This window comes from Rhizophagus irregularis, chromosome 18 (assembly GCF_026210795.1).
Source record: "Rhizophagus irregularis chromosome 18, complete sequence".
In the NCBI taxonomy this organism is placed as follows: domain Eukaryota; kingdom Fungi; phylum Glomeromycota; class Glomeromycetes; order Glomerales; family Glomeraceae; genus Rhizophagus; species Rhizophagus irregularis.
In genome coordinates, this window is record NC_089446.1 from 2,321,701 (window position 1) to 2,454,369 (window position 132,669).

At 26.1% G+C, this 132,669-nt stretch overlaps 30 protein-coding genes across 30 annotated transcripts; 15 read left to right on the plus strand and 15 right to left on the minus strand.

The window, feature by feature from the left end:
- Positions 1–2,405: 2,405 nt before the first annotated feature.
- Positions 2,406–6,797, minus strand: OCT59_010153 (uncharacterized protein; the record flags this gene model as incomplete). Its single annotated transcript, XM_066132849.1, has 10 exons — positions 4,972–6,797; positions 4,763–4,894; positions 4,566–4,686; positions 4,175–4,501; positions 4,025–4,089; positions 3,826–3,947; positions 3,620–3,753; positions 3,529–3,544; positions 3,213–3,463; positions 2,406–3,149 (listed from the first exon to the last, which is right to left on the minus strand). Exons 1-10 carry the CDS (start codon positions 6,531–6,533, stop codon positions 2,406–2,408), a joined length of 3,474 nt encoding a protein of 1,157 aa, XP_066000455.1. The 5' UTR covers positions 6,534–6,797.
- Positions 6,798–7,885: 1,088 nt separating this feature from the next.
- OCT59_010154 (uncharacterized protein) lies at positions 7,886–10,281 on the plus strand (the record flags this gene model as incomplete). The annotated part of the gene is made up of 3 exons (XM_066132850.1): positions 7,886–10,000; positions 10,110–10,137; positions 10,233–10,281. Exons 1-3 carry the CDS (start codon positions 7,999–8,001, stop codon positions 10,279–10,281), a joined length of 2,079 nt encoding a protein of 692 aa, XP_066000456.1. The 5' UTR covers positions 7,886–7,998.
- A 944-nt stretch (positions 10,282–11,225) lies between these two features.
- Positions 11,226–13,280, minus strand: OCT59_010155 (uncharacterized protein). The gene has a single exon (XM_066132851.1). The coding sequence runs from the start codon at positions 13,109–13,111 to the stop codon at positions 11,435–11,437; it is 1,677 nt and encodes a 558-aa protein (XP_066000457.1). The 5' UTR covers positions 13,112–13,280; the 3' UTR covers positions 11,226–11,434.
- Positions 13,281–22,332: 9,052 nt separating this feature from the next.
- OCT59_010156 (uncharacterized protein) lies at positions 22,333–23,387 on the plus strand. The gene has a single exon (XM_025324780.2). It carries the CDS (start codon positions 22,474–22,476, stop codon positions 23,212–23,214), a length of 741 nt encoding a protein of 246 aa, XP_025184424.1. The 5' UTR covers positions 22,333–22,473; the 3' UTR covers positions 23,215–23,387.
- Positions 23,388–32,130: 8,743 nt separating this feature from the next.
- Positions 32,131–32,769, plus strand: OCT59_010157 (uncharacterized protein; the record flags this gene model as incomplete). The annotated part of the gene is made up of 1 exon (XM_025330115.2): positions 32,131–32,769. The coding sequence occupies one exon, from the start codon at positions 32,131–32,133 to the stop codon at positions 32,767–32,769; it is 639 nt and encodes a 212-aa protein (XP_025184423.1).
- A 4,986-nt stretch (positions 32,770–37,755) lies between these two features.
- Positions 37,756–38,035, minus strand: OCT59_010158 (uncharacterized protein; the record flags this gene model as incomplete). Its single annotated transcript, XM_025314745.2, has 2 exons — positions 37,756–37,948; positions 38,019–38,035. 2 exons carry the CDS (start codon positions 38,033–38,035, stop codon positions 37,756–37,758), a joined length of 210 nt encoding a protein of 69 aa, XP_025184422.2.
- A 3,767-nt stretch (positions 38,036–41,802) lies between these two features.
- On the plus strand, positions 41,803–43,601 carry OCT59_010159 (uncharacterized protein). Its single transcript, XM_025314743.2, has 2 exons — positions 41,803–43,153; positions 43,498–43,601. The coding sequence occupies exon 1, from the start codon at positions 41,927–41,929 to the stop codon at positions 43,022–43,024; it is 1,098 nt and encodes a 365-aa protein (XP_025184420.1). The 5' UTR covers positions 41,803–41,926; the 3' UTR covers positions 43,025–43,153; positions 43,498–43,601.
- Positions 43,602–44,046: 445 nt separating this feature from the next.
- On the plus strand, positions 44,047–44,454 carry OCT59_010160 (uncharacterized protein; the record flags this gene model as incomplete). The annotated part of the gene is made up of 3 exons (XM_066132852.1): positions 44,047–44,100; positions 44,172–44,201; positions 44,278–44,454. The coding sequence occupies 3 exons, from the start codon at positions 44,047–44,049 to the stop codon at positions 44,452–44,454; spliced, it is 261 nt and encodes an 86-aa protein (XP_066000458.1).
- A 1,995-nt stretch (positions 44,455–46,449) lies between these two features.
- OCT59_010161 (uncharacterized protein) lies at positions 46,450–48,130 on the minus strand (the record flags this gene model as incomplete). Its single annotated transcript, XM_066132853.1, has 1 exon — positions 46,450–48,130. One exon carries the CDS (start codon positions 48,128–48,130, stop codon positions 46,838–46,840), a length of 1,293 nt encoding a protein of 430 aa, XP_066000459.1. The 3' UTR covers positions 46,450–46,837.
- A 426-nt stretch (positions 48,131–48,556) lies between these two features.
- OCT59_010162 (uncharacterized protein) lies at positions 48,557–49,979 on the minus strand. Its single transcript, XM_025314741.2, has one exon. It carries the CDS (start codon positions 49,960–49,962, stop codon positions 48,655–48,657), a length of 1,308 nt encoding a protein of 435 aa, XP_025184418.2. The 5' UTR covers positions 49,963–49,979; the 3' UTR covers positions 48,557–48,654.
- Positions 49,980–50,206: 227 nt separating this feature from the next.
- On the minus strand, positions 50,207–50,982 carry OCT59_010163 (uncharacterized protein; the record flags this gene model as incomplete). The annotated part of the gene is made up of 5 exons (XM_066132854.1): positions 50,207–50,209; positions 50,301–50,367; positions 50,460–50,557; positions 50,679–50,721; positions 50,942–50,982. The coding sequence occupies 5 exons, from the start codon at positions 50,980–50,982 to the stop codon at positions 50,207–50,209; spliced, it is 252 nt and encodes an 83-aa protein (XP_066000460.1).
- Positions 50,983–51,245: 263 nt separating this feature from the next.
- On the minus strand, positions 51,246–53,010 carry OCT59_010164 (uncharacterized protein; the record flags this gene model as incomplete). Its single annotated transcript, XM_025314740.2, has 3 exons — positions 51,246–51,251; positions 51,341–51,358; positions 51,445–53,010. The coding sequence occupies 3 exons, from the start codon at positions 53,008–53,010 to the stop codon at positions 51,246–51,248; spliced, it is 1,590 nt and encodes a 529-aa protein (XP_025184417.2).
- A 2,506-nt stretch (positions 53,011–55,516) lies between these two features.
- On the minus strand, positions 55,517–56,926 carry OCT59_010165 (uncharacterized protein; the record flags this gene model as incomplete). Its single annotated transcript, XM_025314739.2, has 1 exon — positions 55,517–56,926. One exon carries the CDS (start codon positions 56,924–56,926, stop codon positions 55,517–55,519), a length of 1,410 nt encoding a protein of 469 aa, XP_025184416.1.
- Positions 56,927–57,370: 444 nt separating this feature from the next.
- On the minus strand, positions 57,371–58,012 carry OCT59_010166 (uncharacterized protein; the record flags this gene model as incomplete). The annotated part of the gene is made up of 1 exon (XM_025314738.2): positions 57,371–58,012. One exon carries the CDS (start codon positions 58,010–58,012, stop codon positions 57,371–57,373), a length of 642 nt encoding a protein of 213 aa, XP_025184415.2.
- Positions 58,013–58,115: 103 nt separating this feature from the next.
- Positions 58,116–58,781, minus strand: OCT59_010167 (uncharacterized protein; the record flags this gene model as incomplete). Its single annotated transcript, XM_025334013.2, has 1 exon — positions 58,116–58,781. The coding sequence occupies one exon, from the start codon at positions 58,779–58,781 to the stop codon at positions 58,116–58,118; it is 666 nt and encodes a 221-aa protein (XP_025184414.1).
- A 1,635-nt stretch (positions 58,782–60,416) lies between these two features.
- OCT59_010168 (uncharacterized protein) lies at positions 60,417–61,082 on the minus strand (the record flags this gene model as incomplete). Its single annotated transcript, XM_066132855.1, has 1 exon — positions 60,417–61,082. The coding sequence occupies one exon, from the start codon at positions 61,080–61,082 to the stop codon at positions 60,417–60,419; it is 666 nt and encodes a 221-aa protein (XP_066000461.1).
- A 245-nt stretch (positions 61,083–61,327) lies between these two features.
- OCT59_010169 (uncharacterized protein) lies at positions 61,328–61,768 on the minus strand (the record flags this gene model as incomplete). Its single annotated transcript, XM_025324779.2, has 1 exon — positions 61,328–61,768. One exon carries the CDS (start codon positions 61,766–61,768, stop codon positions 61,328–61,330), a length of 441 nt encoding a protein of 146 aa, XP_025184413.2.
- Positions 61,769–62,404: 636 nt separating this feature from the next.
- OCT59_010170 (uncharacterized protein) lies at positions 62,405–63,884 on the minus strand (the record flags this gene model as incomplete). The annotated part of the gene is made up of 1 exon (XM_025314737.2): positions 62,405–63,884. The coding sequence occupies one exon, from the start codon at positions 63,882–63,884 to the stop codon at positions 62,529–62,531; it is 1,356 nt and encodes a 451-aa protein (XP_025184412.2). The 3' UTR covers positions 62,405–62,528.
- A 1,203-nt stretch (positions 63,885–65,087) lies between these two features.
- OCT59_010171 (uncharacterized protein) lies at positions 65,088–66,797 on the minus strand. The gene has a single exon (XM_025314735.2). It carries the CDS (start codon positions 66,614–66,616, stop codon positions 65,171–65,173), a length of 1,446 nt encoding a protein of 481 aa, XP_025184410.1. The 5' UTR covers positions 66,617–66,797; the 3' UTR covers positions 65,088–65,170.
- A 7,205-nt stretch (positions 66,798–74,002) lies between these two features.
- OCT59_010172 (uncharacterized protein) lies at positions 74,003–74,521 on the plus strand (the record flags this gene model as incomplete). Its single annotated transcript, XM_066132856.1, has 2 exons — positions 74,003–74,070; positions 74,158–74,521. 2 exons carry the CDS (start codon positions 74,003–74,005, stop codon positions 74,519–74,521), a joined length of 432 nt encoding a protein of 143 aa, XP_066000462.1.
- Positions 74,522–79,257: 4,736 nt separating this feature from the next.
- On the plus strand, positions 79,258–80,949 carry OCT59_010173 (uncharacterized protein). The gene has a single exon (XM_066132857.1). The coding sequence runs from the start codon at positions 79,360–79,362 to the stop codon at positions 80,851–80,853; it is 1,494 nt and encodes a 497-aa protein (XP_066000463.1). The 5' UTR covers positions 79,258–79,359; the 3' UTR covers positions 80,854–80,949.
- Positions 80,950–85,717: 4,768 nt separating this feature from the next.
- Positions 85,718–87,349, plus strand: OCT59_010174 (uncharacterized protein). Its single transcript, XM_025314734.2, has 2 exons — positions 85,718–86,003; positions 86,091–87,349. The coding sequence occupies exons 1-2, from the start codon at positions 85,750–85,752 to the stop codon at positions 87,247–87,249; spliced, it is 1,413 nt and encodes a 470-aa protein (XP_025184409.2). The 5' UTR covers positions 85,718–85,749; the 3' UTR covers positions 87,250–87,349.
- A 380-nt stretch (positions 87,350–87,729) lies between these two features.
- OCT59_010175 (uncharacterized protein) lies at positions 87,730–89,582 on the plus strand. The gene is made up of 2 exons (XM_025310233.2): positions 87,730–88,036; positions 88,104–89,582. The coding sequence occupies exons 1-2, from the start codon at positions 87,783–87,785 to the stop codon at positions 89,266–89,268; spliced, it is 1,419 nt and encodes a 472-aa protein (XP_025184408.1). The 5' UTR covers positions 87,730–87,782; the 3' UTR covers positions 89,269–89,582.
- Positions 89,583–90,862: 1,280 nt separating this feature from the next.
- Positions 90,863–92,370, plus strand: OCT59_010176 (uncharacterized protein; the record flags this gene model as incomplete). The annotated part of the gene is made up of 2 exons (XM_066132858.1): positions 90,863–91,116; positions 91,203–92,370. The coding sequence occupies 2 exons, from the start codon at positions 90,863–90,865 to the stop codon at positions 92,368–92,370; spliced, it is 1,422 nt and encodes a 473-aa protein (XP_066000464.1).
- Positions 92,371–93,106: 736 nt separating this feature from the next.
- OCT59_010177 (uncharacterized protein) lies at positions 93,107–93,337 on the plus strand (the record flags this gene model as incomplete). Its single annotated transcript, XM_066132859.1, has 1 exon — positions 93,107–93,337. The coding sequence occupies one exon, from the start codon at positions 93,107–93,109 to the stop codon at positions 93,335–93,337; it is 231 nt and encodes a 76-aa protein (XP_066000465.1).
- A 2,871-nt stretch (positions 93,338–96,208) lies between these two features.
- Positions 96,209–98,012, plus strand: OCT59_010178 (uncharacterized protein; the record flags this gene model as incomplete). The annotated part of the gene is made up of 1 exon (XM_025314733.2): positions 96,209–98,012. One exon carries the CDS (start codon positions 96,209–96,211, stop codon positions 97,895–97,897), a length of 1,689 nt encoding a protein of 562 aa, XP_025184407.1. The 3' UTR covers positions 97,898–98,012.
- Positions 98,013–98,695: 683 nt separating this feature from the next.
- OCT59_010179 (uncharacterized protein) lies at positions 98,696–100,123 on the plus strand (the record flags this gene model as incomplete). The annotated part of the gene is made up of 1 exon (XM_025314732.2): positions 98,696–100,123. One exon carries the CDS (start codon positions 98,696–98,698, stop codon positions 100,121–100,123), a length of 1,428 nt encoding a protein of 475 aa, XP_025184406.1.
- Positions 100,124–100,367: 244 nt separating this feature from the next.
- Positions 100,368–102,218, plus strand: OCT59_010180 (uncharacterized protein). Its single transcript, XM_025314731.2, has one exon. It carries the CDS (start codon positions 100,424–100,426, stop codon positions 102,116–102,118), a length of 1,695 nt encoding a protein of 564 aa, XP_025184405.1. The 5' UTR covers positions 100,368–100,423; the 3' UTR covers positions 102,119–102,218.
- A 6,158-nt stretch (positions 102,219–108,376) lies between these two features.
- On the plus strand, positions 108,377–109,045 carry OCT59_010181 (uncharacterized protein; the record flags this gene model as incomplete). The annotated part of the gene is made up of 2 exons (XM_025324778.1): positions 108,377–108,403; positions 108,647–109,045. The coding sequence occupies 2 exons, from the start codon at positions 108,377–108,379 to the stop codon at positions 109,043–109,045; spliced, it is 426 nt and encodes a 141-aa protein (XP_025184404.1).
- A 9,514-nt stretch (positions 109,046–118,559) lies between these two features.
- OCT59_010182 (uncharacterized protein) lies at positions 118,560–119,954 on the minus strand (the record flags this gene model as incomplete). Its single annotated transcript, XM_066132860.1, has 7 exons — positions 118,560–118,851; positions 118,930–118,991; positions 119,079–119,124; positions 119,381–119,539; positions 119,606–119,627; positions 119,727–119,820; positions 119,904–119,954. 7 exons carry the CDS (start codon positions 119,952–119,954, stop codon positions 118,560–118,562), a joined length of 726 nt encoding a protein of 241 aa, XP_066000466.1.
- Positions 119,955–132,669: the final 12,715 nt, after the last annotated feature.

Genomic DNA, 132,669 nt, shown 5'->3' on the forward strand with positions numbered 1-132,669 from the left:
CCTTCTCGCTTTTACTATTACTGTTGCTACAGGATCGGATTTATTGGGCCAAATAAACGGTATAAATGATCATGTAAATTACATATATTTATTTATTTATTTATTTTTATTTTAAATTTAGGCTTTCTATTTTATAGAATATGCAAAAAAATGGGTTAAGCATCTCATGTTTTAATGCTTTACTTTAATGTAAATTTTAAAATATATGTAATTATTCAGCAAAGAAATAAATAAAAAAATAAAACTATTTAGAAAAGTGGTTTTATCTCGTGTTTCATTTTCAATAATTCAAAATTTTTTAGTGCTTTGTCATTTATTGTGTATTAAATAGCTATTGGACACGAAATTATATTATCTGTTATCGTAATTTTTATTTACCCGTATTTGCCCAAAAATAAGCAACCTTTTTTTATAATTGGGTTGCGTACCGTACAAATATGATATTGCTTATTTTTGGTACTTGCTTATTTTTGGGCAAATATTAATGTTAATGGTTATTATTATTGGCTTCTTTAGCGACTAATAACTTATTTTTCATTAATGATTGATTTAAGCTAAGTGTTTTTTTTTTTAAAAATGTTCCGCTTGATAAGTTAAGAAATATTTTGCTTTTCCACTCCTTAAAAAAATGTAATTCTACTATCAGAATCTCGTTATAATACAAGCCCAATCCCGATAAATTATAATTCCGAAAATTCAAAATCCCGTAACTTAATTATTCCCGATAAATTCCGTGATATAAGGTTATTAGTTCCGGAAATATGAGCCTGACTTTTTTTACAGAGGTAGTATGTTAAAATTGGTTTGAATTGGTTTAATTTAACCATGGTTAGAAACATTTTAAACCGCCTTGCAAACCACGGTTAACCGGTTTCAAACTAAACCGATATTATCCCTATGTGTTTATAAAGTATTAGAAAAAAAATTAAAAAATTATTTTGTTACTTGAATTATTATGTACAATCAACTCTCCATATATGTGACTTTACTCAAATATGCATTTATAGGGGGTGTACACTTATAAAGGGTGCATTTATGGAGAGTTACTGTAACTTGTAAATAATGAGAATAAATTCAAAGTTAGATTAAGAAAAATTTGAGAATTATAAAAAAATGGTATTATCATAAAGTAGTTTCCATTTGCATTTTTTTTTACATTTACTTTTGTTAGATTTTTTGATCATTTTAAAATTTAAATTTAACCATTTTCATAAAATGGAAAGGTTGACCTGCTCTTTACATACTTTCTCATTTTTTTGATTGAAGATCTTAGCGTGTCTTTAATAAATTATCAAAAAGAATAATCGAGTTTCGTTACAAATCTACTTTAGAAGGTACAGTAAATGATTATTAGGTTTTTTGGTTATTTTTCAATTCAATAAAAATAATTCTGAAACGAGATACATACATAAATAAATCACTGAATCCAGTCTAGTTCAGAATACTTTAATATGTTTGGGGAGATATAAATCTGTACGGCAAAAAGAATTAACTAATGTTTACATATTAATATTCAAACCTATACAATGTGATAAAGCCGTTTCATATTTTTATTTCATTTTAAATGTTGTTTCCTTGCACTAATGTCATTAAATTGAAATGTAATAAATTATTTAAGAATGTAACTGTGTAATTTATCGTTTGAAGTTACTTAATACCCGGTTAAAACTTAATTCTGGCCGGCATTAAAATTTGACGGAATTAATGCATTACGCAAAATTTAAATCTTAATTCCGGCCAGAATTTGTGATAATCATCGTGATCGTGACATACCTTGAGAATAAATTAACTGATTAGTAAACAATATAATATTTTAATTCTTAACCGCTTGACCATCTTAACCGGTCCAAACTCTACTTTATCGTCATATTATACTTAAACGTCAATAGTAGAACAAATTTATTAATGCATATAGGCAATTTGTTAGCAATGATCTCAATTTATTTACTTAAAATCCAACACACTTTGAATAAACCGTCAGTTGACATTTAATTCTTCTTACATTTCTTGTCACTAAAGCCTTTCTTTATATGCCTTATCTAAAAAACGCACCTGTTACCTATTTTCAATAATTTATACCGATATGCCAAACACTAATTCATCTTAATTGACGAGAGTAATAAAAAGGTCAAAAAGTTGATAGATGACTAATTTATTGAGGAATATTTAATGCAGAAAAATATATACATATATTTGAAAATGAAAAATATGTACGGTAAATATCAAAAAATAAAACCAATGCACGTATGTAATATGTCAACCAAAATCTAACCTAAATAAATCTAATGTAGTTCGTTGAACCATGATATATATTGTAAATATAAGATGGTATAACAAGAAAAAAATATTTTGCAAACACGATAAATGACATTTTTATGATTCTACTTAATACGCGTAAATCCCATCTATCCAATATAATTTTCCAAAGATGAAACATCTAAATCTCTGATCAAATTCGACATCATTTCCAGGTGTTTGTCGATACGGATTTCTAATAACACATCTGCTACAACCCATGGAAAACTCAATAGACAAGTCTTGCCTCCTCGATCAGGATGTTCTTCCTGATTATAAGTTACGTGATACCACGCGCAAGCTTTTGCTTTAGATTCATCGTTTATTGGAATCGGTATATATAAACTAAAAGGTGTGGTATCATCCGAATCATTATCATCATTGGTATCCTGAGTCAATCCAATTAAGAATCTTTTTCGATAATTATGAATGATATGCGATATTGTGCCGGCAATCGCTTCCCGTATGTCTTGCTTTTTTCTGCCATCTGTCCGTTTGTATCCCAACAATTGTGCGGTTAAAATCTCCGCTTCCGTCTTAACTCTGTACTTTTTCATAAGATTACGAATTTCACCATTATAATTATCCCGAAAAACGATGGCCTCATCAATATAATCTTCAAATCCATCAAACATAAAATCTTCATTTGTAGCTATGTCTTCTGCATTATATTTTAGTAAAGGGTCACTATTCGGTTTATCTATTTTGATATTGCGATATAATCGTCCAAGTATTTTTCCGGATCGATATGATTCTTTGAATTTATGCTCCATAAAATCAGGATATTTACTGATGGAGGGTAGACTATCGTCTACTGGAACTCCCGTTTTATTAAAGTCTACTGCTTTTGAATGCTAAATAATTAAAAACATTAGTTTTTAATTAAAAGTTGCTCGAAAATATTATTAACTACATACCAGTTCGGCTAGTTTAATACATTCTTCAGATCTAACACCGCCTATACTATGATCCGCAAAAGCTAAATGAAGATTTCCGATTTGACCAAGACGATCATTCAACATGAAATCTTTAAAAAAATCACAAACGTCGGATATTTTGACTGGTCTATCTTCTATGATTTTTCTATCCGGAGGATCGTAATTCATTGGGTCTTCATTCGAGTTTATGCGAATTCGTTCGTCAAAACAAACAAAAAATTCGTCCCCATCTTATTTATGTAAAATAAATTAATGATTGTAATCAGGTTATGAAATAATAATAATTAATTATTACCTAAATCGCCTCCGGACTATTATGTTAAAAAATACAAAATGTATAAATTAGCTAATTTTTTTTTTTAAAAAAAAAAATTATCATTGCATACCAGAAGATTTGGCAAGGGTCTATCTCCTTTTTGACTGAATACCACGCAGTTTCTTAAATGGGATAATTCAGGGACGTCTACTGCTTGAACTTTCCTGATATCACCAGGATGCAAACACGGGTTCCTGGTAATCACTATTAAAGAATATTGAATATTAAATAAATCAAGATGTTTTACATATAATCTGTAATATATGAAAAACTTACTAGCTTGACCCGTCCAAACTTTGTGCTCTCTTTGAACTTTATTGTTCGCCGAATCAAATGTTTGATGTTCGGAAACGATGGTAGAAGTTTGAATGAAAATTTCACCCTCTTCCAAAATTCCACTTTCATCAATAACACCTAGTAATAAAAATGACTTGGGCATTAAAATACGCGCTTTGTATATCTTAGAGATTTCAACGCAAAAACTCGTTTGCACTCCAAGAGTGCCTTTAGGAACGGATCAACGGTTCCTCTCATCATTCCCTAAAATTACAAATATTTTTTTTTTTTAAAAAAAAAAGATAACCTAATTGAGTCTATAGTATGATAAAATATATTCAATACGAACCGCGTCAATCATACTAAGAATTGTACGCATAACATGGGAACACTCTCTTGTACCGATATTACGTTTTACAATTTCGCGCGCTTTTTCCTCATTAGTCATCATCGAGTCTATATCTGCACGCATTTCGTTTTGGAGAGTAATGAACACATCATCTTGTACTCCAAGCGCCGACAGTAATAATATAATCTGTCGGTTTAAATGGCCAGGCAACGGATTTTTAACCGTTTTAACAATTTCCAAAATGGAAGAAGGTGCGATAAATTTTTTTTGACTGGGGCGTATGCATAGGACGTCACCTTCAAGACTTGGATCAACTGCAACTACTCCCTAAAATAAATTTATAATAAGGTTAAATTATTTTAGGAACATAAATTGTCATTATAATCCATACCTTACATCCACCAAACCGAATTTGGAACACTGAAGGGATTTCCTTGTCTTTTGGCTTTTTTCCCCAATACCTTTTCGCTGCACGTTTGGCTAGACTCTCCGATATTTTTCCACAACCATCACTAAAAAATGATTGAAATGATTATTATTTCTTAAATTCAAAATGATGACCAAAATGGTTATCTCATACCCTCATACCTAAAGTTATAATCATTCCTTGTGATATCCGGAATAACTACTATTTGATCTTGATTTAGAATCAACGTTCCAACAGTGCTTGTAAAACATTGGCCCATTCGAGCTGCATATAATGAAGGAGCCTGAATGCCGCTAATTAAAATAAATCACTTAAATTAATACCGTTATACGATAATTTTTATAATAAAAGATTAAAATTTATAACCTACCTGAAATCTCCCATGTTATCACGAATAAAATTTGCGTTGAATTCTCCATCAGAAGCAACAAACCAACATGAAGCTTCTTTTAGCTGTGACGACGAAAATGCTAGAAATTCATAATGTCGTCCAGCTAAACAAATTCCGGTATTTAGTATAGTAACTATTCTTCTTATTATATCAATACTTTCATATTTATTGACATAAAGCCTATCAAGATTCTCATCCATAAACGAAACACGTAAGAAACGATCTATTTTATCTTCATATAAGCGTAATATTCTATTTGATGACTCATAATTAGGTCCATCGAAATACATTTTAGTTGGAGTAATGGTTGCGTGGTTTACCCATACGCAACGAGAATTATTTGCCAAAGGATCTGAAGGGCGCCAAACGTTAAATTTATCACAAAAATTTTTTAGCGCAGTTTTAAAAATTGATACCGGACGTTCTTGATATCTTTTATCGAAAGGATCCCAATATTTCGTTGATATTTGATTTAGTGAATGCCACGTCATCATTTCTTGGTTTTCATAGTAAATTAATTCAACTAATTGTTCACCCAATTCTTCTTCGATTTCATAGAATGTCAATTTTCCGTAAGACACTAAACTTTCTAATAAAAAACAAATTTTAAAAGGCAATATTTGACATATTTCATCAAAATAATGCCTTGAATAATTTAATTCAATACATTTGACCACGCATTGGGGTATAGGACGTGGAACACCTCTTATTACAAAATTATTTAGCACATCACGCAATTGATCAAGGTTATCACTAAAGGTTAACCTATATACTAAACATCTACCTAAAATGTTAACATTTCCGGTCCAATCAAAAGTTCTGATCCAAAAATCTTGTTCTTCCTGATACCACGAAGTAATACCCATTTTTTCTGCTTTAACCAACTCGCCAGCTTTGCAATAAAGGTACGGTGGTTGCTTTAGACTGATGTAAAGGGACATTGAACCATCTTTCTGGTTTTTTGTATCAAGAAAAATTCCACGCGAGTTTCCAGCCAAACTGCGAAAAGAAATCTTGACACGTCGTTCTTCTGAAGATTCGCCCGGTAAATTGAACCCTTCTAGTATTAAAGCTTCGTCAGCCTTTGAAAAATATATCGTAGGTGTTTCATAATAATTTGGATATATCCATTCTGTTAAGAACGTAAATTGTTCTGGAAAACCGCTATTATTTCTTCTTTCACGCATATGCGTTGTAGATAATTGCTCACCCCAGTTTCCAATTTCAATATTTGATAAAAGAAATTTAGCTATCTCATACGCATTATTAGATTTCTCTCGTCCTTTCTTATTCTCTCTAAAGGGAAGTATACATAAAGATGTTCCCATGCAATCCGGAGGATGAAAATCTGCAAATGAGATGCAATTTTTTGCATCATTTTCTTCCTCAAATTCTGCAAAACCAAAAATAGAATTCTGATTTCTCATATTTTTTGGCCTTTTCAAGTCAACTTTAATAACAGGACCATATTTTGACAAAGCTTCAACTACATCTCTTGGTATAGCATCATTTGGAATATTTTTAATAAATATTTTTGACATTATGTTAAAAGAATTATATCGATTATTATAATATATTGCGGTGATATTCTTTCGTTATGGGAACGCTTACTAACGTTTCTTTTCTTTTTCTTCTTTTTTCTTTTTTGTAAGGATTTCTTGATATTGATTCTTGAGACGAAAGGTAAGTTGGGAAAGTTTTTTTTTTCAATTTTTCAAATATGTTTAGGAATGAATTCTCTTTTATTACTTTGTTTATGGAGCAAAAACTCCGACTTAAAAAAAAAAGGATCTACATGAGTAAATTGAATTAACACCGGGCATCAAAAGTAAATCATCTTTATAATGAAATATTTCCAAATATGTCTATCTACCTCACTTTGTACTACTCAGGTGACTTCACGCCTTCACGGCTACGTTGATCTACTTTACTGATTTCTCCACTCATATGTATTACTTATCCAAACTTTTATTAACTAGACATTGAGTTCTATAATTAATAAGTATAATTCGTGTATAAATGGCAGTGGTGGCAGTGGATAACCAATACTTTATATACCCGACGCGTGTTGCAAACATTACAATGTGGCTAATCATCAATTTTTCAGTGTGTGTAAGTAGAGTATGGATCCGTTATCCGTTTGAATAAATATTCTTTGAAAAAATTTAATTAATGGTTTAATCATAAATTTTATATATTCTCGCTATCGCTATACATAACGACCAAAACTTTGTCATCAGGTGATCATTGGCTTAGTGACTTTGTGACTATCCGCTAAACCATTTTAATCTGCAGATCTGATTTTTTATGATCACTGATCCAAATTTATTAATATCCAGTCAATCCCAGTCAAAAGAACGGATCCAAACTCTGTGAAATTATTTATCACACATTGCTTATTTGCTTATAATTCTGGCCAAAAAGGTCAAACCCACTCTTTTTCTTTTTACCCTTTTTACTCATTTCCCCATATTTGAGTTTAACACGTGATAATTAACCAATCAATGATGAACATATAATGGAGTAACAAATATAATGGAGTAACGTAACCTAGTAACTATTTAGGTTTTCTCATTACCTTTAGACCTGATGATATGCATTACGATAACGACGTACTGAACGCCTTGATTGTTCAAATAAAATCTAATCTGTACAGTAAGAATGATAGAATATTCGAATTTTAGAATATTTAAAATACATCGATTAAGCCGGAACTTGACAATTTTTTGACAAATTATGATAATAATAATAATAATAATAATAACACTGTCAGTTGTCAGTTGTCATGTTTAGTCGGCCCGGTGATCATACCACATAAGGTTACGTAAACAAATAAGCCACAGTTTTAAGTTAAAAATAAATAGGGGAGAAATTTTTTTGTTTTTTTTTTTTTAGGGTTCTTCCTCCCTTCTTTCACTCAAAAAAAAATAATAATAATAAAATATTTTTTTGTGTTAATAGTCCTTTTTCACAACAATACTTTTGTTCTAATTATATATAATTAAAATGTATAGTTTACCACGTATTCCTCACTCCGTAAACTATATTAAAAACAACAGTTTTTCTAATTTACCAACAAAGATAAATAATGATGTTTTTAACTTTATAGATAGTAATCGTTCATCCATATTGACGAAAAACAAGGTCGCTAATATTGGTAGTAGTGGACCTTCTAATTTATCAGTAAATAATACTTTTAATACCATTAACCGTAATAATAATGGTAATACTTCTAATTTACCGACAAAAAATAATGTTTTCCAACCAGTTAATAATAGCAACAACGGTAGTGGTGGTGGTTCCTCTAATATGTCAGTAAATAATAACGATTATAAGCCCACTAGTCATGTTAATAGTAGTAGCTCTCCTAATATTCTTGAAGAAAAATCTTCTAATATACCAGCAACTAAAGTTCTTGAGGAAATGTATAAGACACTGGAATTGGAAATTCCTCCAGTGTTTACGTTTCGTCAGGAAGTTTTTACACAAAAATTTTTTTGCAGTGCTGGTTTTATGAATAAATGGTATGATACAAAAGAAGCATTTCCGAATCAAGAAATAGCAAGAGAAGCTGCGGCTCAAAGCCTATTGAAGATAATTATGGCTTCGAAAGAATATGAAGATTATCTTCAAGAAAAAGAAAAACAGGGTACGAACCAACAAATTAATGTTGGGAGATTATCCAAATTTTTGAAAAATTTGCATATAAGTCCCGTCACGCCTAATACGCCTAATACGCCTAATATGCCTAATACGCCTGACTCGCCTGACTCGCCTGATATTCCTGTTGCGCCCTTTACATCTGTTATGCCTTTTACACCTGTTATGCCTGAAATAATGAAAAGAAAGAAAAAGAAAAATAAGGGTAGAAATTTTATTAATAATGGTAAATTTAGAAAAGGAAATAAGCAATCCTTTACCCCAAGGAATACGATTCAAAAATTATCCAGGAGCCAAAGGAAGAAGTTAAAGAGACAAATTAGGATGCAACAAAAAGTTATTGGAAAACAGGATGCAGTGCAATCTATATTTTGCCCTAATCCTGTTTCCAGACAGGAAAATAAACCTAAGAAGGTGAAGTTTGATGATAAAATACTTGTTCTTGGTCAAGACTTTATACCAAAACCAAATGGTTCAAAGAGTTTAAGAGGTATAATGAGTCAAAAAAATCAAAATTCATCATACCAATATGATCAAATCTCTAATGAGCCCATAACCTACCAAATGTTGGTAAGGGAATTCTTGGAGAAGGATAAAATCTACGTTCCCCCAAGCAAGTTCTTGGATGATTTTTGCATCATCTCAAATATTTCGAAGCCAAATTATGATTTCTACAATGATGGTTATGGAAACTTCATTGCGGAAATTTTAGTTGGTGACGTTAAATATATAGGTGAACGAGTTTTTTGTTACGTAGAAGAAGCTCAGGAATGTGTAGCAGAGATAGCTTTTAATATATTATATAACAAAAGTGATAGGAATACAAAAACGAAATTTAAAGACAGACTTTCGTTTGCATCGCTAGATCGTTCATTGGACATGCCGGATATGCTTATGCCGGACATGCCTAGCGAAGCAGCTGCATCATTTGGTTTACTACAGCAAAGACATGAAAGTTACATTCCAATATACCCAAACTGCAACTCCTCTTGCATACAACAATTCGGAATGCCGCCACCGCCACCTCCACCTCCACCTCCATTACCAACAACTTATTGCAATATTCCGATGGAACCTTCTCGACCGATGTCTAATACGTCTGAAAATCCATCAACTTTTGATTCAAGTCCTTTGACGGCGCCACTTTCCGTTTCAAATCTTGGTAATGTTCAAAAAACACGTCAAGAAATTCCTACACAACAGATTCAGGTAGAACCTAAACAATCGACTACCGTACCTCGACAACAAAATGATTCAATAACACCTTACGTTTTGCACAAACTTGCTAAAGAAAGAGGGTGGGGCGTCATTGATTATCAGTACAGTAAAACCCTTAAAGGGTATAAATGTACTTGCTATATTAGAAAATTAAAATTTACCTCAAATCCTTGTATTGACAAGGATACTGCCAAGAATCAAGCAGCTAAAATTGCCTTATTAGCATTGCCGGAATATAGCGATTGTGAAATCTAGATCCGTGTCTAGGTAAATTAAAATTATTTATCATAATATTTATTCCAAATTAATGTATTTACTTTACTAATTAGTTTTGATTTCTTTTCTTTTTTTTTAAAAAAAAGATATGAAATATACGAAATAATTTTGTTTGTTCGGTTATTTGGTTTGTGATCACGGCATTAAATATTCTACGTTTAGATTATTATTGCCATAATTTCGAGCATAGCCGCCATCTTATTAATTTTTTTTTTCTTTTTCGTTTCTTTTTCTTTCGAACATATATGTAAATATGTTTATGGTGATGACGGTTCGAAATTGTATAATTTCGTTTTTCGTTCTCACCGTCGTTGTATATAACGAATTTTTTATTTTATTTTATTTTATTTTTTTTCTTTAAAAAAAATGTGTATATATATTAATTTTTCTCTTTCAAATGTGAAGCATTTTCTCTTCAATAGAGAAGATTTTATGTTTGGTGATAACGGGAGTGAAATGTATTTCTTTTTTATCTATATATATATATGTTTCACATTTTTATTTCTTAAAATTAAAATAATACATGTTATTTGGGATAGGGTAATTGTTTGGATTGTATGGTTAAAAATTGATTATCACCTTTAGTGTGTATATTAGAAATTTTAATAACCATTGCAATCTTTATTAATGAATGTTTTAAAAAAATTTTATTCTCTATTTTTTTCAAAGAATTAGAATATTTAACGTTAAAACTTGGCTAATAAATGATTTGGGGGGTTTTTTTTAGATTTATTAAAATTAGATTACTTAGAGGAATTTGGGGGATTCTGTAGTATATCTACATAAAATGTACATAATTTACAAAAAATAAAAATATATACTTTAATGCTATATCTCATTTTTTTTACGTGTAAAGAATTAATCACGTGATTTAATAAATTTAAATTTTTTTTTTTTTTTTTTTGGAGGGCGAAATAGTATTTTCCAGCAAGGAATCATTAATTGAAATTATCAAACCAGAAGAATTTAATTTATATCGCTCGTTAATTTAGTAAAGTTAACGAAAAATTATTTTTAAGAAGCGTGTACGTTTCTAATTAATGATATTAAGTGTGCATTCATAAACGAAATTCTTCATAAATACTATAAATATTATGAATTCTTCATAAATTCATAAATTCTATGTATATTTATTCATAACACTCATCAAAATTACAGAAAAAAAATCACTAAAAAGTCACGTGCGGTCACGGAAAGCGAAAAAACATTCCTACCCAACCACAATTAAATACTATTCTATCTAATATCATAACTATAACCTAATCCTAACTCTAAAACTTGATAACCCTCAATGCAAATAGAATGAAAGATATTCAGGATCAGGGTTGTTAAAATAAACGAAAGGTTTATCAAACATTGAATTAACATTTAGATTATAATTATAATTATATTTATTATTATCCTTTCCTATTCCTTCTTTATAACAATAATCTAAATTATTTTGAGCATCAAGATTTCCCGCTTCAGCAGATTTTGTATACCATTCAAGTGCTTTCTTTTCATTTAATTCAATTCCTATACCATATTGATAACAAAAAGCCAAATTATTTTGAGCAAAAGAATTATTATTTTTAGCAGATAAAAAATAATATTCAACAGCTTTCTTATTATTTATTGAAGTTCCTATACCATATTGATAACAAATTCCTAAATTATTTTGAGCTTCAAAATTTCCTGATTCCGAAGATTTTAAATACCATTCAAATGCTCTCTTTTCATCTTTTAAAGCTCCTATTCCATATTGATAACAAGAAGCCAAATTATTTTGAGCATTAGAATTACCCTCTTTTGCAGATATAATAAATAATCTGAGTGCTTTTAATACATTCATATTCGTTCCTATACCATTTTTATAACAAAAAGCTAAATTATTTTGAGCATCAAAATTTCCAGCATCAGAAGATTTAGAATACCATTTAAATGCTTCCTTTTCATCTTTATCAATTCCTATACCATATTGATAACAACAAGCCAAATTATTTTGAGCAATAGGATTATTTCCTTCTTTTGCAGATTTTAAATACCATTCAAACGCTTTCTTTTCATCTTTATCAATTCCTATACCATATTGATAATAAGAAGCTAAATTATTTTGAGCAAAAGAATTTCCTTCTTCAGCCCAATTTAAAACCCATTCAAATGTTTTCATCTTTTCTTTTTTATCCATAATTATTCGTAAAGTATAAAAAATACTTAAAATTAATTTTGCTAAAATATTATTTTTTTTATTAACTAAATTCTTATAATAATCAAAAATATTTTTTTCAATTTCATCAATATTTTTTAAACCAAATTTAACACATAATAAAAAGAAATATATATTATCATAATAATTATTATTATTATTATTACCTAAAGAATTTTTTTTTCTACATTCTTCAAAATCTTTTAAATGTTGTAAAGTTAAATTATAAATTAAATCATAATTTGAATCCAATTTTTTTATTGATAATGGTTTATTAATAATAAATTCTTTATAATAAAATAATGATAATAAATATTTTCCAATAATTACATTTTTTAATTGTAAAATGTAATCCTCAAAATTATCATCATCATTATCACCATCATCATCATCATATTCTTCTTCTTCTTCTTCTTCTTCATTTTCTTCTCTTATATTTAAATCTATCATTTTTAAAATTTCTTCATTTTTAATTGCCAATAAATATAAATTTAAACATTTATTATAATCTATATAATAATAATCCATATAACCACATTGATGAAATAATCCATTTAAACTTGAAAACCAAATATCATGATTTTTATGATTTTGTATTAATTTAACAATATCATTAATATCATTAAATCGTCTTAATTTATCATTAATTATTTTAAATGAATTAATTAAACATTCAGCTTGATTTTCTTTAAATTCATTGGTATTATAAATTATTGTATTAAATAATTTATTCATAAATTCTTTTAAAAATATTTCATCTTTATTATCGTTTTTATTCATTGTTTTTTTTTAAAAAAAAAATAAAAAATAAAAAATAAAAATAAAAATAAATAAATAAATAAATAGATAAATAGATAAATAAATAAAGAGTTATTAAAAGGATGGTTATCTTTATATATAAAATTTACTAATTTACGAATATTTACCTATCGTAAATTTATGTGTGAACAAGAAAAAAAAAAATTTTTTTTTTTCTCCCGTCTAATTTAAACAAACAAAAAAGAGTCTAAACCATATTAAAACGTTCGGTCATTTCCGTCCCGTGAATTTTGTTCAGGTTACACGATGTTAAAAAAAACAAGGCCTTCTTTTTGATTATTATGTAGTTAGCCGTCAAAAAAGCGTAGCCCCATTCCTGATTTGTCGATCACTCGGACCCGTATAATCGTGGAAATATCACGGAATTCCATGGAAATTCTATCGGCGATCAAAAGTGCTACTACTATTTTGCGACAAACTACATTATAATCCATCTTTGGATAGAATGACGATCATTTTAAAGAAATAATTCGAAGCAAACTACAATAATGAAGTTGCCAAATCCAGAATCCAGGCAGGGAATTAGGAAAACTTGACTGTGAATTCTATGGGCTGGAGATTAAAATTCGTTATAGTGAGAAATTCACTATACTGAAGGTCATTTTATTATATATAAAAAAAATCTGTACCTGAACTTTTCTTCATTATAGCAAGTTATTCACTATATAAAAATTCACTATAGAAGAGGGTGAACTGTAGGTGTAATTGAAGAAAGTTATAGCAAAATAGAATCTCTAGTAAAAGAATCACTTTTCCTTTTCTTTAAGTAAAGGCTTATTAACTTATATTTAATTCTTTCTTAATTACATGATCGTTAAAATTAATTTAAATAATTTGAAAATATTTCATAATTTCCCATTTTAATCTCATATCATTTATTATAATTACCCTTTTTATAATAACCAAATACTGTATATCATCAAAAATTGTAACTTCAGATTACAACGGATTACGGGTCAAAAGTACAAAAGTGTGCTGTATTAAAGTTGTAATACGAAATTATGTCGTAAATTGTAATTGGTTGTATTTCAAATTAGTGTAATATTTGTGATTTGAAATCACAGTTACTATCAGTCTGTCGACAATCAATCATTTTTTATCAAAATTAGATTAGCAGAATTTGGACAAAATTCCAGCCCGGATTAAGTTTTTTGCTGTACTGTAAATGTGAATGAGGTGTAACGGTCAAAAATGGATGTAATGAAAAATTAATAATAGTCAATATTTTAATAGGAACTATTACCCTATTACATAAAGTTACAACTTTTACGGCAATACGTTATCAACTTTACGACAATACGTTATCAACTTTACGGCAATACGTTATCAACTTTACGACAATATTTTATCAACTTTACGGCAATACGTTATCAACTTTACGACAATATTTTATCGACTTTACGGCAATACGTTATCAACTTTACGACAATATTTTATCGACTTCACAGCAATACGTTATCAACTTTACGGCAATACTTTATCGACTTTACGACAATACGTTATCAACTTTACGACAATATGTTATCGTTACGGCAATACGTTATCAACTTTACGACAATACGTTATCGACTTTACGGCAATACGTTATCAACTTTACGACAATATTTTATCGACTTTACGGCAATACGTTATCAACTTTTACGGCAATACGTTATCGACTTTACGGCAATACTTTATCGACTTTACAGCAATACGCTATCAACTTTATGACAATATTTTATCAACTTTACGGCAAATACGTCACAACTTTTACAACCTGATTACAACAGCAAACACTACTAATCCAACTTGATATAGGCATAATAATTTTTAATTTCATAATTATTTATTTATATTATCAAATAATTCATTAAATCTAATAAACAATAATTTCAAGTATTTTTTTAATAATATCATCTGGAGTCTGGACCAAGTATATTAGGATAATAGATTAGGATTTTTTTTTAAATTTGGTATACTCTCATTTTTTTAATAACAAATATCTTCCATTTTTTTTAAAATCGTTTCCTTTTTAATTGAATTAATTGAAATGAAGAAATTTAAAAAAGATTTTCTTGAGTTAAATCAATTGATTCAATCAAAATTTTTTTTTTCAGGAATTTAATATCTTCAATTATGACATAAAGTACGGTATCAGGAAACATCGACAATTAAATTTTTCAAAAAATAATTAAGTATTATTTGTTTATTATTTATTTTTGAAATATTATATTTATATAATTACTAGGTCAGCCACGACCTGTCTAACCTCGATATACCGATATTCGATATATCGATATACTATTAAAAACTTGATATACCGATAAAATTTTATTTTCCCACTATATGTGAGGACATATAAATATCGGTATACCATTGATATAACGATATTTTCTAAAAATTTCATATATGTCCCGACATATCATTATATAAAGGTTTGACTGTAATACCAAATTGTTCTTGGCCTATTTAAACAAACTCATTAGTCCCAGTGCGAAGCAATGGGTAACTGCTAGTATATAATTAGTAGTACTGTTAGGCGCAGATGAATCATGCATTACACAATTCAAAGATGATTTATACAGGCTAATCTAAACGTTAGAAGATCGACATGAATTTTTTTATTATATTATATAGATATGATATAATTAATATATCTATCGATCGATCACATACAAAGTATTATTAGTATTATCCAATGTAAAGAATCCGCCAATAAATATCGTATATCTAAAAACATGTACCATCAAGTAAATTATTACTAAACGATATTAAACTATAATTTAATATGATCATACATGTACAGTATGAGCTCGTTTCCCTATATTCAATCGTAATATCGTAATAACTAATATCGTAATATCGTAATATCGTAATATCGCAATATCGCAATATCGTAATATCGTAATATTGTTATCGTATTATCAGTTATCCTCATAAGTTCATGCAGATTTTACATAATTGTTATTTAGGTCAGTTACTATGTATTAGCATAATAATAAAATTAGTAACGGGAGTTTATTATAAAAATTGCATGAACGGTCCCGTCAAACCGAGAATATTATTATGATAATATTATTATTGGATGATTAAACTATATAATAGTCTAATCATCCAATAATATATAAATATTGTAATATCGTAATATGTGTAATAGTTATCCCATCGGTATTATGTATACACTGATGGATTTTTTTGTAAATTATTCCACCGGTATAAAATCCATCGGTGTATACGCGCCATACACAATGAGATAAACTTGTTATTCCATGGGTATCTAACCATATACACCGATGCTCCCCTCCCTTCAGGGGGCCCCAAGGCATCGGTGAATATTTCAGTTATTCATTGATACCCATGGAATAACAAGTATACTTATTTCACGGGTTCACGGCTGCGCCGGGAAAATCATGATATTCCAGTGACTCCGTGAAGGTATAAAGTCCTTTAATATACTTATTTTGACTAATAATGATAGACTTTTATCTCAATATTTATTCATCTTTTAAATAAACCCCACCGTGAGAATATCAAGAAATAAAAAATCACAAATTTTTAACTAGGAACCGAGGGATAAATCGTAATATTCATTCACCCTCTAAAAATTATCAATATGATTTGGTCATTTATTTATTTTGAGAGAGGGGAAAGAAATCAACTTTATTATTAAAAAAAAAAATCAATAAAAAAAAAACGGATTAAAAGAATACTAAACTAAATCTTCACATAAAATAAATAAATAAATACTAAACTAAATAAGTTTTAGTAAATTTTTTAAGAAAAATTCTCATGATTTTAAATTTTGATCGTCGTTTCCTAATTAGTAATTGTATTATTTTTATCTAACTTTTGTTAGATTAAGAAAAACTTTTAAGAAGAAAAGCCATACCGCGCAAATAACAATACGAATAAGGAAGATAAGGAATTGTAAATCATTTTCGAAATTTGGGTTAATAAATGGGTATTTTGCCAAAAAAAATCCTTTTGTTCTTTTTTCTTTGATATTGTTAAAACAAATATTTTTCTTTTTTTTTTTTAAATTCAAAAAAACTTGTTTTTTAACTTTTCACAATAATTAAACTTGTATGTTTTGAGCAATAATTACTGTATATTAATATGTTTATAATATTAATTATTGATTTTCTTCATAATTTCTTTGGTTAATTTATTAATGAAAAATTGGACCGGTTTAAATTAATTCTTCTGTTTTGCTTGAACTTTAAAAAAAAATCATCAATCGAAATTTTTTCTTTCAATAAAAAACGAACTTTCTATAATAACTTTCTATAACAATTTGTGATACAATTACTTCGTCGTTCATAAGGCTTTTGAAAACTGGCTCATGACCTGGAATGACCGGTATTATGCAAGAAGATCCCTTCTTTCTGCTTGATGAACATTTTTTCGATGGAAAAATTGTTTCTTCTAAATATTCAAAAAAGAAAGGAAATAAGGATCTTTTTTCATTGATAATGAGGTCATAAAGTCATACGATAAAAAAGTTTTTGAGAAAAAAAAAAAGAATGTGATGATATATGATTGAAATTTGGTGCATCTGATAAAGCAATCACACTTTTTAACGTTGAAATTGTATGACCAATTTACTAAATTTGGGGTCGTTTGAAGCCGGTTTGATCACGTGACTTAACATTTTATAAATAGGTCATTTTTTTTAAAAATAAAAAGATTAACATAATATAAAAGTCATAGAATAAGTGTATTTTGGTCTGCCCTAAAAGTTTACTTAGGGAAAAAAAGTTGATTTTAAACAGTGTTTTTGACTTCACATATGAATGAATAATCTTTACCGATCATATCCAAAAATGGATGACGGTATACACAGCAGGTTAATCATAAGTTTGCGAAAAGTAAAAAAAATAAAATTTAAGTCATGTGATCGATCCCGGCTTTAGACGACCCCTAAAATTGGTAATTACATAAAAGGATAATCATAAACAACTCCAATGTTACGTTCTATCATATGAAAAGATGATTACTTACATAAGTGTACGACCATGATAAATATTGGATTATCAATACCGATTCCATACGAATACCTGATACAATTAGAAGGGAATGATTATATTTAGCGTAAAAAATGACGTAAAAATCTTATTTTTAGCAAAAAAATGTTTAAAATAATGCTGCAATATTCTCTCATATAACCCTCGTATTTGAATTAAATTAATTTCATTCAAAATTCCTTGTTATGGAGGAGAGATTCCTTATTATGGAGGAAATAATAATCAGGAATTTTTGTGTAGGTTCATTTATCGAAATATTTAGATCATGCGGAAATAAAGTTTAGGGGCTAAGGAGCAATTATATAGGAAAACCTGTTTAAAAAAAAATATTTATAGGCACATTTTCTCTGAGCAAACATTTGTTTATTTTCTGTGAACAGTTCTTGATTTTTCGGATCCTTTAATATTAAAGATAAATTATTCTTTTTATCTTGTGTGATAATTAAATAATTATTATTTAGTATATTAAAATAATTAATTGTGATGTATTTGGTAATGCTGAAATTAAATTCTACATGTTAAATTAACGTTACCGGCTATAATAAAATTGTATTTGACATTGACTCGACATCATTCAACGTCGACTCGACATTGTTCAACATCGACTTTTCGATGTAGGTAGATTCAATATTGCTCGATATATAGACTCAATATTACACAATTAGCCAGTAATCTAATATAGGAGTTCACCTCATTTGTATATAATAACTAAAGTCTTAATTCGTCCAAAATAATCTTAAAATTGTGGTATTAAATCTCCAAGTACTTCAATTAAAATCATCTATACACGTCCAAGTTAAAAAAATAAAGAAAATTTAGTAAGTAATGACTGTTATAGGATATTGTTGGACAAGGTTTCGTAATGCAAAACAACGTTAAAAAAAAAACCATAGTAACTATTGTTATCATATCTAGTGAATGTAACTAATAAAATAAGTAAATGTGAAATAAAACTTACCAATCATACAATCTTTTTTTTTTATCGATTTCAAGTGTTATCATCGGGAATTCCAAAATCTGTTACGCCACCTTGTTGTATTCACGTGATTGATTTGTAAAGCTTGATTACGTGTTCTTATAGTAAATGCAAAGTATAAACTTACTGTACCTTGTGATTCCATTCCATTCCAAAAATGCTCAACTGGCCTTGACATTTACTCCCTTTTGTAGGTATCTAAACAACTTTCTTTGTTCAACAACAATATGATGGTCAATATGATGGTCAACATGGTACAAATAAATTTTTTTCTTTTTACAAAGAATAATTAATTTGCGAAAAATATCTTCTTTATAAATATGAAGTATTATTAGAAGGTCAAAAATAATCAAATTTCATCCTTTTACATTGATTGCATCGGCTGTAAATGTTACCATTGAAGCTACTATCGATGTTACTATTGATATAATTCCTCTTTTCAGCTCATAACATATACATTTCTTCTTCAACAAGAAATTTTTATTAACGAAAATTATTCATTGAAAATTTATTTCTAGATGTTGATATTCGATAACAATAATCGAAATATCCTATGTCTAAAATACAGATATTAATAAGAGGGATTGATATTAGGAGGTATTTCTTACTTATTTATTACAGAGCTTAACAATAATTTAGGCGGGCGTGATGGTGAAATCTATTATATCAAATTTTTGTTCCAAGATTCATATTAAAGTAACATTACACCATTTTGTTCCAAGATTCATATTAAAGTAGCATTGCACCATTTTTGTTCCAAGATTCATATTAAAGTAGCATTACACCATTTTTGTTCCAAGATTTATACTAAAGTAGCATTACACCATTTTTGTTCCAAGATTTATATTAAAGTAGCATTACACCATTTTTGTTCCAAGATTCATATTAAAGTAGCATTACACCAGTATTACACCGGTGTAATGCCGAATTGGTGTAATGTGCCGTAATATTTCGGCATAGCTTGAACCTAATTCACCCATAACAACATGGATACTTGAAATTTATAAGATATTCTTCTTAATAATAAAGGTTCCAATATTCTACGCTTGAATTAAGAGAATTTGAATATCTAACAATTCTCAATGATCCATAAAAAATATACTTGAAGAAAAGTTGTAAGTTGGTATATAAATGCTTTCTTAACAAGGCATATTGTCTATTATTAAATTTGATTATAATTTCATCTCTAGGGAACAAAGTAATAAATGGGGAAGGACGACCTCTGTGTGTCTACTTATATAGGAATACGTAGAGGATGACATGACGTTTTGGCAGAGATTCTTAGATGAGATTCCCTACCTAATTCAAGCCCCCTTTCAAGCCCTCTTGATTTAAAAGGTGAAAAACTTTTTGCAATGGCTTTTACTGTAAATGTGTATTAACGTTAAACTGATAAAAATTCTCGGTAATAATAGAGGACCAGTAAGCTTAATAATTATTATGATTAACTACTCATAACATTCTAAGCCGTTTCTATGCTTAAACAAATAAAAACATAATGTTTTTAACTAATTCAATTGAACAATCCTTTTATTGAATCAGAGTGAGATCTTTTATGATTGCTCATCAAATGAGTTACAGCAATGATAATGACGTGTATATCGCGTAACCTTTTACCATAAATAAAATAAGAAAACAAGTCGCCATATTTTTAGCAAATGTTAATGTGATATTTCTTTCTCACACTAAGACTTTCTTTTCCAAGTAATTTATAATGATACGGAATTTTCTAAAATGCTGTGAAGAGAGAAAAAGGTAAAGTGTTACAATATTTCATTGTAATTGATTTAATTGTGACGAAAAAAAAAATTTTGACCGCATAAAAAATTTTAACAATAGGTTCAATTCCTCGATTTAAATCAAATAATATGTTTTAACATAACATTGTTCTCTTAATATATTAATATATAAGCTTGCTACGCTTTCTAGGTAAGTTTATTTACTTTATAAATGATTACTAAATCTCATGATATACTTCTGATATATATATTATATTTATATTATATTATAGTACTATATTTTATTTTTTTTCTCGATTTAAATCTTTGAATAAATAAAATAAATAATAACAATAATATAAAAAAATTTTTTTTTTTTCTTCTCTTCTTGAATATGCATAATATTCGGGGTGAATTCAGGGATTTATTTAGGTAGATTATCTAAACAATTATTTATAGTATTGATAAGAAGGATTATTTAAGATTATTTAAAATATGGGGATTCTTTTTTTTTGAAAGTTCTAACCAAAAATTGAGACATTTTGGCTTTTTTGTCACACGTTAGCCCAAATTATCTGGAAACATTTGATTACGTGCACATTGAAAAAAAAAATAATTTAACCAAATTTAAACCAAATTAAGGGATATAAAAAGTTTTTTTTTTCATGTATTATCGTCATAAGAAGTCACGAATCAGAAGGAATCGAAAGGAGATGGAAAATATTTTTGATATTTTAAATGTCACATTTTTTTTTTCTCTATCCCTGGGGTTTATAATATATTAAATATTTAATATTTATATTAACGCGTCATCACAATTTTTTTACCTTTTTCAAGAGATGATCGATTACTAATTGAAAAAATGGCTTACCAAATAAGTCAAGTTATTTATTTATAATGGAGAATTTAATCCGAAAAGGCTTATTATTGGACAATTCACGTGGTTTTTTTCATCAGGAATGGAACATAATTTCCATAATTAAGTCATTATAGATTTTTTATATTATAATTTCTTTTTAATACAGTAATAAAAATGACATATTATTATATCTATTATAATTATGTATTTTTTTTTATTTTTTAAAAAAAATAAAAATATAAATATAAATACATAATTATAATTATATAAACAAAGAAATATTTTATGATATCTTACGTTCATTTCTACAATTTCTTCAATATATTTATTATAATAAAAAAAAAGTTTTTTTTTTTTTATACACGTATTTATTTTAGTAAACCAAACAAAAAGTTTTCACAAGCTGTATACAATATATTTGTGGCGTGGGCGAGAGTGAACTTGATTTAGTATAGATCGTTATGAAATAGTAAACACATTTACCGTATGAATTTTTTTTTTTATACAATTTTACAATAATTTTTTCGGCTTCGGTCTAAACAGGCTGGGATGATTTATTAATAGGATAATAATACTTTATTTTAAATTTTGCGATATAAAAAGAGTAAAAAAAATTCCATAAAAAAAAAAATTTTTTTTTAAAAAAAATAAATAAATAAAAAAAAATAAATAACAAAAACTTTCCTCTCACTTTTATTTTTTTCTTTTTCTCAGTTTATAAAATTTTTCTTATAAAAAAATTTTTTTTTTTCGACTAATAAAAAAAAATGTCAACACAAAATTTTTCAATCGAAGATTTAGCAATTTCATTAATTGATAGGTTGGATAGGTGTAATATTTTTCCACCACATTTAAATAATCCAGAAAAATTGATTTCTTCATCAAATACTTTAAACGGTTTATCAATAAAACATCCAAGAAGATCTCCAAACGCTTTTTTATTATGCAGAAAAAATGTACATCAAGAAGCAAAACGTAAAGGAACTTGCAATATGCGCGTAATAAGTAAAGTTACAGGAATTTTATGGAGGAACGCTTCACCTGAAGAAAAGAGCGTCTATGAAAGATTGGCTGATCGAGTAAATGAACTTCATTGTAAAAGGGCTAGTATAGTGTCTGATACTCCTCCTTTAACTAAAGTTAAAGAAACTTCTGGTTTTAGACCTTATTCTATCCCTTCACATTTAAATCCTTCTATAAATTTATTAAATTCTTCATTAACTACATCGAATCTTCCTTTACCGCTTCCAATTTCTTCTTATTCTCCTTCTTCCATTTCTCAAATTACTTTAAATAATCCTTCTTCTGCTTTTGATCAAAAAGATGACTTTTTTTTAAATAATTTAAATAATTCCACAAATTATTTTAACCCTTCCTCATCAGATTTTAATAATAATCAGGTTATTCTTCATAACAACAATAATGATAATCATATATTATCATATATATATAATAATTATATAGTACCTCCTCCTGTATCTTCGCATACCTTTTCTAATAATTTATGAGATTGTAAAAAAAATAGTATTGGTATTTCTTATTTTACTTTTTTTTTAAAAAAAAAGTACGCGTAAGATAATTATTCAGATATATATTTCATCATTTCATCTACAAATGTAAATTTTCAATAAATTTCCTTTAGAGAGAGAAAATTAATTGTTTACAAAATAATAATAATAATAATAAAAAAAAAATAAAAAAAAATTTTTATTATTAAAATATGTTACAAAGCCTAAACTTTATTTTAATTTTAAGTATTGATTTTCGTTATTTGATTGATATACAAAATATTAACATATAACAAATAAACAAAATCAAGTAATTGATTTCTAGAAAAAATTCTCATTAAAAAATTTACATGTGATTATTATTAATAAAATATTATTATATTAAATATGCAATTTTTTTTTTTTACGATGATAACTTGACAGTTTTTTTGTTTTTATATTTTTTTGTAACCCGAACAATTAATTGTAGATCACTCCTTCAATCAATGAAATCAATGGAATAACTCCGATATGGTAAAAATTCTTTCTTCTTGTATACTAATTCTAGAAAATTCATCTATCGGGTGAAAAGTATCCGATTTGAATTATTAAGGTAATTTTTAATCATTCTCCGAATAATTTTCATTTAATTTTAAGTTAACAAATAGGATTTAATTTAATATTTACTATGTGTCAATATTGTCAATGAATAATGGTTACAAATATAGTAACAATAAAAAAGAAAAAATATATATATTATAATTCTACTTTATAAGTAATTTATTATTTATTTTGGTAAGACTTTCTTTTTAAATGTAATATATTACACAATTTTCACTCTCTTGGCAAAAATTGTATTGAATATGAAAAAGCCACATACCAAAATGAGCGTCAGTTGATTGAACCTATCTTTGAACTTCAATCAGCCCCTAAATTCTTTGACATCAATCAGCAAGTTCTAAACAGAATTTATTTTTGGAATAATCAATTTCCAGTGGCTTGAAAAATATCATTACCTTTAATGTTATCTAAAATCAATTTTTTTCAAAAGGAACTTCTTGATAAGGTGTTATCTTTCTTTATTATAAAATTTCATTTTATGCATATGAATAACGATAACATTATGATGATATGATTCAATACAACAACATCACTTTTTCGTTGATTTTCATTTTCCCATTTGTGAGTTTTAAAACAGAATATTTTTTCATTTTTGGTTAACAAATATTCCCTTTTATGTTTAATAATTAAAATTACTTTATTCCGGATTCTCAAAGATATTCGTAAATATTTCGTTAAACCTTTAACTATTTTAAAATTGGAAAAAATAAGTTGCATTATTATTATTCAATCATTTAAAATTATTTAGTGACCTATATTTGTATTCATATTAATCTTGCAAAAGCCAAGAGTAAATATTGTAATAATCGTTTTTCATACTTAAAATGGTTTAACTTGAAAAATTGCTAACCCTTTTTTTTCTTAACACCATTAAAGAACGGATGTCATAAAAATCATTATACTATGATCGTTAGTGTCTCGGATTTTTTGTCGGATATCCGGTACCAACTGATAAACGGTTCGGATTTCTCGGATATTTGGATAATGGATAATAAACCTTATCCAGTTTAGGCATTGTCCATCTATAACTATTGTATAAAAATCCGTTTATCTTTCATCCGAACATCCGTCGGAACTCGGATTATTCGTAAATCCGACGGATTTCCGGATGACGGGATCGGATACACTAACACTACTACAACCCATGACGAATTATTATACCGTTATTAACCATTATTGGCCACCACAATTTTGACCAGAATTATGAGGTCCTTGGCCGGCATTAAGTGTAAAAAAAAGGAGTGTTATAATATATGCTTAAATTTTCGTATTACAGTACTAATTTTTATAGGTTGCAATTCTAACCAACTATGTTTTTTAAAAAAATAAGTGGGCTCATTTAAATCTTATCAAGTAATTTACGAATTTTAATTAATTGAAGCATGTTGACAAAAATTCGTTAAAAATAAAAAAAAAATGTCATACACAGAATCATTAAAATATTCAATTATTAATAATAAAATTCTGATCACAGAAGTCACAGACATATATACAGTTATACAATACGCATCCTTTTATTAAATGATTAAACACGGAGATAATCATTAAAAGTATTTGTCATCCCCGAATATAAACCAGACTTGGACTCATCATTCGTGTAACTAGGTTTAAATTCGATTAATCGACTCGTAGTACTGTACCAAAATTTAATTTTTGACGATAACTTAATTAACTTATGATACTTAAAATAGTAAATTAAAGAATTTTTAGGAAAGATAGACAATAATAACAAGTATTATAAGACTTGTAAAAGGGAGTTCGATAATTTATTATATTATCTTCTACGTATATTTTTAAAGGCTTAGCACTCATTATCCACCCAAAAAAGGAAATACTATTTTTGCTCATTGACCTTTTTTTGGTAAAAGCGCTAATTACTAGCTACTAATGACTTACACCGTGTTTACCTAAATACCGGTCGGCTTAGGAGGCGTTTTCTTTCATTCAAATGTATAGTTATACTTATTTAAGTAATTTATTATAAAAAATTAACAATATATAAAATGTATAATTTTTTTTTAACATGAATATAAAAGGTATGACAATAACATGAAATTTTAAAACATACTGTACTGTAAAAAGCATCTGTTCGATTATCATCAGTTCAAGAATGTAACTTCCATGCGAATAAAAACTGAATAAAAACTGATTTGGTTCAAGCGCAGTAGCAAGGTGAAGATCGTGATGATCAGGCAAGAAAGTTGTACCAAAGAAAAAAAAATCAAAAATTATACTGTAAATATCAGAAATTCAAAATTTTGGCATCGCTAATCGAGTTACATTCTTTGCTTTTACTAGACATCTAGACATAAACTTTGATCATTCTTTTTCATACCATTAACTTTTTTTTTTTTTAATAGATTGGGACAATTCTTGCTTCTAATATAAATGAAGAAGATAATATTCTTCGCTTCATCATTTCAGACGCATAAAATCACCAATACGACGTTAACACAATGCATAGAATAAAATGATTTTAAAATCTCATAATTCTTTATTTGCGTAATGTTATGCTCATTTGAATAATTAACGCGATATAAATTAAAAAATTTGCGTTTAGCGTTTGATTTGTCGTGGCCTCTATAGATTCGTACTTACTTACGAATCTTGGCTTTTTCCGTTCTTCGGAACTCAGAAGCCCACCCGATCCTAAAAAAAGAAGAAAAGAACGGTTATCTGATGGTATCTGATTTTATCATGCCGAATTTTATATTATAAATAAGAAAATCTTCCAGCTGAAGAAGATTTTAATGTTATAGTTTATGAAATAAAATAATTTACTTTTGTCAAATTGAAATTGAATAGAAATTAGAAAGCAGCAAGTTACTAGAGGTTATTAATATAAAAAAAACTTAAATTATTTTTAATATAACATATATACTGTATATATAACATATATAAAATTACTGAAATTTTTTTTTTGTCCTAATTGAGAGATCCATAAATTCAAAAAAAAAAATCACTCAATTTCAAGATCACTATGAAAATTCCATAAAAAATATCTGTAATGATTTGTTATGTACATTAAATTCCAGCATATTAAGTGATTTTGAATTCGTGGAATTCACGTGAGCAAATTTACCAAGTGCATCGCACCGTATAAAATTTTGTAGAACTAAAGATGACTTCTTTTCGATAAGCACATCAAACAATTAACAATATCAAAGTTTATATCGTATGATAATGGATGAAAAACACTTATAAAAATTTTTTTTAGAAAATTGATCATGAGTTTTTCTGGAGTTAAAACTAGAAAAATGATCATTCATCGGAGTTTTTTCCAGAAAATTTTTTATAGGGAACGATGGATTGCTAAAGACGGGTATCTATTTTATTTTAAGTTTGATGTTTAGTAAAGAATAGAGAGAGGGGTTGGGTTATCATATCACACAATCTAAGTGGTCTGGGAATGGACTTAAGTCTGCGCGAAAGGCCGGAGGCTATTATATCGCAGTGCCAAGAGCTATTACGTTAGGTATATTTTTTATTCTAATTTTTTGAGAAAAACAAAGGAATAAAGATTTTTTTTATTTCATTCGCAGTTCTGACTGAGTTACTAATCATTATCTTGCTACTTCTATAGCAACAACCCTATAAAAAATTTTTATCTGAATATTTCCGTGCTTTCGTAAAAATTCCGTGAAAATGATACATTCACGGATATCCGTGTTAGAGATGAAAATTTCCATGATTTAAGGCTATAAATTCCTACATTTACGGAGAAAAACATGGAAATATAAACACGGATCAACATTTTTTTACAAGGCAAGCACAAGACGAGGATGTAAAAATCGTTTTAAAGGAGTGTTGAAATTGAAAAAAATGAAATCGGAAAATAATTTATCGAGGATGAAGATAAAGCATGTATTCAGCATTGATATAATAAATACGCTGGTCGAAGTGGTATGGTTTCCACTATGGAAACCTTGATGTATGTAATTTAAACTTGTCCAATTTCCATAACATTTCCACAAAACTGGAAACTTCATTGAAATCTGGCGTACACCGTAGTTTTCACCAAATTTTAATAGTATAAACTTCGTGTAAACCATATCTCTTCGACCTGTGATAATATCGGAAATAAGGAGCCATAAACATCATTTAAGTATTCGAATTATATGATAAATAACACAATTTCCATAGACGAAAAAAAAAATTCTCTGATAATTAATTAAAGCCTCTACATTCGATCGGCCCTAGATATAGCGATATAATCTCTGAAAAGAATTTAAAGAATTTATTGGTAGATTCGGAATAACGAGGGGATAATGTTCAAGTGATTGAAAATGTCAAGCAAACTTCTAAATTTATTTTAAATTCATTCTTATTTTAACATATTTTTAACAATTATATACCGCTAACTACAGTATATAGGTGATGTTTTTTTATCCTTTTTTTTAAAAAAAAAGATTTACAGGCAAACCTCTATATACTGATACAGCTTTAAAATACCGGTATTGGTACATGTAATTCGTTAGCAAATTATAATGCGGGCCAAAATCTAGTTCTTGCCAGCATTATGGTTAACTTTTTGGCCAACCAATAATAATTTCAACCCTCATATGATCGTTAACTCAGCCAAATTTACGGTGCTGGGCAAAATTAAGTATTGATGTAACCAAAATATCGGTATATGTTGTGTACATTACTATAAATGAATAAAGGAATTAACATGGGCGGAATTATGGCATTTTTTGGCCTGCATTACTAAATCTTGGCCTGCATTACGTGCAAAAGTTGTTGCTTATTTTCGGATGAATACGGTATGTTATATCGTGAAATTATATAATATCGGTATAATGAGTTTTTTTATTAGTTGCGAAACGGGACAAAGGAAATTCATCGGTATATGTCAATTATCGGTATATAAACTATCGGTATATCGAGGTTAGACTGTAATATTAAAATTTATTTATCAAAAGGGCATTTTAAAGTTTAAAAGTATTTGACAAAAATATGCACAACAAGCAAATAAAGCAGCATCGTTCAATGTGATCGAAGTGTGATCTGTGATCTAAATTCTAAAGCGTGATCTTAAAGTGTGAAGATCTAAAAGTCAAGTTCAGAATTTACAGTGTGTAAGGGGTCTATTTATTAGAACACAAAAAAAAAATGGGTTATTAAAAAAAAAATTTCGTACGTGAGAAGACAATGTGCGTATCAATAAGTGAGAGTAATATGATTTCCTTTTATAAAGTTTTAAATGCAAAATGAATAAATAAATAAATAATGAAAAAAATAACGGTTGAACAATGAATAATAACATGTCTAAATGAAAACCAATGAAATACAATGAATAATGCATAATTGATAAAAAAAACCCCACCAACAATATTTTATTATTTTTTTTCGTCAATCGCACGATATCAAATAATCAAAGGTTTAAAATTATTATATTTGTTATTTATTTCCGGTTTTTTTTTAGTTTTTTTCGTAAAACATTCTAAGAGTTCATTTCCCACGTTATCAATAAAGTAATGTTAGTAAGCAACCTCTGAAATTTATGAAACACATTATAATTTTCAGAATTTTTATGTTTTTTTTTTATTCTTATTAGGAAAAAAAAAGGAATAATACAATTCAATACAGGAAAAAAAAATTATATATATATATATATATATTATATAAAATATAAACACAAGAAAATTTCACCTCAAATAATTCATTGACGTTGATAAGAGATCTAGGATCGATCCCCTAAAAGGGTAAAATGTTTGACCGAATTTATCTTAACCTTTAACTCAAACACACTTTCGACTCTAATCTTCTAAGTTCTTAATCATAGATAACTCACTCCGGATTCTCTATACTAAGAAAGGTTAAAAAAACTTTTTTTCCTTTACTTGGATCACTTGTATAATTTTGATTCATAACAGGAAAATTTTTGGTTGGGTAAAATTAATTATTTTATCTTAATAAAGCAACAAAACAGAGTTACAGTACAGTGGGTTACAAAAAGTGACCAACCACTTAAAAATAAATAAATTCAACTGTTTTCATTAATATCTTTATATTTATATTAAAATTAGAAATGTAAAATCCATTTTATGAACGTTTTTTCACGTAAGTAATAATAAAATTGTGTATAATAAATATTCAATTTTCAAAGTGAAAAAAATTTCAACTTTTTAAACAGAATAGCTAGAGTAAAGTAAATGCTAAAAATCGATTCTTTGACTTAAAATTTGCCTATCTTCAAAATATTAGAAAGATTCGATCAGTAGTTGTTGAGGAATCCACATAATTTTATACGCAGATCATCAATTTTGCCGATTAACAACTACGACTCAATTTTTAAAATGTTGAAATTTTTTTCTACTTTGAAAATTAAGTATTTATATATAATAGCAAGAAAATGGTTCAAAATAAGTTTTTACACTTTTAATTTTAAATAAAAATAAAATTATTAATGAGAATAATTAATTTTATTAATTTTCAGGTGTCGGTCACTTTTTGTAACTTACTGTATTATGATATTTATTAATTTGGGTTCATTCACTTCATTGTCAAAGTATTCAAGTTGTTTTTTTTTTTCTTTTTTTACCGTCAATTTTGGTCATAATCCATTAAATTTAGAATAACATAATTAATAATTGACCAAATTTAGTAAATTTATTTAAAAAATTCTTTTTTTACTTTATTTATTTAAATTATTCAAGTTTTTTTAATAAAATCCTAATGTGTTTCAATTCTATATATAAAAATTATATAAATCCTCTTTCAAAAAATAAGAACTCCCACTTACTTACTTTACGTTTATTGTTTAAATTTACCGTGAAAAAATTCAAAAAATTATTTATAATCATGCAGAGTAATTTTTGATATTACATGAAATATAATAATATGGATATCATGGATAATAAATATTCCTTTCAATGAGCTAATTTTCTTTGTGTACATGCATAAAGAAAAAATATAAGTTTTTTTAACAGAATTTTAAAAAAGTAAAAAAGTAAAATTTATGAATGGGCTAAAAAAGATGAAAAAGGTATTATAGTCTTGAAAAAACCAAACATTTCTCCAAAGGTTTTAAAGTAATTCTAAAGTAAGTTTTATTTGATTTAATTATTAAATGATCTTCATTTTGATTTTTTTTTTTATGAAATAATCTTCCCTTTTTGCACGCTTATATATTTATATTTATACAGGTGAGGTAATTTATTTAAAAACGACTAGAATATGCAACTTACTAGTATATTTCATTTATTTACAAAATAAATTAATCAACCGGTATATTTTTTTCTATTTTTCTAATATCAATAGGATTATTATTATTATAATTTTTTTGTTTTTCCAATTTTTTTTTTTGTTATTTTATTCATTATTATATGTATTTCTTCAAATATTTTATTTAAAAAAAGAATTTCCCAAATTTAATAAATTTTCTCGTTTCAATATATTAAAATCTTTTAAAATAATCATTACTTTAATTTTATATTTTAGATGTATCATTCATAACATTTGTGACTAATAATACTCCCTCAATTTCTTCGATTAAGAAATGATATGATTTTTTTTGTCCATTTTTATTTTTTTTTTAGAAAAATACATTTAAAGTTCGTGTTGCGTATTTCATTGGTATTTCGTTATCAACTGGTATACCCTTCCTTTGTAATTCGGGCCATAAAAAAATTTATCAAAAACATAAATAAAAGTGCCACGTTTCAAAATTAATAAGATATCAAGAGATATCAACAATTTCAGGCTATATTTACACTCATAATACGTGTTTAACCATATAATTTATTTATGTACCGAGCATTGTAAGGCATTGTAAGGCACTGTAAAGCATGGGAAAGAAATTGTAAAGCATTGTAAAGCCTTGTAAGGCATTGTAAGGCACTGTAAGCATGGGAAAAGAACAATATCAACTTCTTTTTTTCAAACAATTATGCAATTGTAACATAAATATAACGTAATCTACAATACGCATACAGTAATGTTTATTTAGCGCTCAAATAAAGTGAAAAAACGACAAACATAACAACACAAAGAAAGTGGAAAAACTAGATTTCATGGTACAAAAAATAAAATCTTAGCCAATCTCCTTTGGCCGTTGTAGATTGCGTCTAATTTGAATTATTAGGTTTTTGCGATAAATATATTAATAAGCGTGAAATCTTGAAGATCACACCATTCCCGCGTCCAGATGAAAAATCATTTCGAAATAGATCTGTTATAAATAACCCATTTTTTCAAGGTTTTTTTTTTTTACGAAGATTCAAAATTCATAATAAAATCAATAATTACTTTTGATATTAATTTCTTATTTCTTATACATTTATTTTTTTAAAAAAAATTATTTTATAACACGACATGAATCCAACCTACTTTCAACAATCCCTCGTTTCCACTCCTTCAAATCCTTTACGACAAAATAACACTCATGTTAATAATGTGATTTCTGCTCAACAGACGTCCCCATACATATATCAATCACCTGTTCAAACAACACCTTCGACTTATTCTGGTCAAGGGAACACCAATTATAATATTGCTTCTACGCATCAAAATGTTAACTTTTCAAACCAATATGATCCGATGTCGTTCCAAACTTCTATTCAAACCAACTCTCTTACACATTCTCCGAATCAAAATCCACCCGTTCACCTTAGTAAATTTTTTTATCAACCACTTAACGATACTTTCAATTACCATATTGAATGTGAAAAAATTTCTGATGAACATGTTATACAATTATTAAACCAACCGTTTAGTATTATGCAATTGAAAGAAAATGATTATTTAAATGTATTTTTTTATAAACAACGTTGCAACAATCAATTTTATCAGGTATCATGTAAAATTGTTTCTCCTTCCTTTTTGAATAAAAATTTTTATGGAACTGAAACTGGACAGAACATAAGCCAAGAAAAATTAGCCTTTACTTTATATCAAAAAGAAATTCTCAAACAAGATTTAGCATTATACCTAAGCTACCACTTACTTGATTAAGTTCATAAACAAATTGAGAATCAGAATAATTCTGATTGATATTTTCGTTTCCTTGCAAAGAATAACGAGGATTAGGATCGTCATTATTTTGTACCACCTACTAAACAAGAACTGGATTTATGTTTAGTTATATTTATTTGCTTAAAATTATTTAAAATATATAAATAACCATAGTATTTTATATCTATTATATCATTCTTAGCATGTTTTTTTTTTTGAATTAAATTATTAATAAAGTCAAGAGATTTTACTATAAACAATATTATACATATGTTTTAATTATCGCCGTTTTCAAAATGGTGTATGCAGTTATATTTGAATAAAAAAAAGAAACCGATAACCGATGAAAACTAGTCAGACCTCAATATACCGATACTCGATATACCGATATATATATTATAAAATCGACTATAACGATAAAATTTTACTTTCCCACTATATGAGAGAACATATATAATTTGAAATAACGATATTTTTCAATGATTTTCATAATGGGACCCAAACACGGGGTTTAACTGTATTGATATATATTCGAATATACAATTACCATAAATTGCCATATCATTTTGAAAACGGCGATAAATATTTGATATCACTCTAAAAATAAATTTGCTATAAATATTTAATATTTGATATCACACAAAAAATAATGTGAAACAAACAATAAATAACAATCATGCAATCAATACTAGATATAGCGAAATTATAATCAGTACCCTGAATACGCCGCAGTTTTATTAATGAGACTTCCACGGATAATGGTACTACTGTAACTTTACAAATCTGTAACATTAAATTTCAGGTCCGTACACCGAGTAACTTTTTGTACGAGAAACTTTACAAAATATTTTTTAGTATATGTTATTCTGAATCATTGGATTTTCTTGACTATTTTTTTTTTGATTCATCCATGCCTCACTTCCATGGATGAATTGGAATTATTTCTTTTGCCTGAAATTCATACTTATGATTAAATTTATTGGCAAAGAAAAAAAAAAGATCATATAATATGATAAAAAAGTACATCGACGTCGAACCCCCTGATCCCGGAGTAAATCTGTACGCGAAGGCAAAAATTCATTGTAAATTTGTATGCGAAAGCAATTTTTATTGTAAATCCGTACAACAAAGTAAATCATTGTTAGTTGAAATCCGTACTACAAACTTTGGTAAACTTTACGGGACTTTCAATTCCGTACAACGAGTGTGGGGCCTAACCTTAGTTATAATATGAAAAATTTTGAAAAATTTTATTAATATATATTCCGTATTTGGTTTTGGTATATTAAATATTTAGAACTGTACAACCTATCTTGCTTGTCAAATTTCGAAATATGTTAATCAGATTAAAAATTTAGGATAAACATTACTAATATTAACTTTTAATTACCCTTTACCGCTTATAATACTACGGTCGTGAAACAGCGGATGGCTACTTTTAATTAAAATAAGAATCATTAATGTATTAATGTTAATGAATGTGACTGAAAAATTTAGTTAAAATTCACGATAATTCCGATAAATCAATTGTGTTTCGTCCGATAGTTGGAAAGTAAAAAAATATTTGATGATTTTACAAAAATTGGTAAATGAATTTTTCACTAAGATAGTAAACTAAAATTTATTATGCATTAACAGGTTTTTTCTCCGATTTTCTCAATTATTTTAATGCGAATGATGCGGAGAAATCGACGAGATAGGGTTAAGAGTAATAATAGATCTTCCTGTTCTGATATTAATAATTGGATTGTTGATTAAGCAGAATACTGCGGATCTATGAAAGTGAATTATATATTGATTTTTTAAAACAACGCAAAAAAGCAAAAAAAAAAGTTGTAAATATCATAGTAAAGTCAAAAATTTCAAATGAAAAATGTATTTCGGTTTGTTTTATTTTATTTAAAATATAATAGTTCGTTTTAAGCTAAATATATGTTGAAATACCAATTTTTAAGTTCCTGAAGTAATGCTAAATTATATTTATTGTTAAAGTTAACAAAAAAACAATAGAAAAGCTCTTAAGATCTGATTCACAAATAAAAATGGAATTGCAATACTTTGATTTTTACTAAAATCTAAAAAGTCATAATATTTCAAATTTTTCTAACAGAATAGAATTTGGTCATTTACCTCTGACTAAAATTAAACATTAATTTCTTAATAATATATTTTTGTTTATTTGCTTTTGATTTAGTCCGTGGATTTATTGCCAAAGATTTGCACTATTCGTTCTGATTTAGCTTCCTCGCTGCGCTCAATTTTCTACTTGGTGTGATGATAATAACATCGACCGGCAATCTTGGCTTCTTCCCGAGACCAATCGGTCTTTGATTTTTCTTCTTCTCGGCCACAGCATCTTCCGTTGGTGTCCATGGCTCCGAGCGACAAAATTACGGGTGGTCTTTGGACTAAGCACTTGGATTTTCTGTGGCGTCGAACAGTTCGGGCTTGCGTCTCTAACTTAATTTTTGAGTTTTTTGGTAGATGTAGGTTTCGAGTTTTCTTTTGATTGATTATTGTAGTATATTTTGACTTTACTTATTAATTAAATTATAATACGTTTGCTGTTAAAAAAGAAACAAAGATTTATTTGTAGTAGAATTAATGTTTGGTATTATAACGATAAAAATAACAAGAAACACATTTTAAATATGCTTATTATTTTTCATTTGCATCGATTAAATATTCATGGTTTTTACTAGATAAGAAATCTTTGAATTCCGGCTGTGGCGATAGTGATAATGGTGTAGAATGTTTTCTGAGACGGGATGACAACAAAGTATTATATGATTGGTGACGTCTTCGTTATAAGTTATATGTTAAATATAGTTATCTTCGCTGGTATTTTCTCCTTTCTTCATCCATCAATTTATGATGTCTTGATTATTATAAAGCGATTAGAATGATTCCTAATATATTACTTACTCAGTCTTCATCTCACGTCTTAAACGTGAAACTGATTTTTTACAAATACGATATAAATATCAAATAATCTCGTTACATTATTTCTGCAACACCTGGCCGCAGGAGCAGGTTTTAGCCTTTTAGATACATCAATTATCACATCTGCGACACCCAGATTGACAAATGATGCTGCGCTTTCAACGCGAGTCTGACTCTTGTTACATTATCAATTGTTAAAACCATCGTACATCCAGCACTTCCCCACTTCGGCCGCAGGAGTAGGTTTTAGCCTTTTAGGTACATCAATTATCACATAGCCATTTCCAGCAAACACCCGGCTTGCCTTCTGTTGACACCCGGCCGCAGGAATATTGACAATTGATAATACTGATTTAAACAACAGACAAATAAAAATGAACATTTCGGTAGTAAGCTTGTGAGGATTTTCATTCAATTTGCTGGAAAACATCCGCCTCTGAAATTTTTTTGATAAAGAATATATATATCCCAGTCACAAAGACTACCCCATAGGTTAAGATCTTTGTTCCAGTAAGCTTGAGGACCATCAACGATATATGTAAATACACAAGTAGTTTATAACATATACATTCAAATACAACAATTGTGAAGAAAAGACTTACCTGGGAAACGTAGCTATACAAGTACTCCCAACGGTAGAACGATAGTATACGTTCTAGAGTGTAACGCCCTCGGAATATACTTCCAATACCATTTGATGCCCACCCTTTTAATAGCACTTTGAATCTTTGGATGACTTGTTTCTGAAATTTGAAATTTTAGTCGCATGTGAATTTGTTATTAGTCTATTTTACAAGGTAAATTTGTATAGGATTTTAGAATATAGAGTAGATAATAACTAATAAAGACCCTTACAATCGGAGCGAATTTAATAGATTCGACAAGGGAAAGTAATGTTTAAGTGATTTTACTAGGAGCGCTTATTATAACTCTATTAAGTAACGAAATATGACCAAGCAGACTATCTAAATTTACTTTAAAATTATTCTTATTTAACCTATTTTACTAAAATTAATTATCTATTATTATTGGTCAGTCTATTATGATCATGCTGATTTTGACGGACTGATATTTTTTTGTTAATGGCTAAATAATTGTTAAATATGACTATAAATTAATCCTTTAATAAGTTTTACAGTTTAGTTATTAATACTACAATAATGCCATGATCTTGCAATAACTATTATTTACAACAATGCTTAAATTTTCTACAAAATTACATGGAATACAGTTTACGACTCACATGTATGGATCAGTTAAAAGAATATTGATATTTGAGATAATTGGTATTTCATTATTCAAAGTTGTATTATTTATTTTTGAGATTTTCTATAATTATAAAATATTTGCAAATGAGTAAATATAATGGAATCGAAATAAATTTTTCATGAATGTCAGTCACGTGAGAGATTTTTTTTATCCCTTGAACCCATCTTTTTTTTAGGATATATTTAGGGTTTCAGACATTGGTTATGTCAACTTTTTTAGCGTCAACGTCAGTGGCATCACATTGCCATTTGACTCATGTGACTTCGTAAATGACTTACTTGGCATCAAATTGATTAAAAAAATTTATAATATATTGTTTAAAGCTTCTGACCAACTCTTGATGTGAAATGACTTAGACTTTTAAAACTTTTTCGTTATAATTATAGATGATACATATGCGGTGTGTTTTCAAGGTTTAATTTTTTTACGTACTACCATAAGTCCATAACAATAAGAAAACAGAAATGTCAGCTAATATCTCTTACTAATTATAAACAAATAATAATAATACGAATAATAATGTTCAAATAAATTAAAAAAGTAAACCAAAGGAGATAAATATACTGTTAATTAAAAGAGTAGTAAGCACAATAAAGGATATTTTGATATGTCAAAGTTGACATCAACGACATAACACAATATGACACGTCACTAACAAATGTTTGTACCCCTAAATATGATAAAGTCAATACTAATACTACATCTACCCCAAATTATCGTATACTAAAGAATTAATAATATTAATATTCCTATTGGAACACGTTACAACATGATTTACCGAATACCATTTCTCAAACATATCATTTCCCGAAAACAATTTTCCGATTTCCGATTTCCTGAACTGATCATTTCCCCGAAACTTTCAATTTTAATATATGGAAATTTTACTGGATTAATAAATGATGTATAGGTTTCTTTATAACCCATTTCATTTTGACTTGTCCATACGGTGCATAAAAATGATTGACTGCCATGAGATTATTTGACAATTAATTAACGAAATATATAATAAAAATAATAAGGCAATATATACGTACGTGAGAAAAAAGATCATCTGATGATTTCTTGTAGTGCATACTAGCATACAGTATATACTGTACAATAACTTGACATTCTTGACTCAATAATTACTTTAATCCTTGTTATTATATAAAATATAAATATTGTAAAAAAAGTATATCGGGAAAATGATTTAGAAAATTGACTTCGGGAAATGGTATAATCGGGAAAACGACATTCGGGAAGTGGTAAGTATGGTGATTAGTATGGTGACCCTATTAAAATTCCATACAGTAAGCTGATATTCATACTCGATATATTATTGACATTAATGATTTTGTTATCATCAACGAAATTTTCTATAATATAACGTAATTGAATCATTTTTAATATCTTGATCTTTAAAGAAAAATCGATCTATTTTTTATAAATCCAACAACGGAATAAAAATTTGATCATTTTGCATTTGACCAATTTAAATATCTGATATAAATTTAAAACACATAAAAAAAGAAAAATTCTTACAATATATGGCAGTTTATGTTTAAATAACATGAATCCAGCCGGTTTTATTCCTTACAGCATTCACGTTAATCATGTGATTTTTGCGCAGATGATGTCGTAGATGATGTCGTCGCGCAATAAGTTTTCACTTATTGTGATAATATGTGAATGGGTATATATCGATCACATGTTCTAACAAATTCTTTCAACGTTCCATTTTCAAGTTATTCTGCTGTACAAGGAATTATAATGCTATTTCTGTGCATCAAAATGTCTACATTTCAGATCAATATGACTCGATAATCGATATCGATTCAACAAACGTTCCAACCTCCTATTCAAACCAACTTTTTTGTCGAATCAAATTCTACCCATTCATCTTAGTTATATGAACCGCGTAACGTCGGTAACGATACTTTCAATTACCACGTTAAACGTAAAAGATCCTATACAATGATTAAATAAATCGTTTAGTATTTAATATATTTTTTTTTATTATTATTAGTTGAATTATTTTTGTGTATATTCATATAGCGATAGTGTTTTTTAATGCATACGTGTGTTGATGTGTTTTTTTTGAATTTAAAATTATATTTAGACAAATGGTTGCTATCATCTATTATTCTATTTAAATAAGTAGAATTCTGTGAAACAATCGATAAATCAATATAGGCACATAGAGAAATTACTGAGATTCGTTAATTAATATTATAATATAATTTACCTGCAAAATAACAAAGAATTTTTATTGATAGATTTTGTATTTTGATTGGTACATCAAACATTTTTAGAACTAAACCGAGTTGTATAATTAATTCTATCCTAGACGTGTTACCTGCAGATATTGAAACAGACTAAAAAATAAAAAATAAAATTTAAATAATTATTAATATTAACTTTTTTAATTAATTTATTATCATTTATAATGTTTACGCCCATAAAACAAATGAATGACCAAATTTTTTTTTTAAAAAAAAAGAAAATACCAGATTATGAATGTTTTAGTTTGGATTATAAAGATTATAAATAAATTTCTGATAAATTCATTGAAAAAAAAAACACGTATTTATATCAAACACTTTTTTTTTTTTAAAGTTTTAAAAATCAATTTTGCCAAGATTTTTTTTATATAATTATTATTTTAGAAATATACTGTAAATCATTCTTCATACGATAATAACCGAATGAAAAAAAAAAAAAAAAAATTAGATAAGATTATTCGATAGAATTATCAGAAAATTCCAATTTTCGCAAATCATATGAATTTCCTTTTTGGTCATCATTCTTTTTAACGAGATAACTTGTATTCACGTAACACTTAATTATTTATGATTTCTTTTTTGGTTAATTTGGTATAACTAAAAAGGAATAAACTGGTTGATACAACCCTATGTAAAAATCAGCCAAAATACCATATAAATTTTTTAATCTTCGCCTCAATCCTTTTTGGAAATATTACAATGCAAAAAAAAAAAATTTCACGTACGTTAGATTTTGTTTGATCTTTTACAAATAAACAATATTTAAAAAAATCGGTTGTATTGTTTTCTTTTTTTTTTCTCAAGGTTCTTTTATAAAAAAAAAATAAAAAAATTATATTATTATTATTATTTTATTATTTCTAAAAAAAAATCATGATGATTCTTTCTTTTTTTTACATATTATAAAATAATTAATTTATATTATATAATAATTAAAATTTTTTTTTTTTTTATAATATTTTTTAATAATAAAATTAATATCTTTTATTACATTTTAATTTACATATAAAGATATAAAGAGTCAATAGAATGAATCCAAATGAATATCAACAATCTCTTATTTGTCATTCCTTTAACTCTCTCTTATAACAAAATAATTTAATTATGTGTCTCTCTGCGACGTCCACAAATTTACTTTAAATAAGGGAACCGTTAATTAATAAATTTGTTTCAACGCATTAAAAATGGCAACTTTTAAAAACCATTATGAGTCAACAGATTCAACAAATGTTTCCATTTATATCCTCCAAAAAATAGTAATTCGCCCGTTTCGCCCGTTTCGCCCGTTTAACTTAACAATCAAACCTTTTCCAATTACAGAATTATGCGATGATCATGTTAATAAATCTATCCGTTTAGTATTATACAATTAAGAAAATGATTATTAATTACATTTCATTGTTGCAATAATCAATCATATCAGGTATCATATATAATCATTTCCCCTTCCTTTTTGAATAAAAGTTTTATAATACTATAAACAGTTAACTTTTACTTTATATGGAAAAGAAATCTTAAACCGAAATTTAAATATTATAAATAAATTGAATCCATTTTAAGTATATTATTGACTTTTTTAAATATTATTCATTTATATAGACACAAATATATACTGTATACTGTATATATATATTATCGTATTATAGTAATAAAAAAAGTAAACTTTATTAGTAAAAGTGAAAAAATTTAATTATTTTTGATATTAATAAATTTATACAAAATAATACCTTAATTAGAAGAAATGGTGGGAGAAAAAAAAAAAAAGCCCGGATTACTAATTAAGTTATAAAACAAAAGAAATTTCACTTTATATGCTGACTGTCTCGTGATATGTTCAAATATTGCTATATAATATGCATGCATGAAAAAAAAAAAATATCTACATGACCGGTAATATTTTTTGTGATTGAAACAAAAAGGTAAATAATAAGGCTGTACATTGGGCATGAAATAATTACCTTTTATGGGGTAAAAGCATAAATGATGTAAATAATGTTGATCAGGCAAAAAGGGACTCACATATTAAATATTAAGTAAAAAGAAACAATAATCACTTAAATTATAAAGACAATCCTTCCCAAATTTAAAAAACCAATTACATTTATTACATAATTTTTTAAAGATACCTATTTTAAGCATTTACTATACCCAAAAATTATTTTCAATCATCCCATGCATTTTTTATAGTGAAATTTCATAATAGAAAAATATATATATTTTTTTTTATTTTTTTTTTTCAAAAAAAAAAAAAAAAATACCTAAATTATTTTAAATCATTCAAACTAAATTAAATAATAATAATAATAATAATAATACTTTTTTTTTCAATTTTTTTTTCCTTTTAATTATCCCTTTTTTATAACGCGTTTTAATTAAATTTTTTTAGGTTTTATTTTTTTTAATTTTCGGGGTAACCTACATAGAACATGTGATCAATACATTGCACAACATCTAGGTGTAATAAACGTGCTAAAATTGGATTAAATGATTGGTATTTGAGAAATTTGATCAACTATTTGTATATAAATAAGAGAGTGTAACCCCATATTTTTTTTTCATAAACTTTTCGTCAAAAATTTTTATTACTTTTTTTTTTTTATCTTAAAAAAAGTCATTTTTTTAAAAAATTTGGTTTTTTTTATAAAAAAAAAAAATAAAAACTTTTTTTTTAAAAAATATAAATGGTTATGGCTCTTTTTATAAGGAATAATAATGAAGAAAAAATTGAACATGTCAAAAAAATTGACATGGTAAATGAAGTAACCGAATTTATTAAAAAACTAGACCATTCGAACATTTTTCCACCTAAATATTCGGCGAGTGAAATAATGGTTACAGATACAGATAAAGAAGGATTATCCAACAAAAGAACTATGACCGGTTTTTTTTGCTTTAGACATGTCGTTTACCTTGAAGTATTACAACAAGAACTTTTGGATTTTATAAAAGGCGGTATGTTTTTCGCACAGGTCGCTAGCGTTATGTGGAATGAAGCAAGTCAAGAAGATCGTGATAAGTATAAAGAACTTTCTTTGGAATTAAAAAGGTTACAAATTAATTGTCATAAGGATAAATCTTTTAATAATAGAAAAAAACCTTCAACTAGTCCAGTATTTAATATCAATAACATTAGCTTACAAAAAACAAAACCAAATAATAATATTATTAAAAAGAAAAAAAAAATTATAAACAAAAAACAACTTCAATCTGAACAAACTGTTGATAAATCAATTATTGAACAAACTCCACAACAATCAAGTACTTCTTTTCAAAGAATGTCTATAGCTTTTTTAGTGGAAAATTTATCTAATAATGAATCAAACGAAATAACTGAATTTATTAAAAAACTTGATTATACAAATATTTTTCCACCAAAACGTTCAGCGAAAGAAATAATGGTCACAGAATTAAATAAAGAAGGTTTACCTAGAAGAGCGATGAATTGTTTTTTTTGTTTTAGACATGTCGTTTATCTTGAAATAGTACAACAAAAACTTTTAGATTTTGTAAAAGATGGAGTATTTTTTACGCAGGTCGCTAGCGAAATGTGGATTAAAGCTAGTCAAAAAGATCGTGAAAATTATAAAGAACTTGCCTCGGAATTAAAAAAACTGCAGATTAATTTTCATAAAGACAAAACTTATATTAAACACAAACCAGCCGGCTCAGTGTTTGTTAATATGAACGACAATAATTTCCTGAGAACAAAAACAAATAATACAATTAGAAAGAGGAAAAAAAATACTAACAAGGAACAAGTGGTTAAAATCGAGAAATAATTTATATTTATATATATAAAAAAAAAATATTTCAAAAAAAAAATTTATGATAAACTTTATGCAACATTCAATTTATGGCTTTCTCGATTATCATTATGTTATATCCCCAAGATTAGTATTTATAATTAAGCTTTTTTTTACTAATTTAGCCTTTGATCCATTTACTTATTTCTAGTTTGTTGCTTTTTTTATTACGTTATCATAATAATATCAATTAGCTTCTCAATTTTTAGGTACCCGTTACTTTTATCTAATATATTGCAGAAGTTACTATAGATATTTTTATTTTATTAAGAATTCCTTCTTCCTCACTTTTTTTTTTTTTTTAAAAAAAAAAAAAAAAAAAAGAAAAAAAAAAAAAAAAAAAAAAAAAAAAAAAAAAAAAAAAAAAAAAAGATTTAGATTTTTTTCAAAAAACATATTATTTATAATATTACTTCTCCTTATTAGTGATTTCTATATTTTTTTCAAAGGCTTAATTAAAACATCTTAGAATATATATATACACATTTTTTATATTTGATTGTATTCAAATTACATTATTATCCAACAATAAAATTTTTATAGAAATAATATCAAAAAAAAATTCATCATAATAATAATAGTGATTTATATATCTAATTTAATATAAAATTTATGATCATAATCTCAACTTCAAATTGTTACAAGGAATATATTACTTTGTGATGAAGGTAAAGTTAACTAAAATAGTCGTTTTAATTTCATCAATTAAGGTCATCATATATTAATTAATACTAATTGCCTTTTTATTATCTGATTTCAGCGAGAAGAATCCTTAAAATACAGTTTCATATCATTAAACGAGCTTCAAAAAAAAAAAGAATTTTAAAAAAGAAAATATTTAGGAACTAGCAACATAGTTGTTTAGACGTCAAATCGATTGAGTACGAAAAAAATATCGTCACATTCTGTATCATCTGCATAAAATTAACAATGGAACTGTCAGGTTTAAAAGAAAATTTTGGAGATAATTATCAACGTGACTGTTTAGACGATGAATTATGAACTGTTTAAAAGCAAGAAAACGAGATAATCGTCTGTTAACGAAAACGAAGGTTGAGATGTCCATTTAGGCGGAACTGTTTGAGTGTTATTTGGACTTTATAAAAGAAAATCTTGGAGATAGTTATCAACGTGGCTGTTTAGGCGTAAATCAGCTGAGTACTTGAGTTTGGACTTAGAAAATATATGTGACACATTTCGTATATGAACTAATAACGTGTACTGTTTAGACGTTTTTTTATCGGTTTATCTACGACACGACAAGTTTTGAGAGTGATCTTATGTTGATGAAAGATACAACTATTCATCCTAGATGTAGTAATTTTGGCATGTGGGAATATTTGGAAGAGGAAGTAGATGATCGTGGCGGCGTTCCTAAAATAATCGTAAATTGCATAATCAGATAATAAATTTCAAAATCTTAAGATAATCAGTAATTCAGTATAAAATCTTTTTGTATAACCTTATTTAAATAAAATAAATCTTTTCATTAGACAAAATTTAAAAATTATTATTTTTTTTCTTTGATTATAACAACATATAAAATAATGTATATATTAATTATAAAGGCTTTTAATTAAGGTTGACACCTCAACTGATTTTTAAATAGTTGCGAAATTATGGCTATATAATAAAACTTAGAGTTGCGGGTTGCGGGTTGCGGATTGCGATTAGTAAGGCCTAGTTGCGGTGTCAACTCTACTCTTAACCCGCCAGGAATAATGTATGATTCTATATGCAATGTTTGAATGGGATGTTAAGTTAAACCTTTCTTTAGATATATAGCAAAAGGACTAAATTATTTACATTCCGTTAAAATTGCTCATCGTGACTTGGTAAGCTAAATGAATTTCCAAGGGAACAATAGGATAAACTTTGAGAAGAATATTTTTTTGTTTCAGAAAATATTGACTTCCCTGTTAATAGAAAATACACGTCTTTATCCATATCCAAATGAACCATATTTTTTAGGAAATCCTTGTGATGTTGCTAATTTCAAATTCAGTAAATTTTCTCGCTATTACTGATCTTAACTCTTTAAAATTTTGCATCATGTCACTTTTCATTTTATCTCATGATAAAAACAGCCACCATCTTAGAATTTAATTCTCGTCAATATCAAAAATTCTCTATAAATGCCTCGGAACCATAAAAATCACGCATTCAAAAGAAATCATATAAACTTGTGCTGGGCAAAAACGCAAATGCATGCATTTAAAAAGGAAATACACTTACAGGGAATGCATTTATGAGGTTGATTGTACATTTTTACATAACTTCTCAATTAAAATGTTTCACTCGTAAACTATGACTTCGACGGTAAATCCACCATTAGAGCATTTAAATTAATAGCGTCTTTCCTCTTAAACATAAGTACACTATAAGTACTTCGCGAATAAATTTTAATCCCTCATTTTTTAATTTCTTCTGACCCATTCGATTTAAATTAACATAATGAATGAATGGAGTTAAATATTTTCGAATCCCTTCGGTTTCTTTTACATATTCTTTTTTAGCTTGCATTAAGGTAGGCACAATTCCCACATTCCAATTTCTGGTGTTGCAAAATATTTTTTAGTATCAAAAGTTCTTTCCTAATAAATATTTTATATATATATCTGGAAGCAGTAGCTTTATATTTTATGCGTGCATAAAACATTCCTATACTAGCATCCCATCCAGACGTATCCAGAGAGCATTAATCCTTAAAAAGATGCATATGTCAAGATAATGGAATGTATGAGAAAGGGTCATTTATTTATTCTTCTTGTATCAACAACATAAGAAAGCGTTTGCATCGCTCATCATGGTCGAAAAAGGTGCCGATGAATTCAACAAGATAACAGTGAATTATATATATATCTAATGATAATGAATTTGTAAAATATTAATATTAGAACGTGTCGCTTCTCGTGAATTCATTGTTCTAATTTTTATCCACAGCATGTTTTTTTTTACTCGCTGTTTTTACGTGAGAAAAACTTTATTTCATTTTCCTTATTAGTTGCCCTACATCAATTCAGCATTATCCCTAATTAATTAAAGTATGAGAATTCTAAAACCTGGCTGAGGATGATCTAATTTAGTTACGCAGTTATGTCCGGAATCCTTTTTAGTACTCTAATCTTTTCTCTATCTTGTTAGGATGTTAGGACCGAAAATTTATAAGATAGGTAAAATACTCCGAAAATTTTTTACATTTTTAATTATAATACGGTCAATATTGCATCGATTAATGAATTTAACACCATTCGATTCCTTATTGAGACGGGCAGAATGCCGAGACATCAATGATCAATCCTGTAATTTGTATATTTTTTAAAACTACCTCTGTAATTCGCATTTTTTAAAGCAAACTTGGGACGTTACCAATTTAAGTATTTTTCGGGGAACATAGTATTAATTTTTTAAATTCTAGCTTTTATTTCTGTTTAAATATAATAATAAAAAAAAAAGAATGGGAAATATAGAAGAAATAATGGAGAGAAAATTTTGTCGCTAAAATTACATGATGTAATGATAAAACTATCGATAATTTATTGGATTTATAATCACACCAATTACTAATAGCGAAACCACTTAGCAGGGTTTGTTTTCTAAAAAAAACTTTACAATTCTTACCAACATAAAAAAAATAATAAAAATAAAAAGTATGGATTCTTTGAGTAACTTGTTAAATAAAAGTAATATATCATGTATTTTAAAGCGATACTGGGCCATTTCGATTATATTTCCCTCACGAAATTAAATTTGTACCCTCTCCCAAATAATAAATATATACGAATTGTATCAATCACAAAACCCTTGTACCTCTATTCCCAATTTACTACCATGTCCCAAGGAAACAATAGGATAAACTTGAGAAGGGATGTTCCATTTAGAAACTAAAGGTTTCTTATTATCATTTATAGAAAAGGCACAAGTTCTGTATTTCATATCCAGATGAACAGTAACCTTATCCCCTTCTTTAAATTTTGCATCATACCATTTATATTTTTTTTCATGATAAACGTAACCATCGGATCCAAGAACCCATCCATGATAATCTTGATCATTTTTATTTAAATCCACATTAATATTGCATACGCCAATATAGATTGTTTTACGCAACTTTTTAACTGAAATATTCCATTCGTAAACTCCTCTACCTTTAAAGACTAAATCTCCTAATATTGATTTAGACTGTGTATTATTGGCTTCAACGGTAAATCCATAATCAGAAACAATTAAATCTGGTTTATCATTTTTCCATTTAAAAATAGGTACTCCTCGAATAAATCCTAATCCTTTACCCGATGATATGGAAAAATATGTATTTTTGATATCTTCATTCGAATAAATATTATATGGTTCAACATGTGTTTTAATTTCTTCTGGATCCATTCGATTTAAATTAATGTAACGAGCGAGTGGAATTAAATATTTTTGAACCTCCTGTTGACCATATGTCTTTGCTTTCGTTAAAGCATATTCCCATATTTCAATTTCTGGTGTTGCAAAAGACTCTTTAGTATCAATAGTTTTCATTAAAAGATACCTTAACCCTTCTATTGATAATGAATCAATTTCGTTTTTTTTCAATCTGTCCTTGGCTACCCAGCATACTAAATATCTAAGTACATCATCATCCATATCATCTATTGTTAAGGAGAATTTATTTACAAGATCAGATAATAGTTTTTTACCGGTATCTTCATTTCCATCTTTCAAAAATGATAAAATTGCAATATACATTTCCGGCTGAAATGACAATTTAAAATGAGCAGCTGCGTAATAAACTTCAATAAAATTATCAACATTTAAATTTTCTTCTCTAATTTTAGATGTATATAGATATTCTAAAACAACTTTCATAGCATTTGAATTAACATTATTAAATGAAAGAATATTGTCTTTTGACTCGGTGAAAATAAGTTCGTTGAAAATTTTGGAACGTGTTGCTAAAATAGGTTTGTACCCAAATACGATTTTTCCATCTGAACATTTTAAAGCAATGTCATGAAATCTTTCATCGTTCATTAATCGTCTTAAATCTTTTTCTAATAATGTTTCTTTTTCTGAAGATGAGAATGTTTGACCCATAATATTGGTATAGAACTGGAAAAAAGATATTTTTTTTTTTCTTTTGGGCGTTAATTTTTTATGGTTGTAACACTTGTAACACTATCGTTTTGGAAAATCTTCTACACGTGATTTAAAATGCTTGTCCAAATGCTCGGAAAATGTACCGGACGTTATCTTTAATAGCTTCGTCTTTAATCTGCCGGCAGTCCGGCAGAAATCTATAACGTAAAGACAAATATTTTTTTTAACCTTCATTTGAATCATTTTCACTTTCTACTAAATTCCAACCTAAGAAAGTAATAATAAAGAAATTAACTTTACTAATAGTTTTGAAATATAAAACAACAATGGGAAACATGAAATTCTAAAAAATAGTAGTTCATCAGATATATCTTATATTAAGACGGTCGTACTATTGCAAGCTAGTTAATATTATGAAAAGGATTTTCAGATATAAAATAATTAATAAATATTTATTTAATCAATTATGATTATAAGTAATTACAATATATATTAAATTAAAGGAACGTTTATCATTAAGGTTAACAAAATTTAATTAATTCTTGTTTCACACGCAATTTACTACCATGTCCTAAGGATGCAATAGGGCAAACTTGAGAAGGGATGTTTTTCCATTCAGAAACTATAAGTTTCCTAATATCATTTACAGAAAATGCGCAAGTTCTGTTTTTCATATCCAGACGAACTGTAACCTTGTCCCCTTCTTTAAATTTTGCATCATACCATTTATAATTTTTCTCATGATAAACGTAACCATCGGATCCAAGAACCCATCCATGATAATCTTGATCATTTTTTTTAAAATTCACATTAATATTATTGCATATGCCAATATAAATTGTATTACACAACTTTTCAACTAAAATATTCCATTCATAAACTCCTCTACCTTTAAAGATTAAATCTCCTAATATTGATTTAGGTTGTATTAACTCATGGGCTTCAACAGTAAATCCACCATCAAAAACTTTTAAACCAAATCCGCCGCTATTTTTCCACTTAAAAATAGGTACTCCACGAATAAATCCTAATCCTTTATCAACAGCCATGGAAAAATAAACTTCTTTGAGTTTTTTATCTGAATAAATATTAAAAGGTTCAATACGTTGTTTAATTTCTTCTGCATCCATTCGATTTAAGTTAATATAATCAGCTAATGGATTTAAATATTTTTGAACCCCCTGTTGATTATACGCTCCATTTTTAGCTCTCGCTAAAATATATTCCCAAATTTCAATTTCTGGCGTTGCAAAAGGTTTTTGAGTGTCGAAAGTTTTTATTAAAAAATACTTTAGTCCTTCACATGATAATGAATCATCTACACACTTTTCCAATCTGTTCATGGCTACCCAATCGACTAAAATTCGAGACATTTCATTGTCCACTTCTTCTGGGGAGAATTTATTAACACACTCTGATAAAAGCTTTTTACCAGTATCTTCATTTTCAGACTTTAAAAACTCCATAACTTGATTAATTATATGTGATTGAAATTCTATCAATCCAAAATGAATTGACGCATGATATACTTCAATAATATTATTAACAGTTAAATTTTCTTTTTTAACTTCAGATACATATAAATATTCCAAAATTACTTTCATAGAATTTGAATTAATATTATTAAATGAAAGAATCTTTTTTTCTAATCCGGTAAAAATGAGTTCGTTGAAAATTTCTGAACGTGTTGCTAAAATACCTTTACATCCAAATATTCTTTCTTTATCTGAACATTCTAACGTAATATCATAAAATCTTTCATCATTAATTAGTTGTCTTAAATCACTTTGTAATGAAGTTTCCTCTTCTGAAGAGAAAATTTGACCCATAATTTCAGTAATTGAGTAGGTGGTTTTTTTTTTGGGGCGTCAAAATTTATTAACCTTTTTGGAAATAATTATGCAGCTGCACGTGAGGTCGTGTAAATATATGCTACGCCACAAGTATATTATCAATTTCTATTTATCGTAATACTTTATTTCGAGGAGTTTAATTTGTCGAGAAGAAACTCCACATTAGATTAAAATAGATTTCCACACGATCTTTTCAGCAAAACCATTGCTCTTTTTGTCTTCACTATCAAGAGAAAAAGAGATTGATCTTGTTAAGTGAAATATGGTTATACGTTTAGAAATTCATAAATACTACGTGAATTATTTTTTATTACTCTGCGATGAAGGAAAATTCGACAGCATGCGAAAGTTGCATAAAAATAATTGCTTGAATAAATAGTCCTGGTTAATTTAAAGAATAGTTAAGTGAAAGATAGTTAAACGACCGAATATTCAAAAAAAAAGAAAAAAAGAAAATGATGAATAACATTTACTTGGCACAGAAAATGGTGATTATCAAGGAAGAACTACTAATTAAGAAAGCATTAAATAAAGCCAAATGATGTTTATAAAGAGCGAGTTGCCAATAAACCTAAATAAAGAAAGATCTCTAAGAGTGAACCCTAAGTCCTAAGACTTAAATAACATGACAGTGTTTACACTGAGATAGAGAAATTACCTCTGATTTACTAAATGATTACGCGGCTTTTTACCTCGGGTACAGGACAAAATCTAAAGTAAATCAGCCAAGCAGGTCTGGAGAATTGGATAATTTATAATACAGCGAATGATTAGTGCGAATGCAAAGAAATTTTGTAATACTGCCTTTGGTTTAGATGGTATAACCTCCATAACTTAATTGACAAAACTGAACAAATCGTGTCATTTTCGTCTTTATCATCACCTATCTTCTATCTCTAATCTCTATTACATATGAAATATATTCCTTCATATATTAGTTTAGAAAATAATTTACCTGTAAAATTTTGAGTCCTCCGAAATTTTTTGCGATATCATGGTATGTACGCACAACTTAGCTATGGAATCTAAAGAAAGTGCAAAAGAAAAAAACACAATTTTCTTTGTGATCATGATTTCACGGGATAACGTTAGCTTTGTTGGAAATTTTCTTGCATTCTTGTAACAAGAATTATTTTATTAGGACACCGGAAATTCATAGATTTCTACATTATTAACGGGATCACGAATACAAACAATGCTTTCTTTAACTAGTAAAAAATCTCTAATTATTATTTCAAAAAAAAAAGTCCATTTCAATTTCATTGCTACAAGTTGTAACATGTTAAAGAAGTAATAATTAATACAAAATTTCATAAATCAGAAAATGATGTAAAAAAGAAAATAATAGACTCACCAAATCAATTATTCCCATCTAACAAGAATTTTTTTATCAGAAGGAATGGAAAATATATCCAATTTTTTTATTTTCTTTTTTCTTTCTTCCGACCATCTTTTCACACATTCTCCAAATTCATTAATATCATTATTAGTTGAAACAACAACGTATAAAAATTTTAAATCCACCATACAATTTTCTAAAAACTTTCTAAATTCATCAAGATTATTAACTATGTGTACAAGTCGTATGTAATCTGTTTTCTTGGGAAAAGCCTTCACTAAATCAATAATAAATCCAGTACTAAGATTCATTGGATATCCTGGATTTAATAATTGAAACTCTTTAATATTTGGATTATTTCCAAGAATATTAAATAAATATTTTATATCATCATCTGCTGTTAATTGTGTTGTGAAATTAATCAAATTTCTACAATTTTCACTAATTGATTTTAATAAGTTGTGATTTTTAATGTAAGTATTTAGGAGATGAAGACTTTTTAAATTTAGCGATATACTCTTGTTTTGTAAAATCATTTGAATTGGATTAAATTGACTGACATATTCCTTGTTGCTCCAATTATAAACTAATTCCAAAGAGCGTAATTTTGAGAATTCCGCTAAAGCAATCCATTCAAAATTCTTAATTGAAACATATGAATCTTCTAATTTTAAAACTTCTAGATTTTTACAATTACCAATAAATTTAAATGTCTCATCATTCATCATTTTTATTCCACATATTTCAATTCTCTTGAGTGAATGAGCAGCGGTATTTAATGATGAAATTATTTCAAATATAGCATCATGATAATCAGCCATATACGCATTATGAACTCCATAAATGATTATATTTTCCAAATTATTCTGATTTTTGATTAAAGATACCAACGGCCTTAAAATCAATTGAAAAAAAGGATGTTCAATTTCAACTGTTTTTAAATTCTTACACATCGAAAATGCTTCCAAAATTGCAACCTTGAAACTTGAACGATCAAGTTCCAAATATTCTAAATTTTCAAAAAAATTTTTTGATTCATTAAAATCATCCAAGTTTAAAAAGGTTGTGATGATATTTTCAATCTTATTAACTATATTATATCTCATTTCAACATTTGATCCAACTATTCTCTCATCATCCACGTAAAAATATTCCACATCATCATTTTCTTTTCCATTGTTACTGAGAAATCCTTTAATGTCGTTATATCTTATATCAAATTTAAACCATTGAATGTTTGCTCTTCTCCTTGCCATATTCACTAAAATTAATAAAATAATAACCCAAATTTGTCCGAATCCTGGCCACTTATCATATTCTAATTTAGAAAATATTGAAGGTAATGTATCATCTTGTTCCATTAAACCCATAAAGTATTCAACTTCATTTTCATTATTATCGTAAAACTTCGAAGTGATCCTGAAAAGATTATCAAAATCTAAATGAGTAATAAAACTAGGATAATCAAAGAAAGTATTTTTATCCTTTTTTAAGAACGAAAGTAAAACGGGAATGATTTTTGTATGATTATAATCAATTTCTTTACGAAACGGATTTTTCCATAAAAAGATAATAGCATTTTCACACCATGTATGATTTACTTGAATAATGGAGAATAGCGTTTTAGTATCTTGTACATTACTAAAAATTTGTTGGTAACATTCGTTTGGTAGTCTTGAACTCATTCTTTGATACAACAGAATAAGAAAAAATGGACGATTAACTATTAAGTAATTAGGATATTTGTATTACAAAATAAAAAAAAATAAGGTTACACAAATACGTACAATCTAGGCACAAACACGAATAGCCACATAATTATCTGAGTAGAACAAACAGATCTTGCTCGGTGCTTTCTTTAAACATCAAGTATACACGTTATAAAGTCGTATACATGAATCATTGTTGGAGGGAGACCTGTTCGTTGACAACGCAAATTTCAATTTCTTTATTTTTTTTTTATTTTCGCTCGTATTAAGATTTCTAACTTCGATTGTTTCTTTTTGTTTGTCCTTTCAGTATTAAAATAGACATTACATTCAATCCAAATATCAAATTAATACTAGAATATAATAAAGAATGATTAATTATTTTGTTTCATAAATGTAAAATAATAAATATCGAAAAAAAGAAAATTTAATTTTTATATGAACAAAACCCAATAAATCCCCTGCATACTTCGTGCAATAAATAAAAAAAGAAATATTTTTCCGCGTAGATCATACTTATTATTAGATACTATTATGCGAAGGAGCGTTACATTTATGTATATTATACAGAGAAGGATAATGGATAATTATTTTAATAAAATAAAAATTTAGGAATTATATTTGTTTATTAATTTGGTAGAACAAAAGTTTCATGTTAAAAGTCTAGAACTGTGGTAAAGACGATTAACTGTACTGAATTAGTAAAATTTGCGCTAACCCCTGTTTTCCCTGTCACAAACATCACTTTTTATGATCATCATTATGTAAGATGTAACACTTTCAAGATCGCGTAACAGTGTGTTTGTGCGACAAACTTGTACTTTTCGAGTAATAATTAATATACAAAATATACACGTAATTATTCTTGAAAGCCTGTGACAGATACAAACTACAAAATACATGGATATGTTAAATAAAGATTAGCCAATCGAGCCATGTTTCTGGTGAAGTCGGACCCAATCTTTATTAGTTATGTATTACTGTATTAATCGACTACAGTTCTGAACATTTCGACCGCAAAAGAACCATATTGTGTTACGTTGTTGAAGTAAATTCATACGCAGTGATGTGCATAATGAATTTTTATTGGAATTGGAAGGCTTGGAATTGGAAGAATTGGAAGATTCCAAGATTCCAATAATTTTCAATACATTAGTTTTTATATATACGAATATATATTTCTATGTGCATTGGAAGCTTCCAAAAAATTTATTGGCATTGGAAGGCTTGGAGCTTCCAATCTTCCAATGCACATCACTGGCTTAACATATCAAAATATAAATATTCTTTAACAAGTTCGAAAATTATTATTTATTTTTTTATGTATTAAAAATTAAATTCCATTTTCCTTTATTACAATTACTACCCTTATACACAGTGAAATTCGATATAACGGAACCATCCGTTCCAGTAAAAATATCCGGTATATCGAGACTTCCGATATATCAAAAAATTTAAAAAATTTCGATATACCGGATTTTATATATAAATCACATGAAATTCCGTTATATCAAGTTTTTATTTGTGCGACATGTGCGACGAACATTGAAAATTTAGATTATTTTTATTTAAAACATTATTTGAGAAATTTTATACACTGAAATTTACCAAAACTTAAAAAAATTTTGCTTTTTCTTACTATCCGAAATAATTTTTTATAAAAAAAAATTATCATGTTGCTCAAAAAAAATGAGATTATCTGTATCACGTGAAAATACTGTAATTTTATTGGTTTAAAATTGTGAATCGTCACGTGTTCCGGTATATCGAACCATTTTTATTATAACCGTTCTGTTATTTGTTCCGTTATAGGCTTATAGCTATTATCGAGATTTTACTAATAAATTCCGTTATATCAAACTTATTTTAATATATGTGATTAGGTTCCGGAAAAAAGTTCCGGTATAAGGCCAGTTCCGGTTTATTGGGGTTCCGTTATATCGGATTTCACTGTGTAATTAACAGTACTATTTATCTCCTTTGGATTAATTAAATTAATTGGATCGACACTCTCTCTTAGCATTAGTTTAATATTTATATTTGTTTTTATGGAGTAATAGGAAGTTTAGTGGTTATGTTAGCTGACATTTCTGTTTTTTATCATTATGGTAGTACGTAAAAAAAAACCTAAACTTGAAAACACACAAGTGCATGTGTACCAATTCTATAATTACATGTCGAAGTTTAAAAATCTAAGGCATTCCATATCAAGAGCTTAGTCAAAAGCTTATGAAGTCTACGGCAAAAAGCTATTTTACGAAGCCACATAGCAATGTGACGCCACTGACGTTGACGTTAAAAAAGTTAACGTTTCAAATGTTTCAATATCTGCACCTCTAAACCAATTATAAATTTTAACGCTTTCAATTACAGATTCGCAATAACAGACTTGCAGCAGAAAAAGATATTATTTTTATTGTTTGTTTTCTTTCTTTAAAAAAAAAAATACTTTAAAATAAACAAGAAAAAAATATACTCCATATTAGTTCTTATTCACATGGGGTTCTATACGTAATTCACTACCAACTCCCAAGGAGGCGATAGGATAAACATGAGAAGGAATCTTTTTCCATTCGGAAACTATGGGTTTCTTAATGTTATTTACTGAAAATGCACATTTTTTGTTTTTCATGTCTAGATGAACAGTGACCTTATCTCCTTCTTTAAATTTTGCATTATACCATTTCCATTCGTTCTTATAATAGACATAACCATCAGATCCAAGAACCCATCCATGGTATCTTTGGTCAGATGTTGTTTTAGTCAAATCCTCATTAATATCACATATACCGATATAGATGTTTCCACATAATTTTCGAATCAAAAGATCCCATTCATAAATTCCCTCACCTTTAAAAATCAAATCTCCTAATATAATTTTGTGATGTGTAAGTGTAACCAAATCTTCCAACACTGACGCAAACTCAATTTTCCAAACTGCCTTTACAGTGTATTCATCATCAGATGTAATTAATTGTTTATCTACTTTATTATTCCTCCACTTAAAAATTGGTACTCCGCGAATAAATCCTAATTCTTCATTCATTGCTTTAGAGCGATAAACATCTTTGAACTTATCAATTGTATGAATATTGAAAGGTTCAACATGTTGTTTGATTTCTTCTACATCCATTCGATTTAAATTGATATAACCAATCAATGGAGTTAAAAGATTTTTTACATTTTCAATTTCTTTTGTATCGCATATTGAAAGAGATCTTTCATTTAAGATTTTTTCAACGAGAGTTTTGTTTTGTATGACCTTTCTTATAACTTTTACTAAAGTATATTCCCAAATATTGAATTCGGGTGTCGCGAAAGGAATTTGAGTATCAAAAGTTTTATCTAAAAGATATTTTAAACCTTCTAATGATAATGAATCAATTTCACTTTTTTCCAATTTATTCTTAGCAACCCAATTAATTAATATTCGAGACATTTCATTGTCTTCCGCTCTTAATGAAAAATTTTCAACATATTCTGATAAAAGTTTTCTACCGACATCCACGTTTCCATTTATCAAAGATTTCGTAAATTTAATAATATGATCTTGAAGGTCAATCAAGTCAAAATGAACGGACGCATAATAAACTTCAACGATATTATCAACATTTAAGTTTTCAACTTTAGATGTATATAAAAATTCCAATATAACTTTCATAGCTGTTGAACTAATATCATTAAATGAAAGATTGTTATTAATTTTTGTTGATTCATTGAAAATGGATGAGTTGAAAACGTCAGAACGAGCTGCTAAAATAACTTTACATCCATGTATCGTTCCATCCGAACAATTTAAGGTAATATCGTGAAATTTTTCATCATTCATTAATCGTCCAAAATCATTTTCTAAAGATCTTCCTCGTGGTAATTGATCTTTTTCAGTTTGCATTGTAAGAAAATATGTCGCTAAAGAAAATGTTTATTAAATAGAATTTTGGAAGCAAAAATTTTTTTTTTGAATTCTACCGCCATTTTATTCTATTTGTTTGGTTTGCTTGATATTGTGTAACATACAAGTGGTTTTCTCGCAATGAAGCCAATCATGCATCTGGTCTAATCAATAAAAGTTAGTTATCTTTACAATAAATATTACCATCATTGGTAAAACTGTGAAAGAAATTTTAAAATAGAAAATGGCCAAACAGATTATTTAGTGAGATTAATAATATGAAACTTTATTTCATAAAATAGTTAAAATTGTATAATTTTGAACGGACGGCGGTCGCACTATTATAAAGTGCACAAATCATTTATGATATAATAAATAATAAACCACTATTTTCTAATAAAATAAAAATAGAAATTTACATACTACACATAAACTTAATTTAATTTACGTCGTTATCATTTCTTTTAACAGATCCATGGAAATTATTTGAGGTCCCATTCGCAATTTACTACCACATTCCAAGGAAACAATAGGATAAACTTGAGAAGGAATATTATTCCATTCAGAAATCACAGATTTCTTATTATTATTTATAGAAAAGGCACATCTTCTGTTTTTCATATCTAAATGAACAGTAACCTTATCTCCTTCTTTAAATTTTGCATCATACCATTTCCATTTTTTCTTATAATAAACATAACCATCAGATCCAAGAACCCATCCATGATATTTTTGATCAGTTTTATCCAAATCCTCATTAACGTCACATATACCGATATAGATATTTCCGCATAATTTTTCAATCGAAATATCCCATTCATAAATTCCATTACTTTTATTACTCTTAAAAATCAAATCTCCCAATATTGATTTAGGTTGTATTACTTCGGCAACAAATCCACCATTAGTTATAATTATTTGATTATCTGATGTACTTGATTTATAGTTTATCCACTTAAATATAGGTATTCCACGAATAAATTCTAATTCTTCATCTAGTGCTTTGGAACAATAAACATTACTAATATCTATAGCTGAAAAAATACCAAAAGGTTCAACATGTTGTTTAATTTCTTTTGTATCCATTCGATTTAAGTCAATATAACTGATTATTGGTGCCAAATGATTTTTTATTTCTTCAACTTCTTGTGGTTCACAAGTTGAAAAAGAACTTTTATCCAAAATTTTGTCAATGAGCGTTTTGTATAACTTTTCTAATAGCTTTTATTAAAGAATATTCCCAAATATTAAATTCTGGTGTTGCAAACGGAATTTGAGTATCAAAAGTTTTTTCTAAAAGATATCTTAAACCTTCTAATGATAATGAATCAATTTCATTTTTTTCTAATTTATTTTTTGCTACCCAATAAATTAAAACTCGAGACATTTTATTGTCGGCTTCTAAAGAGAATTTTTTAACGCATTCTGATAATAACTTTTTACCAACATCTTCATTTTCATTCATCAAAGATAATTTTATTGTAAATTCTATAATATGTTCTTGAAGATCTATCAAATCAAAAAGAATTGATGCGAAATAGGATTCAATAATATTATCAACATTTAAACTATCAAATTTAGATGTATATAAAAATTCTAATATAACTTTCATAGCTGTTGAATTAATATCATTGAATGAAAGATTATTATTCTTCTCTACTGATTCATTGAAAATATATGCGCTGAAAACATCGGAACGAGTTGCTAAAATAGCTTTACACCCATATATAGTTACTCCATCTGAACATTTTAAAGCAATGTCATAAAATCTTTCATCATCAATTAATAGTCTAAGATCATCTTCTAAAGATCTTCCTCGCGGAGAATTATAATTTGCATCGGTTTTAATTTTCATTATACAATTTTAATCGAACGATGAAAGAAAAAAAAAAAATTTGAATATGGCGTAAAATTTCCCCAAAAATTTGGCTAGAATATTCCCTGGTCTAACTAATTTAAGTTAGAATTTTTCTTTGTCAAAGAATAAATTTCTGGATGATTCTAATTGGCTAGTAGAATGCATATTACATTTTTACAAGTAAAAATTATCATTTCCTTATCTCCATATAAATGTATTGTCCGGAATATATTCAGGATTTGTCTAGGTGTTACCAGAAATCAGAAAAGGAAAAAAATAATGGTTACCGTAAACCGATCTACCGATATCTGAGTCTTCATTCGTTAAAAATCAAACGATTAATATTGGAAGTAAGATAAATTTGTAGCTCGATCATCGTCAATTAATTTAAATCACTTTCTTCGTGGATTATATAAACGTGACGGTTAATGTTTATGTATATTATTTGAAGAAAAATACAGAGTATGTCGTTACAGGAAAAGCTAATATGCTAACAAAAAAAGCATTGAAATCAACATAAATGATGTCGATGTCACGACCGTCACGTGATCGATTATTATAAAAAAAGTCCTTAGCATCCAAATCTTTATATAACTCTTATAAAGATAACCATCTGAATTGATTCATTATTCTTTGTTAAACCAACAATTTGTCCATGTATGACTTTAAGGGTCCAGTATATTACGTCATCCCCTATATGGCAAAAAATTGGAGATCATCTTTTTCTTACTTTCGTTACAAGAAAAAATTTTTTAATATTTTTCAAACTCCTGCTTAAAAATATCTGTTAGAGAGCCAAAGTTTCTGATTTTTCAAATAAACTTTAAAAAAGTATAGTATAAATATAGTTTACAACGAAAAACTACCATATGAAGTTAACAGTAGTTGCGAATTCTCTAAGGTAAGTTGCGAATTCTCTAATTAGACTAACTTTAAATTAACTTAAAACTTGCGAAACTTTGAGACTTAATAATATAGTAATTAGTTAAATAATTTATATCAAAAAATTAGCAAGCATCATATTCAAATAAAAATTTTTACTAATAACATTTTATTTTTTTATTATCTTAATAAGCGTATTTGTTCCTTTAAACTAAATACAAAATATTTCATGTGTTGTGAAGTAATAATTAGATTATTATAATTTTATAATGAAATGGAAAGGCAAATAAATTAATTTAATAACCTTGAATTATATATTTGGCGTTTGTGGAGTTATTATTTATTTATTTTTAATGTACAATATCAATCAAGCAAATGGTATTTTCATTAAGTTTTGTCCATAAAAATATATAGAAATATTAATAAATGGTTAAAATGTAGATAGGATGCATTATATTTATTATTTGAACGTATATTTAATAAAATTCATATGGTAGGTTGGGAAATATTTTATTTTTCCAAGAGTTTTCTCGTCAATTTCGTGGTCACGTGATCATATAAAATGATCGTCATATGGTCATATACAAATGATGACGTAATATACTGGACCCTTAAATCGATGAATTTCCGCCAATACTTAAGGTACAGCTAATACTACATTCACGTAAAATATAAGCGATTGGCATGATCGATTGCAGAATTCTTTGATAAAAAAAAAGTAATAACGCAATATTTAAGTGATAGAGTTTACTAATTTTTAGGTTCGATTCGCAATTTACTAGTGTGTCCCAAGGAAGCAATAGGGTAAACTTGAGAAGGAATATTTTGCCATCCAGAAACTACAAATTTCTTATTATTATTTATAGAAAATGCACAGGTCTTGTTTTTCATATCTAGATGAATAGTAATCTTATTTCCTTCTTTAAATTTTGCACAACACCTTTTCCATTTTTTCTCATGATAAGCGTAACCATCAGATCCAAGAACCCATCCATGATAAACTTTATCATTTTCATTTAAATTCACATTAATATCACATATGCCGATGTAGACTTTGTTATTTAGCTTTTCAATTAAAATATTCCACTCATAAACGCCTTTACCTTTAAAGATCAAATTTCCCAATACCGATTTAGGTTTTACGAGACCATTACCTTCAACGGTGAATCCATCAACAGATATCTTTAAACTAGATCCGTTATTTTTCCACCTAAAAATAGGTACTCCACGAATAAATCCTAACTCTCTACCATTTAATATGGAACTATAACTCTTTTTAAGCTCTTGAGTCGGATAAGTACCGAAAGGTTCAACATGTTGTTCAATTTCTTCTCCGTCCATTCGCTTTAAGTTAATGAACTTAATTAACGGAGTTGAATGATTTTTTATTCCTTCAATTTCTTGTGGTTCACACATTGAAAAAGATTTTTTATCCAAGATTCTCTCAATGATTGTTTCGTTTTGTATAACTTTTCTTATAAATTTTGCTAAAGTATATTCCCAAATATTAAATTCTGGTGTCGCAAAAGGAATTTGAGTATCATAAGTTTTTTCTAGAAAATATTTTAAACCTTTTAAAGACAATGAATCAATTTCACTATTTTCCAATTTATTCTTGGCCACCCAATTGATTAAAACTTGAGACATTTTATTATCTACGTTTATGGAGAATTTTTAACACATTCTGATAAAAGTTTTTTTCCAACATCTACATTTTTATCCATTGAAAATTTTCTTGTAGATTCAATAATATGATCTTGAAGATCAATTAGATCAAAATGTATGGATGCATAATAAACTTCAACTATATTATCAACAGTTATTAATCCTTCAACATTAGATGTATACAAAAATTCCAATAAAACTTTCATTGCTGCTGAATTAATATTTTTGAATAAAAGGTTATTATTACTCTCTAATGATTCATTGAAAATGCATGAGTTAAAAAAATCTGAACGAGTCGCTAAAATAGCTTTACAACTATATATCGTTTCTCCGTCCGAACATTTTATAGCAATATTGTGAAATCTTTCATCATCAATTAGTCTTTTAAAATCTTTTTCTAAAGATCTTCCTCTTGGGGAAGAATTATTAGTTATCATTTTTTTTTAAAAAAAAATTCAAAACTGATTTTTTATTTACAGAATATATTTATACACTATATACGGCTAATTATGCGACGTCTTGATTTTCAAAAATTAGATTTTGTGTAATTAATTATGTTTGTGACTATAAACAATGTAAAAAGTCTTGTAATTATCGCAATGGCGCTCCTGATCTCTTTGTTGTTAATGTTTGCATAGCGTGAGATTTCTGATTTTTGGATAAATCACATTAAGTATTAAATGATTTACATATTTTTGCTCTAAAGCGAAAAAGGTTTAAAACTCATTTAGATGATGTCATGAGGCACTTACGTATCAAACCATGTTCTTTTGTAGTAAACCAGAAGTTATTTTTATTAAGTAATCATATTATGATATTAATAATAATGGATAAATCTAATTGTATCAGCCTGTTACGCGTCTTATTTGTAACAACCCCAATTTTATCCAATTAAAATTTAAGATCAGGCGTAATGTAAACAAAACCAAAAGATCAGTCGTGTAACTAAGACAAAAGAATTTTTTAAAAAATTTCAAGAAACTGCTTATAACTTAAAATTTTGTCTATGAAACTGTCTTAAATACATTAAGTAAAAGTTTTCCAAATTAAATTTTGCATATAAAATTTTATTTGTGAATTTGTGAAACACATATTATATTAAATTTATTATTAAAAAAAAATAAAAAAAGGATGTTACAAATAAGATATGTAACAGGCTGTTACAAATACATTTTTTCAATAATAATATATATAATATTATTCAATTCGCAATTTACTACCATATCCTAAGGAAACAATAGGAGAAACTTGAGAAGATATATTCCATTCAGAAACTGTGGGTTTCCTAATGTTATTTACAGAAAATGCACAGGTTCCATTTTTCATATTCAGATGAATGGTAACTTTATCCCCTTCTTTAAATTTTGCGTCATACCATTTCCATTTTTTCTCATGATAAACGTAACCATCAGATCCAAGAACCCATCCATGATAACCTTGATCATTCTTATTTAAACTCACGTTTATATCACATATGCCGATGTATACTTTGTTATTTAGCTTTTCAATTAAAATATTCCACTCATAAACTCCTTTACCCTTAAAAATCAAATCTCCCAATACCGATTCCTGTATAAAAGCCGTGACAGTAAATCCATTATTCGGAACATTGAAAAGTTTATTCATTCCATTATTTTTCCACTTAAAAATCGGTGCTCCACGAATAAATTCTAGTTCTTCATTTAATGCTTTGGAATAATAAACGTCACTAATCTTTTTATCTGAATAAATATTAAATGGTGCAACCTGTTGTTTAATTTCTTTTGCATTCATTCGATTTAAGTCAATGTAACTAATTAATGGAGTTAAACAAAGGTTTAATTCTTCAATTTGTTGTGGATTACATATTGAAAAAGAATTTTTATTCAAAATTTCCTTAACAAGCGTTTCTTTTTTCATAACTTTTCTAATAGCTTTTGTTAAAGAATATTCCCAAATATTAAATTCTGGTGTTGCAAAAGGAATTTTAGTATTAAAAGTTTTTTCTAAAAGATATCTTAAGCCTTTCAATGATAATGAATCATTTATATCTCTTTCCAATTTATTTTTGGCTACCCAATCAACTAAAATATGAGATATTTTATTATCCACTTTTAGGGTGAATTTTTCGACACATTCTGATAAAAGTTTTCTGCCAATATCCACGTCCCCATTAACCAAGGATTTTGTAAATTCAATAATATGATCTTGAAGCTCAATCAACTTAAAATGGATGGATGCATAATAAACTTCAATGGCATTATTAAAAGTTAAGCTTTCAACTTTAGATGTATATAAAAATTCCAATATAACTTTCATTGCTGATGAATTAATATCTTTGAATGAACAGTTATTTTTGCTTTCTGCTGATTTGTTGAAAATGTATTTGTCGAAAACATCTGAACGAGTCGCTAAAATAGCTTTACATCCATATACCGGTTTTCCATCTGAACATTTTATGGCGAAATCGTGAAATCTTTTATCATTAATGAGTTTTCTAAAATCTTTTTCTAAAGAACTTCCTCCTGGAGAAAAATTATCTTGATTATTTGTAAAATGGTTTTCAGTTTTCATGATTTAAAAATTTTTAAAATTTTTAAAATTGTTTCAATTTTCTATATATATACAGTATGGGAAATTCCCTAACTGTGCGCCGTCTTGTTTTTCAAAATTGGATTTTGTGAACCTGATCTAACTATTTATGTTCGTGATTATTTGGAAGCGATAATAAAACGTATTATCTTTGATCTGTATCATATGTTATTTTTAGCTGCTCCCTTTAAAGATGATCAACGTATCGACTCATGACAAATTTTTTTAAGCCGCTATTTAAACTTATTAACGTAATTCATCTGGTCTAAGAATTTGATGAGTGTACAAAATTATTTAATTAACCAACTTTTAAATATAAATACTATATTAATATCAGCAGTATAAAGTTTAAATCATACATGCCAATCCGATAAATTTATTAAGGACGCGGTGTGTCTGGTGCTGAATCTAATTTCTAGTTCAATTCGCAATTTACTACCGTGTCCTAAAGAAGAGATAACGTTAAGATAAACTATAATAGTAGTGTAAAAATATACCTTATATCTCATGTCGAGCCACTGTGGAAAATAATAGTGCTTAAATGAAGTGGTTTGCTTATAATAATATAACTGCAAAAAACATTAGCCTTTCTTCCCTTGTTCTTTTAATAAAAATTTTAAAAGAAACTATATCTTGTCATATTTAATATATTTCACGGAATTTTAAGCCTACTGCATAATGAATGAACCTTACTTTTTTACTCTTGCCCCTTTAAATAAAGAAAACCCGCTTCTTCTGGTTACTTTTCGTGCATTACACATTATTTATATACTTCACAGTTCATACAAAATTATACCCGGTTACTTTTCGTGCATTACACATATTTATATACTTCAAATTATGTGATCATAGCGACTTTTGTTAATGTAATTTTGTATAATGAATTTTTAGTCAGATTAAATTATTCCTTTGCGGCTCTTCACTGTTAAAAAACCGAATTTTTTAATTTATTCAGAAACTTTTTTATTAACTAATTAATTGGTTAAATTTAAAAATTCACTTGAACTCTCGATATTCATATCATTAAATCTTTGCAAGTAATTGAAATTCGGCGGATTTGTTCAACATTCGTAATTTATTTTTAGTATTTTTAAAGTCATAGCTACAGAAAAATGATTAGTTGTTTCTCTTTAATAACAAGAACAAACTACCTATCCTAATTATGTTGTATTTTTTTTTATTTTTATATATAGGCACTGAAGATATTGAAAAATTTAAATATTTATGGTAAAACAACTCATAAAAAATTTTAGATAAAGCATGTAAACCTAATACGTGATTGTGATTTTACTACCATGTCCCAAGGAAACAATAGGATAAACTTGAGAAGGGATTTCCCATTCAGAAACTATAAGTTTCCTAATATTATTTACAGAAAATGCACAAGTACTGTTTTTCATATCCAGGAGAACAGTAACCTTATCCCCTTCTTTAAATTTTGCATCATACCATTTTTGTGTTTTATGATGGTAAACATAACCATCAGATCCAAGAACCCATCCATGTCGATAATTGAAAGGGAAATTAGTGAAAGAGAAATCATTATTTAAATTCTCATTAATATCACATATACCGATATAGATATGTTTATACATCTTATCAATTGAAATATTCCACTCATAAACTCCTCTACCCTTAAACACTAAATCTCCCAATATTGATTTAGGCTGTACAAATGGCCTGACAACGCCTGTAACTTCTCTACCCCTAAAATCTCTCAATGCGGGTGCAGATAGCTTAACCGTTTCAACAGTAAATCCATCATTACAAACATTAACCATGTTATCCACATTATCATTTTTCCACCTAAAAACGGGTATCCCACGAATAAATCCTGATTCCTCATTTACTGCTATTGAACAATAAACATCTTTGAGTTTCTCAATTGTATGAATATTAAACAGTTCAATATGTTTGATTTCTTTTGCATCCATTCGGTTTAAATTAATGTAATCAATTAATGTAGTCATATGATTTTTTATTTCTTCAATTACTTGTGGTTCACAAGTTGAAAAAAAACTTCCATCATCCAAGATTTTTTCAACGAGTGGATTGCTTTGTGTAACTTTTCTAATAGCTTTCATTAAAGAATATTCCCAAATATTAAATTCAGATGTTGCAAAAGGAATGCGAACATCAAAGGTCTTTTTTAAAAGATATCTTAAACCTTCTAATGATAATGAATCTCTATCCTTTTTTTCTAATTTATTCTTTGCCACACACTGAACTAAAATATGAACCATTTTATTGTCGACTTCTAAGGAGAACTTTCTAACACATTCTGATAAAAGTTTTTTTCCAATATCTACGTTTTCATTAATCAAAGGTTGTATAAATTCGATAATATGATCTTGAAGGTCAATCAAGTCAAAATGAACGGATGCATAATAAATTTCAACGATATTATCAACCTTTAAGTTCTCAACTTTAGATGTATATAAAAATTCCAATATAACTTTCATTGCTGTTGTATTAATATCATTAAATGAAAGTTTGTTATTACTTTTTGTTGATTCATTGAAAATGGATGAGTGGAAAACATCTGAACGAGTTGCTAAAATAACTTTACATCCATTAACCGTTCCATCCGAACATTCTAAAGCAATATCATAAAATCTTTCATCATTTATTATTCGTTTAAAATCATTTTCTAAAGATCTTCCTCGTGGAGATGAATTATCATCTTGCTCACTTATAGAATTTATATTTGTCATTATTTACAATAAATAAGAGGGAACGAGCTATGCTATTATATAACAAAGATGAAGAAGTAACGTAACACAAAGGCTTTGCAAACAAAGCCTGATGATGAAACCACCAGGGAATATACAAATAATGAAAGCGATGATTATTTTTTTCCTTCAAATTTATGAAAAAATGAAATTCAAGGTGCGTGGGAATATAAGAAAGTAAAAATTAATTTCAACTTATTAATACATTGCACAAAAGGCATGAGTAATACAAAATGTTAAATGCTTCTTATAAGTCCAAATATGTAATAGAATGATAATGATAATGATGATCTCATAATCAAAAAATAACATGTCAGCTCGAAATACTGTAATTGAACGCTTTTTTCCGGTCGGGTGCACGAGAGTTGACTGTATCTTCGTTTTAGGATCTTGTCCAACTTCAATCGTAATACTTTAATATTTAAAGTTTTGTGATCTTTATAAAAAACATTTGTGCCGACAATATCTCTCGTTATTAAACCAGATTTGCAGCTACACAAACGTTTTGTCAAATCAAATTTCATACTTATTGTAATTCGTCTAGTCATAAATCATAAATTATAATGTACATTTAGATTGATAGATGGCATATCCCATCTAGAAGTTTTCTTCATAATAATAGAAAATTATCAACTAACTTCCGCGTAAAACAAATTAATGTGAAAGTTTTTGTGTAGGACCTTGAAAGCCAATGTATTATATTATTATTAACTATTTACCTGATAGCACTAAAGAATTTCCGATAAAACAATATGATATTATTGCTATTGAAACTTGGAAATTTACAGTCTTTTTATGAGAAAATGTCTAGATTAAAATATTAGGATACGAGAACGATTGATATCAAATCTTTCATCTTCCAAAAGCAAAACTTGTCCGACTCACTTTGTGAATTAAAATTTGACATGTCAATTGAACCTGAATATTTTTATGAGCTAGCAAGTGTCTAATAATATAGAAAAAATAATTATTATCAATACAATCTTAAAAGTTGATTATAAAGTTCAAAAGAATTTATAAGTATTTTGGGTGGAATGATGATATTGAAAATTTCCTGGAACGTGATAGCTCACTTTATTACAAATTTTCAAGGTGAATTTGAGTATACATTTCCCCAAAAAATACTCAATCTAAAAATCTAAAAACACTAAAACGTTCATCCTACATTTGTTATGAAAAATTAGTAAATTTGGCCTTTACTTAAAATACTTGAATTAGGTAATTGTACTTGTATAAATTCGGTAGCTTAGTTAAAAATAGCGGAGGTTATCTCAGAAAGGTTCTAATCAATAATTATTATACTATTAAAGATAAACATCACTTTTACTAAGGCTGTCTTATTCTTATTGGCGCAATTTATAAAAATTGCCTTTTAATCAAATATTATTATATCAGATAAATTTATGAGACAGAAGAATCACACAAAAGAATGTTGAGAATTATTAAAAATAATGGTTAGATCTTCTTCGATAAATCTAGGAGGAATTGGATTTTTTGAACATTTAAATTTTCTTTGATATATTTTGAAGCATTTTTAGAAAATAGGAAGGGAAAACATGAACTTTCTACTGTATAATCACATCTGATTTTGACTATGAAAAAGAAAAAATATATGGAAATAATCAATAGATATACTGTAAGAATAATGGCATATTCAAAGATTTTAGATGTGTTGTTAAAGATTTTATATTATTAATTAAAATGTTCATTAATAAATTAATGTTTTTTTTCAAAATTTTTTTTTTCTGACAGTTTGGGCTCAATACAGTAAATATTCTCAGAATAAAAGATAATAAACTATTAATATATACAATTACTTAGAATTACTCAATATAAATAAAGTAATATGTGTTTCTAATTTGTAGCTTTAAATCTAATCTCTTTACTGCTACAGGCGCCATTAGTATGATTATTATTATGGATTATACTACTATTATCCTAAAAACTACTAATAACTAATAATTCCTTCATAAAGTCAAATTTAAGTGTAATATCTGATTTACACTAATAAATATACTCAAATATTATATACATTAGGTCAATGTAAAGAATTTGCAATGCAAATATTAACTTTAATGATAATTAGCCTCTAGAAATTCTATTTGAATTCATTTAAGAAAGAGTAATATGATTTCTTTTTAAATTGTAGAAAAACTGGTTATATCTGATGTATTTATCTTCCAATCCAAATCTCAAGATTTATGGCAAAAAATAATAACTTCTAACAAAAAATATCTATATTTTTAAATCATATCACTTATTTTTTTCATCAATTTTATTTACATATGATTATTATTAATTGCATTTAAAATATAGTTGATCCCCTCTATAGTTATCTAAATATAATCACATTCCCCTATAAGTATATTTACATTAGCCCAAACTACTAATAAACTTATTAAAAAAACTACTTTTTAGTTATACCATATAGTATTTTTATAATTATATTATTTTTTTAGTCCTAAAAGATATGACTATATAGAAAATTGACTGTATAAATGGCTTTGAAATTGATTTTTATAGTAAAGTTAAAACTTGAAATTTGAAATTATCTTCTATAATAAACAACTTAATTTATTTAATAGCTAAATTATATTCAAAATTATTTGAATTCTTTAACTTAAAATATTAAAGTGTATAATTATTTTTTTTTTATATATAAAAATATTTTAAATCTAAAATTATTTTTAAGATTAGTATATTTTTTAAAAATCAACTTAGAGGTTATCTATAATAGTTGATTATATATCTTATTATAGAATTTGTAGTAAAAGCTGATGTTTACAAGTTTACTAAAAAATAAGCATACATACTTTAATCTTTATAATGTATTATATTATTCCAAAAAACTTTTAATAAATCAGTCTTACTGTAAAATTACAGAAAATAGTACTTATAGGTTTATAAAGTAAGTATATTATGCTCCTATTCATACATAGTTTCATATTATTTTAACTAATAAAATATCTAATAACTTACTTTTAGTATTGCTATAAAAAGATTTTTTAAAAAATATATTATACTCTATTCTATAAAACCATTTCATATTATACTATACTATTTTACAATCAACTAATTTTATTATAGAAACGTTAATATTTACAAATTTATTAAAAATTAAAAAGTAAGTTCTAATATACTGTATTTTAATTTTTATATAATATAATATTACTTCAAAAAATTCCTAATTAACTTATTGTAAATCTGCAAAAAATCTGATATTTATAGGAGAATTCTAAACATTTTTCACCTAATTAAATAATAAATATATATAGTTAAATTTTAATTTGTAATAACTTAGCTAATAGTAAATACTGTTGATTACTGCATATAATACCTAGAGTCTTATTCAAGAACTCAATATTTTAAATTGAATAATATTCACAGGTATTTTATGAAAAACTAGATACTATATTTAAATATAAATTATATGAAAAGTGGTAAATTATTAGATGTTATATTTGGAATATTATTTAAGAACTAGGTAGCATAGATAGAGATGGGCAAAATGGAAAAATTTGATTTATAATACATATAATGCGTATTATATGCTATACATGCTGCCCAAATTATTTTGGAATACTATAATTATAATTTGAGATGCTGTAATTTATTCAATTTATATATAATTTACTATGTAAAATGCCAAAATAATTTGGGATATCATAATTGAATTTAGGATTTTACTTATAATTATAGCAGTTCAAAATAATTTGGGTGGCATGTATATTATGTGCATTATATATATAATACACATTATATATTTTGGCCAAAATTAAGACATAATTTTATCAGAAGTACAATTTCAGCCAAAATTATATTATATAGTATATTGTGCATATCATAACTATTTATCACTAAACATCACTGGTAAAAAAATGGTCTATCCTACACATATCCTACACATATCTTACATATATCGGGTACTCAAAATGTAGAAAATCATACACAAATAATACACATATCATACACATATCGGGTACTTATATATATAGTATACCTATCAGGTACCTGATATATGTATGATATATATATTAGTACCCGATATGTATATGATATGTGTATTATTTGTGTATGATTTTCTACATTTTAAGTACCCAATATGTGTAAGATATGTGTAGGATAAATCATTTTTTTACCAGTGGCATAGATGGTGAATAATATCTGAATTTTAATTTACTTTTAAAAATACTATATAGTAGTCAATAGTATCATTAAATTCCTTTTATTAAAGCAAATCCAATAATAGATAATTCATTAAATTCAATTAACAGATTATTTAAAAACAGAAGTATGTAGAATAAAAAATTTTTTAAAAAATACCTTTAAAATAAGTAACTTTTGAAAATTTTATATGATCTATAAATAACTTTTATCAGCATCTTCTTATAAATTTATAAATAAATATATTTTATTTTCACTTATATAGATTATTTTAGTATATTTAAAATAATTAAAGTATAATAATAAAAAAAGATGTAATAAAATAAAAAAAAGAAAATGTAATGAAAAATACCAAGAAAAAGAAAAATGGAAAAACAATTAAAGAAAAAAGTAAAATATAAGAAATATTTATATATATATTTAAGGATTTTGTTTTTTATTACACCTGCGTTATGTTGCACCCCTATAATATGTTACATATAAAAGTCAAAAATGACATTCTAAATCCTTTTTGATATATTAAGAAAACTTGTAGAACAGTCAAAAATACGTATAGTATAAGGTTTCTTATAGTACATAGTAAGTGCATAAGGTCTCATGCAAGGATTTTTTAAAAAATGGGAAATCTTAACGAAGTCATGTGATAAAAATGATCAACATAATTAATATATAAAAATTACCAAAAAAGGGAGATTGCAGGTACGAAAAAAACATATTCCTTATATTTAATATAAGAATTTATACTTTAAACTTATAATAAATATTATTATTTTTTTTAAAAAAAATCCAAAATCTATATTTTTAATATTTTAAATTTATAAAAAAAATAAAAGTTTTTTTCAAAATTTATCTTTAAAATACTTAAAAAAACTGCAAAAATAAGTAAAAAAAAATATTTAATATTTTATATAAAAATTTTTTTTTTAATTTAATATTTTTATATATTACAAACTAAATATTAGATTAATTTGCTAATTCAAAAACTTTGAAATCTAATAAAAATACTTTAAAAAATATCCAATAATTTTTCTTTTAATATTATTTAATTAATAAATTATTTTTTCAGATATTGCAAAAAATAAATATTTTTTTAACTGAAAGTAATGTAAAAAAAATACTTTTTTGTATATAAAAATATTTTTTAATAAATGTATTGTAAAAAATTTATTTTTTGAATTAATTTAAAATTCACCCCAGGTTATTTTTAATTTTAATCACCCGAGGTGATTACTTTAATTTTTAAATTTAATTTCACCTAGGGTTATTTTAAATAAATTTTAATATTATTTCACCTCGGGTGATTTTAAATTTTTTTTCACCTGAGGTGAATTTAATTATTTTTAAATTTCATTTCACCTCGGGTGATTTTCACCCTATTTGTATGTCATACAAACACTTTCAAATAAATGTTTGTCTCACTAAACTATTTTCGTTTATAAAGATGTGATAATTAATGCAGTATCGCTTATCCTTGCAAATTGATAGATTTATACATGAATATTGCCTAGAAAGAGGCTTTGGTTATCAGGTTTATCGAAATGATAAAGACTTAAATGATCATACTATTACCCGTCGCAAATCATTTCGTTGTTCTCTAAGTGGTAATTATGAGGCACGTAAGAAAATTGATCAGAATGAACATCATGTGCGAGACTCTAACAAAACAGGATGCGAGTGGCATTGCAACTTCAAATTACCAAAAACAGAGCAACAAATAAGATGTACAACATTAGTAGATGTACATAATCATGAATTAAATCCCACTGAGATTGCTCATCTTAATGCAAGATATCGTCAATTCAATGATGACATAGGTACGGGATTTGAGATTTTTTACAGATTGCAAGGTTGCGCCCATTATACAATTAGAGATTCTTAAGAAAAAACATCCACATCATGTTTTTCATAAGCAAGATGTCTATAATTCAATCTATAAGCTACGTGAAAATTGTAAAGATGAATCTCCAGACTCTGGTTCATTTCTTAATAGTCTTTTTGAAAAAATGACTGAGGATCCGAATTGGAAAGTGTTCATTCGTCACTCTGGTAATGAACGTCATTTATCGGGCATTTTTTGGATGTCATCTGAGCAGCAGGACTTGTATCACCATTTTCATGATGTATTATTGAATGACAATACATGCAAAACTAACAAATACAACATGTATCTAAGTGTATTCATAGTCAGGGGATAATTATGGAAGGTTCTGGAATGTTTGGCAAAAACGCACTTCTAAGGTAGGACTTGCAGATTCGGCATCTACATATACGTGGATCCTGCAATGCTTAACAAAGGCAACTAATAATTTGGCTCCAAAATCATTTTGGACTGATTCTGAACCTGGTCTAATCAATGCAGCATCTCACGTTTTTCCCGGTAACACCTCATTTTCACTGTCTTTTTCATATATGGCAGAATATTATAAAACATCTTAAAGCAAAATTAGGCGAAAATTTTCTTTCTTTTAGTAAAGCATTTTATTCATGTCGAAATGCTTTAAGTATTGAATTATTTGAACAAAAATGGAAATCAATGATAGATTTATTTCCAGAATGTCAATCTTATATGACAAAAGCTTTATATCCTAATCGTTCTAGTTGGGCTAAATCTTATTTACCATTCCAATTTAATGGTGGAATACAGAAGACTCAAAGCGTTGAATCTTTTAATGCTATTATCAAGAAAGCAGTAAACAGCACTAGCACTCTCTGTGACGTTGAAAAAGCTATTGACAAAAGACATGAAAGTGAATCCAAATATTGTCAACTAATTGATCTTAAAGCACGTCAAACAACAGTTGGGATTCCTCATTTATCATCCCAGTTTTTTTCTAATATTGACGTAATTCTTATCCATTTCTTAACGCCACTTGTATTGTCATGGCAAAGGTTTCAGATTTCTCAGTCATTTACTTATGAAGGTCAATTGGTAACATCATTTATTGAGGTAATAAATCATTTCGCAAATCATGTGTTTAAGTTTGATATGAAAATATTAATATTTACTTCATTTGTTATATATTATATAGGATTTGGAGTCTAATACCACCAGTACTGATTTTGTAGAGAATCTAGTTGACGAACCCCAAGTAACATTACAATCACTTCTAAGTGGTATTGAACTTGGGAATATTATTGAAACATGGAGAATACGTCGTATAGGTGGATTATCACAACGTGAAAATTTAGTGGCACTGTTATCTGATGGAACTCACCTCTGTACCTGCATGGAAACAGTTACAAAAGGCATTATCTGTCGCCATTTCTGGAGGGTAATGTTATATTCAAGTTCGGCAAAATTTCATATCAGCACGATACCTGCTGATATACAAAGATAACATAACTAATTTGGATTGCAGTTTTGAAAATTCACCAGTTCTTTCTGCAATAGAACCTGTAGATACTTCAACATCATCAGTGCCACCACCTCAAAATAACTTTACACTTCAAAGTTTGCGTTATTTTCAAGGAGTAGAACATATTCAACCTAATGAAATCATACGCCAAAATAATTCCAAAAGAAATCGATTTGGAGTTGCATTTTCTACAGCAAAAACTGCTATAAATGTTGCTTTGGAAACAAAAACTGATGAAGAATTAATTAAGATACTAAAAGATTTTATTGCAGCCAAACATGAAATACAATCAGAAAGAAATGATCATACTAATAATAATTTAGAAGTGAATAATTATACAGAAGATCAATCGGAGACAAGATACTAGCAATATAATTATTCCTTTACAACAGCACTTAATTGGGCAGATTACTAATCCTAATGTTACTAAAATACGAGGTGCTCCCTCAAAGAAAAGATTGAAGAGCGCTATGGAATTATCAAAAAAACGGGTCCCGATGCAAGAAAACCTGAATGATCCAAATTATCAAGTGGCAAAGAGTCAACGCAGGTGTCTGTTATGCGGAAAACCTGGTCATTACCAGAAAAAGTGTCCAAATGCTAGGGATGGGAAATATAGAGGTATTATACTATACTTCCATAGTTTTATACCAGAGTGCACTCTTTATTTGATTTTTTATTGTACTAATAACTACTTTAATTAATATGAGAGCAGCGTAGATTTTTATGTATTGTAACTCTATATTAGAAAATTATAATCGGAGAGGAGAACGACAGATATTTTTGATGTAATTTTAATGTAATTCAAATACTAATAAAAACATTATTTGTTGTTATAAACGAGATTTATTAATGTAAATTATATAACTGATAATACATATGTTATTTATTATATTAAAAAATAAATTAATTTTTTTTTTGAAACGTAAAATTCGATGTCACATGACCAGGTGATTTTCACCCGGGGTGAGCGTTAAAATTATCCTTATTTTTTAATCATTTCTTAATAAATTTATATATTGAAGTTTATATATAAATATTTATTAAAATTAAATTAAATTTGAAAATTTCTAAAGAATTTATAAATTTTTATAAATCTATAATTTTGGAAATTATTACAGATTTTTGCAAAAATATTATTAAAAAATATAAAATATATAAAAAGTTGCATTTGCAATATTATACAAATTTTTATAAAATTGTATTAAAAAAAGTAGTAATTTGCTAAAATCTAATCTGAAAAAATTTGCTAATAAATAATAATATTATAAATAAAAGAATTTTTATTGTTATTTTTTTTTTCAAATAACAACTTAATTTAGATAAAAAAAAGTAATTATATATATGTAATGATATAATTTTTATTATATTTTTTAAATAAATAAATAAAAAACTATCATTAATTTAATAATTTTAGTTAGTGTGACAAATTTTCTAATAATAAAAAATACTTAGACCTTATAAAATAAAAAAAAATTATGTTTCAATAAACAAATATTAATTTTAAAAATTATTATTATTATAAAAGTTCTAATATTATATCTATAATAGATTTAAAATAATAATAAATTTTATCTAATATAGCTATTAATTGTATTAATTATAAATTGGAAATTTTAAAAATATTTTATAAGTCTTAACTGTTAATATTAATAGAAAATCCTAAATATTTTTAATATAATTTATATTGAAGTTATTCTACATTTCTTATTTTTAAAAGATTTACTAGATTTTAATAAAATTTATATCTAGTATTGCTACCTGAAATTCATTTAATGATAAAATTCAAAAATTTGAAACTCAAAAACTTTATTTTTAATAAAAAAATTAGTAAATTCTAAACTTTTCTAAATAATAATTAATTTTGAAAAAGCATAAAAACAGTTTAAGCAATTAATTTATTATAAAAAATACTAAAATAGATTCAGATTGAATTTTAACTAAACTAAAATTTTGAAAAATAGTTTTGGCAAGCATTCTTATTTATATTATTAGATTTATCTTAATAAGAAGAATTTAATAGTAATAAAATTGCATTTTTAATATTAATATTAATTAAGTTATTGTAAAAATATATTTTAATTAGGATCATTTTAACGTTCACCAAAGTGAATTTCACCATATCATGTGATATTTATTATTATATTAAAATTTAGTAAAATTCATTGCATCAAATTTTTTTTGTGTTTGAATAAATATGTAAAAAAAAGTTTTTTCTATTAACCATTTAAGCATAAAATTTTAAAGTTTTATTGACAAAAAGTTTTTTTTAAATTACAAGAATATTAACATAACTTCAATTAAACTATTACACCCATCCACTAACCATTTAATCCAGATTTTTTATTAATTTAAAACCTATAAGTATAATAATGCATAATATATATAATCCTTTATAATAATAAAAAATGAAATGAAAGTGAAATAGGTTGATAAAAACAGATGTAAAATAAAATGAAACAATACAAAGTGAATTAAGATGATGAAAAATAAAGTGGAATGTTGCAAAATGAATTGGAGTGATGAAAAACGATATGGAGCGATATAGAGTGATGAAAACCGATATGGAATGATATGAAGTAATAAAAAATATGAAGCGATATGGAGTGATGAAAAATAATATAAGAGCGAAAGGAATAATGATAAATGAAAAGGATAATTAAAAACAAAGTGAAAGCAAAGGGAATGAATGATAGAAAGATAAAAATACTAGCAATAAAAGTGAATTTTACCTTAAACTTCTTGAAGTTATTTGAAATTGTTATTTTTGTAAAACAAGTTAACAAGTTAGCATAAAAGAAAAAGAACATTAAACTAGCAAAGTAATAAGAAAATAAAAAAATATTACCTTAAGAAGTTCCAGTAAAAGCTGGTCATTTTGAAAATAATACTATAAGAAAGCAAAAAACAAAATATGCGTTACACATTTGTGTAATATGAAATCATCTGGTGAATTTCACTAGGGTAAATTTAAAATTTTAATGCATTGCAGATCAAGGTAAAATTCACCAGAGGTGAATGTAAAATTAGTCCTTTTAATTATATATTATTTATAAATTAAATAAAAGATGTTTAGATTTTATTAATAATTCTTAAGTATAAATTAAAAAAAATATATTTAACTAAAAAAGCAAATTTTTCTTAAAATATTTTCTAGTTACTTTGAAATTATTATATAATTAATATTGATAGTAAAGTAGTTTAATAAATAAATTTCTTTTAAAAACTTTTTTGAATTATTGACTTTATTCATTTAATTTTTAATTAACTTAGTATTGTAATTCTTTTTTTTATATTAAAGTAGCTAAAAAATAACAAAAAAATTAAATATTTGTTATCAGTAAATAGCAATTAATAAAAATTATAGAAAATTTTTATGATGTAAAATTTTTAATTTATTTCATTAAAACTTTAAAGCCTAAATAAAGTAATTAACAAAACTATCTAAAAATAAGAATTTTATATTTAAATATATTTTTAAAAAACAATTTTTTTTAAATTAAACATGATCTATTAACTAGTTTTTATTTATATTTAAATATTAAATCTAAAATAACAAATAAGTATATCTAATAATTATAATAAAATAATAAAATAGAAAATTTAATTACCTTTATTATTAAATAATAGGAAATATGAATGAAAAAGTAATTAATAATATTATTACTATTGAATCTTTTGTTTTTACAATTTCTTTACTATAAGGAAATTTCTCAAATTAATATTTAATTTTAAGATCAATTGAATTTAAAATACCTTGAAAATTTTTTTATGATGATAATTAATACAAAGTATATTTCTTGAATTAGTAAAAAAGTGAATACTCTTTTTTACTTTATTTAGATTTTTTGGGAAATATTTCCAGATTTTCAAAATTTCAAATCCTAATTCTAATTTTATTGCTTATATATAATTTCAATTTCAATACTTGATTATCAAAATCAACATCTTTCAATTAGGTAAATGTTACTTATGCTAATATATTGATACAGTTACCTATATAGCTAGAAGGAGTAAAAGTAAATTCAGAAAATTTTAATTAATTATTATTATATCATCAAAGAAAAACTCATTGGTAAAATTCATTATATTTGACACTTACATTAGATAAGAATTTTATTGATCTGAATGATATATATAACAGAAATAAGATTTTAGTAAATGCTAGAAGTGTTGGAAGCCTTTTTTCTAAAGCTAGAGATTTTATATTTACATTGGAACATCACTATGAAGGAAGGTAGTATATTCATTTAAAATAACAATAACTAAATAATTTAGATAGAAGAGTAATTATACGCAAAGGTATAATTTTTTTATTGTATTCTTTAAGTAGATGAACATAAAACTATCACTAATTCACTAATTTGATGGTTTTAGTTAGTAAGCTGAATCTCCTAATGATAAAGAGTAAAAATCTGTATTCCAATGGACAAAATGTCAATTTTGGAGATTATTACAGAATTTCTGACATCGCCCATCACAGGTTCAAAATAATAACAGATTTCATCTAATATGACTGCTAACTGTCATCAATTATAAACTAGAAAATTTAAGAGTATTTGTAAGCCCTGATAATATCCTTGAACATAAATCAAACAAATATATTTAATTAAAAAACAAACCTTTTCTTAAGATATCTTCCAGTTGCTTTGAAATCATCGTATGATCAATTTTGATAGTAAAGAAGTTTGGTGAAATTTTCCATTTCCCAAATATAAATTTCTTCCTAAAAGTTCGATAATACCAACATTTTATTCATCTAATTATATTTGTTTCCAATAAATATGTTTTATTTAATACGACTAGTTAAGATTTTGAAAATTAATTATGAGAAACGCGAGCCTAGGTAGAATAATTGACAAAACTACCTAAAAATAAGAATTCCATAATTTAAAACATATCTTTAAAAAATAATTCCTTTTAAATTAGACACTCAAACAAGATTTCAAATTTTTTTATTGTATAAATTAATATTTGAGTGTTAAATTCTATAATAAGCATACCGTTTGAAAGAAAAGAAAGAAAAAACCAAATTTACGTGTCTATGTATGAATATATAATAGGTAATATCTGTGTGTATCATTTTCGGATCGATTCAATTTTGGCGCTTATAATAAATCAAATAAACCAAATATGGATTTTTGTTAAATTCATAATGCGTTGTAGCCATTTAATTCTTTCTCGTAAATTTTGTTTGAGATAAGAATGTCCAAGCTTAATAAAGATATTCTTTTCGTGTTATTTGAAGAAATACAAGATGATCCAAAATCTCTTTTTTCATGTCTAATAGTTAATAGACTCTGGTGTGAAACCGCGATTCCGATTCTCTGGAAGAATCCTTGGCGCTATAATATTAATTATCGAAGTAAAAATTTCTTATTCAACATTATTACATTGTCTTTCTCCGATGATATTAAAGATTTTCTATCAAGACAAGGGATAAAATTATCTCCAGTTTCACATTCATATCGACCATTTTTATTTGATTATTTATCTTTCTGTAGAAGTATGAACGTGAATGTAATTAACGAAATAATTTCTATCGGATCTTGTCTTGCTTATAATCAGTTTCTTTTACAACAAGAAGTTTATAATCTCTTTATGAGAAAATTCTCCGAACTGAAGTATTTGGATATGAGATCAATTGAACATCAAATCTTTTATTTCCCAAGAGCTATGGCTTGTCTTGATTCGCTTTGTGAATTAACATGTGATACATCAATTGATTCCTCGTATTTTTATGGATTGGCACGTATTTGTAATAAAATTGAAAAACTAATTATTTTTAATGCATCCCCAAAGGTTAACCGAGGAATTATTAAGTTAATTGAAGTTCAACGGAAGTTAAAATACTTTGAGTGGGAGGATGATTGTGACGAATTTGAGGAATATTTTGATATTGTCGATATTTATGAAGAAACCTTCTTGGCGTTGGCGAAAAAAGCGGATACTCTTATTCATTTTATTACGAACTTTCAAGAAGAATATGAATTCACATTTCCATCAAGGATACTTTCAGAGTTTCATAATTTAAAAACATTGAAACTTAATTTTCATCCCATATTTGATTATAGTTATGATGAACAATTGAAAAATTCGGATTATCCTAATCTTGAATCATTTCAATTAGATGATATTACTTTAATCAGCACAGTCGCCTGTATAATTAAAAATAGCGGCGGACTTCTCAGGAGAATTTTAGTCAATAATTATGATGTTGTTGAAGATAATTTTAACGAAGAATCTCTTATTCTTATCAATGCAGTTTATGAACATTGTCCATTAATTGAATATTTATCACTAGCATTTCCATCATCAGATGATCATTTCGTCGAGTTCGAAAAATTACTGACGCGCTGTCAAAAATTAAGAATATTGGCAATAAGTATATCAAATGTCAGTGAAAAATCACATGAACAAATGACAGTGGATAGAGAAAAATTATTGAGAGCACTAATTAGATCATCATCGACTAATCTAAGGGAAATTAGATTTTTTGAACATTTTAGATTTACTTCTGAAACCTTAGAGGATTTCTTAGAAAATTTGAGAGGACGGCCTGCACTTTCTATATTCACGTGTGATCTTGGTTACATTAAAGAAGATCTCGCGGAATATGCGGAAATAATCAACAGATATAAGAAAGATGGTGTAATTAAAGATTTTAAATTTGTTGATAAAGAACATATGCATTTTTAGAAAACATTGGATTAAACTTAAATTCTATTATTATTTTTATTATTATTATTACAAACATAATCTAATAAAATTAGTAATATTACATAATAAAAGACATGTTATGCAATGTAGATGTTTTTGATGATATTATTTTGACTTGACTTTTAATTTGGGTTCATTTATACGAAAGATTAAAATTATCCTAACAATCAAATTAGATTTCGGCAATATTATTTTAACGTTTTTGATGAATGAAGATTTTGTCTGTAAGTAATGAAGTTAAGTTTGTAGCGCGTGATAATTAGCAAAGAAGGGAATTTTTTTTATTCATAATATTATGTTTCTCTCTCTTTTTTTTCTACTGATATAGCTTCATCTTTAGGGCTTCTGTTCCCTGTCAACACGTTGCATTAGAATAACATGGAGATTAAAGATCACTAATATTTTCGGTCGATCGATACTATTAAAGAATATAATAGATATTATGATTTTGACGGTAATGCGGTGAGTAGTTTATTAATTATATAAACATTATCAAGTGTTATCGACTGTTATTTATTTTAATATTTTCTTTTTTAAATAATCAAATATCATATTCAGAGGAGGAAAATTGGCTTATATGTGAAAATAGAAGAGTTTCGTAGCCTTTACTAAATTCATGTCGAGATCTTTCGGAAAAAAAAATTCCTCGGGAACTATAGTTCATTAATTCATCAAAATCACCAAAGTACCAAAGTATTTAATTTTGTCAAATTTAATAACCGACCTCCTGATCAAAATTTCTACATTATACTTTATTTATTTTTCTATAACAGTAAAAAATAAATATAATCTTTTACATTTCTATTCCATCTGTCTTCTATTAATAGATAATTGTCCATATTTAACGTTACTTGTTAATTTTATTTTTAATTGTAATTCGTTTGATCGTAATCTATTCAAGGTGATATTTCAAAGGTTGGATAAGTTGAATGAATTCTTGATGATTTTAATAAAAATAGTGATAAGGCAGAACTTTTAAAAAAATTATTGATTAATCCATCAAGTGGCCTTTGATCCGGTTATTAATGGTGAGGAATGGACACTTGGCCCAGTCATGGTGGGGATAAGTGCTTGTGTATAAAACAAATATGATAATAAATAAGAATAAAATAGTACTAGTGGTATAGTCCTCTGTTGTAAACAAATTACGGGAAGTAACAGTTAAATCAGGAGGTCTTTACGGAAGTACTTTTGTCAATGAAGAGTTTCTTAAATTTTTGGGTCGTAAAGTTGGTATTAAAGCCTTAGGAGCTTTTAGCTTCTTTTCTATCCAGGATAGGCAATATAAAGATAGACCATATCACCTAGTCCTTTACTGACACCTGTGCCCAATATGATATATGTGAACGTCTCTAAATTAGGGATAATTCAATTTTAATTTGCAATTATTTTGGAAGGAGGTGATTAGAGTTTGATCCCTTGAATATGCAATTACTCTTGAATCTAAAACTCACTTTTATCAATTCTGATTTTAATTTCGCGATCGGCGAACATCACCGCTATTTTTCTCTCCCACATACATACTTCTATCATGAACGTTCACGGAAAAATGAGGGCTTCATCTTCCCGCGCTTATTCTTTGATTCATTCAACTTTAAATAAAAACCAAATTATACGTTTAAACTAATATGTTTATTCTGAAGTCTTCTTTAAAAATGTTTCAATATTTTACACTATTCTAAGTCTTTATACTATTTATATTACTTAATACACTACAAATTATAAAATCAAAGATTCAAAAAAAAAAAAGAAAGAAATTTCGTAAATAAGTGAAACCCTCCGCAGTTCACTGCTAATTATTTTTACAATACCGGTTTCTATCTTTGTAACTGATTATCAAATTGCAAGAAACACATCTAAATCACCGATCACTCCATAATATTATTCATATTTATTACTAATTTCGTATATTCATCAATATAGATTACTTTTCTAACTTTCAAAGAATTCCTCAAGCTCCAAAGAAATGAAAAAATCCAAATTTTAAATTATCCAAAAATGATAAATGCTAAACTTGCTAGTACTTTTAATAATTGTTTTCACAATCCAAAACTAAAATACGAGATTGATCAAATAAAAAAGCAATACTGTTTGGTCTTAATTCTTAGACTCTCTATTGCTTCTGAGTAATGAATGTTATGTAATTCATAAACTTAATTTCCTAATATTTTATATAATAGAAGAAAGTTGAATATTATATGCAGTATCATCACATACTTTTTAAAGAAAGAATTCTCTATTTTTTATTTATTTTAAAGGAATTTTAATTATTTCTATCGATTTGTTTTTTCCTTTTTTTTTATCGTAATACTTTTTAACTGAACGTTTAACGTTTGCATAGGTTGTTGACATTCTCGAACTTGGTGATATCGTCGGTATCATGGAAATGAGAAGAGTCATTAAGCATCTTGTTGCAAATCATTATAGTAAAATTTTATATATAATCATTCCCAGGGTCACGAGTAAATCACTACTACAAAGCCACAAAAAATTGCGATAAATTATTTTTTAGTAATTTCTCTTTAACAACTTTTATATATAATAAAATATCCTTTTATATATTTGTCTTATATTTCTTTGTATAATATATATAATTAAAGTTAGTGTATAAAGGTACACGACACTTCACATTCCGCACACTTCAAACAATTCACGTACGTCGCATTAATGTCCTGTTCCCGGCACAACCAATATAAGTGTACGCCTTAGCTCTGCAGAAGTCGACTCTGTATTCACCGAAGGGTTCAAGTGCATTAGTTGCATCGTCCGGGCATTTTGCTAAGTTTGATATGGGCAATGCCTTTGTGTATATCATCAATCAACCGTCGCACCTCACTTACTATTGTATATAGATATTTTTTTTTACGTTGCTGGAAGCGAAACAATCGGTTTGTGGAGTGGAAAACCGGACATTACCTATGATGGGATCGAAGCATGATTAAACGGATTTTTCACATAATAAAAGATGGTAATATTTGACATAACAACGAAGTTCACGAAGTTTAAAATACTTTTAGAATGTTGAACATCCGCATAGCGTGTCGGTATTCTACAATTTAATAGTGCAACAACCTCTTTCTTCGTAGGCTTTTTCAAAGGTTAAGATTCTAAAAGCTGACAGCTATTATCAATTACCATGTATTGAGATAAGAGGTTCAGCAATGCCAGAAGGGATTAGAAACTGTATTATTGAAGATTTTCTGAGAATGCATAAAGGTACTATCACTATTGCAAAAGGGCTATCCAGTTTATTTTGGCGATTCTATATAGCGTGGCAGTTACGGAAAGGGACCTATTGGTTGGGTAAATGAAATGGGAGAAATAATTATTTCATGTAACCGAGCTTAGAATAAACGTACTTAAGTTTAATTGCCTCAACTGGGTGATAACACAAGTTTCCATTTGACCAGCAAAAAGAATCATTGATTTATAGGAAGCGGGTGAAAATTGATCAGTAAAATAGATAAATTTCATCGTGCACTTCTATACTTTGTAATAACAATTCATCAGACGCGTCCATCTCAAAACTTGATATTCATCTTAGAAAATTAGATAACGCATATAGACAATTATATATAAGATTAATCCTTGATTCAGATGTTATATATTTAAAAAATAGTATTCTTATTATTATGTATTTTTTAGTTTATATTTATGTATGAATTTATAATAAACTGTAAGCTTTCAAGTGTGATATTTATCACATGATATCAGACCAAACATGAACTGATCGCCAAATTAAACCCAGTGTCAAGAAAAAATTACAATAATAAAGGTGAATGTATAAGCGATGTAATTCACAATATTTATCGAAATACCTACATGATTTTATGATGCAATCGAAAAGAAAATACGGGCTAACTTTTGTTTATTTCCCCGAACGAATGCCTAGTTGACATACTCCATTAATCTTTCTCGACCAAGTTTGTTTGCAGCGAAACCATTGACAGTCGTATAGAGGTTGAATCACGGGGACAAATAACTGCATCAAGCTTTCCTGCAATGCCAGATCAAATAGTTAGCTACTAACAGGGAAGAATTGAGTGGACGTTTCAAAATAATACGACATATTACCATTCTTGAAATTTACTTTATCAGCATTTGATCGTAGAGCTTATACAAATATGACTGTTTAAATTTAATTTTGAAACCTATTTACTGTATATAAAGATTATAAGCTTTATTATAACTAGAGTAATTTTAGATACTTAATAGCATTTCTTTTTGTTGATGTTTTTTCTACAAACAAGAATCTGATACATGAGAATTTCATTATTCATACTTTAATCAAATTACCGGTTTTTCATTATTATTAGGTGTTTCATAAATTATTATCAAAAAAAAATTATTCAGTATTGTCAAATGATATCCATTGCATCTTTCTGTTGCTAGAGAACTGTAAATTAAATCTGCAATTAATTATAATGACCATTAAATTTGTTGTATTTAAAGTTTAAAAATACAATTCTACTAAGGATAATTTTATTTTGAGCTTCAATTTTAAATTTTTTTAAATTAAATTGTACATATTATGACCTTAAGAGGAATATTACTTTGAACTTGCCCATAATCCTGCTCTAATCTCGCAACTCCATCCATATTTTTCAACCCTCCATTTGATTTTGATATTATTATAGATCCATTCTGAAATTTCCATTCCTTTGCACTTTTTACGGATTAATTGTTTAAATCATTTTGGTCAAATGTTTACATTAATTTGGTCTAAAAAAATGATAGCCAAGATTAAGATAGTCGTGTTACATCACAAAATAGTCTAAATTTTGATGTGACACTGCATTTTGATTTTCGTATATAAATATTTAATTGATTTTTATTTTCAATGTTTTAGTTTATTTTACTATTCAAGAAAAAATAATGGCAACCCAATTTTTTTCGCAATTATCGCAAAATTTTACTGAAATTTTAGACGATGATGAATATTATGATGTTACAATTGAAGTTGGACAAGATCCTAAAGTGAAAATATTTCGGTCACATATGGTTATTTTAAATTATCGTTCAGCTTATTTTCGTAAAAATTTATTTAAAAATAAAAAGAATTCCGATGGTGTCTTGACTCATATAAAATTACCAAATATTTTTCCCGATATTTTTCAAATTATTTTAAAGTAAGTTGTTTCCGATAGCGAAAAATTAGTTCTTTATGATTAAAATTTTCTATAATTTAATAATTTAATACGATTAAATTCTTCTAGATATATGTATGGTGGAATCCTCTCCTTTGATGAAATTGAACTTTCAGATATTATCCATTTGTTGGTTGCAGCAGAAAACTTAAAATTGCAAGAAATAGTTAATTATCTACAATTATATTTAATTGAAAATAAATCATCATGGATGGAAGAAAATTTTACTTTCATTCATAATACAAGTTTTCAACATGATTCTTTTACTGAGCTACAAAAATTTTGCACAGATATTATGACGAATTATCCTGAAAAAATATTTAATTCACTTGATTTCACTTCTATTCCAGAAAAATCATTAATTTCCTTAATTGAACAAGATTATTTAAAAATGGAAGAAATTGATGTTTGGGATCATGTATTAAAATGGGGACTTGCACAAAATTCTTCTTTGCTTCCTGATCCAGAAGAATGGTCTGATGACGATTTCAAATTAATGGAAAAGAGTTTACAAAAATGTTTACCTTTAGTTAGATTTTTTCAATTATCATCGAAAGAATTCTTGAATAAAGTGGTTCCTTATCAAAAACTTTTGAATCCTAAACTTTATAAAGATTTAATGAGTTATCATTTGGATGGCGATAATAAGATCATTTCAACAATTCAACCGGCTAGGGGTTTTAATATTGATTCAAAATTAATTACAAATAAAGCTGCATTATATATTGCAAGTTGGATTGATAAAAAAGAGAACGAACATCCTATTTATGGATTCACACCTTATAATTCTTTTGATAATCCTTATGAATTTAAATTACTGTTACGTGGAAGTCGTGATGGATTTTCTCCTGATAGTTTTCATAGACTTTGTGATAATAAGCCTAAAACTATATCAATTGTTAAAGTGAAAGAAACCGAAGAAATTCTTGGAGGTTATAATCCTCTTATATGGGAATCTTGTAATCATAAATTTTCACAAACTAATGATAGTTTTACATTTTCTTTTACGTCTACAAACCTTCTCAAAGATACCATTTTAAGTAGAGTAAAGAATTCAGATTATGCGATTGCGTCTAATAAGGAGTCTTGTTTATGCTTTTTTAATAACCTCATTGTAACGGGTTCTAAAGGTTATTGTAGTAGGCTAAACTACGAAAAAGTTATAAGGTCTGAAGAGGGTGATTTTGACTTGGAAGATTATGAAGTATTTCAAATTGTGAAAAGATAAATTTAATATTATCCATGTACTTACACGTAGTTCTATTATTTACTATATAAATAAAATATCACAAGTCATTGGATTAAAGATAAAGTTTATTTCTCGGGAATTAATTTTATGGTCGACAGAAAAATAGGTTTCAGTTATTGTAGTTCATTACATTTCGTATCTTAACACGTCATTTTCGGTGATTTTTACTCATTGTGGTAACTTCATGGCACTGATTGAATTAGTTTACTTGTAAAAAACGATTCATAATTTAAGAATCTGTGGCTTCCCTTAGTAATTCCTTTTAAATCTTCAGCTAAATCTTTGTGTACTGCACTATGTAATAAATATCTTAATATTAAGTGCTGTACCATAATGCCAAAGTATTATAATTAAGATTTAAGATCTAAAAAAAAATAGTTCCACAAGAATCGCCAATGTATAGTTCTATAAAAAAAATGCTGTGTTACATTTAGCCCAAAATTGTAAATTTGATGTATCGCCGCATTTTTTGAATATAGTCTTTCGTTGGGAACTTTTTTTTAAAATAAATAATGGCAAACCAATTTTTTTCACAATTATCGCAAAATTTTATTGATATTTTAGATGATGATAAATATTATGATGTTATAATTGAGGTTGGACAAGATCCAGAAGTGAAAGTATTTCGATCACATATGGTTATTTTAAATTATCGTTCAGTTCATTTTCGTAGAAATTTATCAACTAATAAAAAGAATAATGAGGATAAATTAACTAATATTAAATTACCTAATATTTCACCCAATATATTTCAGATTATTTTGAAGTAAGTTGATTTAAGATTATTCAAACCTTCTAGAATTAATTAACTCACTTGGATGATTTTTTTTTAGATATATTTATGGTGGAATCCTTAATCTGGATGGAATTGATCCTATAGATGTAATCAATTTATTAATTGCGGCTGAAAGTCTAAAATTACAAGAAATAGTTAATTATTTACAATCATATTTTATTGAAAATGAAACTAATTGGGTGAAAGAACATTTTAATCTTGTTTATAACAAAATTTTCCAACATAATTCTTTTATTGAGCTACAAAAATTTTGCACAGATATTATCTCTAAAAATCCTGAAAAATTATCTAAATCACTTGATTACAATTCTATTTCAGAAAAATCATTAATTTCTTTAATTAAACGAAATGATTTAAAAGTAGAAGAAATTGATGTTTGGGATCATGTATTAAAATGGGGACTTGCACAAAATCCTTCTTTGCTTCCTGATCCAGAAGAATGGTCTGATGACGATTTCAAATTAATGGAAAAGAGTTTACAAAATTGTTTACCTTTTGTTAGATTTTTTTATCTATCATCAAAAGAATTCCTGAATAAAGTATTTCCTTATCAAAAACTTTTGGATCCTCAACTTTATAAAGATTTAATGAATTATCATTTGGATGGTGATAACAAGATCATTTCAACAATTCAATCGGCAAGGGGTTCAATTATTGATTCAAAATTAATTACAAGTAAAACTGCAGCATATATTGCAAGTTGGATTGATAAAAAAGAGAATCAACATCCTATTTATAGATTTAGACCTTATAGTTCTTTGGATAATCCTTATGAATTTAAATTATTATTACGTGGAAGTCGTGATGGATTTTCTTCTGAAAGTTTTCATAAACTCTGTGATAATAAGGCTAAAACTATAACAATTGCTAAGGTGAAAGGAACTAGTGAAATTCTTGGAGGGTATAACCCTCTTATATGGGAATCTAAGGATAATTTTGAGTATTCAGAATCTAATGAGAGTTTTATATTTTCCTTTACATTCATGAACCTTAATGATGTCATTTTAAGTAGAGTAATAAATCATCATAGAGCATTTTCATCCAATGTGGAATATTGCATATGTTTTGGTGATGACTTTTACATTGGAGCCGGTGCGATTGGATATTGTGATAAACTGAACTATGAAAAAGGTTTAAGACCTGAAAAAGGTTTTTTTGATTTGGAAGAATATGAAGTATTTCAAATTATTAAAAATGTTTAATATTTACAAAAAGTAAAGTAAGGAAGAATTACAAGATTGTGGCAGTAGAAATTAGATGATTTTGTGATCACACTAATAAATTTTCATTTATTCCAATAATTATTTCTCTACATGGACAATTATAGAGCTATTTAAAATACAATAATTATGAACAGAAAAGGAATTGAGTCTAATAGTAACAAAGCAACATGGATTGGATATTTATCCTATTTAGTCAACAGAATCACTGATAAGGAATGTAAAGACCTTGTAATACTGCATATCTTAGAAATTTATTACAATAAAATGAATTCTGAACGGATTTAATACATATTAGATTACCCACAATTACCTCAAATATCTTTCAAATCATTTTTAAAGTAAATTATCTAAGGACAAGAACAACCGTATTTTCATTTAACTAATTTCAATGATTTAATAAATATATTTATGGCGGCATTCTTACCTTGGATAGAATCGAATCTTCAGATATAATTGATTTATTGTAATCGCAGAGAACCTAAAATTGCAAGAAATATTTCATTATTTGCAATCGCATTTAATTAAAAAATGAAATTAATTGAATGAAGAACATTTACTCTTATTCATAATACAATTTTTCAACATGATTTTCTTATTGAGCTTCAATATCCTGAAAATTTGTTTAAATCATTCGATTTCACTCCAATTCCAGAAAAATCTTATTGATATTTGGGGACAGACTGTTAGATGGAGTTATTAGGCCAGTTTCTAGTAATCTCCGAATTTCTTCTTTAATAATAATAAACAATTGATTTTGATAAGAGGTCTGATAAAATCTTTGTTTAATAGGTCATTGAAACGAGGACTATACGATGTCCTATATTATTTCCAAACTTATAATTGGAAAATGATAATTTCACATCAAAAAAATTCATGAAAAAGTTTGACCTTATAAAAGGCTTTAGAAATCTCAACTTTATGAAGATTTGATAAATTGTTATGTTGATAGTGATGATAAAAATATTTCAACAATTTACAGCGAGACTAATTAACAATCCATCAAAGGGTTTCAAAATTAATTAAATAAAAATTGCAGCATATATTGATATCGAAACTTTCATAAACTTTGCAATATCAATCTTAAATCTTTACAATGGTTAAAATGAAAGGAACCAATAAATCATTAGAGGGTATGACCCATTTAATATAGGCAATAAAACTATTTATAGGGTCAAATTATTCATAGTTTTATATTTTCCTTTATATTTATGAATCTTAAATATGTTATATTCGAGTTATGCGATTAAAAGATATGGGCCACAATTTTTTATGATGGTACAAGACTATATGGTGCTATGAAAAACAATAATTATTATATTTTATGTCTAATTAATATATTCGTACCATACTAGTTCCATTACATTTTTTTTTACGTTAATAGATGGTGATCAAACGTGACAGTGATACAAACTTTCGTATGTAAGATTGTTTAACGAAATTTACACGTGCCACAATAATCGCATAGCTTATATTGGATATCATCACATGGTCATCAATTTAACATTATTGTTTATTTACGGTACGTACAGTAATTCTCTTCTCCGAAATTTTGGTTTTCAACCGACATACCATAATGACAACCCAATTTTTTTCTCAATTATCACAAAATTTTATAAATATTTTAGATGATGATGAATATTATGATATTACTATTGAAGTTGGAAGGGACCCTGTAGTGAAAGTATTTCGAGCACATATGATTATTTTAAATTATCGTTCAGCTTATTTTCGAAGAAATTTATCTACAAATAGAAACAATTTCAATGGTAATTTGGCTCATATTAAATTATCAGATATCTCACCTAATACATTTCAAATTATTTTAAAGTAAGTTCTTTAACGAGTTGATTTTGTTTTAGCTTATATAACTAATCAATTTAATATATTTAATATAATTGAATTTTTTTAAAAAGGTATATTTATGGAGGAATTCTTACCTTGGATAATATTAATACCTTGGAGATAATTGATGTTTTAATTGCTTCCGAGATTCTTAAATTACAAGAAATAGTCAATTATCTACAATCATATTTGATTAAAACCAAATCTAATTGGATGCAAGAAAATTTTACTCTTATTCATAACTCAATTTTTCAACATGCTTCTTTCGTTGAACTTCAAAATTTTTTCACAGATTTTATGTCAAATTATCCCGAGAAAATATTTAATTCATTCAATTTTACTTCTATTCAAGAAAAAACTTTAATCACTTTAATTAAACGCGATGATTTAAAGATGGAAGAAATTGATATTTTGGATCACGTATTAAAATGGGGACTTGCACAAAATCCTACATTACTTCCAGAACCTGAAACTTGGTCGGATAATGATTTTAAATCAATGGGAATTACTTTACAAAAATGTTTGCCATTTGTTAGATTTTTTCAATTATCATCAAAAGAATTTTTGAAAAAAGTGGTACCTTATCAAAAACTTTTAAAACCTCAACTTTATAATGATTTAATGAGTTATTATTTGGATGGTGATAGTCAGATAATTTCAACAATATTACCAGCAAGAGTTTTAAAGGATTCAAGATTAATTACAAATAAAATTGTATCATATATTGCAAGTTGGATAGATAAAAAAGAGAACGATCATCCTACTCATGGTTTTACGCCTTATGATTTTTCTAATAATCCATACGAATTTAAATTATTATTACGTGGAAGTCGTGATGGATTCTATACTAAAAACTTTCTTGAACATTGTGGTAATAAATTAAATACTGTGATTATAACTAAAGTGAAAGGAACAAACGAAATTCTTGGAGGATATAATCCTAAAACATGGGAACCTGGTTTTTCTCATAATACAAGGAATAGTTTTATATTTTTTATCCCGTTAAACAATCTCAAAAGCGTTATTTTAAGTAGAATAGTAAATTCCGAATGTGCAATTTCATTCTCTGACGAATATGGTCCACGTTTTGGTAATGATCTATTATTTTATCTCAAAGAAATTATGGGGAGTATTTCCGGTTATTGTCAAAATATTAATTACGAGAAAATTATAAGATCCGAGAAAGGTTATTTTGAAATAGAAGAATATGAAGTATTTCAAATTATTAAAAAAGGTTAAATTAATTAATTGTTATGTGTGTGTGTAATATGAGTGTTTAATGTCTTAATTGGGAATTATAATCGATTGGAAATTTGGAACGTATTTTTGGATAGTGTGCTGTTTTAATTGTTATTATTATATGTTTATGTACTTTGAATTTAGTATTTAATACAAATTTAAAATTTTTGACTTCACATTCGAGAAAATTAATTATTTTATTTATTGTTAGATATTATGAAAGATTGTTGTCAACACTTGATCAAATAAATTTATATGTTATAAGAAATGGGATGGAAATTCGTAATTAATAAATTAAATTCATTTCGAAATTTTACGTACGGTGGTCGGAATTGCAAATGATTAGAATTAGGGTTATTATTTTTATTTAATAAAACGTTTAAATTTATTTGAGTTTGAATATAAATATAGTGTACAATTCGTTGATAATGTAATATCATAAAAGAGTTTTGTTATTTAAAATGATCTGACGGCTGATATTATATATGGAAAATAGCTAATAGGCTCACCTCTACTAATTACTAAATTTTAAAATGTATTTAATTATGTATGCAATAAATAATTTTAAAAGAAATTTCGATGTTTACTTGCCATTTTGTTATCGAACGATCCAATGATCTTAGTTATTTTTGCTATATTCTTCGTTAACGTTAAGTGAGTCGCTCAGCAGTTCGCTCACACCCTGAACCGAACCAGATGAACCGTAGTTCAGATCAACCAAACAGTAAAGCGATCCATGATTAGGGATGAGAAAAGGTTCGCAGTTGAGCGGCTCGTTACAAATGGCTCATCTACTCCACCTATTCCTGCTGCTTCAAGTGAGTCTTCTCCTACTGGTGGAACTTCTCCTTTACCCTTTACGGCAACTTCATCTAAGGCTTCTCTTGAAGAACTAATAAATAAGGGACAAATAGTCCTAGACACTTATGACGCTTCTAATTTAATTCAAGGACTACTACTTATTTAGAAGAAGCCATACTGTTCGGTTCGGTACTTTCGGTTCCGACCGAACTGACCAAAACCATTATATAATCCATTATGGAACCGGAACCGGCTCATCCAATTCGAACTGGCTCAAGTCGGGCATCGGTTCAGTATCGGAGCGGACTGTAGCGAGCCGGTTCCCATCCTTATCTATGATCGAATGAATCACGTGATATATTTTATTCGTTCAATTTTGAGGGAATTATAAATATAACATTTATGATAGGAGAGGAAGATGTAAAGAAATAGCAAAGCATTAGACTCAACATCACTATTTATATTTAAAGAGGAGATTATCAAACTTCACAATTCAATATTTGATATTTAGAATTTATAACGTACAATATAAGGAGATGAATGGTTGTATTTTCACCAAAGGAACTACAATAACAGATTACAAATTACAATGTAACGAAAAAAAAAAATTACAAACTTTTAACTGCGAAAAAGTTACATCCTTTAATTATAATAAAAAAATTCGAAAGTTTTTACACACTGTAAAGTACGAATTTTATTTTGAAATTTTTTCGTTGATCGTGATATTGTATTAGCAAAAAGATTATAATAATAAAATTTATAAGTTCAAAAGCACTTTAACGTTTTAATTATAAATTTAAAAACAAATTGTTTTTGAAACAAATTTTCTATAAATATAAGTTCAATCTAAATGAAGAAACAGTTCCAATAGATTTTATAGATTTTGAAGTTAGTTTTAGTTAAAGCAAAGAGGATCTCGCGATAAAAAAGTCAAGTTTTGAGTAAGAAATCTTGTTTCTCTTCTAAAAAAATTTACGCTCTTCATATTAAATCTTTCCAGAAAAAAAATTTAATGTAGACTTTCTTAATTTTATTTCCAATGAATTACAAGCAGACATACAATGAAGAATTGGTTGTTATTCGATAGATTTATTATATTAATTTCAAAATTCAAAAGCAAATAGAAATTGTCTATATATTAATAGTTCTGATATTGCAGATGACGGTATTCGACCTTCAGATCTAAATCCAGATTTTCCCCGATTCGAATTAAAATTCGAATAAAACGAAGGAACTGGATATAATAAATCCGTCTATAACGAAGGTTCGTTTCACGAATAATCCGAATGAAACGGATATATAATAAATCCGGTTCAAATTCTATTAACTGGTAAGCTTCGTAACCTTTATCATTATTTTTAGGAACATTGACGTGTTGTCTAAGCATCAATATTTAAGTAATTACTGTGTCAGCAATCGCTTTAATTATTTGTTTATAATATGCTTCTTTACTAAAAGTTAATCTTTTAAAATATTAATATTTCAAAAATTGCAAGATATTATTGAAATTTGTTCTCTCCATATCCTTAATTCAAATTAATGGGTAGCTTAATGGGTCGGTGTTAAGAAATGAAAATGGGATAGCCTAAATCGAGGTATATAAGTATTCAATTGATACTTTTTGAAAATTAAGAAAAAAGAATTTTATCTATCTTATTTTGAATATCGGACATTTATATTACAGATAGTATACGTGTCTTTCACTCATGATATTTGTTACGTATATTAAACTTCGTTTATAGAATTTACAGACAAATAATACATGACCACATGCTTAAAGAAATAAAACATCGTCTTATAAAAGAGATAATCGATACAATAGTTTTTAGCAAAAATTCACCATTAGTTCAACAGGTAGAACTGGACGATTAAATAATAGAGTAGAAATTCATGAGAAAAATAATATTACTTTTGGAAGTATAACACATAACCCATCATATGGGTATCGGGACATTTCGCCGAAAGCCATTTCGCCGAAAAATAATCTCTGGCATAATGTTGGCCCTATTTTTCGGCGAAACGTCCTTTCGGCGAAATGGCTTTAGGCGAAATGTACCGTAACCATATGATCTATACATTCCATGGATTCTTTGATTATACCTTATTTATCTGCAGTTCGATAATATTTACCCAATTACTATTATTTATTATGCCGATCTTGGCAGACCGTTATTTTTGCCAGTAAAAAGGGAGAGATTAAAATATTTATAATACGTTAATTAAAAAAATTACTTTTTATATTAAAAACTGTTAAAATTAGGCATGATCTTGGAGTGGCATGCATAATAAATTAATAATACAGTACAGTTATTGGATGGGAGAGTAAAAAATATCGGTTACCCGTAGGGGTGAATATTTTACCCTCCCAATTCAAGAACTATAATTTATCTCAAGGAAATGAATTAGCTGGTTATGAAACCTGTCAAATAAATCTGTTCACCTGTCTATAAATCATTTTAAGAAATTATAGTGTTAATAATGAAGTGGAATAATTAAAATACAAAAAGCGTTGCACAAAATTAGTTTCTATCTGCTGACTCATATATTAAAAAACGATCATTTCCGTTTTTTATTATGAATTACTGAATCATTTTCTTTATTAATACAAAAATGTATTCAATATGATATATATTTGCAGTATGATTATGCATAATTCTAGTCGAGTCTTTAATTTCAGTTAGAATTATTATGATTTTTTTTTTTGTAAAATTTTCAATTGTTGTAGATCACTAGTTAATTATCTCCTTAGGTAACTTAGGTAAAACTTAGGTAACCATTTCTTTACATGAACTCGGCCAACCATAGCGATACACTTTTTCGAAACACAGACTATGATTCATGCGCGTATGCCCAATCGGAGAAGGAAACGCATTATTTTAGTTAGCTGAAAAAAAGAATAAATAATGACGTAATTAAATCGAATATATCCGTGTAACATTGGGCTTTTTACACAAATTTTTTTTAAATGTTTTCCCGATCATTTCAATTTTTTTTTTTTTTTTTTTCGTCTTCACACAGCCCTTTTGATCGTATTAAAATGGTTTCGAACTTACCGAACGAAAGTTTACAACATATATTTAGTTATATAAAAGATACTAACACTTTATATTCAATCATACAAGTAAATCATACTTGGTGTGAAAATGGAATTAAATTTTTATGGAAGAACCCTTTTAAGAACTCTTATGAAAATCCTCATAGAAATAATTTACACTTAATAAATCGTACAAAAATCTTACCTATTTTAATACCTAACTTGAAGAGAGATAATATTATAACTTCTGACACTTTATTTTATTATCATTGTTTTATTACACATTTAGATTTTGATAATTTGTTTAGAATTGTCTTAACATTTTTTGAAAGAAACAAACAAGATATAAAATGCGCAACAGAATTTATGGAACAATTCCGTCCTGGAGCCTCGTCTCTATTCGTGTGTTCTCAGAATGAAAATTCGAAATTAAAACAAATTCTAACAGTAATTTCAATAATTTTAACAATTTTAGCAAATGGAAGTGCTAACATTAAATGGCTTAAAATAGATTTAAAAAATGATGATATTAAAAAATTATTACATAACAGAGAAAATAATGAGGATGATCCTGATGGGATATCATTAAGTTCCGACATTATTAGGGATACTGTTACCAAAATTGAAGAATATCTTATCGCTAATCTAAAATTGGACAAGACAAAAATTTTATTCATGAATTTAGAATATTTAGAATGCGGTCAATTATCTTTCAAGCTTCCTACCTTGGAAATTTTATCAAATGTTTGCAAAAACTTGAAAGTTATTAAAATTGATGAACGTTACTTTCAAATAATTCAAAGACCGTTGATATCTTTAATAAAAAATCAGTATAATCTTGAAGAAATACGAATTGCTGGAATATTCAATAATCCATTGAATCCAAATTATGAGGAAATTATGTATGGGATAATCTCATCTTTGAAATCAGTTTCTCATTCCATTAAAAAAATTGAAATATGTGGTTTAATTATAATTAATGATGAAACATTTTCGTTTTTATGTAAATGTAAAAATCTAGAAATTTTAAAATTAGAAGATTCTTATATTTCATCTAAAAATTTTGAATGGATTGCTTTAGCAGAATTACCGAAATTATGTTCTTTGGAGATTGTTAATGTAAGCAGTAATGAAGAAATTGTTAAGATAACAAATCCTATTCGAGTAATTTCTCAAAATAAAATAATTTTAAAAAATTTAGTAGAACTTGTCATAGAAAACATTTTTATAGAAAATCATAATCTATTAGAAGTAATTGGTGAAAATTGCAGAAACTTGGTGAACTTTTTTACAATAATCACTGCGGATAATGATATATCATCCTTATTCACTATCCTTAAAAATAATTTAAAGCTTAAAGATCTTCGCTTAACACTTCCGACGTTATATTTTTCTAATGTTAATACTGGATTTATCATAGAATTGGCAAAGTCTTTACCTAGAACGGTTAATTCTATATATCTTTCAAACCTAATAAATAGTGTCAATGAATATAAGGAATTTTTAGAGAATTGTAAAGTAGATGAATTGATATATTTTATGATCAATTTCTCACCAATTAATGATATTAGTAATATTGATGAGTGTGAGGAGTTCGTTAAAAGATGGACGGAAGAGAAAAGAAAGATGATGTTGGATTTTTATAAACAGGAAGATGATTGTTGTAAGGTTTATGTCTTGTGGGGTTATTAAACTTAAACTATGTTTATGGAGGGATCTGATAGTATTGGTTTTAATTAATTAAGGGATTAAAGAATTTTATTTGTTCCTAATATAATAGGATTTTAATAATAAATAAATAGATTTTAAATAATAAATAAGTAGACTGTAAATACGCTTGTCTCATTAGCTAATATAACGCAGTTTTTTCTAGAAAAAAATAAAATAAAATATTTTTTCGTCCACGTATATTTTGAATTAAAAAATAATTTTTATGACATATGACCATTTATATTATCGTTAGTCCAATCCTTATTTACAAAAAGTTCTTCGTGTGAACGTATTCTCTTGAGATTCTTCTCTTGACTTCTTAAGGAATGGTTTTCTCACAAGAATTTTGTTTTTTCTTTCTCCTCCCTTCGCGATCGATGAATATCCTGGAGATTTAATGAATAAAGAATACGTTGTTTGTAATTTACAGTATATTTAGTATATTTGCAGTATATCCTTTCTCTCTCTCAGTAAGTTTAAATGCAAATTTGTATTGATTAGAGTCTAGAATTTTCTTTAAAATAGTAGAAAAACTAATTTTTCGTACGAAATAATTTTAACGTTAATAATAAAAAATGATCTTCAATTTCTTGAAAAATACAAGTTTACGTGAGAATGGACCAATAAAAAAAAATGAAATAATTGTATCGTAATTAGTTATATTTAAAAATCATAACTAAGTCATCAATGAGATAACTAATTCATAATTCCCTTATTTTTTTCAACCTTCTTTTCTCTCTCTCTTTCTCTCTCATAATTCGATAATAATAAAAAAAAAGGATGTCGAGACTCAACCCGGATATTCTTATACTTATTTTCGATAAATTACAGTATGATAAAAAATCTTTATATTCTTGTATTCTGGTTAATAGAGAATGGTGTCGTATAGTAGTACCAATCCTATGGAAAGTTACATGGTATAATGATGAAAAATCTGAAAGAAAACTTTTCAACACAATACTTTTTTGTTTGCCAATATCTTCAAAACAACTTTTAATTGATAATGGTGTGAAATTACAATTATCTTTAATGACAGGTCAACCTTTGTTTAAATATATTAGTTTTTGTACATTTCCAAATAATAGTATTGTATATAAAATGATTGAAATGGTTCTTGTAGATGATTACTCCTCATTAAAACAAATGAAGAGAGATCTATTGAAACAAGAAATCTTTAAATTATTTGTTAGTCAATGTAAAAATATTAAAAAATTAGATTGGGATAACACACAACCTTTGTCTTTATTTTCCGGTGCATCAACGTGCTTCTCTTCACTCCGTGATTTATATGTTGACGTTGATTTCGTAAAATCTGATGCCTTATATGGGATGGCACAAATTTGTAAAGGTATAGAGAAATTAACTCTTCATAATTGTATTCAAGATGTTCCCGGATTGGTAATTTTAATTGATGTTCAAAGGAATCTAAAAAGTTTATCGATTCATTATGAAGAATTTAAAGGGATTGACAAAGAGCTAAGTAAAGCAATGAGAAAAAAAGCAAAAACAATAACTGAACTTTATTTAAGTCCAGTTAATTGTGTTTCGCCTTTAATCTTAACATCATTTATTAAATTAGAGAAGGGATTATTTTATAATTATTCGAATAATGAATATGATAAAGAAATCGAAGAATTTCAACGGTATTTGAAAATTTTGGAATTTCCTGATCTTCAATATCTTGAGATCGAACATTTATCATGTTTCAAAGAATTATCATTATTAATTGAAAAAAGTAAAGGAAACATATTAGAAATTAATATTTATACAAAAAATGAAAATGCTGAGAACGCAGGGTTACTTATTAAAACAATTTCTAGAAAATGTCCAAAGATTGAAAAGTTAACAACACATCTTGATCTTGTAGGTTTAAAATATTTAAAAGAATTATTAATTAATTGTAATTATTTAGAATATTTAAGATTAGATTGTTTACATCCAAAGGCTGAAAAGATGGGGGATGAGATATTAGATATTATAATCAAATATTCTCCATTTACGTTAAAGGAAATTCATCTTAGCGAAACTTGGATGTTTTCGGTTGGTGGGTTTGAAAGATTTTTTGATAGTTGGAAAGGGAGAGATCCGGTTGATTTTGAAATAATTTATAATGATTATAATAATTATAGTTATATTACAGCAAATCACAAAAATATTATTAGAAAATATGTTAATGAAAAAGTGATAAATTTTTCCAATTGTTTTTAATTTAATTAATTTAATTTTATTTTTGCTATAATAAACACTATCAATTGTCGTGTTTAAGTATATGTCGTACATAAATTTCTGACGCATGTGAAAAATTAGGCATTAGAAATTAAAATTGGATCAGTAATTAGTAAGATATTTAAATTAAATTTAAAGCGCGTTATTATTGTTGTTGATATTGTTAAATTTTCACATGATTTCATAATTTTATAAAATGGAGATTGATCTTCAAATTCATCTCCTTACTCTCTCCTTACTTTTCTCCATCAAACTATTACTTATAATATCAAAATTATCAAAATGGTTTCCAAGCTAGCGAACGAAACTTTACAACATATCTTTAGTTATATTGAAGATGCTAGCGTATTATATTCAATAATCCAAGTAAACCATAATTGGTGTGAGAATGGTATTAAATTTTTATGGAGTAATCCCTTCAGAGACGATATTGATATAATAAATCATACAAAAATCTTACCTGTTTTAATACCTTTCCTAAAAAAAGACAAGTTATTAGAAATTAAAAATGGAAATAATACGATGATATATGATATTGGCTTGTTCGATTATCCTCGTTTTATTACTCACTTAGACTATAGTAGCTGTTTTAGAATTGTCTTAAAGTATTTTGAAAATAACAAAGAAGATTTTGAATATTTTATAGATTTTCTTGAAAAAAGATATTTTGAAAGATCTGAATCAACTTTATTTCAGACTATGTCTGATGATTCAGAACTAAGTAAAATCTTAGTTATAACTTTAATTATTTTAACTGTTATATCACATGGAACACCAAAGATCTTGTGGCTTAAAATAGACATCAAGTACAATGATATTAAAAGATTTCTAAATGTTACTGATTATGACAGTGATGAGGAAGATGATACTGATGATGATGAGCGTATAGAAGTTTCAGAGATCAAAAGTCGCTATAGAATAATTATTAATATTGAAAGTTCTTTTTCTTGTTTCTTAAATGCGGATGATATCAAGGCATTATTTGCAAATTTAAAATATTTAGAACTTGGAAAATTAACTATTAAACTTTCTATTTTAGAAGTTTTAGCCAACATTTGCAAACAACTAAAAACTATAAAAATAGAAGAACGTTATTTTCAATTGATTAGAGAACCTCTTGTAGCATTAATAAAAAATCAGAATAATCTAGAAAATTTACGAATTTCGGGAATTGCTAACTCATTAAAATTAGAATATGAGGCAACAATATTTGAAATATTCTCATCTTTGGAATTAGTTGCTCGTTCTCTTAAAAAAATCAAAATACGTGGAATACTTGTTACAAACGATGAAACATTTAAATTCTTTGATAAATGTAGAAATTTGGAAATTTTATCTTTGGATACTACATATGTTACCTCCAAGAATTTTGAAAAGATTTCTTTAGCAGAATTACCAAAGTTATGTACTTTGAAATTATTTGATGTTTGTAGCAATGAAGAATATGACAGAATAACAAATCCAATTCAAGCGATTTTTCAAAATAAAAAGATATCGCTAGATTTGCGTGAACTCAGTCTATTAAATGAATCTATAGAAAATCATCATCTTTTAGGATCAATTGGTGAAAATTTTAGAAATCTTAGTTTTTTTTCTACGCAAATCACTGCAGATAGTGATATTCCATACATATTCACTATCCTTAATAATTCTCCAAAGCTTGAAGAACTTCGATTGGTAATTCCATTGCCATATACTTCTATTGTTAATACTGGATTTATCACTGATTTGGTAAAGGTTTTACCAGATCGAATAAATGCGATTAATTTTTTTAATTTGATTTGTTGCATAGACAAATATAGATACTTTTTAGAGAATTGTACAGTAAATCTAAAATATTTTCATGTTGATTTTTCGGTTGATATTAATAATTATAAAGAATTTGTAGAGTTTGCTAAAATATGGTCAAAGGAAAAAGGAAAAGAGATTAAGAATTGTCGGGAAAGTAGAAGAAAACTTTATATCGCGTGGAAATGAATTATCAGCTGTGATAAAGGACCGATATCACAGATGCTATATAGCTGTTGCTGTATTAGCAAATTTCGATACGAAATAAAAAAATTTTTTTGTATAAATTTATTCAAGAATTGTATTTAATGATATAAATAGAAATCATTGTCTATAAAATGATCGCGACGCCTGGGAGTCCAAATTATACTTCAATTACCATCGACTACTGTTGCGTACCTTAGTGCGTTCCCACTTAAAATTAAATATTTTTACCTAATACGACGAAATGCGGTAAAATAATAGATCAATTTCGAATTAGTGATGAGTGAAAGACATGGCAATGATAAGAAAATGAATGATTAAAAGCAAATTTCTAATGTACTGTATATAATAAAAAACGAGATTGTGATAAAACCTTTTCGTGTGATCATACACTGTATATTTGTCACCGTGTTACAGTGTTACAACCCCTCCTTTTTTTATTTCATTAGGCAAAATCCTATTTTGTCACATACATAATATGATCACAAAAGTGAAAATTTGTATGTAATATATTTGATAAGTATTTAAATCTTAAATCTGTTAAAGCAGAGCAATCTGAAATACATCTAATAAATCAAATATATTTATTATTAGTATTATTTTCAACTAGTTGAATTCTATTCTATTAATATTATACTTACAGGTTTTAGGAATTTGTAATTTTAAAAATATAGTTGATTTTAAAATTCTCTTTTATTTAATTTATAAATAATACAATAATACTTTCATAAGTGCACTGTTTGTAGGTGCTTACCTCTCTATATGCATTCTATAATTTAGTTTTAAGCTTGGAACTTAGAGTAAAGTGCATTCACTTTATATTTTACATATACAAACGATTCTGAATCTTGTATATATTGGAATATCCTCTATAAATGCATTTATATGAATATTAGCCAATCAATAATAGCTGTTTAAGGTAAACATAGTATAGCAACTTTATATTTATAAAAAATAAACTAAAAATAAGCTACAGTATATAATCTTCTAAAAAGATATTAAAGAAATATAAAATAAACTCTAAATTATAAATTATAAATTCTTCTATAATATATTCCAATTATAGAGGATATTTAAAGTAAAGTTAAATCATGTAATTTTGAACAAAATTGTTTTTTTGAAAAAATTTTCCTATATATATATATAACCTATTCAAAATATATATTATAGAGTATAAAATAAGTTTATAAATGCCATTTTTGACTTATTTGACTTTTCATTTTTATTAAAAATTTATTTATCCATTTTACCAAAATCTATTTGCTTATATGTAAAATCAAAAACAGTATTTAAAATCTACTTTTTTTTTAAGTAAACTTGTAAAACAAGCTAAAAATATACTTATTTTATAATTTTTAAATTTATATTAATCTTAATTTATAAAAAAAATAATCAAAGTATTAAACTAGTAGTATATTATGTCAAATCATATAATTTAACTTCACTTTAGATATCCTTCAATTATAATAAATATAACTATACTTATTAATTAACAAATAAGTCTCTACTGTTAAGATTAAAGAGATATTAATAGCTGTTTAGTTATTATTAATTTTTTTAAAAATAAATAAATTAAATAAATTTATATTAGATATTAATAAATAATTTATAAAATATTATTTTCTATTGATTTAAAATGTATTAAAAATACCATATATTATAGATTACAGAATCTCAGATAACTTGCAAATTTTGGAAGTTTAGCTCTACCTATACTTTTCCTATTATATAAATTTTTATTATTAAATAGTAAAATCAATGAAGAATGTAACTTCTTTTTTAAAGAATACTATAGAATTTCATTTATTACTAAAATAAGTCACTAATAAGTAGGAATGAAAATAATTTGTTCAGTTTCATTTCAGTTAACCATCAGTTTTGCTTTAATTTTTATTAAGAAAAATATGATGTATCAAATTAAAGATATAAGTAAAACATATGTTAATGATAAATTAAAAAAAATTTTAATCAGTTAACAATCAATAATTAGTTTATAATCATTATAATTTTGATATTAATTATATTTTAAACTGATTTTTTGGAACTGATTTAAAACTAATTCAGTTTAATTTTTAAAGTTATTAAAATAGTTTTTGACTTATAAATTTTTTCTTTTTAATTAATTAAAACTATGTTAGCAACATTAATTATTTTACTATAAATAGATTTTATATTATATAAAACTATAAAATTTATTAATAAATAAATTTTTTTATAATAATTTATTATAAAATAAAACTTAAAACTTTAAAAGTTTTTTTGCAAATATTGTGTATATTTTTTAATTTACTTTTAGTTGAAAACTATTTTTAAGAATCATCTTATAATAATTATATTTTTTTTATAAAAATTTTAAAAATGATTTGATATATTTGCTTAAAAGATAATTTGAACTAATAAAGCACCAAATTTCTAAAGTTGATAAATAAAGAAAAATATTTGAATGTAACTTTATTTTTAAACCATCTATAAACTTGTTATAAAAATTTGAAGGTAAATTCATATTTTTATTATGTGGTAAAGTATTTTAAAATGTGTTAATTGTAATATAATGCTATTTAGAAAAATCTTAAAGATAATAATCATGAAAAGAAAGCAAATATATTATTTGATAATTTATTTGATCAAAAAAATAATTTAATTCTTAAAAAAATATAATAGACAAATTTAAAAATTTTAAAAAAAATTTGATTATTTATATAACATGAAAAATCTGATTATAATAAAATAATCAATATTACTAACATATATAATTTTGATTAATTAATTAGATTACGTTTTACCCTAATAGTATATAATAAAGATTTTGCTTATTACTAAGATATGTCACTAGTAGAAATTTCACTTTTACTTTAGGATTTACTTAAATTTTATTGGTTAATTAACTAAAAAGGAAAAAAATTATAATAAATTAATAATGTAACACAAAATTTTTTTTATAGTAGAATTTTCAAAGAATTTATATATAAACTATATATGCCACCCAAATTATTTTGGGCTGCCATAATTATAAGTAAAATCCCAAATTCAATTATGACATCCCAAATTATTTTAGCACTTTACATAGTAAATTATATAAACTGAATGAATTACAACATCCCAAATTATAATTATGGCATCCCAAAATAATTTGGGCAGTATGTATAATATAAACCTTACTTTAGACTACAGGGTGACCTATTTTAATAGTAAGTAGAATCCTATATAGTATTTTAAATTTAAATAAATAAAAGAAACTTTAAATTAAAAGTTCTGTAAAATTTTTAATTATTTATCTTTTTATTAGTTATTTTTTAAATTCTAAATATATTGTATATGAGAATCCTAATTTCCAAATAATACTAATATAACTTACAAATAAACTTTAAATACTGAAGTAAAATACATTTTATAATATAATTCAATATTGAAGTTAAAAATGTGATTTTACTATTATTAAAATTCTCTTATTAAGACAAATCCAATGATATAAATTTTATTAAAATCAAATTACTGATTATATTAAAAACATAGATATATAGAATAATGAAATTTTAAAAATACCTTTATAATATATAACTTTTGAAAAATTTTAATATAAATTTTAAGTAAACTCAAATGTAAATTATATCAGTATTATTTAGGATTCTTGCAGAACTTCATCCACTACTAAGATATGTTATTAATAGAAATTTCACTTTTATATAAATACTTTAGAATTTTCTTAAATTTGATTGATTAATTAACTAAAAAAGAAAAAATCATAATAATATAATATAAAATTTCCTTTTATATTAAGATTTTTAAAGAGTTTTATATGTAAACCTTACTTTAGGCCATAGGGTAATCTATTTTAATAGTAAATGAAATCCTATTCTTACTAATTATAAGATATATATTGTATATTTATGAAAATATTACTATATAATATTAATATTAAAAATATGGCAATTTCTATTTGTACACGGGGTGTTTAAACACGGGTCATATTAGTATATTAAAAACGGCATTCAAAACCTTCTTTAATGCCTTAAGTAAACTTGCAGAGCAGGTGAAAATACATATATTTATCTGTAATATAATAAGAATAAAAAGTAAAAGAGTATAATGTCAGTAGCATTCAATTTCAAATTAAAAAACAAAAAATTAGTTTATTAAAAATTATATTTATATGACCCGTGTACAAACACCCCATATAAACTTTGAAATTTTCTAAAAATATAATGCAATTTTATTATTAATTAAATTCCTTTTATTAAAATAAATCTAAGTTTAAATTTATTAAAATTTAATTACTAATTATTAAAATAATTACAATATATAATATAAAAATTTTAGTAATATATTATAATTATTTTTTTTTTTTAATTTTATTTTAATAAATATATAAGAAAATTGCTAAAGTTCACTAGCAGTGATTAATATCATATTAGTATTAAGATGTACTTTTATTTTGAATTAAAATTTAATAAAACACTGACTGGTATTATATCATAAATCTACTACTGATGACCGTTATCACTGGTAATATTTAGCAATATCCAATATATAATATTATAATAATAAATTTTTAATGTATAAGACTAATTTTAACCTAGGGTAATTTAACCTGGATGATTTAACCTACTAGTAAATTTATATAATTTACCCAAATTTTCAAAAAAAAATGTAAATTATGATTACAATAAAAAATGAGAGATATTGTCAAAAATATAAGAAAAATTGGTCATTATACTTTATAATATCCAAATAAATAAAATCTATATAAAGTGAAATGAATAATAATACAAATAATTTTTTTTTAAAAAAAAAATATTGATGTAAAATATAAATTTTAGAAGGGTAATTTAACTCAAATTATTTAACTCAGAGGGCAAGTTAGCAAAACTCATTTTTAATTATAAATAGGTTTAAAATTAATTTTTATAGTAAAACTGTATTTTATTAAATCTGAAATCCAAAATTATCTTTTATAGTAAATAACTTAATTTATTTAATAGCTAAAATTATATCTGAAATTATTTAAATTCTTTAACTTAAAATATAAATAATTAAATTATATATATCAGATATATAATTAATACTTTTTTTTATATATAAAAAATATTCAAATTCAAAATTTTTGCTAAATTACATTTTTTAAAAATCAATTTAAAGCTATTTTAAAATTTCAATTATATTAAATAATATTAGGTATCTTTATAAATTCTTTAATTAAAATTAAATTAAAATTAAGATTAAATTAATTTGAAATTAAGATAATAATATAAATTTATATAAAATTCAGATTAAAATTATATTTACTAATTAAATTTATTAATACTAGTTAAACTTTTAATTCAGTATAAAATTTTATATAAAATTTTTACTTTTTAATTTTAAAGTAATATGCATATATATTTATAAGTAAAAATCCTTTATACTGCAAATTTATGAACAAATTTATCGAATCACGTGACTGGTGATTTTTAATCACTCTTCATTCATACCTTAATTGCGAAATGTCTCGTCCGTATTTTTCTTCAACACTTCTTTCAAACTGCGATATGTCGGTTTCTTTTAAACAAGTCCATAATGTTTAGGCTCAGAAAAAATAATCAAACGGCTGGTGGTCAGAGTAACATCACAGGAGCATTACTGCGCTTTATTAATTAAAAACACACTGATTAGAGTCAAATACGGTCAATCGTATGACCTAAAAATTATGTAAACCTTTTTTAATAAATACCGCTGAGAATCGCATCTAAATTGATATTAATTGTTTTTTTTCCATGTACTAAATTACTTTTTTTACTATGCTTCATCGGAGTATCTATATTATTTGCTGTATTACGTCACTACAAGCCACAAAACTGTCACGATGTATTCAGAAAAGTATATAAAGTATATAAACCTTAGACTTCTCTCAAATTTTCTCAAATTTTCTAATCGCTTTTAACAGGAACAAAATGATTCTAAGTTCCGAAAAAAGTCTCACGAAAAATATTATACTGATGATAATATTGAAATCAAGTTCCCCAATTTTAAAGTTTCACACTTAAAAGAGAAGCTCTTTCGTAGGCAATTCATAAAAGATATAGCTTGAAGTTCTGAATATATTGATCTTTGAAAAGTTGACAGTAAGAAGGTTGATGAAGAAAAAGACAATCTTAAAGAATTTACTGTAGATGGCATCAAAAGTAAACTTGGAGGCGAAATGATGATCCCTCGATTCCTGCTTGAAAGATTATTTTAAGGCTAAGGAAACTGATACACGGGACATTTATGTCGTCATTGTTTCCACTTCCACTGGTAAGTGTCTCCCAACGTTTTACCTCTCGAACAAGAAATTTGCAGTTATTTTCTGTTGACATATCTGCTAATAAACTCACTATCATCATTTTTTACAACCATTAGATCTTGGAAGAAAGAGGAGAATGCGTAATAGAAACTATCGTTATATTTGCATTACCATTTTATTCCATCATTTTCTACAATGTTTCTTTTCTGCATTCATAGTCCATGATGTCAGCATTCAATTCTCGATGAATTTAGGAAGAAACCAGGTTGACACTTCCAGATGCTAAATATCTTAAAGACCACATTGATAGAAAACTAAATATTAAGATACCCCTCCTTCAGTATGAATTTGAAGGTTTGATTTCAACAGACTTAATAATCCTTGCAGTGCTCATGATCTCAGAATCTTATTTCGGATTAGTGAGACGGAAAGTGCTTTTCAGCTCTTATGGATCCGCTATTTTCAAAAACCCACTTCAACAAGATGGAACAGAATATTCCGTTCAATTATGGGGTAATAACATCCAATTACCTTTAGAATTCCTCATATACGACAGTAAATCTGTCCAAAATAGCGCTAAAGGCACGAGCACTGAGAGTGATCGCCCCGACTGTGGTTTAATTATCGATAATGTTTGTCCGTTTAGAAGATAGGAAAAATCGCTTACAAACAATGCAGTTCTAAAAAAAGAACTTGTGAGCAAACTTATATGGATCTATGACCCAGCTCCATATATTTTAGGTAAGATTCTCATGTCTATCAAAATGTGCTATATATTATTAAATTTTTGATTTTTGTCGTCACATCATTACAGGTTACTATGCAATCAGACCTCGTGTATATATCAGCTAAAATTTAGCAACACAGACAACACAGACAATTCAAAATTTCTATATAATATGAAATTTGAACAACTATAGTCATTGCCATTTGCTGGCCTTCAAACGGCTGTACAAAAGTCGTCGACATCGCAAGTTCAAACTTAGCGCTGAAGCGAGATCGTATCTATCATCTTCGAAGATTGATCAATTTAAGCAAAATTATTGAGGCGCTTCAGGGAGTGATTGGAACTCGTGAAATGCCTGAATACGTTCCTATTCTTAGGTGAGATAAGGAACATATTTTGCTCAAATATTTTATATTCTAATGTCATTTTTATTATTCATAATGTTGCAGAGGAGTAAAAATTATTACACTACATCGGTTCTGATGCCGGAAATTGCGTTGAAAAGCTCAAAAGAATTTATCGCAAACTCGCAGAGAAAAAAGTAGAAATATTGTGTATTTCAGGTTCAAGAAGATAAAATAGACATTTCAACTTCATAATCACTAATAATTTGTATAAAAAAAATTTGTATAAAAAATAAATTTATTGTAATATAATAATAATTTAGTATATATATAAAATTAAAAAAAGTAAACTATTAATTTTTCAGGAAATGCGAAAAATGCTAGAGAGGTTCCGCGTACTCTCTTCTCTCCCTTGAAAGCATGTCATATATTTAATCTCTTGCATAACTATTGATTTTTTCTGAATTTCTGAAATAAAATATCCAATAATTTCCACCATATAATCCTTTCTATTGCTATCAAAATTTCGAAATTATCTTCTTCACTTCCGCCCATGCAAAACATATAAAGACTTTAAAAGAGAACTTTCCCGAAAAGTGGTAATTTCAGATCTATTGCATTATTCCGAAGCGCAAAAAATTAGCAATATGTAAAAATAAGATCTCTGTTCATTCTTGCCATTACATTTCATTTTTACAGTATTCCACTCCACCTTATGTTCAAGTAAATATTCCTTGATAAAGCTCTTAATGGGCTATAACTTTGATTCGATTTTTGCGCGAAAATTGAGTGAGTGACTTCACTACCCAATAATACACGTGGTGGTGATTTACAAAAATTTTAAAATCACACGATACTAAATGACGCGTCAAATTTTTTAATAACTTAGCTCGCGTTGTTTTCATCTCTTCTAAATTGTCTTTCGTAATACAATTTTGATCGAGACAAATACATGATGAAATTTTCTAATAACTATTATATCCTAAGGCCTATCTATTCCTAAATTTGGCTCTTCTAATAACCACATAATATGACTATCACTAACAGGTTCTCATGACTTGAATGTCAGCAGGACCCCGCTTATTTCTAAATTCTAATAAAGGTCTCCGGACAAAATTTCAAATTACTAGTAATTTTATCAACCCTTCTTGTCTTATAATTTTACCTTATAAAAAATGTTACGTAATATTACGGCACATGGAATTTTACGACTCTTGCTGCACTATGTTGTAATACTATAATTCTGCCGTAATATCGTAATTCTGCCGTAATGTCTTAATGTCGCAATCTTAATGCCATAAAAAATAGAAAAATTTTTAGAAAAATCAAAAATAAACGTTTTTCTAAGTCCGACATCTTTATAATAAAAGAAAAAGAAACATTAGAAAACATTTCTTAAAAATAAATTTAAAAAACACCACTCCCACTTTATCTTGTTAAGATAAGTCCAATTCATCCAATTCCAAGAGTCTGGAGTCTCTACAAAAAGAAGAAAGAACATTAGAAATGTTCTTCAATTAATATATACCATCCACCCTTATTTACCTGTCCCATTCATCCCAAAAAAAAAGCCAGCATCCCTATAATAAAATGTTAGAAAATGTTTCATAAAATAAATTAAAAAAAATACACCACCTCTTATCTCTTTAGCATAAGTCTAGCCAACCCTAATAATCTGATGTCTTTATAATAAAGAAAAAGAAACATTAAAAAACATTTCTTAAAAATAAATTAAAAAAACTACCTATTATCTCATTTCAATTCCAAGAGTCTGATATTTACAAAAAGAAAAAAGAACATTAGAAACATTTCTTAATTAATACATATCACCCATTCCATTTACCTGTTCAGCTGTTTTATTTATCCATCTTATAAAAGAAAGTGTATCTAAAAAAATAAACTAATATTTATATAAAAAATAAAAAATAAAAAGAAATTTCAATTTAAACAAACTGAAAAAAAGAAAAAAAAATATAAAGTTTTAATTTAAAATTATTAGTATTTCAATTTTTAATATTCAAAAATTTTTAAAAAATGCAAAACTTAACATTATTCACCATTTAGTGATCATATATAAATGAATTAAGATTCATTGAATTGTTTTACTGAGATATGTCAAATAGTAGTAAAATTATACCTTTAATATCAATAAATAGTTTATTAATGCTGTAACCCTTGAAACCAAGATAATCACGTGATTAGAAGAATAATATACTAAATAGAATGAGAATAAACAATTAGCCAAAGAATAAATAGTTATTAACCAACAGAAGAATATTTAACCAAAACAATTAGAGAAATAATAAGTAATTCTAGTATTTTCTCTTGCTTTTAGTTTATATATAATCTCTTTCTATTTTTATGAAGAGTAACCTGTAAATTAATTTCAAATAGTGGAAGTTTTGGTATATATATTTTTATTTAGTTTTTCAATTTGAGTGCATCACACAAACTCTTAGCAAAATGATAAGACATTGCAGGCAAATTTTTCTGCAATTTTACCAAAAATTCAGTTCTTATCTAATTTTATGAAAAATGAAGTCATTTTAATAAAATTTTTTTTTGCAAAGAGCTTAAATCTTAATTTATGTGACAAAAATTATTATTTGTTAATTTTATATTATAAAATTGAAGATTAACTATTGGTCAAAAGTTGTATTTTTTAGTTGACAAAAAATTTTGAAAATTTTGCATTCAACTTTAACAATCTTATTGGAATTTGATTATGACTATAATAAAGCTTAATAGAATATGTAGATTTTGTTATGGGAAACAACTTTTATTATTATGATTTTTAATATTTAGAACTGGCAATTTGATTTACATAGAATTTTAAAAAAAAAATTATTTTTGTGAACTTGTAAAAAAATGTATAAAGTTAAATTTTATCATCTCTATTTTGTTTATTAGGGTTTGAAATTTCATAATAAAAATAAATAAGTATACAGTCAAACCTTGATATAGCGAACCCTTAATATAGTGAATTTTTCAGACAACTATAATAAATTTCCCCTTGTTATAACGAATTAACCAATTAAATCTCTTAAAATCTTCACTATAGCCCTATAGCGAAGTTGAGGTCTGGAACCTAGGGTTCATTATAATAAGGATTGACTGTATTAAAATACTTTGTAATGAAGTAGAATATTATGATAAAGAAAATTAATTTGTTATTTTTTTTGAGGTTAATTTGTATCTAATTTTGGTAATTAGCCATATATTAAACTATACAATTGATGTTAAGAATGTAAATCAATATGACTGTGGAATTATAGGATAATCCAAATCATATTGACAAAGTTTGTATTTGAATATAATTTATTTTAAAAATTGCAGGCAAATTTGCTTGCATTACCATTTAAGGGATAACAATAATATAAAAAAAATAGTATATAATTACTAGAACAATAGGTAATAATAGCTTTTTAGAAGATAGAATTTATATAGCAGATAGATTATTTTAGGTTAAATTTTTTATTTTTAAATCTTTTTTATTTATATGTTAATTATACTTGTTTTTAACTAAAAAACCATCACTTTGACAATAATATTTGAGTAATTTTCATAAGTGAATTAATTTTTATTGAATAATAAATATTTAAGACACAGTATATTAAATTTTAGCGTTTATTGTGAATTACTATGTGAGAATTTTTTTCTTAATATTTTTCTTGGCATTTTTAAATTTCATCGCATGACTTAGTACCACAACATGATTTGTGATAATTTTAATTGGTAAAATTTTGCTATTTGGTTTATTTTTTGCAATAAAATTTCTCCTGAATTTTTGTCTAAGCATAAGTGTAGGACACTTCCATACTACTCCAAACCATACAAGTATTGTCTGTCTGCATACGTGTATGGCCAATAAAATTTAAGGATCAGGTATAACCTTAAATTTGTTTATGTATATAACACTTTTTGTTTATGTCCCCTGATTCTAAAAATATCTTTATAAAGTCACATGGCTGTACTATTTATACGTTAAATTTTTATCCTTGATTTAAATTTTCTTATTTCTTAAAAATTTTTTATGGCATTTAAATAATAAATTAATTTTTTTTTTACTCATAATTTTTACATTTTATATTTTTTTTTAATTAAATATTAACTTTTTATTTTTTTTTTGACAATCATGAGAATAAATTAAAAATTTGCAACATAGTACAAAGTATGAAAGTATGATAATAAAAGACATTTTTTAGTGATACTATTACTTTTTTTAGTATTTTTAGTGTTATATTTTTAGTGTTCAGTTTAAATTTATGTTTCTATCAATCATAGGTAAATCAAATTTTAATGAAAAAATATTGCAAGATATTTTTTCAAAATAATTTTAATTAAAAAAACAGTTTTGTACCATTTTTAATTAATTTAATGAAAAAATATTGTGAAATATTTTTTCAAAGTAAATTTTAATTAAAAAAATGTAAAATATTTTTTCAATTAAAAAAATATTTTTTGCAATATTATTTTAATTATTTAACAAAAAAATGTTATGAAACATTTTTTAAAATAATTATAATTAAAAAATGTTTTTGCACCATTTTTTATTATAGGACTAAACTGGACTAGACTAAAATAACTGATTTAGTCTGGTCTAATTCTAGATTATCTTTTAGTATAAACTAAACTAGACTGAAATGAACCAATATTACTTTCCAATCTGAACTAATTCAAACTATTTAGAACTTTAAGTAAAATACATTTTTAATTTAAAATCAAATATTATTTAAATTAAATTACAATATATAAAAATATACTGGTAAAAAAATGATCTATTCTACATATATCTTGCACATATCTTATATATATCAGGTACTCAAAATTTACACAAATAATATACATATCATACACATATTGGATACTTATATATATTGTATACCTATCAGGTATCTGATATGTGTATGATACAGTTAAACCTTAATTAGCAAATCCTTGATATAATGAATTTTTCAGACAACTATCCCCTTACTATAATGAATTAACCAATCAAATCTCTTAAAATCTTCACTATAGTCTTATAGCGAAGTTAAGGTCTGAACCTTAAGGTTCGTTATAATAAGGGTTGATTGTATATATATAAGTACCTAATGTGTATATGATATATGTATTATTTATGTAAGATTTTTTATATTTTAAGTACCTAATATATATAAAATATGTGTAAGATATGTGTATGATAAATCATTTTTTTACCAGTGATATTAATAATCAAATTTAAAATAAATGTTATGAATGCACTTATTTATTAAGTAGTAACTCAATTTATGTAATTTTTAATTTATCAGATAAAACTTACTTTTTTTTTCCAATAAATATAAAATTATTCCTATAGTTTGCATTTGTAATAGATTATTTGCAATTTCATGTAAAATTATATGTAATTTATAATTTTATATAAATGGTATATATTAAGAGTATTATATATTATATAAGATTTTATATTAATTAATATAATAAATTTATATAAAATAGCAACATAAATTTCTATACAATATAGATTTCTGTAATATTTAACATAAAAGGGTAGGTTAGAAAGTCATGCTCTTAAACTTTATTTACCAACTTTAAAAGATTTATTTTTTTAAAAAAGTCTTTTGGAATCTTCATATAAATTTGTGAATAGGAAAGCATAGCGGGCTTTCTCATTTATTACATTAATTTGCCGATCATTTTCTGATTTTATCACATGATATAAAATGCCGTTACAAGACATTGCATAAAATTCTACATATTAATATGACCTCAAATATTGCAAATAAATTTATTGCACTTTAAATTTTAATCATACAAAGTTTTATTCAAATTGAATTATTATTGACCGATTTTTGCAAGTAGTAACTTGCATTTTACGTAATTTTTTAATATAAATGACTGGTAGATTTAAAAACTCACATAATAATCGTACTTTAAATCTTGCAAACTAATAAATATTAATAAAATATATTTGCAAAAAAAATTTTATTAGAATCTGAAATAAATTCAAGAATTTTAATATGTACCTTCCATATAAATTAAAAATCCATTATAATTCCTGTTGCAAAGTCATAAATAACTCAACATATATGCATACTAGAAAAATGAATTTATATTTATTTGAAAGGAAAGAATGAGATCTATTCAAAAAGTTAAAAATCGCATTGATTGAATCATTGGTTCCTTAATAAATACGCTCAACACATTTACTATCAATTTGATATAAACTCTTGCATTTGAACGTAAATATCTTCTTATCTAATAATTCAATTTGCATGATTTTTGATTCCAAAATTAGAGCCCATTTACCCCTTTCAAAAGAATATAAAATTATTCATTTAATGTTGATAAATTAATAATAATGTTATTACAATCAAAACCTGACACAAAATTTAAATTATATTTCTTACCAATAGTTGTAGCTATAAAACTCCTTTCACTTTATTTAAAGGATGTTGTTTAAGCTTTTAATAGAATATACTGATGAAATTCATAAGTCAACTCTTAAAAAAGATAAAGAAATAATTAGTTTATTAATAAAGGAAAAAAAATTTCTAAAAATCCTATCTAATCCTTTAAATGGTAAGGAGTTCTATCAATAAAGAATTTTTTTGACATTAAACTTATTTAAAACTTTATAACTTACACTTAAAAAGAACCTGGAGTGTTAAAATATATCTTTATTTGATTTCAACTATTTTTTGTCAAAAATTCTTTGTAAAGCCAAATAATATAAACATACTATACTTATTTTCGTTTTATAAGAAGGTTTCAAGTGTTTATAACTTCTGGATTCCACTTCCAATAGCCAGATTCCTTTGTAATACGTTTAAATAAGACCTGAAGAATCAATTTTTTTTATTGTCCTTCGCTATTAAATTTTTTGTGGTACAATTAAAATAAATTAAGTACGTATCGCATGTGCGATACGTATGATATTCAGCCAATAAAATACGTATCTATATACAAACAATTATGTCAGTATTACGTCATTTAAAAATTACTAGAAAATGTGAATTTTAGTTATTTATTATGGTGTCATAACAGATAATTTATTAAATAGAAAACTAAAAATAATACATATGCTGATCATCATGTGATTATTCAAAAATCGGAAAGCCTGCTATGTTGAATAGGAATATATGTTTTTATGAATAGGCAAATTTAAATTTTATTGGTTATTAGTATTATAATTAATTATTAATAACACGTAATTATATATACAATGTACACTTCCCAGTGAAAAGTCTCCGACCACCCTAAAATCAATAATGCCAGGGTTTTTTAATAAAAAATTTTTCATTTATATTAAACTTTATAGTGAAAAACCCTAATTTGAAGTGTTTATTTGCTCAATTCACTGGTAAAAAAATGATTTATCCTACACATATCTTACACATATTGGGTACTTAAAATGTAGAAAATCATACACAAATAATACACATATCATACATATATCGGGTACTAATATATATATCATACATATATCAGGCTACTGATAGGTATACTATATATATAAGTACCCGATATGTGTATGATATGTGTATTATTTGTGTATGATTTTCTACATTTTGAGTACCCGATATATGTAAGATATGTGTAGGATATGTGTAGGATAGACCATTTTTTTACCAGTGATTGTTAGTAAAATTTCGCAGAAATATTTAATTTTCATGGTGGTAAAAAATTTGACTTTTTAACCAGGACAGATACAACAAAACTGACGCCAGAACTTGATTCTTTGACATAAAAATAGCTTATGGGCCAAAAATTAGGACGATTGGATCAGCAGTTGTTGAGAAATCCACCTCTAAAACCCATGAATTTTTACGAATTTCATATGTAAATCATCATTTTTACCGATTTTTGATGATTTTCAGATGTGGATTTCTTAACAACTGCTGATCCAATCGTCCTGATTTTTGGCCCATAAGCTATTTTTATGTCAAAGAATCAAGTTCTGGCATCAGTTTTGTTGTATCTGTCCTGGTTAAAAAGTCAAATTTTTTACCACCATGAAAATTAAATATTTCTGCGAAATTTTACTAACAATTGAGCAAATAAACACTTCAAATTAGGGTTTTTCACTATAAAGTTTAATATAAATGAAAAATTTTTTATAAAAAAAACGCGTTGATTTTAAGAATTGGTCGAGAACTTTTCATAGAAGTGTAAATAAAAATAATTTGCCAAATGATTATATAAAAAAATCATATGATATATAATACAGTATAGTCACATATTTGGGACAAAGTTGATATTTATTAATTTAAAAAGTTTGAAATATAATAATTATTATACCATTTATATTAAAAAAATATATAAATTGTATAAATTAAAAAGTATTATTTATAAAATTAGCTGACAATAATTCAATTTGAACAATAAAGTTTTATTTGCCAGATTTTTGGTTGTATTAAATATTATATATAAATTTTTTAAGTAATACTTTAAATTAGTAATTAAAAATGATTAGCAAATAATTGGTAAAATTCATGTGATAAATAATATAGTATATAAATTATAAAAGAAAATAATAAAAACATAATAATTCATTATATTTTCTAATTATCACTAGAGGTAATAATCACTACTGGTGACTGAAATTATGACAATCAATCAGCTCAGCATTAAAAAAATATAATACTGGTAAAAATTGATAATTCTGGCCAATGGTGATGATTACCCCTAAAGTAAAAACCATAAAATTATATAATAATTTTTTATTTATATTACTATTTGATTTTATAATCTAAACTATTTCCAATTTAAATTTCTTTTTAAGATTTTTTTCTGTTTTTTCTTGGAAATTCTTTTACAATTCTTTGTATTATAAAATAATAATACTAATTTAGTTTCTACCATTAAGTTAATAAATGAAGTTTAATAATTTACCAAAAAATAAAAACTATTATAAAGTTTTAAAGTATTATTTTTAATGCATATATAAATAAAATATTAAGAATTGGACAATAGGACATTTTGTATTACTTTAGTATAGAAATATATAATGCTCTATTACACTTCAGACTAATCAAATTTATAAAGAATATAAAATATAAAATTATATATATATATCTGTCTCTTAATATATCACTTATTCACCTTAATACTTTATTATTTTATTGCATATGAAATCCATTCAGTAAGATAGATGCTAAACCCATCACAATTCTTGCAATAGATGGAATAAAAACATAATGATGGCTTATTATCTATCATCTCATTAAAATCAAATAAGTGACAATATAGTAAAGTTGATGCTTCAAATGTTTTAACTGAAATTATCTTATTGTTGAGAACTAAACAAATAAGGAAGTTATTTATATATTCATGGAAAACATTCAATCTCCTTGTAAAGTTAATAATTATCACACTTATAATATTTGTAATTGTATCGTTCCATAAACTACAAAAATATTATATTTTAAATGAAATACATAGTGCCATTTTAAATATACTTTTAAAATATTAAAAAAAAGCATACCTTATATCAACATCTTTGCCAAGTCTGCCTTTCAAATGACTATATCTTTTCAAATTTTTTTTCTTAAATATTTTAAATAATCCGAATCATTCAAACAAGAAATAAAGATATCAATATAGAAAGGAACAAACTAAACACATGGAGCATACCTTTATAAGAAGTTCGAGAATTGGATAAAATTCGACAGATGTTCTTCTGGCTTAATTGTCCCATTTTCAGATATGTCTATCTTCCAAGGACGAGTATTTTTATCTACAACCACATGGAATACAATTCTAGTGACTCGTAACTTCTTGAATGATTATTGTATTCAGATTATTCGAACGGTTGCACTCTTGAATATCAGCAGTTACTTCTGCTATAGCCGGCACCAGTTTCTCAATTAAAAAAAAAAATCCATTTTCCAGGCAATTATTGCGGATATTTCGTAAACTTTTTTATATAGGAATACGCGTAAACATAATCTACTAGCATATTCCATTCTCGAGCAGTAGCTTCATAACGACCTTGTACACATGAGTAACTTTGTACAATAGTTCTCATATTGGTCGGACCCTGTGTAGGATAATCAAATCCAGAATTGATTAGAGAAATCAGCAATACGTGAGATCTAGGCAATAAAAAGACTATTTAGCGATTAATGACAGTGTCTATAGTTTATAAAATGTTCTCCTACTTCTTGTTTTTCTTTGTGATATCTTTAAAAAAGTTTCATGCTATAAGGAGTTTCGTAACATGTCACGTGACTATTTGTTAATACCTGACATGGCGTATCAAGATATGGGTCGTGAACCAACTTTTTCTGCGAATTACTGTTGATACTGCAGATTTACAGTAGAAAAAAAATGGGATTTCCAGAGAAGATGGTAAAAGTTGCGAATCCATCATAAACTAACATAAAGCAATAACGTTACTATATTGGATTTTTATTTCATTTAGAATAAGCTATGGTACTGTATATATAAAATACATACTCGTCTATTTGTTTCTGTCCATTTAATTAATAGCCACATACTGTAATTCATCCTCAAGATTTTTCGCTTATTGTAACATAGCCCAATCAATAGCTGATGGCCGTACCATTACATCATGATCTTAAGTGCAATTCTTTTTTACGCTATGTGAAAAATGCAATAATTCTATGTATTGATTTTTTTTTCTTTTTTTTCCTTGTATAGCAATAAAATCTCCAATTTGCCTACACATAAGTCCATATATTGCAAATATATCGTGGCATTGCCCCTTATAATGGAGGAAGTAAAAATATATCCAATAAAATTATAGGCATCAATGGAACAGTAAATTCATGTATATGTTGTCGATTGAGCTAATAAGGTCAAAGACACAATCAATGTTGTTACCAAACGGAATGGAAGATTTAATCAAGGTGATATGATTTACAATTTTCAGCATGATTATAAGTATCTCTTTTTTTTGTAACTATATAGTCTCTTGATATAAAATAAATCTTCACCTTCGCGTAAATTATTGTTGCAATTTACCTACGGCCAGCCATAATCTGCCAGTCAAAAGTAATGACTGTTAATTAATCCATAATCGTCTACTAAAACGTTCTTTCACACTACCGGGCTACAATATGTTCTTCATATCACTGTACAATTATTTTTTATTTTCTAGAATCCATAGAAGCAATAGATTTCACTAAACTCAACCTAGGTACTTATTTACATTAACTTACTTTCTACATGATTAATTTTACTAATAATATTAACGGAAACATGAGCGAGACATGCCTTTAATTCTACCAAGCGATTAACTCTCAAATACAGTTAATTGAATTCACTATAATCACTTTATTTTATCTCTCCTTCCATCTCACATTCTTTCATGTAGAAATGCAACGGAAAATGCTGCTATATTCGGTAAAATCTACTAGTCTTTGAAGAGTTTCACTAAGTACTTCCTTAATGTTAAAGTTATGAATAGTGAAAAGTTTGTCATTCAGCTCACCAAAGTGACGCCAACCTTCACCAATTTTGGTTCGCAAGTATTGATATCGCGTTTACTTTCCATGAAATTATTGATAGCCCCGTTTCGTAAGTAATTTCAAGCCTATACGAGCAAACGAATTTTGTTCCATCACCTCTAATTAAACCAGTTAAAGCAATATATTACATATCGCAAGTCCATAAATCTTTGATTGAAATTGTTACACAAAAGATCTACCAATGATTGTTACCATATTTTATTTAACTTGTTCGCTGCAGGATACTTTTTATAAAAGTATGATAACAAACTTAAGATATATATATTTGTTGAAGAATTCCACAGCTAATTGGTTATTAATTGTTCATTCATGGTTGAATTTTATAAGCTAATTGGTGGTGAATTATGAATTAAGTATTTTCACATACTTTATAACCGTACTAATGTCTATATACAAAAGTTTCAATAGAAAGTAAGCGAAATGAAATCTTCTTGGGTAATTTAAAGAGTTTGAGGAGGAGAAACATTTCAAATATCTAAAATATTCCGATATGAGGGGAGACAAGTAAAGAAAAATCTTTTTTTTCAGAATTACTGATAGAATAAATGGCGCAACAAAGTCATTTTATTTATAAAAATGATCAATCAAATTATAAGGCTGCAAGAAATGGAAATCGGCTAAATGAATTAACAGGTAGTGCATTTCAGAGTTCAATATTTACAAACATTTCTGGTGTGAATATTTAATTTATCAATGGGAAAATATCATTACACTTAACCGAAAGAAATATATAATTTTCCGCGCAGTATTTGACACGTAGTTTCACTTCGAGTATTTATTAAAAGAAACATGTTGGACCAGAGAAATACCACTTGAAACGTGATTTATTAAGAGAATCAGCAAGAAGTAAGTTCTTGGGTCGCGTTTATTATACACTATGATAAGGATTCTTCTTAATCATTAGTTTCAATCTACAATACCAGCCAAACAGTGGGTTTAATTTGAAGTAAATACACACGTTGATCCTTCAGTGATTAATGATAGATATCGAAGTTGACCTATCAAGTATCGTAGTAATTGCTCAATATATGAATAAGCTACATGTCAAAATTATTAATTTTAATGGAAAGTTAGTGGTATAAAAAAGTTCCGACGATATCAAATGTAGATGTTTAAAATGTAGAGAGTGAAGGGTTGAAATATGATAATCTCTCATAAGTATTCTGAATAATATAGAATAAGCCAATAAATATGTTAAGCATTTATAGCATTTTTCTTAAATTAAAGCTTCACCACTTTCATTTCATTACTTCTTTGTGAAGTATTACTGTAATAGATAATGGAATTCAAAATTATGTAAGGTAGTTGCATACTTTACTTATATAATTTGTTTATAACTCACATAATTACAGTTAGGTTTGAATCTAATTAATAAAAACAATGTCTCAAATGAGATATTGTAATTAATTGACTGATTTTTTTTGTACTATTAATTAATAATGAAAGATCTATGGGTCTATTTTAATAAGGTGAAGAAGATTTGTTAGTAGTGTTCTTTTATTTCTACTTTCGTTTTGTGAAACGAAGATAATTTGAATTGATTATATTTCTTAATCATTGATGTTACCATAATTATTGTTTAAATTTCTTAGGAAATAATTGTCAGATTCAATCAGATGGGCGAACTTAAGTTCTGCTATCAATTGAGAGAATGTTTTATTATTGTACAGTATGAAAGGAAATATATCATTTTATTCACTTATATCTTTACATAATCTTCAGGGTAAAATATTTAGAGCAAGCTGAAATATAATCCAGAAAGTCATGTGATCTGACACATCAAATTTTCAATTAAACCTTTATTATTAATTTCATTCGTGGTGAATCAGATTTTTTGATAACAATGATGGTGATGGTGATGGTGATGGTGATCATGAGCGAGTGGCTGTGTTCTTGATCGTTACAAAAACAAAAAAAATCATCAATTACGCCAAATTATAAAGTTAATTACACGGATTCTATCGAATAAACGAAAAGGTTACATTATAATAAAATGAAAAAGTGTTTAATGTTAAATAAAAACATGGCAGCTTATAGGCTATAAACAAAGCGTTATAATTGCCTATTTTAAATATCGTGTAACTAGCAATAAAAAACGAATAAAATTATGAACTTTCTATTTTGGCAAAATACAAAATTAATTTACTTAATTCGTTAAATTAAGATGGGAAAATTCTGAATTCAATATATGAGTAGGACAAATATAAATGCATGCATTTGGCGCCTCCAAAATCATGACTCAGAGAAAATTTTGAATGGATGAATGAAATGAATGAAAAAAAAAAAAGAAAAGAAAAAAAAATTTTTTCACATGTAAACCCATTTGTTGAGCTTTCCGCATTTTTCGGAGTTACTTTATTATTTTTTTTTTTTTCAGGGGAATAAATATTGTAGAGAAATTTTAAACGAATAAAAAATCAACGGAGTTTAAGCGTTTTGTTCCGGCATAAAAAAAAAATTACAAATTGTGATGCAGGGGTGTTTGTTGATCTTTTGTAATATCTAAATAATGTAAATTTTGCTTAATTGCTTCGGAACAAAAGAACCTAATCAGAGCTTTCACATCAAATATAGTCGCGCAAGCATTCAATTCAACACACATAACGTATAAAAAGCTCATATCAACTCGCACTGACCCTGAAAAAGGTTGATTGTTAATAAATCAACCCTTGCATTTTTGTTTACCTTTTTTTTGAAATAATATTTTTAAACAATTTCTTAAAAACAAGAATCCTAAGTACAAAGTACAGAATTATCAACAGCTGAACGAAAATCATGCCCTTTAATATAAAATCGACGTAAGTAATTTCCAAATTAAAATCTTAATCGGACTTTAAGTTTCCGGTGCGCCTTCATTGAGCATCAAAAAACGCCATATATTGATCGTTTTCTGACACATCTCATACGTCCGTATGCCAATTGCTTTCTTTGCAAAAATAAATTTAATTATTTTTGTTTACTTAGTTTGGAATCACTTGAAAGGGAATCTAAAAATATAACGTAATTAATGTTTTAAATTAACGTCTTAAAAAATCTCAATTGAAAAATTGAAATCTCATCTCTCTAAAATACACGAACCCCTTAATAAATGACTCAGTTCCAACTCAGAAGAATAATTTTAACACCACTAAAATAATGCATTAAATTATAAACAAATCGTGAAATTACTTATTACTTTTATAAACGAAAAAGTCAGGGTGCTTATTAACTATGTTTGGGTAAATAAAGAGAAGGAAATATGATTTACCATTCGACTTTTAATACTTAATTTGACTCTATTATGAATCCTAAGGTGATGTTCTATTTCATAATTAACTAATATATTAAAAGTATAAATTATTTGATATAATCGTAATTATTCGTTCTAAAAATATTTTATCACGTGAGAATGTAATATATTATCACGAACCAATAAGATTATGGGGATAACTGATATTGTAATAGCTATTGTAATTCTCTGTGAAATAAAATGTCGTTATTACATTGTTTCCGAATCCTCAATCCGGCTTAGAAAATAATAGATCAATAATTTACTATATTCGGCATTTAGCTTATTTGTATTAGAGATTGTGATAATCATATTTTTCCCAGAATAAATAATAGTAATCAGTAAATATTTATTTTATTAAAAAATACGCCACAATTTTTGGATTTTCAAATTGTCCTTATTAATGCTTTTTCTGAATCAAGCTTAAAAGGATTTTTATTACGTGATCGCGTTAAAATGGAGGGTGGATCCGTAAATTACAGTATTTATGTAATTTAAATCAACGCTTTTCCAGCAGTATTGACCTATTTTAATATTTTCGTTTTAGAATTTTTGAAAGGACTAGTAATTAACACGGCATATACTTTAAAATATAAAATGCATTTTGAAAAATAAGAATGAAGTAAATAAACAATACTGCAACTTTCAGAATTTATTTTTTATTTTTTTGATGCAACGCCACAAATCAAACAGGCTTTTTTCAAAGTAAATAAAGCATATTACCTTATAAAATTTTTTTTTTAAAAAAAAGCAGATCAAACGAACCTATTAAAACAAGTTGTTACCCATTATGATCTACAGCGTCCATCTCGATTACAATTAGGCGCGGTTTGCATCAATTAATACATTGTTAATGTATTGTTATTTATTTTATTTGTAATAAAATCAAAAGATCAAATACCATTATGCACTTTAAGCATTATAGCCAATTTATATTAATTTGTGACAGACCCTGAACTATATGAATTTTTCTGGAACTTCATGCAACAACACTCCAACCAATAGAATGAGCTTTTGACAATAGTAAAAACTTTCCATCCATTTTATTGGTACTATTTAAAAAATACCATTTTAGACGAGAGAATTAGATTTTTTATTTAATATTGTATTACTGCCTGTCCAGTTTGACTCAGTTATTGATACACTATCTATTTTCCGCAAATGCAGTCATGCATAACAAATAATTATATTAATAAGGCCTTTTATAGAAAATATATTAACTCGGTTCTCGGAGCTTTGACCTTTCCCTTTTTTTATTTAAGTAGTTCGTTAATCACGCTGTCAGTTTTGTTAAAAGGTTTCCATTTCAAGTAAAATCAAAAGATGTAAGTGAGATTACAAACGCACGCCTCAAGGATTATCTATTCATTTATTTCAATGAAATTTCTTTTTATGTAAATTAAAACTGGTTTTCCTCGTGGTAATCGACAAATCTCAATTTTTTTTATGCGTAATGATTTATGATTTACCCACACAATAACAGATAACGAGTTATGCACTCGATCTCATTAAATATAACCATATTGTTCGATGATAACATCATATTGCATTGTGCATTTTATTATTTAGACTTATTTAAGCCTTCATTGCTCAATGGTCATTTAGCCAGTTAAATACCGATTTAGCAAAAAACATCGGCACAAAAATTTTATGCTAAAGTAAAAAAAAAGATTATAAAATCGAATTTTCGCATTTTTTCAAAAATTATCTGAACAACAGCCTTTTGACCTTAGAAAAATCTCTTATGAATTTACCGGCATATAATAGCCTGTTTATTTAAAAATCACCAATGGTGCCATCAGGCATTTTTAGTTTATTGCCGCCCCAAGTGGGTAAAAAATTATTATATAAGCGTGAAGTGAAATTTATAGTAAAATTAAAAACATAGGAAAGGCCAATTAGTTTATACAAATTTCACGAGAATCGATACGAAAAAAAAAAAAATTTTATTCTAGGAAAAAATTTACTTTTGGGAAATTTTAGAATCCAAATGATCAGACTTCAATCATGAAAGGTAAATATACAGAAAACTATTTTTTCGAATTTTTTAACCTATTATTACTTAGAAAAGGTTGAAACATCTAGAAGTATGTACACTCTAACATTAACAATGCTTTGTTCTGTTCGGTAGGTTTATGTCTAATTTTTTTTTTGAAATCCACTATAAAATGGAAAGGACATAATGTATATTCCCAAGAAGTTTTCCTGCTAAACTCAAATAATTTTAACTTTTAGTGCTTATTTATTGGATATTATATGTTGCTAGTAAAAGTGTATAGTGTAATTTCAAAATAGTGAGACTAACATTTCCCCAAATTTTATACAATAATTAGTGCCAATTATTAAGTTAACAAACTGATGTTTGATGGTCATTCTCTAATATACTGTAAGTGTGCAATTACTAATGCTAAACATCTTGATCTAAAAACTTACTATTCATAGATTCACCTAATTGGTTCAGCAAAAATCAGTGATTATATAGAGTTGTGACTATATAGGAGTCAATTTATTAATAAAAATAATATTTAAGTTAAGCAAAAATAGGTGCTTATAAAATTTTTAGCTTTAAGTGAAATACCAACATACTCATTACTAGATAAATAAATAGAAAATGTTTCTAATTCTCTAAAGGACTTTAATTCAAACTTCTAGAAAAAAGTAAATATAAAGATCAATTTTTATTGAATTTCAACATCCTTGTACAAGTGGGTCTTCTTTCAAAGTAAATCATAATAGATTCTATCCTCTCCATTACAAAATGGCATTCACTTTTTACACTGTTCTTCCCACTGATTAAATAAATAAACAAATAAAGTGTTCTTATATAAAAGGTGATTATATAAAGATCTGATTATAATAGTTTATTAATTAATATATTTCAGGATATTATAGTCTTTCAATTAATATATATATATATTTATCCAGACTATAATGATACCATTGTTTTGTTATTTTATAGGTTTTTTATTATTAAAATAATGCAATAAAATGTTTATTTTAATTGGCAAAAAAAAATTACCTTATTAAATGTTAGATGATATAATAAATTTGCAGTTAATTTTAACTAACACTATAATAATATAATTCACTAATTTTTGAAGTACATAATTTGAAAAATTTAACTTGATGATATAATAGTATTATTATAGTAGAAATTTTATTAGTTCACTAGTTTTAAATTACTTTTATACCAATTTAAATGTTAAATTATTGTATCTAAAAATCTGGCCAAAATTATGCAATAGTACTGGCTAAATTAAGTAAATTTTTAGTATAATTTACTATACCTTAAGTTTTGAGTATTTTCTTATTACTTTTCTGTTATTTTTAGCAATTATTTAATTTTAATCTAATGAATTAACTGGACTGATTGGTAAAATCAAAAATGCAATATAATTGATCTATTTGATTGCTAAATTAAAGTATAAAATACTAAAATTGCAATCTATCTATTTGTTATTAAATATATTGGTATTCTTTACAAATTAATTTATAATTTAATATAATAAAAATAGATACTAAAAATAAAAAATTTATTTTACATTATCTTAAAATTTAACATTTCAAATTTACAATTTTTTTTTATTTTAATATACTTTATAGATATAAAATATCAAATTTTAATCACTAAATTACAAAATAATTATTTTAATTTTAAATTAAATTAAATTAAATTTTAATTGAATTAAATCTATAAATGAAAATTTGATTTATACAGAATATTATTATATATTGCAATTCTGCTATTACCTTTTTTTTTGCTTATTAGTAATAATATCCAAAAGTATAATTTATTATTTTATTTTTTATATATTATTTTAATATTTTTAATGAATTAAATTACTAGAATAGTTTGTAGAAAATATCATTAGAAGTACATAAAAGTATAATAATTATTGTTGGTTAGCCAATATTATATGACTATGAAATAGTAACAACTTGAAAGTTCTGAAAATGTTGTCCAGTTATAAAGAAAATATAAGTAATATTTTTTTTATTTTTCTATTTGCATTTCTTTTATTCTTTGTACCTTAGAACAATTTTATCAAATAATAAAAAACTCAAAAGAAATCTCTGTTCAAATTACTTAAGAAATCAGACAGGTCTCTAAAATTAATTAAGTATTTAAATGATGCTTAAAACAGTTTTAAAATAGCAAAAAAGTATGGCTAATAATTATATACAATAGATTTGCATGAAAATTGATGAAAGCAAAAATAAAATCAAACTCTATTAAGGTTATTCTTTCTAAGTTAATTAAATGTAATAAATATATATATACAGCAAGCAATATTTAATAAATACTGCACTGAAATAATCGGAAAAGACTTGTTTATCAAAGTAAATTTTATTTCATGTTACATACTGTATCATTGATTTGAATCTGACCACTTTTTATATTAGATTAATGGAAGATATAAAATATAAATTCAATTCAAATTATATTTTTCAGGTTATATATATAATCAAAATTAGTTTATAACATAAGGTACAGATTATAATTATGATGATGGGAAATAAATATAAACCAGATATTGGTATTTAGTTTAATTGGCTAAATTTTGAATTGCAAATAGCTTTGCTTATCAGATCTAAATACTTAACAGGTTTTTATAATCATGATTCTGATCATAAATTTGCACTTGAAAAACTTACTGTAATTCAGCAAAATAATCTTATAATAGAGTATATTGGAATTATATTATTTAATAGTCAAGGTTTTTTTTTCAAAATTTGAATCTTAAAGTAATATTGATTCTTCTATTTCTCTAAATCTTCCAAATATCAAACTTACTTATACATCATATTTTATTTATTGAAATGATACCAATTTAATTTATTATAAAATAGATTGAAATAAACATTTGTGGATGGACAATAGAACTAAATATTGTATTTAATATGATTTTTAGGCTATAATTCTATGAATGAAATTATTATGATATGCATGAATATTTCTAAATATGATTAAAATTTAATTATATTTTTTTCATAAATACTGTTGTAGATGAATAAATAATAGTTTATTATATATGGCAAGTTATATAAAATAAAAATTCTATACATATATGTATTTGTAAATTTTGCAGAACAAATGATTCTTATTATTATTACCATTTTATAACAGTTTTAACTATAATAAATTTATTATAGAAACAGAAAAACCCATTAATTGGCTGGTATTTGCATCCTGTCATTATACTAACAGCTAATCCCTTGCTTATTCATGAAATTTATAGTTGGTTAAAACTATCAGATAATCTGGAGATAAGTTATGATAAATTGAATCAGATAAAATCATCCTGAAAAATCCATTTTTACCTCAAATTTCATATGTGAAATAATGATTACTTGAAAAATGTCTATTAATTTGTTAGTATGATAATAATATAAATTGGAGACATAGAACACAAAAATATGCAAATCAAGTTAAAAAAAATTATGTGAATATACAGTAGATTACAAAAAGAACACACCAACTTTAAATTAAATTTACAATATAAATTACAAATTCCAGTGTAATAAATTTATATTTATTTTAAAGTTAAGGTTTAAAGCAATATTTTAAAAGCATTTATTTATTTAATTAATAGTAAAATTTTGTAAAAATCATCTAATTTGTAAAAAAGTAAATTTTTAACTTTAACTAAAGCAGATACAGCAAAATAAATGGTAAAATTCAATTCTTTGAGTAAAAAATAACTTACAGTAAATTACAAAAAGAAAGCACCAACTTTAAATTAAATTTACAGTATAAATTATAAGTTTCAGTGTAATAAATTTATATTTATTTTAAAGTTAAGGTTTAAAGCAATATTTTAAAAGTATTTATTTATTTAATTAATAGTAAAATTTTGTAAAAATCACCTAATTTATAAAAAAGTAAAATTTTAACTTTTTAACTAAAGCAAATACAGTAAAATAAATGGCAAAATTCAATTTTTTGAGTAAAAAATAGTTTAGATTCCAAGTATTATAAAAATTAGATTACCAGTTACTGATTATTGAGAAAATTAATTTTAACAATTATGTAGATCACTGAAATCATAGACTTTTATAGTAAATTATTGATTTTTTAATGATTTACATAATTTTTAAAATTAATTTTTTAATATTAAATCAGTAATCTAATTTTTATAATACTTGGAATCTAAACTATTTTTTACTCAAAAAATTGAATTTTGCCATTTATTTTACTGTATTTGCTTTAGTTAAAAAGTTAAAATTTTACTTTTTTATAAATTAGATGATACAATTTTTTTAGCAAATTCTAAGTAACTTGAGATCTTACCTATTTATATATTTTTCAAAATTCTGAAACAACTTATAATATCTTGAATCTGAATTTCTATCAGACTTAAAATAACACTTGTGCTATAGGTAACTGCTTGAATTTTATCTATTCCTATCTTCTTAAATAATATATAAACTTTTTTAGCTCTAGAAGTGATTTTACACAAGTTCACATCAGTAATGTCTGGAAAAAAGGATTTAATTTTGCTGTATACCAATATTCTTACAGATTGGTCATCAATTTTATTCATAGATTTAACATCTTTAATTCAATCTTTATACACTTTATAGTAACAATACCAGCATAGAATCTTCTTATGTCTGACCTTTATTGCTACATTAAATAAATCAACTATGGTTTGTACTGTAATTTTACTAGACCCTGTTAGAATTGTTTCTAGGAAAAATTCAGGAATCTGAATGGCAAATGTCCTGCCATTGGTATTTTTACTATTGCAAAAGGATAATAGTTTCTGCCTTAAACTTTACTTCACTTTTTGCTTATAGTAGATTTTTTGATGTAACAGAGCATTCTGATTATCTTTCTCCTTCAAATATAGCTTCTCAGTATTTTTTTCTGAACACGAACTAGTAGGACCCCGGATATCTCCAAAACAGGTCATAAGTCACACTTTTGGCAGATTGGCCCATTTTTCAGGGCTCAAAAAATCGTTTTTTGTAAATATCTCGGCATCCAGTGGTCCAATTTTGATGAACTTTTTTTTAAATTGTAGAGCTAAATGAGGGCTACAAAATAAAAAAAAGTTCATTAAAATTGAATTACTGGATGCTGAGATATTTACAAAAAACGATTTTTTGAGTTTCAGCAAAAAGGGGTGTTTTTGGCCAAAAGTCCATTATGACCTTTATATTAGATATCCGGAGTCCTGAACTAGTGAGTAGACAGAATAATATAAAAGTAGTTAAGTCTTGGAAAAGCACATGCAATTAGCTAAACATTTTTTCTGTTTTCTCTATCTAATCTCATTACTAACTTTTTTCTTATAAGAAAGAATTTGTCTTTCTATCATACTATAATGATTTAGATTCATAGTATTATATTAGTCTATAATGAAAGGTAGTATATTAATTTGATCTAAAGATATTGAATCGAAATCCTGAGATATAGGGAGTTCTCTTAGACTGAATTAGCATTATTCTTTTTAATAAAATAATCAGAATGATCTGATTGCTTTGAAATCTCCTCAATAGATAGTGAAATAAATGTTTATAGAGTTATTAAATAAATTGGAAACTTTGGTATGGATGTATTGCTTTATACTAAAATATTAACAGCATTTTGTTCCTATTTGATTTTCCTGATATCATCAACTAATTTAGCAATAAGGATAGTCTTTTCTTTATCTCTCTATTTTAGATTTATGAATTTGGCTTTATATTCTTTTAAAGCATACTTTAACTTCACATTCTTAGCCTTAACTTTATTTGATATTCTTAACCTTAACTTTGGCATTCTTCTTTCTAAGTTCTGTAATCTTGGTTAAGAGCTTTGAATTTATTTCTCTTAATGAATCGATCTCAGATTGCATGTTTGATAATATTTTTTTATATAAGATGGAATAATTTAAAAGTTTGAGTTAGATATATAAATAATAAAAAATTACATGTAATGATTTATCATACTGATCACTTTTACCAAGAAAAAATTTTATTAATTTATGCAAAAATAAATACAAGATCGGGACGTAACCTACAATATACTATGCGAGTATATATGAAGTCAAAATTAAAGCCTAAAAGTAGAAATATTTTGAATTGGAGAGGTCAAAAGTCAAAATTAAAGTCAAAATGATCAAAATTACATTATAATCATGTGATTTTTTATAATTATAATTTAATATAAAATTTTAAATGTAAATAACTCTGTCAACATTGATACTACAAATACGAAATATATATCATTGGAATCCTTTCAATGAGCTGAATCTAACCGTGTAAAGATCATAAAAATCAAATCACTAGATATGGAGATCAAGATCGTTAACTTTGAATTTTAAAATTATTGTTTACTATAAAAATTATAAGACTATTTAATACCAAATTTTAAATGTGAATAACTCCATCAATATTAATGCTACAAATATGAAATACATATCATTGGAATTCTCCAATGAGTTGAATCCAACTATATAAAGATCATAAAAATTGA

Coding starts and splice junctions, on each gene's coding strand:
- OCT59_010155 (XM_066132851.1), bottom strand. CDS start 13,111: ATGAATAAAAACGATAATAAAGATGAAATATTTTTAAAAGAATTTATG.
- OCT59_010156 (XM_025324780.2), top strand. CDS start 22,474: ATGTCAACACAAAATTTTTCAATCGAAGATTTAGCAATTTCATTAATT.
- OCT59_010159 (XM_025314743.2), top strand. CDS start 41,927: ATGGTTATGGCTCTTTTTATAAGGAATAATAATGAAGAAAAAATTGAA.
- OCT59_010162 (XM_025314741.2), bottom strand. CDS start 49,962: ATGGGTCAAATTTTCTCTTCAGAAGAGGAAACTTCATTACAAAGTGAT.
- OCT59_010171 (XM_025314735.2), bottom strand. CDS start 66,616: ATGACAAATATAAATTCTATAAGTGAGCAAGATGATAATTCATCTCCA.
- OCT59_010173 (XM_066132857.1), top strand. CDS start 79,360: ATGTCCAAGCTTAATAAAGATATTCTTTTCGTGTTATTTGAAGAAATA.
- OCT59_010174 (XM_025314734.2), top strand. CDS start 85,750: ATGGCAACCCAATTTTTTTCGCAATTATCGCAAAATTTTACTGAAATT. Junction 86,004..86,090: donor ATTTTTCAAATTATTTTAAA/GTAAGTTGTTTC, acceptor AAATTCTTCTAG/ATATATGTATGGTGGAATCC.
- OCT59_010175 (XM_025310233.2), top strand. CDS start 87,783: ATGGCAAACCAATTTTTTTCACAATTATCGCAAAATTTTATTGATATT. Junction 88,037..88,103: donor ATATTTCAGATTATTTTGAA/GTAAGTTGATTT, acceptor ATTTTTTTTTAG/ATATATTTATGGTGGAATCC.
- OCT59_010180 (XM_025314731.2), top strand. CDS start 100,424: ATGGTTTCCAAGCTAGCGAACGAAACTTTACAACATATCTTTAGTTAT.